General features: G+C 41.5%; 3 protein-coding genes across 12 annotated transcripts; all 3 read right to left on the bottom strand.

Annotated features, from left to right (window-relative positions):
* Window positions 1-24,291: 24,291 nt before the first annotated feature.
* Window positions 24,292-36,248, bottom strand: LOC139592280 (toll-like receptor 2 type-2). Its single transcript, XM_071431925.1, has 3 exons — window positions 36,142-36,248; window positions 30,206-30,356; window positions 24,292-26,687 (listed from the first exon to the last, which is right to left on the bottom strand). The coding sequence occupies exon 3, from the start codon at window positions 26,677-26,679 to the stop codon at window positions 24,328-24,330; it is 2,352 nt and encodes a 783-aa protein (XP_071288026.1). The 5' UTR covers window positions 26,680-26,687; window positions 30,206-30,356; window positions 36,142-36,248; the 3' UTR covers window positions 24,292-24,327.
* On the bottom strand, window positions 31,559-39,530 carry LOC139592279 (toll-like receptor 2 type-1). 3 transcript variants are annotated; one of them, XM_071431923.1, is made up of 3 exons: window positions 39,078-39,530; window positions 36,142-36,211; window positions 31,559-34,332 (listed from the first exon to the last, which is right to left on the bottom strand). In XM_071431923.1, the coding sequence occupies exons 2-3, from the start codon at window positions 36,153-36,155 to the stop codon at window positions 31,947-31,949; spliced, it is 2,400 nt and encodes a 799-aa protein (XP_071288024.1). In that variant the 5' UTR covers window positions 36,156-36,211; window positions 39,078-39,530; the 3' UTR covers window positions 31,559-31,946. The 3 variants fall into 3 exon arrangements, with proteins under 3 accessions (XP_071288024.1, XP_071288023.1, XP_071288025.1); XM_071431922.1 differs by lacking the exon at window positions 39,078-39,530 and adding an exon at window positions 38,913-39,070; XM_071431924.1 differs by lacking the exon at window positions 39,078-39,530 and adding an exon at window positions 37,833-38,653.
* A 14,912-nt stretch (window positions 39,531-54,442) lies between these two features.
* Window positions 54,443-138,790, bottom strand: TMEM131L (transmembrane 131 like). Of its 8 annotated transcripts, XR_011679951.1 has the most exons (36): window positions 135,187-135,345; window positions 134,806-134,876; window positions 127,635-127,678; window positions 99,800-99,871; window positions 98,761-98,884; window positions 97,578-97,694; window positions 95,441-95,551; window positions 89,573-89,650; window positions 87,539-87,692; window positions 85,666-85,724; window positions 85,201-85,309; window positions 84,138-84,243; window positions 83,342-83,495; window positions 82,553-82,723; window positions 82,178-82,247; window positions 80,115-80,232; window positions 79,393-79,534; window positions 78,283-78,392; window positions 76,585-76,657; window positions 74,397-74,539; window positions 73,632-73,774; window positions 73,119-73,305; window positions 71,846-72,031; window positions 70,794-70,943; window positions 69,634-70,247; window positions 67,352-67,506; window positions 65,956-66,080; window positions 64,257-64,414; window positions 63,216-63,401; window positions 62,085-62,163; window positions 60,971-61,056; window positions 59,509-59,629; window positions 57,331-57,419; window positions 56,366-56,508; window positions 55,968-56,217; window positions 54,770-54,855 (listed from the first exon to the last, which is right to left on the bottom strand). XR_011679951.1 is itself a non-coding variant. In XM_071431914.1 (35 exons), the coding sequence occupies exons 1-35, from the start codon at window positions 135,308-135,310 to the stop codon at window positions 54,577-54,579; spliced, it is 4,851 nt and encodes a 1,616-aa protein (XP_071288015.1). In that variant the 5' UTR covers window positions 135,311-135,345; the 3' UTR covers window positions 54,443-54,576. The 8 variants fall into 8 exon arrangements, 7 of the variants coding, with proteins under 7 accessions (XP_071288015.1, XP_071288017.1, XP_071288016.1 ...); XM_071431914.1 differs by lacking the exon at window positions 55,968-56,217 and having other exon boundaries at window positions 54,443-54,855; XM_071431916.1 differs by lacking the exon at window positions 55,968-56,217 and having other exon boundaries at window positions 54,443-54,855; window positions 60,971-61,053.
* Window positions 138,791-144,179: the final 5,389 nt, after the last annotated feature.

Raw genomic sequence — 144,179 nt, 5'->3', positions numbered from 1 at the left:
TGCAGATCCCTGGGAAGGCGGAGGAGGGCTGGTTCTTCACGTTTATCTTTAGTGATAGGGATACAAAAGGTCACTGCAAACCCCCAATTTGGGGCAAGGCCTCGCATGGTCCTCAAGTCATCCACCACTAGCTTAACCCTAGAAGGGAATTGTTAGTGTGTCATTTCATGCTCATTCTCAGTGTTGTGGTATAAATGCTACAGCTAGCAGGGAGGCTGCAGATAGGAAAGAAAGCAAGGGGTGTGGGGAAGAAAAAATTCGTCTTTGGGAATAGTTAGATTTGTTAGACTTGACCTTGAGAATCTGAATGACAAAAGTTATGTCCGTGCCTGGCAAAGTGCCTTCTTTTTGTATTTTGCTTTCCTCTAGACACATTCAGGGTAAAACAACAAAGACATAGCAGACCTGTCCTCAAGTAAATCTTCTTTGGTCCTATAAAAATAGAGGAGAAAAAAGACCCAAAAGTTCTTTATTGGGCTAGCTAAATCACAAGTATGTTAAAGAACAGGAAGAAAACCCAAGGTCTATCAAAAAATGCACAGTCTTCAGAAAGACTGAAAAATAAAACTTTGTTAGTTTCTGGTTTCAGTCCAGATCCAGTAAAAAAACTAGAAAACAACAAAAAATATAAATCCTTTTGCAAGTTTTTTTAAACAAGTTTTCCCAGCTGTACAATATTGCTCAGAGATTTTCCAAAGCAAAAGCCTCTTCAAAAAACATTATAAAAGTTACAGTATTGATAGCAGTTTCAGATAAATGGAACACCCAAGGTCTTTGTCAATTTTCACACTATGAGAAGTTTCATTATTCAAGTACAGCTGCCTGAACATTTTTTTCATTATATGGTTTATTGGTTTGGATGACTGAAATAAATTGGGGAAATTCGCCTAGTGCTGTTTCCCTTTCATTTCCAAGGTTGGCAGTGGACATTTTTGAAACCATATATTCCAGTTTTGGTAACAGATTTGCACACTGTCCTTAGCTGTACTTACTCATGCACGCCCAAAGAGATAAGTGAGACAAGATGGCAAACCCTTGTCCAGGCTGTGGGAGACCCTGGTTCAAGTCTGTCCTCTCTGCCCCTCTGTGTTCCACATCTCAGTTTGCATTGAGACATCAACCAGAAACCAGAGAATTTGGTAACTACACATTCAAATGGCGGGTATGCTCCAAATGATACAAAATTATAGAATAAATTGGCTGTGCTACTCACTTTGCACAGCAGTGACAGGACATGAGGTAGAAGGGTCAGAGGCCTTTTCTGATCCTTGGTCCCTCTCATGCCTCTATAGATGATGCATGCTATGGTCCCACATCAGACTTGCAAACAGAGAAGATTCAGCACAAGAAAGCTGACCCACAAATTCTGATTTACTTGCTTGATCCATTTGGATTATTTTATAAAATCTAGATACCCTAGAAAAGAAACAGAGCTCCACCTCAGAATACTTTATTTCCAGCATTAAGACTTTCATCCAAGTGTTAGGCAAACATTTTAGTAAAAAGTTTCAAGCAGTTTGGAGTCTTGAATTTAAGTTGTTAACATCCCAGGTAAATTGCCCTACTCACTCAAACAGCAGATAAAATGGGGGAGCTGGGACTACTTCCCTCTCATGTTTATAATCCAATCCTTTTCTTTTATTAAATGTACATGAAAAACAAATGAAACAGTTTGCCAGGTGTTAAAAAATGTTTCTATAACCTCAAATCAGTCTTTGTGCTATGCTAACAATTCTAAAGAAATTAAGTTTCCATTCAGTCCATAACATTTTCTTTGCAGCTCAGCTGCCAAAATACTTTAAACCCAGCAACTATTTGCACAGCCCTATAAATTAGGCTTACTAAAGGAAACAATTAGCAAGCCTGTAGCTTACAGGAATTTCAATTAGTACTGCTACAGTGCATTGTTTAAGTAATTAGAAAATTATTCCAACTATTGTAAATATTTGCAACACAAATCTGCTGTACATAGATGCTGTCCTATTAATAATGGAAGCTATAAAAAGCTTGAAAATCTAGTCTGCAGAGGAGGTCACATGCTTGTTATTAGTCTAACCAGTATATGCTTCTCATTGTTGCTGAATAGCAATATTAAAATAAAATAGGAACATACAAAACACACAAAAAATGTGCTCCTGTGCTGCTAAATTTTGGAGAAATCTAAAGATATAGGTGTGTCACTTACTCCATTCAAGTTTAAAGAGATGAGGATCTGGATAAAGACATGAACATAATAATTATTAAATTTAAGGTGTACCACTGAACCGGAGTTCTGTACTAAATTCTTAGCAGAGCTATAAAATCATTAGCGATATATCATGAAACCAAAATGAGTTTCCAAATGAATGTCTATTTCCAAATGGAAACAGCATCAATCATAAATGAGATGTTTTAACCACAATTTAATACTCTCTACTATCTTGAAATGCAATTAATCTGCTAAAAGACAGCAATATTTCCAATAATGATTAGCAGCCTTAAAAAATCCTGCACCTCTGATTTAGCTATGAAGCTCTAGAGATGGGCTAGCAGCCAGATGTTTATAAACTCTTTTCAGGTTACAATTTAGTTACGGTTACAGGGTTAGACAATGTACTCTCATTTAGCCCTCCAACTGACTAGCTTAACCATTATCTGTCACTTCACTGGGCATATGCACCCTGCTGGCTGCCACTGTCCAATGCCAAGTCATCTATTTCCCCGCCACTGCTCGGCTGAGGCTGCTCCATTCATCCCCTAGACAGCCTCCTTTCAGGGGAGCATTACAGGCTCAACAGACCTCTTTGTTGGAGCTCTATTTACACCACCATTTTTTGTTACCCGGATTGTGAAAGGAAACAACAGGGGACGGAGAGGAGACGGACTGCTAACACAGTGGACCAGAAGTCATCAACCTCAGCTCTTTGAAGTGATATGCACAGTAAACACGGAAACTATACCAATATGTGAAATAACCTGGTGGTCTAAGTGCAGTTCCCAACAGACATGCGGATCTATATCTACAAGAAGTCAGCGTCATAATCAGCAATAACTGGCAACCTTCCCCACTATTTATAAAGAGCTGCAGTGTAATTATTCACCCAGCTCCCATTGATTATAATGGGATTTGGCTGGATAAATCCCCATGGGGCTCTTTGAAAATTTGGGAGCTTTAGGGCAGTTGCTGCTCCGAGGTGTAAAACCTTATACACATTCAGATGGAATGTGCTCCCTTCTGAACACAGCAAAAACGCAGCAGTAAGCACTATGAGCCCTTGACTTGATTACTGCTGTCTGCAAGCTGTTGTGAGATAGAAATGCTCTCCCTGCAGCACAATGACCGTGTGCTTGCAGGGCAAAGGAGTGCTAAAGGAGCACATGCCAAACTTTGAAGATGCGCTTAATTCCCTTTGACTTCCACACGCCTAAAGCACGCACATGACTGCGTGGTGGCATGGATTCCAGCATGTGACCCGGGACGTAAGGCACACTGCAGTGCTCCAGAAGCCTCGCAGCAGCTTCACTTGTCAGGTTTTATTTGGGGAAGCTGCTGTGCTCACACACCAGGCTGCTCAGCAGCTGCCTCCCTGGTGAGCCGTGGGCTGGCTGCTCCTTGCCCGCACCACAAAGGCTTTTGCAGCCACATTGCTCCACTCTGTTGACTTCAGCAGGAGCAATGCTGCATTTCAGTAGGTGATGGCAGCACCAGGGCTTTATATGCTGAGGTGACAGACACAGTGTGTTGGACCATCAGCTGAGTAGGCATAAAGGGCTTGGAGAACTAACTCTGTGCCTTTCAGGCAGATCTCCTACACCAGATAGCAGCTCCATTAAGGGTACATGTGTATCGCTCATTTCTTTGCCAAACTCTGACTTAAATACACCTGTTATCCCCCAACCTTGTTATCTTCATTATTTAGTGCAGCACCTTATCATCCAGCTTCAGCTTCCTCCCTCCTACTCTTTCCTGAGCTTCCCTGAATGGCAGCTCTGTGCCTCTGGTTACCAGAGTTTAAGTTTGCAAGGCCATGGCACCCTGGTCCATTGGTCCTTCCAGCACTCTCCACTACCATCTTCCAATCCAGTGGTGCCTTAGGCAAAATAAACACCACCAGAGGCAAAGTTAGTGTTACTTCTCTGTGACAACCATCTCCTATTTCTGCAGTGGGAGAGATGCCAAATAGCGGCGGTGTGGAAGATAAGTCTGCATGTGCTGCATTTACCATGGCCCACAACCAGTCTTCCAGAACATTTTACTGGTGCACAGATCCTGGGGTTCTGAGATGATATATATCTCACCTGCTTTCATTTTATAAAATGCACATTTTTGGATTCCCTTTTTCAAACAACAACAACAAAAAATGAAGTAGAGAAGCCTAGTATCTAAAAATTAAAAATTACTAAGAGAAAGTATGTTGTTATTACAGAAAATTTTCTCTTCCTAAACCAGTCACATCATTGGGGAAACAAGGGATTGGTCCTTGAATTTTCACTACTTGAAGTAAAGAGGCTTGCTTCACTAATTTTTGCAGATTTGAGGAGAAAACACATTTTAATAACCAGCTTTTTGGCAGATTAATTTAATATTTTTTGTCTGGTGTGTTTTGCTGCTTTTTAAGAACACCTTCACAAGCTAAAAGTGATCTTCTTTTATCTGACAGTATCCAGAAACTGGACATAAAATAGACAATGTACAGACCAGTGTATTTGTGTGCATGTTTCAGTGCATAGAAATTTGCACTTTTAATTTTAACCAGTGCAAATGGCAACTAAAAGCAATAGCCTTTCAACTTTTGCAAAAAAAAAAAGTCCCATTTTTGCATTTTATGGGGTAGTTAGAAAAACAAAATTTTATTGCCTGTAGAGGGGAACAATTTTCAGTAATTTGAGCTTATAGTGAAACCAGCTGATCTCTATCTTGCTTTATCTGTATTGTTTTATTCTTTGATCATAAATGTATCCAATGAATATTTTTATGCTATTTTATTTTTTTGGTAAATTGTATGCATCATGAGATAAAAAATATACTAGTTACTATTATTTTCCCACTGGGTTTTCCTTTCCAGCACAGTATTGTTTTGTAGTAGTCACACTGAGAATTTGCCAAAGTTATCTGACAGACCCAGCCTAGAGCTTCAGCAATTCTGACATTGCTGCAAAAGTTCCAAGAACAAAAACAATCCACTTTTTTTACTTCCTAGGAGCCCCAGAATCCAGCCTAGTCAGTCAGAAAAAGTTGCTGTCTTGTAAGGCTAGAGCAATCATACCAAGTTTATGAGAACAGAGACAAATCCAGAAAAGCATTCTTTAGGGAAAAGCTCAAAGAATAAAATGTAAAGTGTTGGTTGTGTTCTGTTGATTGGTGGGTTAAAGATAACAACTTACGGGGCTGCCTGGTCATCAAGAGGTTGGGATGGAAAAACAGAGCCCCTGATGTTAATTGCAGACAATTTAAATTTGGCTTTGGCTATCTTACACAGCTCCTTGCTTTTGATTAGATTTCTGCCAAGTGCTCAGACTCTCTTGTTTGGTAAGTGCTACAAAGGTACAGCATGCACAGACTGAACTTGGATGCTGTTGGTTTATGCAGAAACATTCCTCAATCACCCAGTCCCATTTTGGCTGCCAGCTCCTGTTTCTTAAAACACTGTAGAAAGAAAGGGGAAAGGTAGGGTAACAACGTATAACTTTTCCCTTGAAAATTTCTGTTTTGTCAGAGGTAAATTCTCTTTAGACCTCCATTTTTTAAGAGAAATGCTGCTGTTGCATTTTAAAGAGCACTTAGAGATATAAACCAACTACTATTATAACAGAAAAACATCTAATGATTTAAGATTATTGCAAAGATTTTGATTCATATTCTGGGTTAAATGTCCAGTATGGAAGCTATACAATGAAACTGCAATACATTATGACATACAACCTACTGTACTGGAATATAAACATATTTTAAAAGTATGTACTTCTAGGAAAATATCTAGGAAAAGTTCATGCCACAGTCATTAGGGACTTGTAAAGGGTGGCCATCTCTTCAAGATCCTCAATAATTGATTCAGAAGGGGTCAGAAGACCACAGGCCAGCACCATTTTAGTGTTCTATAAAATAAATTAAGATAAAAAAAAATAAGATAAAAAAATAAGTCATTACATGGCAATAGCAAACAATAATAAAGTTCAATTTGCTGCTGCCTTGGAAGACTTTGAGGAGGCTGCTCAAAATGCCTCTCAGGCTGCTTCCCCACAGCTGCTCATCAGACACATGAAGCAAACCCAGCAGGGAGAGTGATAAAGACACATGTCCTCCCTCATGTTTAGAACAGAGGGTGGAGAGACCAGCAGAGGTGGTCTGGGCTGCACTGGAACAGGGGACAGCCTTGCCCCTCTTGGTGCCAGTCTGCCAGCACTGCCACTGAGACACTGCAGGCTGCAGTGGACACCTGGCAGTGGCACCTTCCTTCCAACCTGCTGCAGGAGGTGTGACTGCCCCATGGCTGTGGCATGGTCCTGAAGGGCAGAGGGTGGCTGGAGAGAGGCTGGTGGTGCCAGGAGCTGTGGGGCAGCTGTGGTGGAGTGTCTGGCTGCAGCCCTGTGTGTGCAGGCTGTGTGCAGGTGCATAGCTAAGAGGTGGTGCTGGCTCTGTGATGAGAAGCCACATTTTCAGCTCTGGTGACCCACAGGCTGGGAGGGAGCACAGGTCTTGGGGGAGGCTAGATGCACCCCAGGCATCTGCAAGAAGAGGCAGAGACAAGCCTGCACCTCTAAAGGAAAACCCAGTGTCCTGCTCCTAAAGAGGCACTCAAGCTTCTCAGCCCACGTGCCATCACCCATCCTTCCTAGCCAGCCCAGCAGGACTGGACACTCTCTTACCAGCTCAGTCCTGGGAACCAAGCCTGTCAGGCCTTCCTCTGCCTCTGTGCATTTTTCCTTTGCTCTTGGAGAATGGAGCCATCAAGAGACTTTCAACTATTTCCTGACTAATGCAGCTTTCACAGAGTTTTACAGCAGCAGGCAAGGGTGAGCTGGTAACTCTCTGTGCAACTCTTTGCATGAATCATTATCATGCATCATTAAAACTGTGGTAGTACCAAAAAGCCCAGGCACAATTTTTGGGTAACGTTAACTCGCACCTCGTTAGCGAGTACTTTTTACCCAGCCACCAGAAGAGAGGCCCTGCCGGCACAAATGGTATCAGTCGTTATCTGAGTCTGCTGCTCACAGACACTGTGTTTACAGGACACAGGTTTAGCATTTACAGCAAATACTTTTTTGCCAGGTCAGTTTGCCACTACTGAGTGGACACTGGGGAGGGCAAGTCATGCACATGGCCATACATTGACTGATCATCCGCTGCACACTGATGTTACAGATCCCTGCTGCATCCAGGGATCCATTCTTTTCCTGGAAGCCAAATAAAATTTTCACTGTCACATCTAAATTCTGGCATAGATAGAAGATGTCATTATCAGAATGTGTAGGGTTAAAAAAAAGCAAACCTCACAAACAAAAAAAAAACCCCCAACAAAGCAACAAACTACATAAAAAACAAAAAAAACCCCAGTATTTTCTATAACTTCCTCACTTTTATAAGCTGGAAAGGAGTATACAATGCCATGAAATACTAGTAAATGATCTGCTGTCTTTGACATGCAACTAATTTTATTAAGACCCAGTTAAATGGGTTAAGTTAACGCTCTACTGGGTTAACTCCTAGCTTGCTACAGAGTCAAATTATGGTGTGCAATGTTGAGTAAAGTGGGATCTAAACTATCCCAAGCAATTTCCAGTTTCACTGCACAGTGACAACAGACATCAGATTCAATTAGCAAGACATGAATGCATTTTCAGCATCTGCAAGTTTTTTATCACTTGCTAGCTGGTAAACAAATAAATTATGCAGTGTGAATTGAAACACATCTCTACTTGGAGCTATATAATGTAATTGTTGTAATTTAATTCAGCTCTAATGAGATTAAAGTTTGTGGATGTGTAATCCAGTATTTTTGTAAAGATACATTACCATACATTTGAACTACAAAAGCAAGGCTGCTTTATCATATTTGCTGACTTGTCAACACCTTTACTCGACTCTGCAAAAGTTTAGTAAGTGTTTGTTTTCTTTACCCTTGTTCCCTCAATTTGATCCTCATGACCTTCAAAGGACATGAGATCAGGAGCTTCTTGCCTTACACTTTTTCTGACAGAAACAGCAAAAAGAGCTGAGAAAGCAGAATGGCAGTGGGGCACCTGCATGGCTTTGGAGTTCCTGCTAGGTGAAGTTTTGTCTTTCAATACTTAAATCCTTATGAGTACATCTCTCCCCGAGTGAGTGGTGACTTGGATTCCCTGTTTCTCCCTTAGATGAGTAGAAAGTGCCATGTAGTCCTTTAAGGTAGATGGTAAAAGTGCAGCAAACCCCTCAGTACTCAGGAGCAAAACTCAAGGGCACATCACCCAGAGGGCTGGTGTATATGGCAGATGGCTAAGGTGTATATGGTAAAAAACAACATAAAGGGGCACACTTCAATCCCTATTAACCATAGCAGCCACCACCACATACAGACATTTAAACTGAAAAAAAACCAAACCAAACCAAACAAAAAACCAACCCAAAAACCAATAAATATTTGTAAAAAATAAAAAAAAAATATATGCCCTTCAGTTTTATAATTTCCATAGAAAATTTTAAGGCATTTACAGATTTGGAAGATCTGGGAGGAAAAACAAGAAACAAATGCCATCTTTGATAATTACCTTCTCTAAGAGAACTCAGTTTGCAACCACAAGTAGACTTTAGACTTCACTGAGTACTCAAACTCAGCTTTTCAGCCTCTTTCTGTGTGAACTATACCATGGGCTTTATAGTGTACCTGTACAGTTGCTGGATTAAAGCATCTGAAGGATCAAACCCAGACCTTTTTGATCAAGCCTAGAAGACACTTTGTTTAAACCTCAGTTTGCTAATTTTATTGCAAGTGATTTTGCCCCCACTGAATTATTGAAGGAGTAAAAGAAGGGCTGGAGGAGCAGTGAAATACCTATCCAGGAAGATTTTAATGATTCAGCTGGACTCAGTCCTGAGCAATCTCATGTCCTTTGTTCTATGCTGGTCCAGATAACTGCCAAGGTTCCTTTTGGTGGAAGTCTCTAGCCTTTTGGTGTAGGTCTCTAGAATCCCAGCTGGTCAGTCATTCTGAAGGAATTGCATGACCACTACTCCTGACGTACTGCAAGTTCCTAAGCACTTTCCATGCAAGAGGGGCAGAGGGAACTTAGCAACATGTCCAGTAACTCAAGGGACAAAAGGGGTGGTAAGGGTGAAGGGAAGAAACCCCTCATCTGGATGTAGTTCAATGTGAAATTACAGTATTTGTTTTGAGTGCATTTCAGGAAAGTGATTTGTTATCAGCAGAGGAACAATGGAAGCAAGGTAATTTACATATTGCTTGCAAATATTTTCATAATCAAATGATATGTTTATGGCAATACCAGAAACATTTAACATTTTGTTTACAGAAGTATGTTTAATAAGGAATTTCCTTTTCTTGAAAAACTGTACTGGAATTTCTATTATGTTTAGTTTAGTCTAGTTTAATCAGTTCCTCAGAAAAACAGAATAGGAAGTGGCTTTACAGTGATCATTATGGAGATTGCTGCTGCAGTACAATGTTTTCCTTAAGGTGCAATGGATGTAATGCTTCCTGTCCTTGCAAGTGCAACATAAAGCAATGATCCTTTAGCCATAACCTTAAGACCTGCTTCTCCGGGGGACAGGTGGAAGAGGGTGGAGAGGAAAGCTTGCTACCGCCCTGTTTCCAGCTCACCTTTCCCTAGTTCCTTAATTACATATTACCCTCATCCCCATCTCCGGCGCCGGGCTTGCCGGTGCGCTCCCCATAAGGGGGCACCCTTGGTTGTGTCCTGAGGGACGCCAGGGCTGCTCGGAGATGCTGCGGAGCGGCAGCGCGCTGCCGGCAGGGCAGGGCAGGGCAGGGCTGGGCAGGGCTGGTGCGGTGCCCGCAGGAGGCTGGGAAAGGAAAGGACACGTTCAGCGCTGGTGAATAGGTACCCACTGCAGCGCTGCAACATCTAGGCTCAGCACCCATCATCATCTCACCACTTCCTTCCAAATGGAAAAAAGTGTGGCTACTCTTGCACTTTTTCCTCTGAAAAAGGGATGGGAAAGAGCCACGTGCTTAAAACCCATATCCAGATTTCTGCAAAGTCAAAACTTTTAATTGGATGCAAGCTTTGGCTAACATGAGATAGTAACAAATAGCAACAAAGAATGGTTTCTGGCTTTTGCCTGGTTGCTTGCTCAAGTCTGGATCCCAACTGGTTTAACATTGGCTGTGTCTGAACAAAGAAGCTGCTGCCCATCAGCAACCATGACACAAGGTCTGGATCTGCAACTCATCCAAGATAAGCATCACACAGAATTCCTTCCAGGAATGGAGACAGTGCATGTCAGCCTCTTCAGCCTGAGTTCAGGTTGCTGTTGAGGTGCAGTCAATGCACACACAGATCTGTGAGCCAGGAGGTGCTGCTGACTTCTGAAATGTAGTCTCAGAAGACACCAGGTCAGAGGGAAATTAACATCCAGGTTGAGTCAAGCTCAGATGAAGAACAAGATTCTTAACTACAAGAATATGAGACTCTGATCTAACACAGAAGCTTAGTCAGACTTAGATATGAAAATAGACTGAATTATAGCTCTAAGACAATCCCCTTCTTCCTTAGGGGCGCAAGGAAATTTTATTAACTCTAAAAGGAAGAGAAATACCCCTTACAGTTTTCACTTTATGTAGAAGGAAGCAGAAACAGGGCTTTAAGCCCTCTTCTGAGTTTCCATTTACTTTGGATATTGCAGCCTTGCCTGTTGCCCAGATTGTGCTTGTTCAGTGGAAACAAAGCCACTGTTGGTCCTACAATGTGAAAGGCTTGTCAGAAAGAGCCGATTTGGAGCTGTCTTGCTTAAGACAACATCCTTCTCAGGTTACAGGTGGGAGTAACAAAACAGTCCTCAGGTTACATCTAGCAAGACAACCAAGCCTCTGTGGAAAGCAGCAAGCCATGGCTTTCAGTCAGGTGGAGAATAGCTTTTATATAGGAAGAAAAAAATGAATTGCCTGGGAAAGCCCGGGGGGTTCTAAAAAGTATGCACTTGTTGTTCCCTTGGCATTATCCTCCTCAGCAGTACTTAAAGTTAAGTGTGTGAACTACAGAGAACCAACTACTGTCAAAAACAAATGCCTAAAGCCTACAATTCTTACAGTTCTATTACTTGTGTAATTCAGTCTTCAGCAAATGAAGCTCCATTCCCCCCCCTTTTGTTTACAGGAGCCAGTCACACCAAGAAGGTGACATAAGCCATACAGGAAAAAATACATTTTTAAATATGTTTCATCTAATTTAGGGAGGATCTCATATGACCATAAACATATAACACTTTAATAAGATTTTGTGATGGTTTTTGTATTGCATTTAAAAATAAACAAAATATCTGCATCAGGAAAATTTTGGGGTGTCAATATCCAGTGCATAGCTGCATGACAGCATCAAAGGCTCCTTCTTCAGTAAAAGAGGAACTGAAGCAGAGCCTCTTTTAGTAAAAATAGCACCACTAGAAGCTGAAGTTGACTTTACACTGAGTTTTTGCAGTTCTGCTTCATGGTCTGTTTAGCTGGGAGAATAATGTCTTCTCACACCTACCATCTATCTGTGTATCAGGTTACTTTATAATAGTGAACACTGGTCACCATGGGTCTCTGCCAGTAGAGGGTTTATTGCATTTATTCCATGTCAGATAATTTAGGACTCATCAAAACAACTTCCAAGTTTGTGTGTTAAGTAGTAACTGCCCTAATGTTTCATCTCCAGACACTTTTGTATCATTTTCTAACACACTGTTGACCTCCTTGCATGAGCTTACATTCTTTCAAAGCATGTCACAAAGCAATGTTAAAGTGAAAAATTTCTATCTGTAAAGTGACTGCCAAAATCTGGTCCCTATATTTCAAAGACGAGCAAATAGAACAAACAGTAAGAAACAAAGTTGGATGATTAATGAGATAAATTAAAAATAACTAGCATACAGTTTTGTATCAGATAAGAAAGCCTTCTGATTCAGGAGCAGAAAATGTAATGATGGTTGTATTTCAGATTTAAACAGCTTGGTTAATGCATACAGGAAATTGTCCATTTGAGATGAACACAAACAGAAAAAAAATCTCCCCTAAGTACAGGCAGGTCTAGACTTCTGCATTGCTGTTCTTGCAGGTGGCAATTATTATTCTTGCATTCACGTGCATATAGTTTTAGTTTGATTTGGTGAGAAACATTGAAATAAGTTGAAATTTGAAAAACAACCACATACTCATTAGAAACAGCCCTCTGCTTCTGCTTGCTTACAGGTTTTTTTTACTTGCCACCCAGCCTCTGCCTACTTGGATTATGCCTATATGGTTCCCATACAGGTTACACAGCAGAGTGTCTAATACTGGAAGAGAAGACACCAAACACCTTCCTCTGCCCAAACCAACATTTGCATCTTTAGGAGCAAAACAAAAGGCAAATCAGATGAAGAGGTAGAACATGCTATTTCCAGTGGGAGGGGTAAACCTAGGGTTCCCTTTATCTGATCAAAATCTGCTTTCTTTTCTATTTTCTGTTCCAAGAGCCCAAGCGATGCAAGTAGCCAGCCCTCCATTGCATATCATGGCTTGGTAGACAGCATCAGCTGGCAAACTTTCTGTCTGAATCTGAGGTCGTGGTGGGTCTTTGCACATATACACATCCCTGCTCTGGACAGTCATGCTCTTCTCAGCCATAGGAAGAGCCCAGAGAGAATTTCACAGCCTTGTTAGTAGAAATAAAGCAAAGGATTGCAATGATTGACTCCCACCCTTCCCTTCAAAGTGCTTTGCAAACATGTGAAAAAAGAAAAGCTTGGTTTCTTTTTGAAAGAAAAAGGAAATGAAGGTCAAAGGGAGCATAAAATCAGCCCTAAATGGAAAGGGCATTCATTAGCTTTCTCAAAAAGAACAAAAAATAAAAAAGCAGCAACTACTTACTAGATGCAAGAGAAACAGCAACAGCCTGTACCTTCCAAAAGAGCCTTATCCAGGCTTATCGAGAATGTAAAACGTCTCCTGAAAAAAAAGGCATGCTGGGGAAGGCTCCTATTTCAAAGAGGCCAGAGCAAAAAAAGTTGCAGCAAAGCAACCAAGGTTCAGCTGTAGATAATTTTGGGCAAGAGGAAAGAGATTGCCCTTCACCAGATGGCCACATATAAAGTTGTACAAAGGAAGGGGGTAGGAAAAGGGAAAAAAAAAAAAAAAAAAAAAAGAAGAAGAAGAAGAAGAAGAGAAGGAGGAGGACGAGGATTTGGATTTAGTTTTAGTTTTAGGGTTTTTTTTTCTATTAAGTCTTGATTTGAAATAAAATGTAGGCTATTCTGGTACCTGTGTTTTTTTCCTCCAGATAGTAGCTGACAGTTTGGGGTTAACTTCCACATGAAAAGGAAGCAAATTAGAGAAAACTATTGTTTCTCAGCTACTTTTGGGAATTTTATTATTTCAGATTTTGAAAAATAAACATGGAGCCTGTGTTCTGCTAATTCACCTTGCGAAAACCTGATTTCCAGTGGGTTTGCATATGTGTTCAAATAACACTCATTTCTCCATTTTACTCACAAGTTTTGCACTTAACGAGGTGCAGGCAACTGCTTGAACTGTATTATGTATTCTGGAAAGTGGGGTGGTGACAAAGAATGACCATCCTTGAAAAAACATGCTATCCTGTCCTAGCCTAGCCTATCTGTTTTTCTCAGCCTAAAGGCAGAAGTCTAATATAGCAAATAGAGAAGAAAGGGAAAAGCTTATTAGTATTCTGAATCTGTATTTTCCCAAAGGAAATTCTGACTATCAGGTACTCAACTGACTCTTATAACGAAATTTGCTTGCTGTTGGAAGCTGTCCATTGGTGAAAATTAAGTAAATATGATACATAGGAACAAAGTTGTTCTTCCCTGATATAAAAACATCTCAAATAGAAAGGCAGATGAAACACAAAAGCCTGGTGCCTGGTACCAAAGGTGGTTGCCCATTTTACTGATTATATGACTTGTATCATGTGGCAGTCATGGAATAAGGACTTACTTGGGAATATAGTTGAAAAATGAAACAGCATAGTCATGACAGCATTGATTTCTATACCTAAGTAATGAGGCAAATCTTGAAAAAGTAAGGTTGGTTGATTTACTTAACATAGAAATTCCTGCCAATTTTCAATGTGCTGTCAAATATAATCATATTAACTAAACCTTAAAAACCCCAAATAGCCTGATTTATTATTTCTTCAATGCATATGTTTTTGGGTATTTGAATACGCCTTCATCAAAAGAAACTAGATTTTTAGGGAGCCAGTTAGCTTGCTTTGCCAAGTTAAAAGTTCTGGTAAGGTCAATCTCTTACAACAAATCTAATTATTACAAGTTAATTTCTTTATGTACACAGCTTTTATCTTATGCCATAAGAGGGAAAGGATATGGGGATAATGCTCTTAGGTTGAATTTCTTGGTGATAGTCATTATTCCTCAGAGTGGGGGAGAGCATTGTGAGGGAAGCAGAGGACAGATGGGTGTTTTTCAGTTGGTGCTTGTATTTAATCTGCATAATTAGAAAATGGGAAAGTTATCTATGACGCTGATGCTGACTTCACTTCTAGGTCTTTTTGAGCTCATTTAAAGTATGGTAATGAAAAAAACATTTTACCTTTGGGCAGCAATCTAATTTGTCAGGAAATTCCTCTTGCTATGATGAGTGGATGAGGAAAATTTGGAATAATATGATCCAGATGTTAAAGCTCCTATTTAGCAGCAATGCAGATGTATTATTTTATGGAATTGTCCAGATGTTTACCTTCCAGTATTAATAATAAATCAATACTGAGGTTTGCATCTGTATGACTCCATTCCTATCTTTGCCATCATTGACACGATGAAATACTCATGCATCTCATGTAGAGGCTAATAGTATTAAAATTAACAATCTGGAAGACATAAAAATCAGTAAGGAAAATTGAAACAATTACTGCAAGTAATATATACCAATTGATCTGATAACAGTGTCACCCAAAAGAAGGTTATGCTACCATTTTTTAATTCATTTGCATTTAATTTTGCAGCTAACACGATAACAAAATTCTGTTACAATTTTGTATTAGAAAGTAGCCAATTTACTGAATATGTGCACTCAAGCAGTTTTGGCTTTACCACTTAAATTCAAACTTAACTTTACTGGAAAACAAAAAGAGCAACGCACAGTACATAAGCACAGCAGAGAAAGTTCATATTGGAGAGCAGCCAGGCTGGCAGGCAGCAGAAACCTTCAGTGGCCTCTGGTGAGGGCTGGGAAACTTCAGGATCTGCAGTCAGGGATGGGCAGAGGCCACTGACCTGTGACATGTCAAAAGGGCAGCAGGGCATGGAAGTAGCTGAGCCACTTTTACAGTCACAGACAGCAGACTGAGCTCTCCTAAAGTCAGGGATGCAGGGTACAGAAAAAAAAAACAACTAAAACTGATGTGATCTTGTGATGATGTGTTGTTATCTTCTACAGGCATTTCTATCTCTTAATTTAAACTTATATTGTAAAATACCAGTTTGTTCAAGGGTTCCATGCTTCCTGGGGCTTGGGGGGATTATTTTTAAGGGTTTCTCCTTTTCCTTAGAGAAGAAGAATTGAGTCCTCCTACAGCTGAAATCTGTGGCAAAGTTGTTTTAAGTTTCACAAGGCACAACACACCTTCCTTCAGAATTCTACTTTTTGGATTAAGGAAAGAGATTCGTTTTCCATAGAAGTATCCTTTTACTCTAGGTGAATTGTGCTTTTTTGTTTGCTTTTAAAGAATCCCCCTGCACCAAACCAAACATAAATTTTAAAACTGTCTCCCATCTCCCCTCAGAGTTTTTTTAAATTTTATTTTTCGCAACATTTCTCTAATGATCTAGGAGTTAACTCTACAAACATGTATACTAAACTCAGTCTTACTTTGTTTTTGCCATCATCAGGCTTCCACAGTCCCAAATCCATGGTTTATTAACATGACTACAGAGAGAACATACATTACAGGGCTTTTAACTCTTCGGTGGTATCAAATATGTGCTTATTGGAAAAGAAATAGAATATTTCATCACTATGGGCAGCGCAAGCTAAATATATGTATTGAGTTTGATGAAATTTCATTTAGGAAAAGGTGTTTAAAACTTTAAGCCACAGCATTTTGTGCTGAAGAAAGATGTTTTAAGAAAGTCCTAAATTAGTCTGGTTATGTACCCAAGCATCACCCAGAGCAGTGCAGCCAAATGTGCCTCTCTGAAAGTTCCTAAGAGCAGCTCTAAGGCTTAAAGGGCAAAGTGACTCCACTGATTTCAGAAAGCCTTAGCCTTGTGGTCCAAAGGCTTCCAAAGCCTTAGCCTTGATGTCACCATACTTAATTTGTGTTCTAAACCAAACTTTAGTGTTTCTTGCAGTAAAAAATAATTCTATCAATAGACAATTTAGATTCCAAGCATATGATGTGAGGGGTCTGATGAGTTGTATCTCATTGTTATAACCAATTACTACATTTGATTTACCAATTATTTAGAGGTGCCAGGCAGATTAACATTCTAGAGTCAAAGGCACTCCTGGATCAGATGCTGTACAAGTAACATTTTATGTCTAAGTTTTGCAGTTTGACAGTCTGTCAATCAAACCTGACCACACACAGTGGAAACAGGGATGTCATTACTTTGAAATGACTGTCTCAGTTTTGCTAACAGTCCCACTGCTGCTTATGTGGCTTGTTTCTCTTTGTTTCACTTTGTTTCAACCTTTGCTGGTGGAAAACCCTGTCCATGTGAGGAATGCTCACAGTTATTACCCTTACATCACTTTCAGACCAACCTCTCTTGGGAAGAACATCACAGGATGTCCCATTTTTGTTGTTTTTCGAGTTGTTTAGATAAATTTCATAGATAGTATGGTGACTTGGCTATATCTAACTAAAAATAACCTCAGTTCTTTTTGACTTCTTCTGGTCCTGTTCTGTTCTTTGTCTCCCTCCATCACAATTCCAAACTGCTAGTTTTAATTATATTAGCAATATTTTCACAATTACCATTTTTTGTGAAGACTGAAGCAAAACAAATTTGGTTTGATGAGGGTTCATTCCATTCCTTTATTTTTTCCTGTATTATATATTTTTATTCACCTTTAAGAGCTAAATACAGAAATATGAAACTTGTTGAATTTATATTAGTACCTCAGTAGAAGCTACACATCCAGCATTCTGTGCCACTCTGCAAAATACACAAGATCTTGAGCACTCTTTCTTTTTTTCTATCTATACGTTAGTGTACAAATTGTTCCTCGTGATCTATAAATGCAACTGAATTTTGGGTTATCTAGGTATAATGTTTACCATGTTTGGATTTAATTTGTTCTTTAGGTAACTTTAGATAAAATTGGGATTGGCAACTATTAGGATTTTCTATTTGATAGATTTTGCTTTGTATGCAGTGAAATTGCTCTAGGCTGCTCTCTTCACCACCCACCCTTTTGCAGAGTGGATCTGTAGCTCCTCTTACTTCTTGGAGGTTTTTTATTGCATAGCTGACCTGGAGTTTGATATTAAGTCATTTTACACCTCATGTTTGTGGTGTGAAGAGAGAAGGGGAAAACCCTTCAGCTTTGTACAGCTACTGTGTTCACTCATTTAATGCCCTAACTTCTGAGTTAATCCTCAGTTCTCCATTTATGCACCTGAAGGTGACGAGACATCAAAAGCCTTGACATAATGGATAAATATGTGCATTCATATCAAAACCACATTACAATTCTTTCTGATGATCATGATTTCCTACTCTACCACACTTAAATGTTGCTTGGAGATCCTCTCCATTTTGACTATTGCCAAAGATTTTTACTCCAGTGAGTTATTGCTTCCTCCAAACTGCGGGCTAATTTTCATTTTGTTTTGCAGCAGCCAGCACCCTAACACTTAAAATATGAATATGCTTGACAGCCAGCAATGTTGAGAGCAGGTTATAAACTACTTTTGGAGTTACAGCTACTCAGCTTTGCTACAGGTAGGCCAAGCTGACACATTTTCTTATAGAAAGACTTTAGTTAAAGTCTTATTATACAGAACAATTAGATTCATTTCATTGTTTTGCAGAAGCAACAAGAGCAGCCAAATCCCAATAAGGTGAAACATGCCAGTCAAAGCAATGTTAAGCAGCTGAAAGAGCCCACTGAATGTATATTCCCCAGAGCAAAATTTTTGCTAAAATAGAGCAAGTGGTATTTAATCCCCTACTCCCAAACATCCCAACCCAACAGAGCCTGCAAAAATGTTAATGTCTCCTGTCAACTCTCTGAGACTGTGTTATGTGTAACAGGTCTTGGGAGACTGAAGCCTGGCTACAAAATATCATTAAACTGGAGCTTCTCAACATTAAAAAGGATTGTCATTTCTGCTGCTACAGGACACAGTGTAAAAGCCTTTAAATAAGAGCTGACAAATTTTGTACCTGCATCTTAAAAATACCCTGGTGGGGGAATTTAGATAAAGTTAAAGAAAATACTTCAACAGAATAAAGAGGAACAGTATTGGTAACACAAGACTGCTAAGTTTCTGCCAAGAATTTTTCACCACAGCTACATACTTTTAGATTAATCAACTATACAATTTATGGGCAATAGTTCTGAGACTTAAAGGAGCAGCTGATTAAAGGAACAGGGGGCCTGCAATATCTGCAACCCCTTCAAGAGGTGTTGGACTTACATCAGATGCATTATGAGGCTGATCTACTTGTTCTTGAGGAATCCGTGGAATTCCTGGTCAGACTGCAGCTCAAACTGAGTCTAGCACAGTAGCTCTGAGTGGGATGCAGAAATCCTGGACAAACATAAAGAAAATTCAAGTTCTATCCAGGTAAAATTTCTAGGTGCATTAAGAAGTTCTGGCATTTTGGTGAAGAATATGAGTAATCTTTCATGGTCTTATGACAGAAAAGTCTGATGACTCTCTGGATTTTGCCATGACACTGCTTTTTTACGTAGTGTACTATGGGAGTGATGGGAAGAGACTTTGTGGGGATTTGTCCTGCCTACATGTCTTCTACCACTGCTGTACCTGCCAGCTACATCACCCCCAATGCCACTGGCAAGGACCAGAAGTGAGCTCTTGAATCTCTTTTGCCCTAGGTTCATGAGAATAAGGTCTAGTGGATACTCCTGCAGTAAAATAACCTCTCTTTTCCTTGAGAAGAACTGTTCTTGTGCCACAGACAAATGATTGAAGTCCCTCATCAGTCTTATGATTAGGAGAACACTCTTAATGCAGTAGCCACTGACATATGCCAGGCTTTTGGGGATTTGGGGTTTCCAACAGGCAAATCCCTACGTGCGAGAAACGACACAGTTTCTTCCTTCTCCAAAGTCCGTGAAAGACTCTTCTTGTCCTTCCCTTTTTATAGCTCCTATCTTCCCCTTTCAAAAAGGAGAATTATGCTGACATAATCACCTTATGTCCAGTTACTTAACATCCAGCAGATGGTTGCTAAAATTCTTGCACCAGCAGTAAGATTTTAATTATTCTTTGGTAACTGTACATCCTGGCAGTAGTAAACCCTGGCAACTTAGCCATTTTCATGCTGTCCTTATCTTTGATAGCAGCTGAAATGTGCTTATGCATCCTTGACACTAAGCAAATATTTTGTTGTTCTTTGGCTTCTTTATTTCCTGTAAGTTTGATCTTGACAGTTTTACAACATCAGTGGCATACCAACAAGAAATTTGTCCAATGACATCTGTGCAGTCTGTGGACAGAAAATCTTCGGGGATATAAAAAAATAAGGGATCATTTAAAATACCTAATAGCTGTCCTGTAATCATGGATAGCCTTTCTATTTAATTATGAAACTATTGTTTTCTCCTCTTTTATGCTGCATTAAAAAATAATGATGACAATAAATACCAAGAAAAAAAGGAACTAAAACCATATTCAGAAACAACATTGTGCAGAGGCAAAAAAAAAAGGAACACAAACTATTTTTCAGTCCTGTAACACAAGTTGAGGCCATGCAGATTTCTGGCTGACAAACTGATACAAGAGTGGTGATAATCCTATAGTTCCAGGCTTAAATCCACCTTCCAGGTCCTTGGTGCACAGCCTTTGTGGGTGTGCCTGGCAGGACATTAGACCAGGCGTGCTGACCCACCAGCCAGGTCTGCTAATTCAGCCTCCACTCCTGTGTATTGCAGAAGATTTCCTCCAGCTGTGCCTGGGGCTGACTGCCAGGTGGTTTTAAGGCAGATGTGGAGCCCTTCTAACCAACGTCCTGTAGCCTGGAGCCTGACAGAAGAGCTGGTGACCCAGGGATACCAAACAACTCCACGTCTTGCATTCCAGAAACTCAACATGAAAACTATTGAATATGTGCTGGAACAATGTTACTAATCACTCACTTCTGCACTTCATAAAAGTATCCTGGCTTCTTGTGAGCTGGAAAATATGAATACCAGTCTGGATGTTCAGGATGTTGGATTCAGCTTTACAATAACTCCAAATAGTCCAAATAGTTTAAGTAATTTGAAACTGTTTGGTTATAAAACCAGGCAATGTCCACACTCAGTCATTAAAATTATCTGCTGATGGTTTGACCAGATTTGCAAATGTAAGCAGTGATTCTTTTTTGCATTTGAAAGATTCTTTAACAATACACCTGATACTGGGTTTCATGAATCCTGCATCCACAGCTGGTTTATTGTTGGTAAGAACCAAACTCGCCCAGACTGCCCTGAGAAAGCTGATTTGAAGGGGTTGTTTAGCAACCCATACCCTGTCTGTAACATGTGTGCTTTTCATTTGGATTTTCTAAACCACAGCCTGATTACTTACTAATTCTTGTTTTGATCTGCAGTGGAGGGATGAGATGGCCACATTAAATGAATGGAAAATCTGTTGTTATTATTAAGGAAAAATTATATTTAGGGAATATGATAGGTCTGTTTGGCTTTACCTTATCTAAGACCCCAAGTAAGCTAGGAACAGAAAAGTACATTATATTTTCCTTCTTGATTTCAAGACATCCAGAATTAATTTTTATAATGAGAAGAACACTTTAAAGAATATAAATCATAATTTTATAAAGATCATGCAGTGGATTTTGTTCTTTAATAACATTAAAAAAATTATGTAATGCACTTTCAGAACTTTTAAATTATGTAATACACTTTTCCCTTTTAGTAGTAAGCAAACAAGATTTTCCCTTAAGCAATTAAAAAAATAGTTGAAGCTCTGCTGCTGTAGTTTTCTGTAGAAAACTGCTTGAGTGAAATCAATGTTTAGCTTATTTTCTTGGAGCCTATTTTAACCATAGGATACTTAATTTTAACATTACCTCTTAAAAAAAAAAAAAAAAAGAGTAAATTACGGGGGGTTAAGGAAGTAAATTATGAACACTAAAAAAAGTTATTTCAAAAATTTAACCCAATACTATATCTTTGATTCTTACTAAGAAAAACACCAAGATTTACCTATTGTTGCATTTTCTTACAGTTTCTTTATGAACAGATTGTGTGGGAACACCCAAATATTTTATGGACGCCTCTGGACTGTCTCTGCTATCTGGTGGTTTGGCAGTCGATTGTTACAGGCATCATCCAAGGCATTGCTTACTCACCGGTTCTGGAATAGGATGCAGATTTTTGGTGAGAATTAAAAGTGTTGGACATTTACCTGCCTATGATAATATGCATATTCTGTACTTAATCCTAAAAGACTAGAGAAAATAGCAATTGGTGGAATTCTGGTGTGCTAGAAACACTTTTGCCTCTTTTTGCATTATAGTGAGGCTCTGCAGCATGCTATGAAAACAGCATGTTTTGGAAGCTCGTGCTAGGAAAAAAAAATAGACTTCCCAGAATGAAGAAATAGATAGCAGAAGTAGCTTCTGAATTCAGATTAAACATTAGTATTTTAAGAACCTCTACATTGTTAGTAGAAATCAGAGATACACTTACTGAACTTACACTTTCATATATATATAAGAATAAAGCAGATATTGTATGAAGTCATCCTTAGGTGAACAAAGGTTTAGATGCTAAAAATAGGAAATTATGAGCTTAAAAAAACTAAAGTAAATTAAAGAAAGAGCAAATCTTGAATACATAGAAACAAGTCAGTAATTCTTATTTTGTGTTATGCCTGCATTAATAAATGCAAAAATGCATGTAAATAAGTGGTTAATTTTCATTGTGCTGTCAAAGTTGCCTGCTTTTGGGTGTAGTGGAAGCTGGTGTGTACTCAGCCTTCTCAATGGCTAGCAAAGAACAGGGATACCTTGCTCTCACTGCCACTTTGGTTGTGCAGAGGACTTGCCAAAAGCAGTAACACAACAAGTAACCAGCCGTGAGAGGAAACTTCCAATGCGATCAACTCAGTTACAGTGAAGTGTTTGAACAGGGTTTCTGTACCACATTAGATGCCCAAGATTAAAACAGCACTAAAAACACTAACTTGGACATGGTCTTATTACAGTTACAGCCAAATGTTGTAGGTGTTTCCATTTGAAAACTTTTAAGACCTGCTTCTATATGTGCCTGGAAATGTCCTAAGCTGTGCCCAAGTCCTAATCTGATCCAGAAATTCATAGTCCTTCTGGCCTATCAGAATCAAGATATTAGGGTTCACTCAGAATTTTCTATGGCTGCAAGAAAAATACCCAAAAAAATTACTTTATTTTTACATCAGCTCTGAAGGATGGGTCTGGTGCCAGTTCAATTTTTCAATTAGGAGCCTTGTCCCAGTAACCCTCTCAAGAAAACACAACCCCACCTTGACAGCAAACACAATATCCTATGTGGGATGTTCTCCACCCACTCTAGTTTTGTGGACTACATCTACAGAGAGAGCAAAAGGTAGGAAACACTCTTTTCATGCCTATGTTAAGGTTCCTGAACATAGAGAGGAACGTGGTGTTGGATTCAAGGACGATATTTGTGTTTCCCACACTGTTTAAGCTGAGAGCAGCTTAAACTCCACTTGTACAAGTCAGAAGAGTATTTGAACCCTACTCCAAAGCATCTATTGCAACATATAGTACAATGAAATTAGACAGAAATCATCCTCCATAAATGTCTTTCATAAAGGAAATTATAGAAACTAAAAGCTACAACAGACAGAACTGCAGTGAGAAAGCACATTTCTACATTATGCCTTGCAGCCACGATTTTCAGGAGATCTGGGCATTTAATTTTCTGTGACAATGAAATACAGAGAATCAGTCCTTAGATTCACTGACTAGGAGAGCTAGGATAAAATTATTTGCTGCAAAAACTGACTTTTATAGCATTTGATGAGAAGTAGTTTGTACAAAGAATGCAGAAAAACCCTTGGCTAGGCAGGTCCTCTCCTGAAACTTTTGCAAAGATGAAGACATGTAAACTACATAGCTGTATATCTAAACAACTTTTCATCATTAAATATTTAAATGAAACAGCTTTTGATCATAATGCTGCTTAACGTGTGTAGATAACTACTCTTATTTAACCACAGAAGGCAGCTCAGCACCACACATCCACTCTCTCACTCTCCCCGCAGTGGAACAGGGGAGAAAATCTGAAGGGTAAAAGTGAGAAAACTTGGGAGTTCAGATTAAGGCAGTTCAACAGGTAAAGTAAAAGCTGTGCTCACAAGCAAAGCAGAAGAAAGAATTAATTTATTACTTTCCATCAACAGGCAAAGGTTTAGCCATTGCCATGAAAGCAGGACTTTTACTTTGGAAGGCAAATATGGTAGCCCCAAACATCCTCCCTTACTCTTTCTTTCCCACAACTTTTAGTGCTGATTATGTGGTCATGGGTCATGACATTATGTATGGGACATCCTTTTGGTCAGCTGGGATCAGCTGTCCTCGCTGTGTCCCCCCCCCCACAAATTATGATGCACCACCTACCTGCTTAGTGGCAGGACAACGTGAGAAACAGAAAATACCTTGATGCTGTGCAAGCACTGTTGAGCAATAACTAAAAAGCCACTGTGTTATGGAGACTGTTTTGGGCACAAATACAAACCACAGCACCACAGAAGGAGCTATGAAGAACATTAACTCTCTCCCAGCCCAAACCTGAACAACTATTCAGAACAATATCTTCAAAAAGTATTTATCACACAGCAAGTGTTAGAATTTGCAGTGGCCCAGCTTTCTGTTGTTGAGATGCAGATAAGTGATGGAACAAACAGGCAAGTGAAACAAATCCAGAGTGAATTCACTACATATTTATTTCTTAGTGTCCCTGTCTAGGACCTTAGAGCTATTTTCAAATTATACCAAAACACCTGCTGCTGCTCTTCTTCGAGAGGCCACTCAAGGTATGTCTTTGTGTTCATGATCTTCCGCAGCTTGCAGAACCTCTTGGGAATGGCTTTGCTCTGAATGGGCTCCAGGAGGATGAGAATCGCCGCGTCGTTGTTCTCATCAAACAGGCGGAAATGCGAGAAGTCCAGCTCGTACTTGCACCACTCGCTCTGCACAAAGTGCTCGGACAGCACAAAGAGCGTTTTGCGACTCTTCTCAATGGAGTCGATGATGTTGTCCACGATCCACTTGCCCGGCACAAAGTCCCTCTTGTGCAGGCAGAGCCGGAAGGGAGGGCAGGCCTGCTCCAGCTCCTGCACCATGGTGTTCTCCACCCACTCGGAGTCGTTCTCGCTGTAGGAGACAAAAGCGTCGTAGCAGACGTCCTTTGGCGGGGCGCGCTTGGGCTTCCGCTTGGCTTGCAGCCACGCCCACGTCATCCGCAGGTACCACACCACGTGGTACTTGTAGCCGACGGCCACCAGCAGCAGGATGACCAGGAACACCAGGACGCAGATCAACGACACCACCAGGGACCTGTGGCACTCCATCAGGGAGAGGTGCACAGAACCAACCTGAGCCCCTCTCACCGCCAGCGGAGAGTCACACACGTACCTGTCCGGCCACCCCACCAGCACCTGGGCTAGCCTGGCCTCGTGGTGGACAAAGGAGAGGAACTCACAGGAGCAGATGAAGTTGTTGTCACTGGCATCCAGCAGCTCCATTCTCCTGAAGGACTCAAACTCCTCCTTGGAGAAACTGTTCAGCTTGTTTCTTCTGACGGACAAGGACACTAAGTTTGGAATGGGTGCGGCACCTGGCAGCGTCTTCAGCTGGTTTCTTGTGAGGTACAGCTCCTTCAGCAATGGGAGCTGCAGTCCAAACTCCTTCAGGTTGTTTCCACTGACATCCAACACTTCTAGCGTTCGAGGAATGCAGCTTGTTACTTCAGGAATTTGAGTGCTGGATAGGTTTAAGTATTTCAGGTGTTTTGGCCATTTACACTCATCTGGAATCTCACCAAAGTTATTTAGGCTAATGTCTAAAACAATTAGGTTTCCTAGGTGAGATAAACTTTTACTTGTCATTTCTAAGTCACTCAGTGAATTCTGACTTAAATTTAGAGTTTGAAGTGATGGCCAAGCACCCTGACAGGCTGAATGTTTTAAACTTAGGTCTCCAAGCAAATTTTCACTAAGGTCAAGATATATTAATGACTGAAGGTGTTGGGAAATTTTACATGGTACCAAAAAAACCTTGGTGTTTTGAACTGTGACTCTCGTAAAAAGAGATAGTAGATCTTCCACAGACTGAAGATCTGTAAACAAATAAAATTCTTCTATAGCTAAATTCTTTATTGTGAAAACTCTAAGTGTCTGTGATTTCTTTGCTTGAAATTCCATTTTCCACTGTCCAGTTCCCAAGAGTCTACAGTCTACCAGCTCCAGCTCCACTAATTTTGGCATGTCTTCTAAAATGCTGACAATCTCAGGCACAGTAGCATCTGTTAGTAAAGTCTGTCTAAAAGAAATTTTCTTTGCAAAAGATGAAGACATGACTCTCAATACTTGCATTTCTGCAACACTACTGAATGCTATTCTTCTCACTTCCAGCCAAGCGACAGAGTGCACAAGGTCCCTAACAATTTCTGAGAATGTATTAATACTTCTTATATTTATGATCATGTGATTTATCTCCTTAATTGATTTCAAACTTCCCTGCTCATACTGACTGAGATTGCTACCATCAATCCACAGCTTGTGCAGAAACTCAATGCCCTCAAAGTTCCCTTGCCTTATCACGCTGAACTGTGGGTTGCCCAGGTGGAGAGAGCTCAGGTTCCTCAGCCTGGAAAAGGGGGAGCTCTGCCCCAGGTCTCTGTAGGAATTGCCTTGAAGATAGAGGCGCTGGAGTGAAAAAAGGTGCCCAAACCACACAGGGGACAAGTGAGCCAAGCTGTTATTTGATAAGTCCAAGAGCTCCAGTTTTTCCAGGGACTGAAAGGAGTCCTCATCTATGGAGCTGATTTCATTGGACTGCAGCAGCAGGGTTTTCAGGTTCACAGCCTGCTGCAGGTCCTGGGATTGGATGTGCTTTATCCTGTTGTGAGCCAGGTTTAACCCTGTGATTTTGGCCGTGAGCCCAGGGGGAATGAATTCCAAGCCCATGGAGGAGCAATTGCAAAGCTGACTGGCATCGCATGAAGGACAGGCCTGCTTCAGTGCTTGTTGCTCGGAGAGGCTTGCAGCCAGGACCATGTACATGGCCAACACTTGCCAGGTGTGTGCAGTCATTATATTGCCTAAAATATGAAACACAGTCAGAGCAAATATAAGATGCATAGCTTGTCTTGGAGAAGCTGCATTTTGGATAAATCTAAAATATAAGTTTTACTGTTCTGTCTTGTTGAAGGCACTGTTAAAATATTTGGTTTTAACACAGTTCAGAGTTGAAACAGATTTGTTTACTACTCTGATCCTCCTCCTGTTTAGTAAGTAGCCTTCATACTTCAATCTCACCTCATGTCTTTTTCTTCTGAATCTGTGAATATTATTTTGTTTATCCATTTTTTTACCACAGGGAGTCTCCTGTATGTGTTTTAAATCCTGGTTACATCATGAAGAGTCAGCATCTTACAGTAGATAGTAGCATTCAGGTTTGATACTTACTTCAAGCATATGTCTAATCTCTATTCTGACAATAGGAAGAAAAGAAATGCACTTGTTTCAGTCCAATTTTCATCTTATATGCCTTTTCCTACTCTGATTGTAAATGTCCAGTGAGCAGGGAAATAAACACTTGCCTGTATGACTCTTATGTGACCATCAGTCTGATACTTGCTAATGAAATTTAAGCTTGTAAAACTGACCATTGCTGCCTACTGTCTCAGCTCTTCCTTTTTACTGCCACATCCTTCTCCTCTGCCAATGCCTTTTGCTGTTTTGGGAACCTGTGGCAGAGAGAAGATCAGGCCAAGCCAAAAGGAAGAACCAGGGGCCCAGATCCCATCAGCTGACTGGACTAGACAGCTTCTTCCAGCCCCACTGCCTGTTTCTGGTCTTCTGGACTGAAATGATTCAAGGGAAGCCACACAGATGAGGATCCTGTGTGACTCTACCTTCCTCTCACAGTTTTCATAATGATGATTTGGCATAGCTGTTTTTTTTTCTTTACAGAACTTCCTGCACTATACAGCTTGTCTTTACTCCCAACGGGATGCCTTTAGCTCCTCTATCCTCCTGAGGAGCTGAAAAAATAATTTTTGAAGCCTAATAGAGGTCTTTTCCCTTTAAAACCTTTACTGCATACTGAAATATAACCTTCCGTGACAAGGATCAAAGAGCATTTTTAAAATGTCTTTTTCCCCAGCCTGCCACAAAACCCAACTACCTCAGTAGGTAGGGTTGAGGGTGGAAAGAGTGAACAATCCCCAAAGAGGCCATTAAATGAGTTCACAAAATCATTGTGGGCTCTCTATCAAGTTAATCAGGTTAGATTGGCTCCTTAAGAACTGCTTTCTCCCTCAGTCATCCCACTGAGATTCTGTGCAGAAGATCTACTCTGAATTAATAATCTGATTTGTTTTACAGTAGCTGACCCACATATACAAGTCAATACAGAGAAGTCCCACCCTTCCAGCTGCATTATTTTTAGCTGTAACTGCTTAAGATTATCCAAAAGCAGTAAAATTGACTGAGATGGCTTGGGCATATAGGGAGGGGAAGAAAAGTTATGGATAATTTTTTCATTCATTCCATCTCTTCCCACCTGCAGGACTATAAACATTTTGACCCCTTGTGTTACTTTCCTTTTATCTCTGTCTGGCTCTGATGTAGAGCTTTGGATCTTGAAGGACAAAGTTCTCTTCCCTGTCTTTAGATGCCCACAGCTGAACTGGTCATCCACCATGTCCTCCAAAGTGGTGGAGGATAATATAGTGTGTCCTGGATACTCAGATTAAGATGTGATGACTCCAAGAGAAATTATCTAATTGCCTTAAAATGGGGTATCACAGTTTAGATACCTAGATATTTGGTCCCATGCCAATGCCAAACAAAAAATTGTTGTCTGTAATTAGACTCATCTGCTGTCCAGATGAGGCTCTTTTGCAGGGCTTTTTGGTCTCCCAAGAGTAACTGGAATAATGCAGGGTGTAGGCTAAAGGAGTACATCTAGGAGTAGCGTGAGTTTTACTAGCAACAGATTTAGGTGGTATTTTTACAGTTGTCATCAAATACTTACTTTTAGAAAATGAAGCAACCAGGCAACCTGATCAGTCCAAAGCTGTCTATAGGCAGGTTATTTATAGGTGGAAAATTGGCAGCACACAAGGGAACCGGGCAGGTACCCCACAGGAAATACCAGCAGAGCCTAATGGCTCTCCACCTTACCAGCCTGAAACCATCCAGGTACTGCAGGACTTAACTGCATTTGGTGACTCAGGATGCTGACTTCCCAAGTTTTTTGCTTATCTGTAATCTGAACACACACCCAGAGGAATCCCACTCCCACCCTCATTCACTTTCAACCATTCTCATCCCCTTCTGATTCCTGCCTAATGATTCTGCTTGAGACCCTGATTTACGAGGTCATTTCAGGCCTCTGCACAGCCCCATACAGCCCCAGTCCATGATATCATTGCCCTATGAAGAAATCACTTCTCCCTGCTGTGCTGGGAATTAAAAAGCCAAAATGAAATGCAACTAAAAATACATAAACTTACACAGATGCCCTTATACCATAAGGTGTTGTGATAAACCAGGCATTCAAAATTTCTTTCTGAGTTTCTGAGTTATGGAAAAAGGGTCCAAGCCATCAGACATGCTCAAGCTTATTTTCCCTGGCCCACATGAGTAGAAGTATTTGAGGAAATACACACGTATTCTTAAACAAAACCATGACTGATAACAAAATGAGGTTCTATAAACACTCACAAATGGGGAAGGTTAATATAAGACCTAAAATAAAGCACCAATGGCGTGCAAATTGATTCTAGCTTGGGGAGCACTACCCAGCTACATGGGGGCAGGTAAATTTGAGCAGTGCTATGGAGCCTGCAGAGGGAAAGCCGCTGGTTGGTGAAGAGGCCAAACCACAAGCAGACTGGGGAAGGCTGCTGCTCTCCACCTGGCAGTGTGTGGGTTATGCATGTCCCAGTTCCCAGCCCCCAGCACTGCCCTCACAGCACGTAAGCACAGCCACACATCCACACACACACGGCCATGCCTCTGCTTGCTTCCAACACAGAAGGTGCGCAGCAGGTCACAGTTAGGTGAGGAGGCACCTGATGTCCCGAGGCCATTGTTCAGTGAGCTCTTTCCTGGTCAAATTCCTGAAACCAAGGCACCCCACCTACACTCCCAGCCTTCCCTGGGCAGTTGGTATCCACACCCAGGGGAGACAGCACACAAATAGGACAAATAGGACGAGGCAACCTCCCACGAGGAAACTGTGCAGAAATGGCACAGTCTGACCCAATTTGTCTCTTCCTCATTTGCTGCTTTCCTCTCTCCCATTTCCCAGAGGACACTGGTCTCATCAGCATGTCACACCTCTCAGGAGAACCATCCCTGCCAGATGCCTGGGATTGCACCTTCCTGCTCTACTTTTGCTGGCAGCCAGAAATCCCTTCCCACCCCACACTTCTGCTCAGCAGCCCTGAGCACCCTGCATCCCCCTTGCAGAGGAGGATTGGTGGCAGAGATTAGGTTGCCTCTTCCAGGGCTCCCTGTTTGCTTCTTGCTGTTTGCTTCTTGCTCTGGCATTGCAGCTCTACCATCTTTCCCTGCATGTCCAGCCTTCACCTACCTGAAAACTCACCTGTGTGCTGAAAAGATTCCCAGAGATGCCACCTGCAGCTCCAGTGCCTGCAAGCCAGTTAACCTGTGTTGTGTTTTGTCTCTCTCTTGCTGATCATTCTTTGCCCAGCTTCCTCTCACGCTGCTGTTCCGTTTCCACTTCACCTCTCAACCTTGACAATATAAGCAGGGGAATTCCCACCTGGGTGATCTGATTGGCATAACAGCAGTTACATTATCAGTCCTTTTAAATGTGCCAACACACAAAAGTCTGGGTCTATGGTAAGAGTGCACTGTATGAAAACTAAGGCTTCTTCCACATCTCTCTTTGACCCTCTCTTTGTAATGACTGGCAAGATTTATTTCCCTTCTTACCTCTAGGCACACATTTCTCCTAATTTATATTATCAGGGCTCAGTATTTGCTCTTGGATGATTCACTCATCAACTACCTGGAGTTCAGCCTTGATTAAGCCATGAGCTATATTTCTCCAAGAGAGTTAACAGAAAGATTGCTTCCTAGCAGACTTGGTAGCCCTGGAGATAACATTGAACAGGAAAACAGAACTGAAAGTGGTGTTTGCAGGCTGCACCTACAGAAATTATCTCGTGTAGGCACACGTACACACAGGAGTGTGAATAGATACACATTTATAAAAGCACATACACACACATATATACGTGAAGATGTATAAATATAGCAACAGAAAATATACACAAATTTTGCTATTTTTTTTAATACTTAGTCAGCCCATACACCAAGGCTTTATTGGTGTATTTCACCACAAAACAATTGCATGTCTAAAATTTAATCAATATCTAGATTTCCTGTACTTAAACTCCAGCAAAACAAGCAATGGGGAACATGAAAATGAATTGAGTTAGAGAAACCACACCTAACTTAATCCCCTCAGAGACAATTTCATGTTCCCATAAGAAATTCTAAAACACAGGAAATCCAAGCACTCAGTGTGGGACTGACTACCTTAATGTAAACATCTGTATCCACCTGCTTGTCTAGACTCCCTTTGTAATCAGTGGAGAGCAATATGGTAATTCTAGGAGATACCTCACACTGAAGTAGAGAGGTGAACTGCCTCTTATCCCTGTGATTTTCTTCACTGACTACAAAGAAAGCTAAGTACAACTGTCAGACTTGCATGGCCCAGTGATTACATAAATATGCTCTGCAAAGTAGAAGAGCAAAATTTAAAACTGAGCCAGTCTGCAACACCATCTAGCCCACACATTAGAAACACAGTCTGACATCCAAAAATAGAAGGCTTCGGCTATTTCCGCGAGTAGGTAGAAAGGAAAGTGGTGATGATCATGAAGAGAAAAACAAGCATTCCCAGGAAGAAATGGACACAGGGAAATATTGATTGAAGCCCATGGTGTTTAATTTCATTTGAAAATTACAATGGCATTGATAGAAACCAGTTGGGGAGAGTGGTAACAGGAGTAAAACATACAGAAATACCCCGCACTCTGCAAAATGGACTTAGAAAAGTATATGGAGTCCAACATGGTTTCCAAATATCATGGACTTTTGGAATATTGGCTGGGACTTTTAAAGACCAGAGCATCACATCACTGGAAAGCCTGAAAAGGGCCTTTGCCAGTTGGTAAAATGACAATTATCTCTATATAAAACAAAGCCAATTGCAGTTAGAAAGAAAAATAAGAAAGAAAGGAATTTTAGCAGCAAGAAATAGCAATATACTGCCTTTTGTGGAAATATGTTGAAATGGGCACTGCTGACTTTTATGACTTCAAGGCTCCTTTCAAGTTTTCCCAAAACACCTGCTGCTGCTGTTCACCGGCAGGCCACTCAAGGTATGTCTTTGTGTTCATGATCTTCCGCAGCTTGCAGAACCTCTTGGGAATGGCTTTGCTCTGAATGGGCTCCAGGAGGATGAGAATCGCCGCGTCGTTGTTCTCATCAAAGAGGCGGAAATGCGAGAAGTCCAGCTCGTACTTGCACCACTCGCTCTGCACAAAGTGCTCGGACAGCACAAAGAGCGTTTTGCGACTCTTCTCAATGGAGTCGATGATGTTGTCCACGATCCACTTGCCCGGCACAAAGTCCCTCTTGTGCAGGCAGAGCCGGAAGGGAGGGCAGGCCTGCTCCAGCTCCTGCACCATGGTGTTCTCCACCCACTCGGAGTCGTTCTCGCTGTAGGAGACAAAAGCGTCGTAGCAGACGTCCTTTGGCGGGGCGCGCTTGGGCTTCCGCTTGGCTTGCAGCCACGCCCACGTCATCCGCAGGTACCACACCACGTGGTACTTGTAGCCGACGGCCACCAGCAGCAGGATGACCAGGAACACCAGGACGCAGATCAACGACACCACCAGGGACCTGTGGCACTCCAATAGGGAGAGGTGCACAGCACCAACCTGAGCCCCTCTCACCGCCAGCGGAGAGTCACACACGTACCTGTCCGGCCACCCCACCAGCACCTGGGCTAGCCTGGCCTCGTGGTGGACGAAGGAGAGGAACTCACAGGAGCAGATGAAGTTGTTGTCACTGGCATCCAGCAGCTCCATTCTCCTGAAGGACTCAAACTCCTCCTTGGAGAAACTGTTCAGCTTGTTTCTTCTGACGGACAAGGACACTAAGTTTGGAATGGGTGCGGCACCTGGCAGCGTCTTCAGCTGGTTTCTTGTGAGGTACAGCTCCTTCAGCAATGGGAGCTGCAGTCCAAACTCCTTCAGGTTGTTTCCACTGACATCCAACACTTCTAGCGTTCGAGGAATGCAGCTTGTTACTTCAGGAATCTGAGTGCTGGACAAGTTTAAATATTTCAGGTGTTCTGGCCATTTACACTCATCTGGAATCTCACCAAAATTGTTTAGGCTAATGTCAAGATTATTCAATTTGGGTAGATGAGATATAGACTTTACAGTCAGTTCCAGAGATTTTAGAGAGTTCTGACTTAAATTTAAAGTTTGCAATGAAGGCCAAGAACGTTCACAGATTGTCTCCTCTAAACGCTTATTTACCAGCAAATTATCATGAAAGTCCAGATACAGAAGTGATGAAAAATTTCTTGCAAGGTTGCATGGTACCATGAAAACATTAGAGCTTGTGATGGTGAGTCTTTTTAGTTTGTTTATTTGTGACTCCATGCCTCCCAGGTCAATAAACAAATGAAATTTCTGAATTACTAACTTTGTTATCGTTATGGTTTCAATAAAACTTTGCCCACTCTTTTCAATTTCTTTAGTGTTCCATATTCCCGTCCCCTCAAGCACGCAATTGATTGCCTGAAACTCTTTTAAAGAGGTGATTTCCTTCAGTGACACTATTTTTGGGCTGATACTTTGATCTGTGAATAAAGCTTCTTTGAATGTAAGTTTTTGTATCCTAAAAGGACGTGTAGAATTCTGCACCAAGCTTTTTCTATCAACCGGTAATTTGATTTCTGCCACTTCCAGCCAAGCGACAGAGTGCACAAGGTCCCTAATAATTTCTGAGAATATATTACTATTTCTTAGGTTTATGATCATGTGATTTATCTCCTTAATTGATTTCAAACTTCCCTGCTCATACTGACTGAGATTGCTACCATCAATCCACAGCCTGTGCAGAAACTCAATGCCCTCAAAGTTCCCTTGCCTTATCACGCTGAACTGTGGGTTGCCCAGGTGGAGAGAGCTCAGGTTCCTCAGCCTGGAAAAGGGGGAGCTCTGCCCCAGGTCTCTGTAGGAATTGCCTTGAAGATAGAGGCGCTGGAGTGAAAAAAGGTGCCCAAACCACACAGGGGACAAGTGAGCCAAGCTGTTATTTGATAAGTCCAAGAGCTCCAGTTTTTCCAGGGACTGAAAGGAGTCCTCATCTATGGAGCTGATTTCATTGGACTGCAGCAGCAGGGTTTTCAGGTTCACAGCCTGCTGCAGGTCCTGGGATTGGATGTGCTTTATCCTGTTGTGAGCCAGGTTTAACCCTGTGATTTTGGCCGTGACCCCAGGGGGAATGAATTCCAAGCCCATGGAGGAGCAATTGCAAAGCTGACTGGCATCGCATGAAGGACAGGCCTGCTTCAGTGCTTGTTGCTCGGAGAGGCTTGCAGCCAGGACCATGTACATGGCCAACACTTGCCAGGTGTTTGTAGTTCTTGATTTGTGTTTTGCTTGGATGGACATTTTGCTTTAGGAAACAGAAAAAATAGATGGTAGGGTCAAATTTTAATTTCAAACAGCAGCTGAAAACTCTTGAAATCCTGCACCACTTTTTTAGTAATCTCAGATTAATTTTTTTTTAAATGTTATCCTGTGATGTGAATCTTCCTCTCCTACTTGACCTTCTCAGCCCTGCAACCACGGTGTGTTTCTTATCCCTGGAGTACAGCCATATCACCTGTCAAGAGCTATAAAGGACCATTCTTAGTATCCTGCTTTTCTATAGGCACATTGGCTATGGCTCTCACCTCTTTCATCTCTCACATTATGCTTCCTCTCAGCAAAGAAGCTACAGCTGGATGTTTCAGTTCCAAATAGGGGAAGATGGTTAGATCATCAATGATCTGAATGAGGGGATCAAGTGCACAGTCAGTTTGCAGACAACACCAAGTTGGGTGGGAGTGTTGATCTGCTGTAGGGTAAGGAGGCTCTGCAGAGGGATCTGGATTGGATGGATCCATGGCCTGAGGCCAGTTGGATGAGACTCAACAGAATGAAGTACCATGTGCTGCACTTAGGTCACAACAACTCCAGCAGTACTAAATGCTGTGGTCAGAGTGGCTAGAAAGCTGCCCAGCAGAAAAGGATCTGGAGGCACTGGTCAACAGGCAGCTGAATATCCAGTATATGTCCAGGTGGCCAAGAAGGCCAATGGCATCCTGGCCTGAATCAGAAAAAGTGTGACTAACTGGACCAGGGCAGTGATTGTCTCCATGTACTCGGCACTGGTGAAGTAACACCTCAAATCCTGTGTTCAGTTCTGGTCCTCTCACTTCAAGAAGGACATTGAGGTACTGGAGCCTGTGCAGAGCAGAGCAATGGAGCTGGGGAAGAGTCTAGACTGTAAGTCTTAAGAGAACCAGCTGTGGGAGCTATAGTTGTTTAGCCTGGAGAAAATGGAGGCTCAGAGGGGACTTTATCATTCTCTACAACTGCCTGAAATGAGTCTGTAGTCAGTGGGAGTCAGTGTAGTGAGTGGGGTCAGTCTCTCCTCCCAGGTAACAAGCAATAGGAAAAGAGGAAACAGCTTCAAGTTGCACCACGGGAAGTTTAGACTGGATATTAGGGAAAAAAAATCACAAAAAGGCCAGTCAAGGACTAGTGCAGACTGCCCAGGGAAGTGGTGGAGTCACCATCCCTGGAGGTAATTAAAAGACATGAAGACATGGTGCTTAGGGACATAGTTTAGTGGTAGGCTTGGCAGTATTTGGTTAATGGTTTGACTCAATGGTCTTAAGGGCCTTTTTAAACCAAAATGATTCTGTGATTCCATGATTACAAATGCTCACAGCCCGTGCAGCATCAGCCTGCCCATTCTGTATGGTTACATGGCAGGCAGAAGCCCAAACAGAGCCTGCTCTCCCTCTCAGCCCTTCCAGTGGGCTGAGGTTTCCAAGAGCACAAACTTTCCTGGAAGGGATCTGGGGGTCCCCTGCATGGAGTCTCACCAGCCTCAGGGCTTCTAAAAGCAGAGCTCTTGCCACACCCTTTTGCACACTGTGTAAGCAATTCACATTCTTTACTGGAAAGGCAGAACAACCTGATATGAAATGAAGGCTATCAGACTTTTCTGTAAAACAACACCCGTAATAGATGTGATATAGATGTTACTGTCACCCTATAAACAGTGGATGTAATTAGAACAATACTGATTTTAATGTAAAGAAGGGCTGTGTTTCCTGCCACAGGCTCCAAAGAACACCAAGTTTGAACCGCAAACAGTTCCAGTACTGCAGATGAACACTACTCATAAACACTGAATAAGTTAAGTACTTACCTTGTGTACTGCATGCTGTGTTTCAGTCTCCTTGTGTGCTGGTCAAGGCATCTGAATGGTCACTTCATACCTGCAAGCACAACAAAAGCTGGAAATTTTTGGCAGGTCTGATGAGGTGATAGTCCCGAAGCGAGAAAATATTTCAGCCTCAAAATATTGTTCTCTTCAAACAAAACTTGATGTTCCCAGTTTCCCAGTGTCCTTTAACTAGGCAGCCAGTGAATCATAACAGTTTGCGTCTCTTCTCTCTAGTGGTGGCTCCCCTGAGGAAACCATGGCTTCTGAAGAGTCCAGGATTGTCCAGCACATATGGCTCACCCTTCAAACTCACTTTCAACCAATTCTACCATTGCTGCTGATTGGGGACACAAAAAATGAGAAGAGATTGTAAAGATAAAATTTAGTGTCAGTCTCTTCTTTTTGTCAGTCAACTCCCATTGCTGGAAAGGCTGATGCAACCATTTTGCGCAAGTCACTCTTTCACAATCACTTCCTCCACTATTAAGTGCAGAAGTAGTTTCCCAGGCAGACTGCATTCATCTCCCTGTATCTCTACTTTCGATACTTTTTGTCTGGTAGGCTCTGGGGGTTGTTCACTGTGCTGAGAAACAGAACATCTCAGCTCAACCAACTTATGGAAGTCTGTAAAATATTATCAATATATAGAGTGATGCATGTATTATATTAAGTGTTGGAGTCAAATTGTTTAGTTAAGGACAGTACTGTAGAAACACTCAGCATCCTTTAATTTCCTAGGACACTACAGTCATATGTTGTCAACAGAAAATGAATAACAGGAATGATATTCTCTCTGAAGCACAACACACAGTCTGAAGCAAAGTATCTCTCTGTAAACATCAAAGGCAATTTTGAGAGAGGAGGTTTGATGGCATTCATTTTAACCTGACTGAAGTAATACATGGTTGGTCAAATAGACAAGCATGCTGTTTGCATAAAGGGGCAGGGAGTCATCCTACCAGCTCTGAAAGGCAAGTCCTTTAAATTCAAACACTAACATTCCTATTGCAGTTACCATTTCTTTTCTGTGTTCAGAAATTGTCACCTTTTGCTGCCCTCTTGCACCAAGAAATACCAGAAGTACCTGCCTGAGAGCAGACAGATGGACTGATTCCTGCCACTTGTCAGAGGGCCCACAGCAGCGTCTGTGTGATCAAGGGTGGCAAAGCCCACAGAGAGCCCAAATGCACCTCATAGCAACCTTCAGTCCCACTGCACTGACATAAGCATTGCTCATTAGGTTAAGAGAAAAAGAAATTGGAAGATTGAGATACCCTTGTATTTTCTGACTACTACAGAGGATAGCCGATAAGCATAACATTGTAAAATAGAGGCAAAGCTGTGGGGCAGAGAGGAGAAGGGAAATAGTCTTTTAGTGAAAGGATGTCATCAACTTCCCCAAAGCCACCTCTTCCCTTTAGCAGCTGAAATGGTTCTTGCTCTTCAATAGAGAAGACTTCAGTTTTCAAAATATTAACTCTGGGTTCAATGAGACATGTTAGTGTGTATTTTTGTCTTCAAAACTGCATCTCTCTTATACAGTAAAAAAAATTAGTTAATTTGAGAGAGTTTTGGAGAAGAAGAGCATGTACATGATTCAGTGTGAAATGGGCACTCTCTTCTACCTGTTACAGCTTCATCACCACGCATTTGTGGAGAATTGAGGTACATACCAGCTGTTTTTTCAGAAGAAGCCACTTTTTCCTCACATCCAGGCTCAGCCACCTCTCATCACAGATGGATCTACACTGGGCCAGGCTTCTGGTTTCTCTCAGAAAAAGAAGTCACTGGTGTGACTATGCCACAGGTCACAAACCAAGCAGTCCATTTCAGCAAGCTGCTTAAAATGCCAAGAAACATCAGGGCGATTGTCAGGCGATTTATCACATTATCCAGACTCAGGAAGGTTTGAGGATGTGCAAAAATGCTCTCCACAAGCTGCTCCACACACACAGACAAGGTACCAGCCACCTGCCTCCCAGATCATTAGCTTTCAAATTGAGGTGCAGCATGGCTCAAAACTTCTTTTGAAATCAAAGACTCTAAAGAAGGAGAAAGCTGCTGTCTTTTAAGATGAGAATACTCTTCAACTGCTTTTCCTCCAGAGTAACTGCATGTTTAGCATTGAACAAAGATGCACCTTTTAGGTGCTTTCTCTCCCCTTCCAAGTTTAAGCTATAATTAACCTTCCTCTTTAATACTGTTTAAAACAAGTCACGTGCCTCCATCTACGCTACGTTTTCCTAAGAGAAGCACATGGTTCTGCAACAAAGCTGTGCCTTTGTAACTGCAGATGTTCCAAGCAGAGACACTGCATGAGCCTTTACCAGCAGTAGATGGGGATAAGATAGAGAAGTGGTAATTATGTTTGAAGCTTTCTTGCTTTAAATGTTCCCATTTACCCAACAGCAGCACAAGCAGTTCCCAAACTGGGCATGATGCACTCTTTAAGCACTTCCCGTTCCCAGTCTCACACGGAAGGATCCTGCATTCTCCCGCCCCGCCCTCTTCCTCTCTTTCCTCCTCTATGTCAGTGTCCGCACTGAGAGCTGCCCGTTGCTTTTCTGCTGAGAAAGGACAAGTGAGCAGTGCAGAAGGGACATAACCCAGGTCCCAGATCCCTGCCTCAAAGAAAAAGCAGAAGCAGTAGAAAAGGGAGAGAGGAATGAAACTATTGACCAGCCTGTGATGCAAGATGAAAGCACACTTTCCAAATCTTTGTAAACAGCACAAAACTGCTTCCTCATACTTACCACTGGAAACCAGGATGTGTCAGGATGTCAGCTTGGCTGCAGCAGTGTCAGGCAGGCTGAACCTGGGATGCTCTTACCCTAAGTGTCCCCAGAAAACGATGGCAAGGAAAAGCCAAAAGTCAAATCTGTCCTTGCAGTCTTTGGAGCAGGAGGCATAATACTCACGTAATTGAAAGCAGAATGGCTTGGCATCCTTTCATGGTCCTGGGAATAGATTCTTTGCGTGCACTGCTGGTGCCTGTGCTTTAATCTGTCTTGCAGAACTTCAGATATTCATCTTCAAACTACAACAAAAAGGTCCACGATAACAAAAAGTAAACCATTTTAATTTTGCTGTGTTCTGTATCAGGCCCACCCTGCCAGCTGCTCAATCCTCTGGTTAGATCTTCGGACCGGAAGTTTAAATGCAAAGGACCCAATTACTTTTGTTTTTCTTCTGGGCAATCCTGCAGTTGTAGCAGAGCATGTTAATGATATAACTGGTTTGTCATTCAGCAGCCAGCCTACAGCACTGCCTCTGCCAAGGAAGCAGAGTTGTGGATTTATTTTTGTCATATCCTTCCTGAAAGCTTTCAGTCAGAAAAACACAACATTGATTTTCTACCTTAACTGAGGAGCATCTTGCAGGGAAGTTTGCATGCTAAGACACTTAAAACTTATCTTAATGATATGGAAAGTTTCATTTTTCTAGAGTAGTTGTAAGAGCGTGACTCGACAAGAGAAAACATGTAATCTCTGCCAAAATATTTCTGGTGAGTTCTTGACTCCCAAGGAAACTGCTTCAACAGGAAACAGCCCACATGCAAGGCAAAGCTGGACAACACAGTTCCTTTCTTACCTTGCCCTTTAGGTACAGTGAAAAAACTTGTTTCTTACAAGAATATTAGGATATACAGTAAATGTATCTTTTCCAGTAATACAGTGGGAAAAAATGCAAGTTTTGACACCCTATTCTGAAGACCACTGTGACAAACACACAAAATCCTGTTATCAGCACACAGATTTGTTACTCCGAGATGAGAACTCTGAGACAACTCACATGGTACTGGGAGCTCAGAGTTCAACCCAAATGTGCTTGGGCAGGTAGGCTCCCAGCTTGCTGCTGCTGGGGATCCATCCCCTAAAAACAGACATAATCTGGAAATCATATTTTCTGCAATTTTCATAATGTTGATTGGTACAACATTATCAACGTACAAAGCTGGTTCTTAAATTTTTTTTAGAGGTCTTCAGGAAATACTTCTGTGTAGCTTTCTCAAGTACCACTCACACAGTGTTTTGAACTAACTTTTTTCTTTGCTCTACATCTATCTCACTGTTTTGTGTTGTTCAGTTTGCTTTGCTGTATCCTAGGCTGTTTGACCTAGAGGTCATCTAATATGGGCTGTCCAGAATGATGTTTGGACACCTAAGCCCATATTTCCAGTTTTTAAAAGAAGAGGCGCCATTCCTGTTTCCAAACAAAGATTTTGCAGGATTTTGGACAGAGCCACTTATGGCTATGGGCTCCCAGCACAAGCTGCAATACCAGGGGGGCAGGGTTGGGACCAGAGAGGAATGGGATCTCTTATGCTCACTGTTTGGACAGCTTCTGCTTCATTTCATCTCACCAGGAGAGAAAATACCCTGTCACAGCCCAGCAGGTGCAAGTCATCACTGGCAGGCTGTTGTGAGGAAGTTGGGGTTTAACATCCTGGCACTGGAATTTCCCATAAGGAGGAAAAAAGCTTTGCTCAGCTCCAAGCAAAAGCTCCTTCAAGAGAGGCTGGGCAAAGGGACATGCACGTTGGTGCATTCCAGTGTGGGAAGGTCCAGCAAACCTAGTCTTGCCTCATTCAGAGGAATGCATGGACATATTTTGTGCTTATGCCTAACTAGTGCTAATGGGCTGAAAAAAGTGTTTTCTTTTTCCTGTTTTGTTTTGGGGATTTTGTTTCTTTCATGTTTTTTTTTTAATGGAAAGGAAACATTCCTGGGAATGGGACCAAGTCATTGCAGAACCAGTTAGAGTTTGTTTCCTGTATGGAGGTGGAAAGCACTTTGCTGGGATGCAGAGATACATATTTAACTGCTTGTTATACAATAGAAAAAAAAATGTGTTTAACAGTTGGGCAAGAATCTGAGCAGGAAATGAAGCAGATCATTATCATGTACTATAAAAATATCAAGATTTTTGTATTTGTTCCAAAAAAGATAATGCCAGGATGTATTTTGCACAGGTAGTTCAGGCTTTGCATTCAGCTGCTGACTCCCCCTGTATCTGATGCCATGAAATATTTTAGACATGACAGTGGGTTTCAGAGAGAGAAAACTAGGCAATTCCAAATCTTTTTTTCTCAGCTATTCAAGACTTCAGAAGTTCTTTCTTCAGTGCATCTACTTTTCTGGACTTATAGCCTATCAGTATGCCACATTTCTTAAAAATACAAAAATATCTAAGGTACTACTTCCTAGGGGTTTTTTCACTCACTGGAAAAACATGTTTTGTGAGTCTCTTGCAGGGATTGTTTCTATTGCCTTCTTTTGCAATTGTATAATTTTTACACAAACTTTTTAGAAGCTTGACTTCAACCGAGTTGTAAACATGCATGAAAACATAATTTTTACTGAAAATGAAAGGCATGATCATAAAAAGATGTCAGTAAGTATTTTAAATGTGTGTGTGGTTTCTGATAGGGCCACCAGACCATCTTCAAATAATAAGCTAGCTCCAATATTGGACCATTCTCTGACTTTCTGAATTTTAACATGATTGAAAACAGACTGTCCAAGCTGATTTTCAAGCACACACTTAGCTATTTTAATCATTCCTTCTAAATTATCCTCAGATTGCTTTTCTTGCTCTTCTGTAAGTTTTCTTGACTGTAACAGTACCAGCTTAGTAATGACAGATTCAGAAAAAACCATGTAACTTGTGCCTGTGCTGCCAGATGCCTTTTTGTCTCTATTACAGTATCTACAGAAAGAAACACACGCCATACCAGATGATCAACCTCAAAACCAAGGCATTTTCTACTGCTCTGAAATACCTATATTTACAAACTTTGAGCTGAATGTCTCTCTAACATCCCGAGTAAGTTACATGGATGTGCCAGGAGGAGCATGGCAGTGCTGTAGCAATGAAAATGAGGGCTGTAGCAATGCCAAAAAGACTTGTGTATTTCTCAGTAAGTATGGAAAGCATGGTAACTCATGCTTTCAAGTAAATTTCTCTGCATTTCACAGCTTTTGGACAGAAGGGCTGTCAAAGGAAGAAGAATCAGAGAAAATATAGGTAAAAAATCAGGAAATAACAACCAAATTCCATCTCCATAGCTGAAACTGCATAGCTCCACAGCTAGATCTCCATAGCTCTGAACTGCAGGACCAGAATAAGCTGGTTGAGAGATAGCCATAAGGTAATAGAATTTTTCTACCTTACATCTGCTTTACCATAGGAAAGAACGTCAAATTAGATGCACTCTCCTACCTTGTATCAATTCTGATTACAGTCCTTCAACACTTAACTCACCGTGAAGTTTGCACCTGTGGGCACAAGAAGATCTTTGTTTCTTTGGGTCTTATTATCCAATGTCTGCCCAACAGACTGGCCACCTGGTTTGTTTTCAGCTTGCAACTTACACTAGTGTCAGCATAAATATTCTTTTCTATTTATAGAAATTATGTTACATTTACACTTCTTTCATGTGCTATATTTATGACATCATTTAAAATTAATTTCCTGAATGTTCCATGATTAATAGTGTCAACAAATTTCTCTAAATTCTGTTCTTTGGAGTACTTTATTTTTCTGGGGTTCATTCCTTGAACTCTTTGTTCCCAGCTCACATCTGGGACTGAAAGGCCAGGCAGAATATAACTGAGATGTACAACCCTCTGTTGAGAGGCATCTTTCTTGGTGATCTCTCTGGTGCCTCCATGTTTGCCTCTGACAGTGTCCTCCCTGATATTTGCAAGGCCTTCCAGCTGAACAGAATTTTTCAAGAGTCACTAACAAAAATGCAATAAGTAATGGGAAAAGGGATGGATAAAGTAAAGGTTGGCTGGACTCTTCTCCCCTGCTGTTCAGTGGTCTAAATTTTTCTGTAAAAAAAGTATTTCTCATACTTCTCATGATGAAGCACAGCCTGTGAATGAGTTTGGCTTGTTCCCTGTTTCTGCAGGTGGAAAAATCCTGCCTCCTGGCTGGGCAGCCTTTCCTTTTCAGGGGGAACTCAGCAAGGAGCTGGCAAGCTGGTTTGCTGGACAAGAAATCTGTGAGCTCATAACTTCTCACAGAGTAACAGGACAACATTGATACCAGAAACTCAGTCAGGGTGAGTCAGGTCTGCAACTGGATTAAGGGAGAAGGGAACGTTTCCATCCGTTTTGGCTCCTAATGTCGAAACAGTCTGCCATCTGTGAAAGGAGCTGCTTTGTGCTCCCCTCTGCTTTTTACTCCTTGCAGGAAGGCCCCAAATAAATGCCCCATCCCCCAGGAATGCCACCAATCATAAAATAATCCCTCTCCAATTGCTCTCCCTAGCTCTGCTGGCACAATGACGACTGCACACTCTGCCAGAGTTAACAAGCAGGCACATTAATCCCCCCTCTTGCTAGAGAGTCTTTCCAGACCTGCCTCAGCTTTCTGTCAGTTGCTGTGCACGGAGGCAGGTTTGTTCCAGGATGATTCCTTGCAGGCATATTTGCAGGAGAATGCCAAGTGTGCACCTAATCTGAAACGACTGAAGCCCTTGGAGGCATGGGACCAGCTGTGCCGTGTGGCTGGCTCTTTCATTTGCAATTTTTCATTTGTGTGGTTTACTTTGGCTGCTCGTCTTTGGTAAACATTGTACAACACTGAAACCAGGAAATACCCAAAATAAATAAAGAAATGGACGATGATTAATAGACCTTGCTTTGTCTTTCCAAGGATCTGCCTTGCTCAGGCCAAATTCTTGCCATCCAAAGAGGAGTAAAACTGCCCTGGGAGCCTATAAGGAGTGAAGGACACCTCTAGCAGGGAAGGAAGGGATGGGGAAGTTGCTGCTCTTGTGCAGCCACACTAGGGCTGGCTCAGCAAGCCTTGCAAATCACATGCAGAACAAGAGCCTCACCCAGTTGCCTTGGAGGCATGGGGCAGTGGGAAGCTCACCGTGGTGCCTCAGAACTGGTTTGTCCTAAAAAGCTTGCACTTCCCATTCCACAGTTCAGCCAGGGGTTTTCCTTCCCCTCCAACCTTTGCTTTTCCTATGACTTCTGGTGTGCAAGAAAACAACTTTGTAGATAAAGCCACACCTTTAGCAGTGCAGGTACTCTGCAATCAGATGAACTCTTAATGCATTTTAAAGGGAAATCAGACTGAATATACTGAGGCACTGCAGTGCTGCCTGTCCGGGAGCAGGGCATGCTTGTTCCCTCTCTTCCAGGGTGGAAAGTCAAAAGGGCAACAAGATCCTCTACTTCCCTGTCCCCGCCAGTGGAGAAGCAGCTGAGAGTTGGGTCCCTACAACAGCATACATCCAATCTACCCTATACATTTTGCAGGTAGCAGGACAAGACTGCTCCTGCAACAGAAGGACTGGCTTTGCCTGACTCTGGGAAGCTGTAACCTTCTGTTCAAGAGGCCTATGGCAGGAGGAAATCACCAAGACAAGTTGTCACCACTGCTCCTTTTCCTGCAAAAAAAAAGCAGGACAATAAGAAAATTCAGGGAAGATAAACCATGACTGCTCCAGTTCCATAGCAGAGAGAGAGAATTTTTTTAATGTGCTGCATAAACCTCTGTAAATGCTACTATAGCTGGGACACAGAACAAAAGGAGGTGCTTCTTCTGGACAAACTTTGTGAAGGAGCCAACTGATTAGGAACTGGATTAAGCCTTGCAAAAAATGTGGGCAAAGAAGATATGAGTGAGCACTTAACCACAGGATACTTTCAGAGACAAACATTGTCAGAGCACCAGCTGTGCTGAGACATCCTGAGCATACTCAGAAGCAGACACAGAAATCCAACAGGAATTATGGTATCCAAACTCCAGGGTGTCCAGATAGCACTGTAGCACTGTCAGCTGAATATGGGACATCCAAGAACTAAATGCTAAATGCTTTTGTGTCTAAAGAGGCAGCCGGATCTCAAATTTTCACCAAGTCTCTCTCTTGCTTGTGGTAGGACTGTTTTCTAATTATTAAAGCTCTACACAAATGTCACTAACTGTGACTTGCTGATTCTTCTACAACCTAAGCCTACCCACCAAAAGAGAGCTGACATTCTTTCCTTCTCTTTTTGTTTCAGGAGATACATAAAGTCTAATGGGAAAGATGAAAATCAAGGAAAAAAAATCCCTGCTACAGGGTTTTTGCATAATTTTTTGAGGTGACATTGACATTCAGCTTCATATATAGAGCTTCTAGAAACTCAACTCCAGGCTGTTTTGATGGGGAATGCAGGGGAAGGGTACCATTACCAGATCCAGAGATTTCTCAAGTGTGCTTATATTTCCATCTCCACTGCCAAAATTACACTTTTCAATCAAGCTAAGTAAAAGGTTAGACTTTTTAAAAACAACCATTCATGTAACACACAAACCAGGGAAACAAAAGAGAAGCCTATGTCCTGGGAAGGCAAGTTTCAGTAAGGTAAAAGGGGCCAAGAGTCCTGGCACACACAGCAACATTCTCCTTCTCTGGCACAGGGTTTGGCTCTCAGAGCAGAGCAGCAAGGCACCAGAGAGAGACAGACTGTAAAGCAGTGTGCAGTGTTTGTAGAAAGCAGAAGCAGCTGTTGTGCAGACCAACTAATCAAAGGCAGCATCTTGCACAAGGGCAGGCATTAGCTCAACTGTAACTCCACACAGGGTGGAGTCCAAAAGGTTTATTCCAGCTTGTGACAAATGGCCTCCTCTGCCATCAGAATAAATTGTACAACTGGAAAACAGTTTGCAGAATAAACTGTACAGCTGAGGCTAGTTTTTGGAGCTTGCAGCAGCTGGCACACAGCATTTCCACCTGCTGCTAGGCAGTGCTGCAGTTCCCATGGGTTCAGTCATCTTACTCATCATACACACAACCTGTCTGAGAGACTGTGCCTGCTTGTGCAAATCTGTGTTGGGCATGCCATGTCTGTCTTCTGCCTGTATTTTTCTAGGAATTAATACAGATACTCGTGAATAAGCAGACTGATCTAAACAGCAGTAGATGCTGACATACTCAGACACTTAAGGAGACCTGGGAGGCTCCAGAAACTTCCTACTCCTTCCTCTCAGGAAATGCTTCCTTACCAGGCTCTCTCTCAGATCCCAGACTTGCAGACTTCTCTTAATACCTGCAGCATGTTTGAGGCAACACTGGATCCACAGTAATAGTAATAAAAATAATAATAAAAAACTCCCAACCAGAGCAGTCATTAGGCATTTTTCACTGCAGGAGTACAGGGGGGAATTTGAAATTGGCAAGTTCAGTCCCATTACTGTAAGGATACATTCAGTCTGTCATCCATTGGAACACATGGGTGTGTATGCCTGGCAAGTGCTTTAAAGTTGTTGTTTTGATCTTTGCTAAGATAAAACTGTAATATTTTGTAGGCATTTGAGAACGTTAGTTATTGGACTAGTTAAAAACCACTTTACCACTTGGAATTGATGTCATCTGTTTCCTATTTTTATTCATAGAAATCAATACTTAGTTTTTTGAGGACTTCTCTTACAAACTCTCTATATCAAATATGAGTGATGGCCTGCCCAAGACAGCTGAAATTCTGCTTGACAGGTTCACTGATGGGGCTGTTCAATTGATATATGACTATTCAGACAAGAGGAAGCAAGGAGAAGGACAGAACAAAGGCCATGTCTTTTCACTCATCCCTCAGATCAGATCATCAGAAAGAAAAACACTTGGTTAGATTTCAGGTTTCTCTATTATATGAAATGGCCCATGAAGTTCTTGCAACGAAAAATCAAACCTGCAGCTTACTGAGCATCAGTCATGTCAGCCATTCTGGAAGATGCAGCCAGGCTTACATTTTACTAAGGAAACGAATTAAAAAAAAAATTCATACTCACTTAAGGATCGTGAAGCATTTGTATAAGTCATTACTTGGTCCTCAACTAACTGTAATTTAGCAGTACTTAAACAGAATTGTTATTAAAAACCTTTCAAGTAAACAGAAAGATTACTTTCTTAAAACAAATCCAAATAAATCCTACACCACACATATGCAGTTCATCTATAAAAGGCACAAAGCTATCTGTCCTTAATGCTATTGTGAATTGAGGGCAATCACCAGTTGCACATTGCTGTAGGATATCAAACTGGGTCATGAAGTTCAGCTACTACAAGAGAAACTCATAATCTTGCCTGCAAATTTCACTCAGAAGGCAGAAGTACTTACAGACTGGAAGGTGTGTCACTGTGAGCTTAGCAGGCTGTCCACCCCTGGGCATTTCCATCAGGTCTTTGTGTCCCAGGTTTCTGCTTACCATCAGGAGTATCCCACCCTGCAAGCCACAGATGTCTCAGGCCAGGCCAAGCCAAGCTGTGATGTTCCAGACTGCAATCAAAAGCAAAAGTAAACTCTGCAAGCTGGGAGAGGTGGACCAGCTGCACTTGGTGTGATGTGTGAGAGGTGAAAGTGATAGCAAAGTGTCAGGAGAAAATTGCTCAGTAACATCTGTGCTCACCAGAGGGCTGGTGTGGGAAAATTAGACAGCTGAACCTTGATTAGCAAAAATTAGATAACTGAACTTTGATTAAGCAAAAGACACCTATGGTCTGATTTCTAGCAGCCCTGGAGAGTGCAGTGCATGCCAAGGACATACAGATGGGAAAAACTGAAACTTGGTATGCTAAGTCATTTGGCAAATGCATGAACTGTACACAGTGCGACAAGGGAGAGCCTGAAATCAAACACAGTGAATGCCCCATGTCCTTAGCCAACAGGAGGAACTGGAAGGTGCCTAACTGAAGGCTAATAACCAAAGGAGGAAGACAATCTGGGATTAAGCAGAGGCTTTTACCAACAGAAGTAGGGCTGGCATCTCCTCTGGTTAACAGCTGCTTGCTTGTCTGCAGAGGGACTGATCGACCTGCAGGCAGCTCTGGAAAGAGCTGTTCAATACGAAACTGCCACTGAGCTCCAGAAGCCATTCACACCACAGACTGTGGCTTGTGTGGCTGAGAAGTGTGGGGGAAGTTGAGGAGGAGCAAGGGCTTCCCACTCTGCTTTGGAAACAGGGCAGCAATGAAGTCATTTTCCGTTCCCTCACAAGTGCCAAGCGCCCCGTCCAGGACGTACCTGTGCCATTGTGAGAGGGGCTGGAGGCAGAATGAGCCAGCCTGCCTGCAAGCAGCTGGAGGAACAGTGCTGGATGCCTTTCATATGCCTTTCTCATATGAATGCAGCTGATAAGAGAGCAATAAGCTCCACTGTCTCACAGATCTGAGGAGAGTGGTGGGAATGGTACAGCATTTCCTGACATTTCTGCAAGCTTTCCTTATCATCTTCAACATCTGCATTGCACTGTTCAGCATTTCCTACACCACACTGCAAATCACCTTTCATCTAACAAGGCTGTGTTCAGTGAATGGAGTGAAATATTTTTCTCACTAAATCAGAACCAGCCAGGGTAGCAGGTTCTAGTAAGGCACTGTGCACTGCCGCAGCACCCCAGCATTGCATGAGAAGGAGGTTATTTCCAATTTTGAAATAGCCCTGCACTGTTACCGAATATTATTTCTAATACTGAAATAGCACCTGCTCATGCCCATCCCAGGGAAGGCAGCCCACCCTCCATGTTGTTGTCTCTGAGAGCTGGAGCAGGGTCCACGCATAGGCTCCCTACACATCTGTGCTAACAAAGACATGTGAAAGCATTAGCTTCCTTCACAAACTGTACATGCAGTCAAAATCAAAACCAAATGGCTCCTAGCAAACGGAGCATTTTTCCAGAGTGGTTGGAGAAGAGGTCTAGCACAGCCTGTCAGCCCATGGATACAGCAGTCATAACCCAGAGCATGGCAGGGACAGTCATGTGTAAAATCTGTTGCCTTCTCAAAATCCCTGCACAAGAGCTGAATTTACTGAAGAGGATGGGGCCTTTTTGGTCACTCATGAGGGTGACGTTGTCCTTCCAAGAGACACGAACACTTGCACTCTGTTGCAAGCCAAGCCTGGCTGCTGGCAATTTAGCTGACAGTGACTAATCATGCTAGATGAGAAGCTAATCCACAACTCATTTGGCACTAGTTTGTACACTGGGCAGGTCCTGCATTCCAAGCCAGCATGGTCCCTGTGTGTGCAGGTTGCTGGCAGCCTCCAAGCAATAAAATCTGCAGAGAGGTGCAGGGGCCCATGTGAAATCACCCAGACCTCCACCACCTCGAAACAAGGCTGCTAAAAACTCCAATAGCCCAGGGAGTAACGTCCACATACAACCAGGGGAAAAAACCTTCAGAGCAACCCCAGGGGTAGAAGAGGTCTGAGGGATTGTGCTGCTGTTGTTGCTGAAGAACTCAGTAGGAAATGAAGCAGAGCAGTAAAAGTGAGCTGTACAGTGTGTGGCCCACAGTTCCAAAGGAGGTGTTTTAGTCAAGCTGGCGCAGACAGATTTTGCAGAGAAACCCACTCGGGAGATGAAGGGAGGAACAGCAAGATTCAGTTAGCAGCAGGCCAGGAGTGCCTGTGTCCACACATTAGTAATGAGCTGCAGAGGTACGTGCAAGCCCTCAGGACCTCAGTTGCAAGACCACCTTGTAGGGCTGGGACAACAAATCCTCTCCCATGCTCTGTTCTTCCACAGTGTTCACCCACTGTCTTCCACTCCTCCACACCCTCAGCTTGCAAAGGAAGCACTGATGGGACTTGCCCAGCAAAGCCTCTTCCCGTGCAGGACTGGGCAACTGCCCCAAGCAGTACCAGGGACCTCCTTCTCCTGCTGGGACACCAACCTCTGCCAGAAAGGCAGGGTGAGTGTTGCATTGCATAGGGACAGAGTAGGGCCAGGCAGCACAGCAGTCTTGGGGAGACAGTGAGCCTTCACTCCACTCAAGTGTGTTGCAGAAGAGGATGTGATAAACCCTGCCCTGAGCCTTTTTCTCCATAGAAGCGGTCAGAGAGACTGAACAACAGGACGGGGCAATCAAAGGCAGAAGCTAAACACACCCATGGTGACAGGGAAGTGCCACTGTGCACATTTTCCAGTAACCGCTGAAAGCAAAGCAAGTATGTGAAAAGGGCAAAAACAGAAGGAGGTGACTCAGTGACTAAGAAAAATAAACAATGGGTGTTTCACAAGAATGAAAGGGAAGAAAACAAATGCTATAAAGCAACACCCAACCTACCACTATAAATACCAGCCAGGAGCTCACCTGGTAAGACGGCTCTGCAGGAACCCGTGGTGCTGTGAAGGCCATGACTTCCCAGGAGTCACAAAGGCTTCTCCAGAGGCAGAAAGTTGGGTGGTGGAGCTGCAGGCACAGCCAGCTCTAGTGTAGGTGGTGGAAACCTCCCTTGCTTCCACCCCTTCCAGAAGATTAAGTTAACAGCTCTCCAATGAGCTCATCTGCCTCCCAGCAGTCAGATCTCTCACCTGCCCTCAGAGCCCTCAGGCTCATTCTGCCAGCGCTGGTCACGGCTCGTCCAAGCAGCTGGAACAGTCCTGCATGCCCAGGCCCAGCTGCAGGAGCTGTAGGACAGATCTGCCAATCACCACCGTACCTGTGACAAACTCAGATGAGCAAACAACGACAGTGCTCCCCATGTGGGCCTGCCTTGGGGACAGCCCAGTCCCTGCAGCTCAGAGCCCCGCGGGCAGCACTTGCAGCTCGGCTTTGCCCATCTGCTGCTCCCATGGAGCTCAAAGCAGGCTCCCATGCTGGAGTGCTGGCAGCTGTGCTGCTGGGCTCTCCAAATGCCTCCCTGCAGGAGCAAGCTCAGCCCTGTACCAGCCCCACCTGGCAGGGTCCCAGCAGAGCACTCCCCTCTCCTGCAGGGAAGCTACACCGGATGCTCCCCTTCCCGCAGTTCTACAGCACAATGATGTGAGGGGCCTGCTGCAGCCCAGCAAGGCTGGGCCAGGAAAACACCCTGCCACAGATTCTGGCTTTGTCCAGGTGCTGCCTCTCAGTACCAACAGACCACCAGGAAATGTGCCAGAAATATTCTCTGGTGCCATAATGGAAATACTGGCCCAACCAGGCAGGCTTGGCCAATATGGCCTGTGAAAATCAAGGACAGTGGTAATGTGGTATCCCTCGTTCTCAATATACATATAAGAAGCCAGAAACCTGCTGGGGGCAGAAAGCAGGGGTGGCTGTCACTTCTTCTCAGTTTTCTTGGGAAACCAGTGAATGCCCCGAGACTATGTAGTGCTCACATGGTGACAGAAGCCAATACTGAATGCCTGGAACTGCACCCAGGGGCATTTCCCCCCACTCCATCATCAGCCCTACTAGTGAACTGTGTGAGCTACTGCTCTTTTTTACTGGTATTTTTGGTATTCCCGTTCCAATTTTAAGCATTTCTTTGGTTAACTAAGAACAACTTTTGCTGAAGTCTCTTAAAACAGTACCAGTTTCAGAGAGATCAATGAGGCTCCCAGTGCCGCTATAGGCACAAGGCAAGAAGTTAGAAATTACTTTGCTCACGACAATGAGATGTCCTTAGAGCAGCCTCTCCAGTTCACTCCAGCAGAACTATAATCACTTTGGTACCAAGCACTTATTTATTTCATCTTTCCCCGTACTGTAGGAGGAAAGATTTTTAACTGAGCCCAATCCCACCTGCATTCAAGTGGATTGCTAATTAAGCTACAGATGTCTCCTGATGGCAGCAATTATTTCTAGTAACCTTAATGAGATTGTTACATTCCTTAGTTATTGTTATGAAAAGTTATATAAAAAACTATGCCTAATACTACACAGCTCCTGGGGGAATAACTTCTTGATCTGATCTGGTTTGATTAAAGGGAATGATTCTTTCCTTTCTTAGCAATATTTCTCAAGCTCTTTGTGGCTCATTCCCCTTGTCTTTTGTTGGCACTTTTAACAAGTCTGATTGAATTTTTCACACAGGTCTTCTTTTCCAAACATTTCTACCCAGTTTTGCTCTCCCTGAATTCTCCAGTGCCTCTGCTTGGTTTATTGCATAATTTTTCCTCTCTTTTCCAGTGATTGACTCTGTTTAGAACATACACTTTACTTACAACAGGGACTCAGTGCCTATCAGAACTCCACAGGGTTTGAGGTTGTTGTTAGTTTGTTGCAGATAAAAGAAATCCATGTCCTTACGCTGGAACTTGAGGAAAAGCCTCCCTTCAGTGCACAGAAAATAAGGATATCCTTGAAACATTGAATGGAATTAACAGAATAAACTAAGGCAGCTAAGCACATCTTTTCACATCATCTCCTCTCTCCTGTGTCTTTTTGTCCAAAATCCATGCATGCTATACAACAAGTAATATTATCCAGGGAATAAAGAAGTTCATTCCATTTCAAACCAAAGGATCACTTTTTTTTTTTTTTAAATCTGTATTTATTGGGTTTATACTCCCACTCTATTCCTCCTGAAGTCTCTTACCATAGGCAAGAGGTGCACAGAAAGCATGTCAGTGGTTATGACTACTTCTTATGGCTTAGTACCATTTTCAGGAGCATCAAAGTTCATAGGAACACATGAACTTCCCTTCAGAATCACAAGCAGTTACGATTAAACTTGAGTCAAACAGATTCCTGCCCAGCACAACACATCATGGAAAGCAGCCATAGACCCAGGTGCTAATTCCTGACCAAGCAATTAAAACATCACAGTTCAGAGAAGCATTCAGTGACGATCCCATTTTTCTGACATTGAAACCAAAGGAAGGCTTTGGAGCACCTTCCACACAAGCAATTAGAGCAGGTAAATGTAGGAGCTTTTGAGTTTCCCAACCACTGCCTGACCACCTTTCTGAGCTAACCCAAACTCTCGTGAAAGCACAGTTGGCAGAGTAACTTTCAACAAAGCTTACTTTGCAGGAACTACCGATTTACTGAAACAAACCTTTTGTGGAAATGTGCTGTCTTGGCTAAAATATTTCAAGCCCTGGGATGGCATTTCTGGATGAAACCATCAAGATAAAGGAGCTGGTCTGATAGCTCAGCAATGAAAGAGAATAGCAGGGCCAGAATTTAGGTCTGAGAGCTCAGATTACTGAGTAGCCTTGCATGCAGGCTGTGAACTATTTTGCAGTGCCTTTTCTGCTCAGTCTTTGAATAAAAACAAATAAAACAGCCTTGATTTCTTACTGTCAAACAGAGCTCTTGTCTTCCAGTCACTCTGTGAATAAAAGGCAAGATGAAATTAGGTAGCAAAAAGTAAGGAACTTGCTCAAGCTCGCAGAATCCTCAAAATAGTGTCTGGACCCTGATGGTCTCCAGTGTGACCTTGCATGAGGAAAAGGACTGCCACCTCCAGTACAGCAGGTCACATGTGGCTTCATTCAGCCAGGCCATGAACATGAAGAAGAGATCTCTTCACCTGTTGAGGTACCTGTTCTGCAGCATCACCCTCCAAGGGACATTATTCTTCCTCATGTTCAACCTCCCATGCAGCAATCCATGACCACGGCCACTTGCCATAATGCCTGTGGCCACCACAACATGAATTTGGTTCTGCCATCTCTATGGCTTTTCTTTATGCAGTTGTACAAAACTGCTACTGGATCCACTTTCACTGCCTCTTCGGGCCTGACAAGTGCCCTTGTGCCAAGGACATCTCTGAACCCAAGGGATGCCTCCGCCTCCTTTTGATGTCCAGACACACTCTGCCATGCAGAGAAAAGGCTCTACAAGGAGGGGTAAGCAGAGACATCTTGCATGGTGGACTGAGTCCTGGCATGGGTGGCAGCACTCGCTCAGCTACTCAGTTTTAGTCTCCTAACATAAGCCAGCACAGTATCATTCTGTTTGGGAGAGTGGTGTGAACTCTGCTCTCAAAGAAACATTTCTTTCAGCTCAAGCTTTGGCATTTTAAACAAGTGCAATTAAATGCACTGAAAATGCTACTGCAACATGAAGGTTAAAAATAACAACACAAAATGCCAGGAGTCACTCACAAGAAAAGTTCCTGGAAGAAATGCCCACTCACCCACACTGCACAAGCTTAACATTGTCCAAGTGACAGCTTGCAATTTGAAGCCAGATAAACAAGCCACAATTCAGCCTTTTCCCTATTGCCAGAAGTCTGCACTCACTAACAACTGTATCAGCTCTAGAATTGACACCATTTGGAAACTCTCTGATCTGCATCAACAGGTAGGTCCCCAGCTACTATTTGGTACAGATGCAATTACTTATGAGTGTAAGTTTGTACCTACAACTGCTAAACCACTCCTAGTTTATACCACAGAATGTAGACTTCAGAAGAAACATGTGCAGTACAGATTCATGGACGCACTTAAGAACTAATACTGTCCTTAATGATGATAAAAAATTTGAATTTCAAATTTATAGCCTTCACCTGACAATAACAGCATCCTGAATATGCTGTGCTTTTTAAAATGCACTGAATGCTCAGACTTCAGTAAAAAAAATTTATTTTCAATATAAAAGTGCCAAAATATTCACCAACATTGTAATCTATTCAGCAACCAGCTTACTCTAGTAATCAAAATTGCAAGCATCTTTATTCACATTTTTAAATCAAATTCCTTTCACAAGTTTCCACAATAACCCGAGTCCCTCGAAAGTGGGAAATTTGCATTTCGATTGGCTGCTGTAGTCCATATGTCCAAGTTCATGTAGGCACGGAAAGGGTTAAACCTTGGATAGTATTCCTGCTTACACATAACTGCCTGGTTCTCCACGTGGGTTGAATGTTGAGTCGTGGCACTGACGGGGCAGCAGCTTTCATAAACATCACTCTGGGGTGCCCAGATGGAACCAAAAAGTCCAGACATTGGAGACAAGCTTCGGGTGCTTGAGAGGTAGGGCTGCAGAGCAAGACAAAACCAGCATGGGAAACTGCACCACGGACCATTTGCCAAAGAAAATCTGGAAATGCTAAGTACTAAATGGGAGAGAGGAAGCAGCATTTATGCAGAAATTTAAGAAATCCACAAGTAGAAAATTGCAGAGGAGTTTACAAAGAAATATGGCTGCCAAAAATATTACAGCAGCATTAATGTAAGTCTGTGTATGTGTGTGTGTGTGTCTGTGTGTTTGTGTTTAAAAGCCCTCCACTGAATGAAGTCACATGAGCTCCTCCCTGCACAGCACAGATATTACTCTAACAACAATATACTACTCAGTTCTGGTCAGACTGTTGGGGAAAATAGAGGAGAAATGGAAGACACAAAGATCCCCATGCATACTTGGAGAGTTAAAATGAAAAGAGAAGGACGCCTAGAAATGACAAGAAAAGGGTTGAAGTATGCGTCAGTCCAGAAAGACTGTGCATGCTGGGAGCAGAAAGGGATATTCAGTGTGAAAAATGAGACTGTAATTGGGAGCTAGGGAATTTTAGTTAGAAAATTTTGAAAGCTTATAAAGAACCTCCTGGAGGGCAAGATGTATTAGTCTGCAAGGAAGTCTCTCAGCGAAGGTCATGGAAGTCTTGGGACTTTTAAAACTGAATGAAACATTGAAATGTATTGTGGAGAAAAGCTCGCCAGGGAAATGAACTGAATTATCTAATGCATTTTCCAATCTCTACCTTCTGTGTTTCCTGGCATTCCTGAATAAAATATGAAATAAAATATATGTTTATTTTAGGAAAAAGTCTTCTACCAGTTTTGCCACTTTTTAACAGAGACAAATTTTCATTTTTACAGTTGAAAATATTTCTTGCTTTAGTTAGTTTCATTCAAAATAGACCTATAGTAAATTTAAAAAAAAATCTAAAATACAGGATTTTGAAATATAAGCAGAAGAGAAGATAGTTACAATTAAAGACCACCTTGAACTGAAGTTACTACACTGCACTGTGGGATGACAAACATGGCTAGTCTGGAGTATAACAGGTTAAAGTCAGGATTCTGAAATCTGAATAAATCCAGCTTAAATTGCTTGAATTTCCTACCAAAACAAAAACGCTGTAAAGTACCTGAGAGCAGCTGTCCATTCAGCTCTTCAATTTTCAAATCTCTCTGGGTTTTTCTGTCTGCACTTTCTGGGTTTTAGCCTCAAGTGGACACATTGATTTTCACAGAAAAAAGTCTCAGTAGACTACATAAGCCCAAAATATTTTTCCATGTGTAAGCTGATTTTAGTCAATTTTCAGGCAAAAGGATCATCTCAAAATTTTGCAGACAAGGTCAGTAACATCCTTGACAAACAGCTGGGAAAAACCTGGGCTACCAATGCCAGCATTAAACACAAACATCAGAATACTTAGAAGATTCATGAAGAACATACAAGCAACAGGTAGGGGAAAGACAGGAATACACGAGGAAGGCTGTGAAGGAGCATGCAAAAGCAGCGCCTCACAGTGACAATACTCACTGTGGAGTTGACATAACTGGCAGGCTCCCAGGCAGGTGGCATGTTGGGAGGAGCATTCCAGGTGGAGGGACAGTTCTGGTCAATGAAGGCTGTGTTCTGCATTGCTGCAGTACCTGGGAAGCCACTGGGGTAGTTCATGTTCTCTGCAATTTATAAAATCAAGAAGACAAAGTAAGACTTTTGCAATATAAAACACTACTAACATTTCTGTGGAGGAATGCTGAATCTTCTTGAGAGTAAGCCAGGCTGGGACTGACCTAATCCTTTAGTGACTCCATGCAGCGTCAGGGTAGCACAGCAGCGAAGTGTATCAATTTCTGTCAACAGGACTACCACTCTTTATTAGAGACCCACTAACAAATTGTTATCAGGAGGACAGGATAAAGACTTGGCAGTCCCTCTACTGGAGAACAGAGTCTTTATTAGACAGAACGTGCATGGCAGAACCCCCCCAGGCCTCACCGCCAACATGTCTCAGCTCTAAGCACCCAAGGGATCAGCGTGCTGCCTGGGATTCTGCAGTCTGACCTTTCATTAGTACTTAGGTAGGTAATGCTAAAGAATTCTAGATTGCTGCCAGTGTGCTTCCCAAGCCAAGAAACTCTAGCCTGGAAAGATAATTGGTCACAAGAGGCCTTGTATTTCACACACTGGAAGGCTGAAGCCTGCCAGAGGGGAAACAAAGAAGATTGTACAAAAAGATATGTGTAATACTGTAAGCACAAGCATTTCTCTCAATTCCCTCTGGAAGTCCTGCATACTGCCTTTTCAGGCTCTATACAAAGGCCAATATTCTCATCCACCACATGCAGTCATTGTTTATTACTACAGAACACTCTGCTGGAAAATGTAAAGTTGAAAGCAATGAACACCCGTGTATAGATCAGCTCAACCTTTTGTTTCATAAAAGGTGAGAGGAAAACAACCATGCTCTGTGATAATTAATAAGCTTTATTTCATCCTACCTTCTGGGAAAGCACCATATTCATTCATCTCTAGTGGACAATACACGTTGGAAAATTGGCTGTCACAAGCTGCATTCCAGTCAATGAAGCTATCTCAAGAAAAACAAAAAAAATCTGCAGTCAGAAACAATTTGCAAAACTTCTGAAAATTACTTAGAAATACTTATTTATTGTAAAGCTCTTGGATGCAAAATGCCTGTAACCGATTATGAGGCTTTTCACATTCCACTTGTCAATTTTGCCAGTATCTACTCTGTGCCACTACACAATCACAGCAATCTCTCTCACAGAGCTCTTTTTCCCCTGGGAAAATGAACAACTTGTAATGACGCTACCAGAATCCTGCAATGCATAGCTGGGTTCAACTTTTCTTCCCTGTAAAAAGAAAATAACTGTACTTCTTCCCTACAATCAAGGATTATGTGATTTGAGGTGGCAGAAGAAGACATAATACATTTGAATGCTTAAGAATAACAATTAAAATGGGGATTTCTATTTTCCCAACCAAATGTGGTAAAGTCCTGTTAAACAGTGCATTTTCCAAGATACACATAGATTTCTAGGGGTTATACTTCTTTAATTAAAATAATTTCAGAATTTCAAGAAGATTTTTTCGAAAGCAATTCCTAAGGACATGTCAGTAATAAAATAGGCCCTGCTACGCAGCAAGTCTGAAGTAGTCCAACTCTGGATCCAAGTCTGCAAAAGGATTTCATAAGAAGCTGCTCTACTTCAATTTTACTATTCAGCCAAGCAGCTATCTGAAGTTATCAGTACTAAATATCAATACATAATTGCATGGGTGTGCATGCAATCTTTGCTTATGAAGTCCAAATTGAGATAGGTGTATGAAAGCAGTCACAGAATGGGCAAGGCTGGAAGGGACCACAGTGGGTCATATGGTCCAGCCTCCCTGCTCAAGCAGGGCCGTCCCAGAGCACATGGCACAGGATTGTGTCCAGAGGGTTGAATATCTCCAGTGAGAGAGATTCCACAACCTCTCTGGACCATCCATTCTAGTGTGTGGTCACTGCACAGTAAAGAAGTTCTACCTCATGTTCTGGTGGAACTTCCTGTGCATCAGGTTCTGCCCAGTGCTTCTTGTTCTATTGCTTGGCACCACTGAGCAGAGCCTGGCTCCATCCTCTTGGCACCCTCCCTGCAGATACTGGCAGACATTGATGAGGTCCCCTCTCAGTCCTCTCTTCTCAATGATGTACAGGCCCAGCTCCCTCAGCCTTTCCTTGTAAGAGAGATACTCCAGACCCTTAAACAACTTTGTAGTTTTTTCCTGGATGCGCTCCAGGAGCTCCCGATCTCTGTTGCACTGACTGTGGAGTCCAGAACTGGACACCACTCCAGATGTGGCCTCACCAGGGCTGAGCAGAGGGGCAGGTTCACCTCCCTTGCCCTGTTGGCAATGCTCTTCCTGATGCACCCCAGGGTACCACTGACTTTCCTGGCCACGAGGACACTGCTTGCTCAGGGACAGCTTGTTGTGCACCAGGACCCCCAGGTACTTCTCCTGTCATTTTGGATGACAGGATACAACTTGAAGAACTGGCCATATTTCACTGCTATGTGTAGAGCAGAGTATTTCTGCTCTCTAGTTTGTGACACATCTTTCATTACTAAAATTTGCTGTGTGAGCAGTGTAAAATATAAGAGCTAATCAAGTTCATTACTACAGGAAGATCAACCCAAATATAGACAGAGCCTGAAACATACCAACTTGTATCCCTAAACTACTTTTATAGTGGAATATTTGTCTTTATAACAATGTCTGTTACTGCCATTTAACACAAGTACACACTGCATAACACACCATGTGGCATACACAAGCTATGCATTTAGCAAGAGTGCAACAGATTTCAAAGTCAGGCCCTCTGCCTGCAAAATGAGTGAAATCATTTAACAGCTTTCCAAAAGTATTTAATTAAACTTGAAAAAAGTTCTAGAATATCTATACATGAACAGGGACAGCAGTGAATTTGTATTAGTAAAATTAATCACAACGTACCCATGGAAGAGCATTAACAACTAGAACTAAGACTGAAGTGGCAGAACGACTTTAACTATCATCTGCCTTTACAAAAATGACGAGTAAAGTACAGTCCTCTGCATTACAGAAGCCTGAACAAAGCATTATCTGTACTTTCTACACAAAACATAACTTGCCTGTTGTGGACAGAGGGGGTTTCTTGGATCACGCATGGTATATTATTCTCAAGGTTGTAGTTCAAACTGTTTGTCATGCAGACTGGCTGGGCAGGCCACAAGTCTCCTGTTGGGTAAAGACCTAAAAAAGGAAAGGGGAATGAAATACAGAGTAACAGGAAGGAGACTCCACAGATTCTGTCACACTGACACCTTACTCTCAGATCCCCAGTAAGGACTGTCTGCTAGAGAAAAAAATCCAGAGTTACTAAGCAATTTTTTTGTGATGAAGGCCCATCTTTAAACACATCTCAACATTTCTGTATTTTAAAAAAGATATATGTAAGACCTGAACTGAGAAACCAGAATTCAACAAAACAAGGCAAGAAGTTCCTGCTGAGGGTCCTTAAGTGTTCAGCTGCCAGTGCCTAGATGGCACACTTCCACAGAGCAGGAGAAACATCAGGGATGCAATCCCCACTGGCCTCCTTGTGCCCACCCCTTAGGCACTAGTCACTAATCACCTCTGTAGTCCAACTACACAAATGCAGCAGGAACAGGGTCAGGTTTCTAACAGACTGGAGCCATTCCTGACCAGACAATTTGTGAACTCATTAAATGTTTCATTTAGCCTCTAGCACAGATATTCATTGTGCTGCTCTTCATGGACTGCATGCCCTGACTGCCCACAGATATTTGGTTCCTATCAACTCTATGAGAACTGGCAGCTGGAGAAAAGAAAAAATCCAAATTAGCAATTTCCATGAGACAATGCTTGCAAAGTTGGCTCTATTTCATTATTTCACATGATACATATCAATATTGCTACCACGGAAGAAGGTTAATCGGTAATTGTATCCTATCAGACAGGTTAAACCTACAGCAGAAGGGCAGGGAGTGCTGCTGCCCAAAGAACCACATGTCCTCACCAGCTTTCAAACTCCACCTCACCATGTAGCATGATGCTTTTATGAATTCCACTCAAAAAGCTAATATTACTTCCCTCTGAGATACAAACAATGAAAACTCAAGAATTTTAACAGTGCTAAACAACCCCACTCATTACTACTGTCAAAGAGAGCAAGTCCCAAATGGGGATATTTAGAGAGAAAAATGGTCATGTTTGATTTGGTGCCAAGCTTCACTTTAACACAGCAAGCAGTGCTCTTATCTCCCAGCTGCATTGCTTCTGGACATTAATTTGTGCACAGCAAGAAGATGAAAAAAAGAAAGAAACCTAGACCATGAGTTGAAAGCTAAATGCTGTCTCGATGCAGAGAAGATGTAACAAAAAATATCAAGGTTATAAACAAAAACTGTCGAGGTTTTAAGCCTTCATTTGCTAACTTTGCACCCAACTTGCTTAGAAGCAAGTAAGTTCTAGTAACAATGTGTCTATCAAGTTGGTGCATGTGTAATTAGCAACATCACTAAAACTGCTTGGCAAAGTGTGAGAAAAACAGCTTCAGTTGTTAATACTGACCTTTATTTTTGTCAGGATCTGCAGCTATGTCAGTGAAATTGGGACATAAGGTCTCAGGATATTGGGGGATGCTGTTCATGTCTCTGCTGAATGAAAAGAAAATTTCATTTCTTAAGTCTCATAATCCAAACTATTTCAAAGGAAATATACAGAGATGTAGAAAACATTCTAATGACCATCATAACTGCTATTGCTTTTCCACTGTCCTGATTCTTCCTATTTCAGAATTACCACGGTGCAATTTTTAAAAGTTTTTTACCAATTAAAAGCCAGCTACTTATCACACATGCAAAATGAATGAAATTAATACACCTTAATCACCCTATTTTTATTATCCAGGTATCAACCTATTGCAAATTAATTCAACAGCTGTTCTCTAAAACTGGAAAACAAGCTGCAGTTCATGAAAATCAGTAGGACCTCTTATAATTTTTGAACAACTTTCAGGTAAGTTTACTTTTATGTCCATGAAGACACACAGAGACACATAAGCGTGAATTTGGTATTTATCAAACCCAACCCATCAAAGGAACAAGTCAAAACGAATAAAAGAAAACATTTTCAAGCACCAGAATCCCAAAGGAAAAGGATTGGAGTATTTCTCCTCGTGAAAACAGAGAGTGGTCAATGAGAAGTGAAATGAGGATTCACAGCAATAAAACTTGTAGATGCTATCTCTACTGCAGTAAAGAGGGAGAATAGAATGTGGGGGAGGGAGGAATCGATTTTCATGCTGTATATCCTAGAAGAACATTATTCCCATTAAAAAAATAGCATCAACTTGAAAGTCTTATTCCCACCTTTTTTAAAAAAACACAACTAAGCAGTAATGGAAATATAAGTTGCTAGGATCTGGAAGAAGTCAAAGTGGAAAATCGAATTCCATTTTTTTCCATTTGGAAGCTTTTATTGTACTTATGCAGCATAATAAATTTTGCTTACATCTTCTCATGTACTGAAGAAGATTCTTTTTCCAACTAGTAACTACAATCAGATGACCATAAAAAATTACAAGATAACAGGTGCCAACAGGTATTATTTATCAAACTGAGACAAGACTTCAAGTTGGTGTTGTTTCTTTAATGCCTTACAGGTGTATATTCAATTTTTTTACCTGGTATTGCAGATGTTATGAGACAGATTTAGAGTGATAGGAGTTTCAGATGGAAAATCATTTTGTGAAATATTCTCTCCTAAAGAAAAGAATGACTGTGAAAATCAAAGATCCTTAAAAAAGAAGTATGCACAGAATATACATCCACACAAACAGAATTATCAATGGTGTTAATCAAGTTTTCTCTCACACTGGATTATCACTAACTGCATCAATTTCAAGGCATGCTACCTAGGTCCATAGTCTTAAAATGTATTTTATGATTAGAAGTGATTACCACAGTCTTGAAAGAGAGGTTCCTTGTTACTATCAAATTAAGTCTGAATTTAGAATTACTTATTTTCTTTTTTCTTAAGAGGCATTATAATTTGAACAAACAGGAAAGTCAAATAGATTTGTTATCTATTAAATCACAGGTTCAGACAGATCACACACTATCATTAAGAAACATAAAGTTTTATACATACACAAATACACATGAAGTTTCTGGATATTTTTAAATAATTCAAACCATCTTTTTGCAGGTATCCAAAGCTGGGTTTGCTGGTGTCACTTAGCACTCTAAAATTTACTTCTAGTGCCACATCACTCTATAATAATTTTGGCAATGACTTTCAACTACTTTAGTGATATTCAGGTATTCAAGAATTGCAGTAATGAAGCACAGCTCCCATTTCTCATACTAGTCAAGTGGCTCAGATGTTCTGGCTATTTACACCTCAAATACACCTATCCGAACCCAGCTCCTCAAATCTGAACTGCTTTCACACATTCCTCATTTGTGCATTACTTAAATAGTTTTAATGTTAAAAAAACCCCAAATAATGTGATGAATCAAATTCGAAGGCAGAAATTGCTTTGCCTATTCTGAGTGACTCTCAGTTCTCCCATCCTTCCATGACAACTAACTGTGCATATTGCTTATTGAGGAGCCTGACAGTAATCTTCATCTCCATGAAATGTGTGGTACTTCTTGTCAAGTACAAAGTTCTTTACATCCCTCCTTGTGTGTCTAAGGGGTGCTCTACAAAAGACAAGTTCATGTGCCCCATGCTGTGGTAGGCCTTTCCAATCAGCAGGAAGGCTAAAACTCTGTGCTGTACCGTGAAGAGAGCTGTTTGCAAAACTTACTGGATGGAAGAAAATGCCTGGTAGTCATCATTGGCTTTTTATCTCCATCTGAACTGCTGGTACTGCTCCAGCTACCCCAGCTCCCACGACTTGCACGAACGCTTCCTGACGAACTTCCACAATCTGAGCTTGAATCAGAACAAAACTTCTCCAAACACTTCTTTTTGGACCGCTGATAAAAGTTTTCTAAAGAAGTTGGGAAAAACAAAACAAAAAAACAATCAAAAAAAACAACACAACATTTAAGAAAGTCTTGTCAGGGAGAAGTAATCTGAATAATGAATTTACATGGATTCTCTGAATTTACTGATGAGAGAAGAAATATTTGCTGGTAGCTTCAGTAACTAAACCAGCCTCTAACATAAGGAGCTTCTGATGTACATGATATCCCAGTAACATGAATGCAGTGATGACACAGTGCTGCTGTAGGCTATAGGTTCAAAGAGGAAATGCATACTGTCCTCTGAAATAAATACTTAATACTTCAAATATGAAACATATCCTGGCTGTAGGAACATGCATATGATAAAATGGTGCAAGTAATGAATTCATAAGTGATAGATTCTCTTATTATCTCATCAGAGATGCAAAGGACAATCCTACAGAAATTGATAACTTTCTTCTCTTCCTTTCTTCTCCCTTAAAGAGATCTTCTCTTTAGGGAAGATCTCCTCTTCCCTAAAGTCAGGGAAAACAGATGATTAAAATCCTGATGGAAAGGCAGGAAGCAGGTATCCAAGCTTTATTGGAACACAAAACCAGACTACCAGTCTGTCTGTCCTTCACCAAGAACTGATGGATGATTGCTTCAGACTGATTAATTTTCTGGTTTGCACCATGAACCAACCCCATGGAGAAGCATGCAGAGCCCTTCAGAAGTGAGCAGCTATCATTTTGGGCACTGTGTCATACCAGTCCTGTCATCTTCACGTCAGGGTTCAAAGGGAGAAAAGCACAGGTCTCTCAAGTAAGGCATGCTCTACTGCCACAAAATTCACATTGGGTTTCTTTCCCCATTTTAAGACAATTAAGACTGCATACCTGTTTCTCCCTGTATGGACAAGCTCCCAGCTTTTTGGTCTGCTTTACAATTTTCCCCGTTGTTCTGAGGACACCAGGCTCTTATTCCAATATTTGTTCTCAGATCCGGCCTTTCAAATTCACTGCACATATGCTTCAACTCACTCTGCTCAGGGACCCTAATAGAACCACACCCAAAAAAACCCAAACATGTTTTCATTTTACATTTCATCTGCAGTTTTCCTTTCCAGGCATTAAACACTTCAACTCACACACCTATCAAGGCAAAGGGCAAGGAAGCAGTAGGTTTGAGAGTCTTATTCCCCAACTTTGGAGAAACCTAAAAAACCTTTCACAAAATGCAATATCCAACCACACAGACTACTACTTCTCAGGGGGAGAGGCAAAATGACATGTGCATATTTAATTCCATTCTCTAATGCACCTGGCAGAAGGCAATCAGATGTTGCAGTGATAAGCACAGTTCAGCAGTGTACAAAGATCTAGATGCAAAGAAAAATGTGCCCTGTGCTCATTTCACTGGCACAACTATAACTAGAGTAAAATCCCAATCTGGAGCAATCTTAACTTTGCTAGTAAAGATGGAATGAAATGTCTACATCCAATACCATAATCAGAGAGTATTGAGGAAAAATGATTAAAAGTCAGCTGTCAAATTTCTGCAGAAATGGAACAGTTCCATCTTAACTCAGAAAGCAGCACCTGCTGAATTGGTTCAGGGAACAGACACTAAATACAGTATTTTACTGCTCATTTTTTATCTTTCCCATCTACAAAGGTGTGCATCCAGCAAAGATTTACACGTGTACTGACTTCCCACAAAATGAACAGAAATGTGTGTATAACAGCCCTTTCAGATTTACAATCTCCTTTTAGAGTCCACTGACCTCAATAGAAGCACTCGCAATAAAAATTAAGTCTGTGAAGGCTTTGTGGGATTGTGACTTTAATTCAAAGGGCTGGGGGAGGGGAGGGAATAGGATTTTCTCCTCAGTAGTGTTTCTATTCTAAGAGGAGTTTGTAACTAGTATTTTTTAATAATCCATACAACTTAAATTTAAAATATATTAAAAAAATAATTAAAAGTAATTTACAACTGACTTTAAAATGCATTAACACAATTCTCAGGGGAAAAAAAAAGTAACTTTCCACAGTGCTCACTCAACATTCTTTACAATCTAGTGCTGCTCTAGTTGTTTAAATCATAATAGCAAAAATGAAAGCCACTCTCTCATTTCTACACATTTCTCTCCCAAAGTTGGTAGAGGACAACATCCCCCCAGTTACTCAATATAGCAGATGACTCTCCTGAAGGTGGAATCATTTCAACAATTTTATTTTCCTTTTTTCAGTGAAGAGAACACATGACTAGAACTTCTCCAAGCACTACACAAGGGGAAGGAAGCTAACCATCCAAACTTCAGAGACAGCACATTCCAGACTCTAACAGAGAGCTACCACTGCTATGCAGAATGGGCTGCATCTATCTGCATGTAGATTTACACATGGAATATTTTAAAATTTTTTGTTTTGCTGGTGATATTTAGTAGTGCACATTCCTAAAAGTAAATGCTCAGGACAGGATTAATGTGTGTTTACTTAAATAGATAAAGTAATCCTGCCTAATGCATTATGCAAAACCTGCAGAAACATTACAGCAATTCTGGGTTTCTTCATGATTTGGTGAGGCAATACATACCTTGTGGATATATTTACATTCTTCTTCTTATTTTTCCTAGATGTTCTATTTCTATTCCAATTCATATTTGGTACATTTCCTTCCTTTTTATCCTGAGGCTTCTTCTTTCTATATGCATCTTCTTGCTAAAGGCAAAAATACAAGCTGAGACATTATAAAATGAACTTAACTTAGTCAATGAACTCCACTGGATTTTTCTAGCTAAATTTCTCTGGACAAAATGGCCTGACCCAAATGCATAGTTACTTCATGATTTAGTGGCTTTCCACAGCACATCCTCTTTCCAGCACCATCAATTTAACTAGCCTTTCCAAGACTCTGTCCATCAAGACACCAAGAGATGATGAGAGAGGAATTTCTGAATTCCCAAACTTAGCATTTTCCCTTTCACAGCATCTAGCTCTGACTTTCAGGGAAATAAAAAAATGGAGGGAGAAAAAGTAAAGCAGTCAATAAAATTCCCAATGTGCTAAAAACAAAAAACATCTGCCAGATTTATGATCAGCTGGTGTGCAAGTTCAGCAGCAATAAATCCTCCCTTTCCTCAGCAACTGGGGGCAGTGGGGGAAGGCATTTATTTGAATTACAGCTGAGGAAATTATGGAGTAAGTTACCAGCAAATACTAGTAATTTCAAGAAATGTAAGAAACAAACTGAGCACCATCAGCCACACAGGCAAAGTTTGTAACAACAATTCCCAAAGCAAGACAAGACCGTGTCTTTTCTCACACGTTCCCCAAGCAATGTAAGCAATTCTTCCTTAAACCATTTTGCCATGGGATTTATATCCAGTACACAGAATATAAACATAATCCAGATTCTCAGGTTCACTAATTGCCTGATGAAGTTCTTTTAGTGTTTTATGCTGCCTGCAACAAAGGTACAGTCTGTTGTGTTTATCATACTCAGAAACCAGGGGTGAAGAACGATCCTTCTCAGCAACTGCATAATCTGCTAAAGGGCTTCTGCCTGCTGTACTCCCAAATGCAAGTTTCTGATGCAAAGCCTTGGGTTTGGAGATCAGGTCTGCAAGTGAAGGCCAATATGCCCACTTCCCCTGCAGAGAATGTTCCCACATCATTAGTGTGGCTGACAGCTGGCATTAGATTCCAGTATGCTTGTGCCTGCTCTAACAGTAACAATCTCTGGCTGTGATATGGCTGTTTTGATTTTTACCCAAACTGTTCACCATTCCATAAAGCAGCATTAATATACAATGGACGTGGGACAGCACATTGCACTCTTCCTCATTTATTTGATTTACAGCATTTCAGGTCTGTGACTCTACAAAATAGTCCCTACATACACATACATACCTATAGATATATATATATATGTACATAAACTATAAAAAGAGAATTTCAAATTTGAAAAGGAGAAAGATCACAATACCAACCTCAGAAGAAGTAATCTCCTCTTTTGCACAGCATGGAGTCTCTTCCTTGGGTCCCTTACTAATCTTTTTCTCCATGGAAGGCTTTAGGTTGATCTGCTTTTTTGAAGTCTCGCAGTTTTCTGTTTCATTCCTGAGAGGCACTTGCTGGCTATTCCCTACAATTAAACAATAACAACTGTTTGCATGGGAAGAGAAGGGCTCTCAGTCATAACCACATACCTTTCTTTAAAAACAGCCTTATGTTGCTTTCCAAAACACAGGAGACTAATGTCTAGGCTGATGATAATGGAAAATTTTAAAACCAAAAGCTAATACAATTTAAAAATTCTTACAGCAGTTGCAAAAAGTAGCTTTGTGCTGGTTCATGGTCATGAGCACACCACTCCCAGCGCATACAGAGATTATGCAAGTCCTGCTCATCTCATCTGAATTTGAGCTACCTGGTAGAATTTGAAGCTAGAGAACACTGGGTTAAAAAACAAAGAGGAAAAAACCCCTGCAAGCTGAGTGGGGAGAAAGGACAGCCTTTACTTGGTGCTTGACACCTCTGAAGTGTCCTCTGCATTCACTGTGAAGACAAAGGGAAGTCATCCTTTCTTTAGCATGGGTTCCACACTAAAAGTTCTTTTACTTGAGAGGCTTATGAAGAATTATTTTGATCTAAGAGTCCAAAAGATGAAAGATTCAAGAGGAAGCCTGCTTCAACAACTAGGTCAGCTGAGTCACATTGCTCTGCCTGGGCCAGGACAGGACAGAATTCACTTTGCCTCTGGTTCCAGGTATCTCAGAGACCTGCACTACATCCACAGTGATCTGCTACCAAGGCTCTCAGCTGCTCTGTGTGAGAAATGTCATCACTTACTGAACTGAACTGGCCTTCTCAACTGGGAAAAGCACACCCAAATGTTTTTACAGTTTCCTGCCAACCAACTACAACATCCCAGCTCTGAGTCAGATACCAGATCCCCTCTGGAGGGGAGCAGGCAGCCATGAGGACTGCAAAAGGAGCACATGTGAATGAAACACCAGGCGAGGGAGAGTGCCAGAGCTCTAAAGAATGCTCTGCTGCTCTCCAGCATACAAAGATGTGAGTACCCGAGGTCCTGAACTCCCTCCTTGCACAAAACCAGGTCTGTAATGATAATAAAGGTACAAACACTGCAACATGGTACTTTTTAGACTTAACATATCCTACTAAATGTCTTGAAACACAGAAATATCACATGCCTGATAGTGCAGGAAGCCACAACTGCTAATAGACAAGAGAGATTACCTTTAGTGCTTTACTACTGAATATACTGAATGATCTCCTAATTCAAAGCAAAGAATAAGCAACAATGCATTTTAGGAGCATATGAAGAATACCTCAAAATATTAATATTCAAAACATATCTCAAAATACCTTGTAAGAATGAGTGAAAATATCTTGCCTTCACCTGAGCTTGCATGCTTTTATCTGTTATAGCTCACAGGGAACAACACAAGAAGCAACGAGCCCATGGTAGCAACTACACAAGACAGCAGGGCCTGAAATCCCTCTCTGATGGCTTACTCCCTAAATAAACTGCCACAGCTACAGCAAATGCCAGTTTTCACAATTCAATTACTTTGCCAAGTGCCTCAGTAAAGCCAAGCTTCCAGAGGATACATTCTCTTATCCTGCTTTTGACTTCTCCCAGGTGTTCTTCTGCTGTTCTTAGAATTTTGAATTGTGAAGCTAAGAGGTAAGACTTCCCAGGCAGCCTAGCCCCACAATTTCAAAAAAAGAAAAACAAGATAAAAAATACAGCTATGCAATTACTATGGAAAACACTGATTTGCAGATTCCTACACAATAAAAGTTCACATTATCCTGATGTCAGGTTTTTCTTATTTTGGGTGGTTTTATCTGAGGAGTTCTGAATATCTGCTTCTGAATGTGCTTGCTTGGTGATTCAGCCACCATATTTTCAGTGGACCTGAAAATAGCAAACTGGGATCCCTCTGAATATCTGACAAGGGCAATTTGTGTCTTATAAGCAGATCTATGACATCAATTATTTTAGCAGTTAAAATGCTATGGCAACAAACTTGAAATTTGTAAACCAAGCAAATTTATGATTTATGAAACAACTTAAAATGTAAGCTGCTTCCTCAGGAATGTAAACAGACAAATCACAGTGAACACATAAGAAACACCACAATTCCCTTGTCCTACGCAAAAGACAAAATCCTGACCACAGTGAACTCATCAGAAGATTTCATTTACTAATTTAGACTGATAGAATTTGAGAAAAAATTACCACTAATTTTCCTTATTTCTTGCAGTTCTGGCTGTTGTTGAGGTGAATTTCTGGACAAGTGACTTTCAGGTAGCTTCTTTGACATCTTCACAGAACAGAACTCCTGTTCTTTGAGCTCAGCTAGATTTTCTGAAGTTTTAAGGTTAGTTTCCTTAGGAAACATACATGTTTGAAGATCTTCCTTCAGATCACACTCTGAAGAAGTATTTTTAACGAGAACTGTATTTTTCAGTGTACTTTCTTCTTTACCCAGAAAGTCTTCTGGAAGAGTTAAATTCTTGTTAACGTTTATGCCATTTGCATATTTCAGAGTTACCCAGTTCTCACTGACAACATCAGTGCAAATGTCCTCTTTTGGTGCTGAGGTTTGGTTCTCTGCAATCTGATTCTGTTTCTCATCAGCAGCTGCAATGGCACTGCCAGCAGCTGTGTTTGGTTTCTGCTTACTGTAGTAAACTGAACATTTGTGTTTCTTCTGAGAGTGGCTGTAGGTCGCAGGACTTCTCTTTGCCGCACTCTGACTTCGGCTGGAAGAAGTGCCTACAGACAGGAAGCCCTTCCCTTTACCTTTATCTGAGGAACTATAGGAATCCATAAATGTCTTGCAGCTTCCCCTGGAGGCAAAAAAAAAAAAAAAAAAGTGGATTTGTTTTTCTTTACAAAGACATCGTGAATTGTTTTATGAGATATTGTTGTAAGAAAAGAAAGGGGGGCATATTCACAAGCCATGAAATTGCTTTAGGTCTTTAATTTACCATACCAGCTAAGCACATTCTGATTTCAGCGAGAATTGAGCAACACTCTAAGTATTTGCTCAGACTTCCAACACACTTACATGCTTCAATGAATAAGTGCCTGACTCACCACCCAAGAGGGTCAGATTGAGAACCATCAATGCATTTTCCATTCTCTCCATGGCTGTCACACCTGGTGTATCCTTTACTTTCATCATACAATTTTTACCTTATGTATTACTGGCAATATTCAAGATAAATAAACCCCTGAGTTCCTCCATTCCTCCTGGTTTGAGGTGGAAGTTCTCTAAAAAAGGCTGCTTGGAGCACTTTAAACCAGCACACAGCAATATCAGTGAGAGTCAGACAGAAAGCACCACTCCACAATAAACAGGGTATAAAAGAATAAAAAAAAAGTATTTTTACTTGTAGGAATCAGAGCTGATTACGTCAACAGAGTTGCTGTTCTGCTGTGGTGAAGCACTAGGATTTGGCCTCTGTCTTGATTTCATGAACTCTGCTAGAATATACTGGGCTTGCTGGAAGGCTATCAGAATCACTCCAAGCAGGGACAAACTGCCAAAGAAAACAATAGATACTGGTGTCTATAACTTTCAGGAATATTCAGTGAAAGAGTTAAAAAACTTCTAACAAGATACACTTCTCAAGTATTTTTTCTACAAAATTCTACATAAAAAGACAGACAAACTCAAAATACAGCCTTAAAAATGATAGTTGTAATAGTAATAGTATTTTCTTTTCCTTTTTTTCCTTTTTTTCCTTATAGGCCTTACTAGTCATTAGCTTGATAAAATAACTCAGTCATGAACTTTAAAAGAAAAAAAATAGAACAAAGAAAAAGCTCATTCTAAAAGAGATAATCCTTGAAAGTAATTTAGAATTAACTGTGTTGTAGTCTTACATCATATCATATTATGACCCAGGATGTCATATAATAATATGACCTATCAGCCCACTGTTCATTTATGATAGTCATCATCATTATTTAGGTATTTATTCAATACCGTTTCTTTCTTTTCCTAGAGAAAATGCTGGCATAAAATGAGCTACAAATGCCATCATACTTCTGAACTAAAAATTTAGATGCAAAATATCCTCTCTCTCCACGATGTACGAATTGCATCAAACATATATGGATCAAAACAAAAATCTTTCTAATTCATCAAACCACCTTCTCAATCATGCAGTGTAAATTTTGTTAGCAGGAAAACAGAACGAAAAATTCCTGCTTTTTCAGATCCCTGTAATCTTCTGTTGCACCTAGAAGCAGGCAAAGTGGTCACTGCTGTTACTTCATTTGTGTTCTGACTGTTTCCAGTGTCCAAACCACACAAGCAGCAGCACAGTGTGCAGGGCGATCTCAGTCAGGGATGCATCAGCCCATGTGTGTTATCACCACGGCATTCACATGCACTGCATCTTGTAGGAGCTCTGGGGTACTGTGAGGAAAGCCTTACCTTACAAAGAGGACAGTGAGCCTCCAGAAAGACTCTTCCCAGCTGGGTCCTGGCACCACATCCGCACACAGCGGTAGCAGATGGTGAGGGAGAGTCACGTTGAGTGTGAAGTGGAACTCCAGATCAGCAGCAGTCACCAGTGTGAGCTCACGAATTACCCATGAAGATGTAAAGTCAGGAGTGAATCTGTCAGGAAAAACAGAGGTGGTGTTACTTTTTCGTTGTTTGGCTGAATTTTACTTTCTGAAGTCACACTGATAACAAAAATACAAACAATACGATGAAAACAGGAACAACAATAATAATAAGAAAACTAATTTAATAAAATTTACCAATAATTTAATAGCATTCTTAAAATTGCTAAAATATTGCCTCATTATTACTATGAATTATCAATTTATTAATCCAGTAATAACAGTTTAGTTATATGAAATAATATTATTTAATAATATTTTTTAAAGCATACTTAAATAAAGTGTCCACTATCTGCTTAAACTGTGCAGTTGGCATTAGGTCATCTTAAATTGGCAAATTATGTGGGTTTATTGTGACTCTTCACAGTACTCTTGTTACTGTGACATGTTTTCCTTTTATCAAGGCATACACATAATCAATTCAGGTTAATCAACAAAAGCACAGCTGCCCAGCATACAGCCAGCATGATTTCAGAAAGGGCCGGGTACTAGGGTGCAAAGCTGGAAAGATACAGAAAGCAGAAGAAATACCAGATTTGTCTCTTCTTCTACTTCCCTGACCCATTTCAGTATTCTACTTGATTGCTAGAAGGTATAACTTGCCTTTCTAATCAGTAGAGGTGAAATCTGTTGTATGGGAAACCACAATTACTTTACTACAGTAACATTAACTTTACTTTTGCTTAAGTCACAGTAGTATCTTTCACTCAAGGATAGTTTAAAAAGAATCATTTTTAGACTAAGTGCAACGTTGGGAAAACATGACTAGATTGTGGTCAGGCTACTTGGAACAAGCTTAGAGAATAACAAGCAAATAAAAAATTGTGGCAACTGTTTTGTTTTAATTTATTACTTCAAAATGCACTGATAAAAGCATGTATGCTGCTTTTTAAAAATAACAGGTCATATAAAGAACCAGTATTATATAATCCATTCATTAGTGTTATCCTGAGGGAAATTCTTACTAAATTTCTATTCAAAATTTTGTGTGTGGTATGCCATTGGAGTGTCTGTTTCTGAAATTAATTATTTCGAATTTCCACTTCAGTTATTTTGTCAACAAATTTGTCAGTGCTTACACAATGCTGATTTCTCGTGATGAGTTTTGAGCTAGGAAAAATTCCCGACAGTCCAACACTTCAAATCCATATCCTTGGCAACTGTAACCATTGATTTTCATTGATGAAATTGTTATAGGAAGAGGCCCAATATTCTCTACTTTGAAGTTCTTCGTAATGGATAGAATTTGCTTGCTGTCCTTCAGTTCTTAAAGGAAAAAAAAGAGAGCAATTAGTTTACAGTGAATGAAATGATTTTCTTACATTCATAAATAAATTGCTATTTTTACTTACAATTGAATAAAAAAAATCCATAAGTGACCAAGATCTAATACAGACTATTCTGCAGTAGTGTATTTCTAAAACTTTTAGCTATTATTAGTCAGAATTTTGACAAAACAGAATCTACACTTCTCATGGCCAAACTCTTCAGCTTTGACCATTCTGTTTCCCTAACATTAATGTTCTGTATGAGTTCCAGTGCAGAGCAAAGCAGGCAGCTGCACAACCAGAGACCTGTGTCTCCTTACTCACGTCGTCTGCAGTCCATTAGTGTCGCTTCTGGCACCTTAAATCGAAGGGATCCTCCTGCACCTGGGAGTCTTCCTCCTACTTTAAGCAATTCTTTGGCTCCAAAGCCTTCTACATTGACCACATCCAGAACAGTTAAGTTGTTTCTGCCATAAAATAAAAACCAAGCAGTCAGCCACTAAAGCACAAATTAAGTTTGCGAAGTCGTGGCTTTGCTCTCTAGGTGCCAAACCAAGATAACAGTGTGTTGGAACAGAACTGGGGGCAAAACCTGGACAGGTTTCCCCTAAACAGAGACAGGATCACTCCAGAACCAGCCACTAGTGAATTTCAGACAGTGAAGGAGCAAGTTTAGTGACCAGTGCCCCTAGATAACAACTGTGTCACCTAGTGAAAATGGTTGCTTCCTCAATCAATAAACTCCCTTTTCCTACAAAGGTAACCAAAGTTTGGCTGCATAAAAGACTCACTGGATCCATAACTCCTATCATTATTAAGTCAGGTTGAAAACAGCAAAGCCATACAATGTGTTTCTCTTTTAACTCAAAACTGCCTCAGAACAGTCACATGCATTTTATAACCCTCTGACAACATATCAAGAAAATTAATGACTGAGACATAAGGCACAAACACACTCTAAGCAATTTTTATTAAACCAGAGGTATTCTGACTTTCAAATTTTGAGCATTTGTCTATGTGCCAGGACTTTGCAAATTCATTTTTACATTGAGCTGCTTGATTCTCACTTACAACTAAAATTTGGCTTACCTGATTAAAATAAGGGAAGCTACTCTTTTGTAGTCAAGAGGTGTAAAAATTACACCAACTTTTCTGGTTTCCAGTGGCTGTAAAGTTAAACAAAGCATCTCAGAACTGCATTTCTTGCTGATGAGGTCCTCTTGATGTGCATTCTGTTAAACAAAAAATGCACTTCTTACTCACAGAAAACATGTGTGTTTATAGATGTCAATAAAGAAAGCACTGTATCACCACTTAGCACCACACAGAATATTTTTGGCAAGGTGCAGAAACTGCTAACTAACTCGTTATAACAAAGTCTTTCCTTTTGACAACATAAAACATCAGATAAGATTGTTTATTTGAGCAAAAGTTCATATTACTGCACTTATTATGAGGAATGTATTACTTCATTATTTAAAACAGCTTTTATTTCCTCAGATGGAAAAGAAATTATATAGTGTCTTTCATATTCAAGAAATCCTGAAACACTTCACAACACAAGAACTGAAGTGTATTGATTGCACAGGGAAATGTGGCAACCATTATACCCTCAGTGCATGACTTACAACTTGATTGAAGTGAGAAAGGGACTGCTGGTAAATATGCTGACCATTTGAGTCACTGGAAGGAAGCCAAAGAGAATTCTCAACTATATTAATTGAAAACCAGAAATACCAGAAGTTCACTTAGTCTGGAAATAATGTAAATATTTTTTTAAATACTGTTGTTTATTCTTTCTGCCTTTGAAAAATGAAAATAGCCCTATAACTTGCTCTTCCAGAACTGGGGTCCCCTCTTAGAAAGGGGTGATCAGATACCTATAGCAGTCAAAAAAACCATAAAGATTCCAAAATGGGTTCTCACTTGGTTGTTTCTCATTTATGGATGTTGTACTAAGAGCTTTTCTGATCTTTTTCAGTTCAAAATGTTTTTATTCTTAATCTATTTTATGAAAAATAATGCACAAAAACTATCAGAACCTGCATTTAATAATCAGTATTTATTAAAAGCAAGCCATGTATGGTATTTGCAAACTTCCCCATGTCACTCCCTACAAAGATGAGCCTAACAATTCACTGCACATAAACTGACTAGGAAAACTATGTCAAATGCAAAAATTTAAATACTAGCAACTATTTATTTGGTTAACAAGGCAAGATCTGTCTCATATGTGCTGAAAATCTACCTAAACATGCATGTTCCCCCTAGCTCTTCAAACCTAATGAAAACCATGTATTGCACACACTGATGTGAAGATCCACAGCTATTTTTCCATTTGGCCAAGAGTACAGTGTGTGGGACTGTGGAAGTTCACTCCTACCCCTACGCTACCTTCCCTTTTTCAGAGTGTGCCTACAGGCTAGGATTTATGAACTGCTGTCTCCTCTCTTTTACAACAACTCTTACAACTGTTGCCAGAAAGGAAAGGTCAGCTTTGATTAGTGCAGCAAACATACTCTTTTCTTTTTACAAGGTACAAATATTTCATTAAGATCTTAAAGCATATGTGCAGAAACATGTATCTACACAGGACATTAAAGATGAAGCTGCAGTATGCCCAAACAGCAAGGAAAATACATTAATTTTGTACAAACCAGAAATCTTAAGAAGAGATCCTCTGGGTAGTCTGGATAGTACTCTGGTCACCAGAATATGCCAGCATCCCTGATACAGCATTTTCTCTGTCATCCATGACACAACATCTCAAGGTTTAAGCATAGCTCAGCACTGGTGTGCCATGGTCAAGTGTTACTACACTCATTCAAAAATGAGGCAATGGGAACCAGAGAGAACCATGACACTCCAAACCTGAATCCAGAAATTGCAATGGCATGAAGCTGATATGTAGAAATCCCAGCTCCTCCTCCCATGAACTACCTGACACTACTTCCCTGTTCTGAGAAGAGAACCAGCCCGCTCCTGACATCACTGACTCCACAGCCTGACACTTCATGGTCAGCCTGGAGCCAAGGGTGAAGCCCCAACAGCACATCGACACACTTGCAGGCATGCATGCACTTCCTCCCTACAGCTGTATTCAAAACTGACCCAAATCATGAAAATAATTAACTACAAAGATACAAACCTGATGAAGAATCAAGAAAACACTGTGAAACTACTTTAAATTGCACTTGGGAAGAACGCAGAAATAGCATAGCTAGAAAAATCCTTCTCTAGTGTGTCAGACCACTTCTACCAAAATTAGCCATCTTACCCTGTGAGAACATTCATCCATTAGCCTGAATTCGGTGGTTGTGAAGTTAATAGCTTGCACATTTATGCCGAACCTAAATAAACCAAAACAAAAAGTTAAGCATTTGAAACCCAACCTGTCAGAACTGCTTTGACTTATTTTTACATGCTGGCATCTATTCTTAAATAGAGACTACTTTTACAATTGCTTTTTGGCAGTGTGAAATATGGTGGAAATGTGGGTCTGCATTTCAAAAGAATATGCTGCAAATCAGTTTTATGTGGACTACACACATTTGGAAAACAGACAAATGGCTGGGCATTTTAGGTCTGTCAGTGTAGAATATTGTAAAAGATAACAGTCAAGAAACAGAATTTCTAAGCCACACAAACAAATTCCCTGAAGCTCTTTCTGCTCACATAACTGTTAAGAAATAATCATTATTAAATCTCTTATAATTCATTCAAATATCTCTCTTTCTGCTCATGATTTGTTTGGGACAAATTCCTATTTTCCATCACATAATGTGCAAATCAAATTCACTTAAAACAATTGATTTGTTTGTCCAAATGCAAATTATAAGCATTTGACATAAAGTATTAAAAACTGACATAAAAAAACCAACACATAAAATGTAGATTATAGACGAATGGACCTCCAGCCACTGAATGAAAACTCACTTGTCATAACTGTCTATGACATTAGCATAAAAAGAACCAGTAAATGGATGTGATTTCTGGTGAACTTAGAAGATCTGCAGAAACAAAAGTGTGCAAATACAGAGAAAATGTAATTGCAAACCACTAGAAAGGGTCTATGTGGAAATCATATTTAGTATGCAAACAGATGGAGTTATTAATGTGCATATATATACACAGACATATATATGCACATGCATGTACCTATGTAAAGGAATGAGGTTAAGGAAGCAATTACACAGGGATTGGGGATCCCAAATAAGCAAGTTACACCTAAGCACAGGAGTAATCCCACTGTCTCTAACCACACACACCTACCAACTATAACATTTTTTCAAAGATAAGTGTGACAGGGCTTATTTTGGTGAGCTTCAGCTCACTCACCAGGTCCCTTTATTATTAATCTAACTCTCCTCTAGATTTCTCATTAGATCATCATCTCAAATCTAAAACAGAAAGGCTAAAACAATGCAGAAACATTTACTTAGCTGACCCTAAATATTTATGCTGAGGTTGCTCCCTCTGAATCTGCATTTTGCTTCCCAGTTCCTGTTTCCTCTTTGACCAGGGTTATTACCTAAGAAAAGGCTAAGAAGAAAACTCTTCTCTGGGATGGTTCAGATACCTTCTTTTCACTGATCTGTCTACAGACTCTATAGATACCAACCAGCACTGTGAGGAGATGCACAAGCCCCACTCTGTAAGCTGTTCACCTCACCTAGGCAGCTTGCACTAAGCCTCAGATACTAGAAGATGAACAACTATAATATATATCTGGCAGACACAATCTTGCTTAAAACATGTTAAATATGTGTTTTATCAATGATGAGGTACATCACAAAGGCATGCACCATACAGGGAGCTGCCCTAAACAAGGCTCTGTCTTCCAAAATGGGTGAGAACATAATCCCCATCTAAGTAACACTTTGAAAAACTAAATAAAACCCAATGAGTCACAATCATAAGGCATAGCAAATAAGATCTTTTAAAAGGGAAAACAGTATCCTGAGATAGTTATTACCATTTGTTCAGCAGACTCAGTGAAGCTTGGGGATCAGGGTAGTAAGAAAGAGGCAGAAGCTGCAACGTAACTGGGAAGGATGAAGGGTTTCTTAGTACGAAATATTTTACCTAAATTGTTTGGAGGGGAAAAGAAAGAGTTAAAAACTACATATTTGAGAACTGGTTGGTAAAATAATTCAACACTAGCAATACAATCTGCATTTTCAAGGGACTTCAATCTGGCTCTTGTGTCAATGCAGTATAATCATACATGTACATGACTGCATGTAACAGCAGGACATGTCACCACAATGTCAGAATTTGCAAAATCAGCTAAGAGTGCATTTTGAACCACATATACAAAAATACAGACCACCCCCACTCCCCAAACAACACTTTCATTTGGATTTTGATTTATGCAGACAGATGTGAACAAAGCTCTAGCACAGAAGAAAGTAAAGTTAGTGAGGTGCCACCCCTTCTTAGAGAAGTCTGAATGCAAGCAGGTTATAAAAATTTCTGTAATGACTAACAATTAAATTGGACAAATGGAATATTAAGGTAATTCACAATATGTGCATATGAAAACTATTTCCATATGACTGGTTCTGGCCTAGGCTAGGTTAGTAGAAACCTAAATCTGACAAACAAGAAAGAAATAACTGTCAGTGTGGCTGGAAGATACATTGCTCTGCAAGTGTTGTATCTCTCGTAAATGTTTTACACACTTCTGTTAGACAAGACAGTGGCACGAAGAAAGCCATCCTGTACAGCCTTGCATGCATCACTAATGACAACACACCCTATCCCTAGTCCCATGTTCAATTATTTTACCACAAGCATGTAACTTATACAATGAACACAAGGAAAGTTTAACAACAACAAAAAATTGTTGGTTAAAACCTACACTGCTTTACTCTTCTCCTTGTACTAAAGTATTACAACTAGCAAGCTAGGAAACTTACCAAAGAACCAAAGGGATACAAATTTAGTGTCTTAACTGAGATCAAAACACCAGTTCATAAGCAGTATGAAAATGTAAGCAGCACCAAATATTAATCACAGACTTTGTTATTTAAAAAAGCTAAACACACAACTCAGAAAAAAGTGTAGTAACAACCATCCTCACCATACTACTTTTAACAGCTGTGGCATTAAAGTTGAGTGTAAGGCCAGGCTCTGTAGTCAACCGCGGCAAGAAAAAGGCAAAGGATTCCTCTTCAGAGTTCTTCTGCTGTGTAAAGCGAGCTGATCCTAAAATACTTCTCCTGCTTTATTGGCAAAAGCAGAAAAATTAATTAGCTTTTTTTTTTTTTTTCTTTCAAACAAAGAACTACCACAAGATGATTTACCAGGACCCGTAATTGCATGAATTTATCTATCCTTGGAAATGGTCTCTACAAAATAAAGTCCATAAAGCTGTAGCTTAACAGCTAACTTTTGTGTATGTAGGCCAGGGACTAAAAACCATGAAAGCCATTCAAAGAGCCTGAGAAGACTGCTAAGACTGCTATACAACCTGATGATGAAGGACTCATGCAACTCCATAAATGAGCTGGTAAAACATGCTTAGACTGCCTTCATGCCAGGTAGCCTTGGTGAGATAACTAGAGTCAGAATATTATTTACATTTTAGGCTGAAAAGCTTACTTGTGGCTGGCAGTGCCTTGAAATGAAAGCTGGAGGAGTCTGGGGTGCTCTGAAACTCCATGTGCTTCAAGAGAACTAACTTAAGTGTAGAAAATGGTCCAGAATGTTTTGTTCTAATTAAGAATACTTCAGAACAGAAATATTCTTTCTTACAACACTGTACTGGCTTGAATTAAGAACCTCAACAGATTCTGTACAGACCTGCATGCTTCTCCACGTCTTATTTTTTGCCATCTTTCATAAAGGTCACTTGCAAGCTCGGAATCCACGTCCCAGGCAGAACGGTCCAGAGAGAGACTCTTCTGCCAAAGCAGATTTGCTGAAAGGATAATAGATTTTTCAGATTTTACAGAGATAATATTTGCTCCTTCCGTCAATCTACTTGAGAACATGAGTAATCAGTATCTGCAAAGCATCCAGACCCAAAACAAAAAAGCCAACCCACTTTTCCCCTTCAAAGTGAGAATATGCAAGGGTATATATATTATCTTCCGTATCAGATTTGTTTAAAGAAATACATCTGCAAAACCAAAGTAACTGTACATGCAAAAAGAGAATGGGCATTGCACAGGCTGTGTATGCTTTAGTGAGACCTTTTTATTGCTGCTATTCCTAATAGATGCCACTGAAGAGTAACCATGTCATCAGTAGTCTACACAGTACTCTCTACTGATGGCAGTAAAGTACCAAGATAATATGCTACACAGTAGTACAAAAATACAGTAGCATGATACAGCAGGGAACATAACAATTCCCAGTCTGGCAAAAACAGTCTTTTCATTTTAGCTTTTTTTCTAGATGCTGATAATTTTCTCAACTTCTTCTTAAGATGAATTGCAAAGCTTTACATCAGTCTAAAGATTAGTGTATTTTAGAAAGTTACACTCATATTGGTTCAAGTATTTTCACACAGCAGAAAGTAGTTAAAAAAGCAAGCTTCTTTAGAAAGAAAACAAAAAATACTTATTTTGAAAGTGCATGTACTTTATTTTACAATCCTTAATGTTTAAAGTAATGAATTGAGATTGGTGATTATTGGAATAATCCAACTACAATTTCTTTAGGTCAGTATTTTCAGGCTAATGCATTACACATTTCTGTTTAACAAATAGTAGTATCCTAAAGCAGAAGGCAGAATACCTGTAAGTACAGATCTCATTATGTGTATTATTAGAATGAAAATAAAGTAAGCAACAAGTATTCAGTTGTATTAGCCATATTCCTTCATTGAGATTAAAAAATAACCAAAAAAGCAAACATTTTCTTCTAAGATATGGACCTTAGCATGCAAGTGTCTCAGTAAGTGTTCAAGTCACATGTTTCTATATGTCACCTCAATTCTCCTTTTCACATCTGACTGACTACTACTGCCTTCCTCATATCCTCACACAAAGTCACATTTTAGGAAATGTCATCTTGAAAACATTTCCAGGAGAGTGCTCAAATATTTAAAGTCTATGCTATCAGCTGCCTTCTGAAACTCCTTACTGCACAGAGAGTAAAAACCACTATTCTGAACCAGCTTTCAACAGGTCTAACATTCTTTAGGCAGTATCATGCCATGTTAAATCTATTGCTGTATTTTGGTAAATGCTAGACAGGTACTTGAAACAGCTCCCAGCATTGCAGTATCTGGAGATAGATTCTTCAGTCCCAGAAAAAAAGAGACCCCTTCCTTCTGTTTCATATGATACAGTGTTAAGGATGCTGTTTTATAAGCCTGATAAACCATATTTGCTGAAATCTATGGAATTATTGCTGTGGAAAAGAGATAAAGAGGAGGCCTTCAAATTTAACTCTAGATATAGGCAGATATTGGTCAATTTTTTTTGTTTGTTTTTCATAAAAGAATTCCCAGGATCTGGGCCCAGGTTATGCACATTTTCTAATAACTTTGAGTTAGTGGACAGTTTTACCATTCTACTTCAACATCTCTCAAGAAAACATGAATGAAGAAAGAAAAGGGCAATACATCATCAATGAGAATTCATAGGAGAGTCTTAAATACTAAAATTAAAAAAAAAATGTTTCAAGACAGAACAATAGCTCAGCACATGCTATGGAACTAGATGTCTGAAATACTGTGCTGTGTACTCAGTTCCCTCAGCCATTTATATACTCCCAGAACATCTGTTTTTAAACAAATGTAAAACTAAGTACTTGCATGAACAATCACAATATTCTCATTACAAGTCCTGCTATATAAAATGAATTTTCTACAATAAAACTAGTCAGATGCCAAAAAAAGCCTTAGATGAGCCTACCTGAATCAGACTTTCCCAAGTAGCACTGAATATCACAGTGGGCAATTGCTTCAAAATTTAGATCTCCCTGCTGGAAAAACAAAACAAAAACATGACAAAACAAGAGAACAAATTTCACTTTCTCAGTGCATAATTTCATAGACTCAAATAAGAGAATTTTGAATTAAGAGAATTAAGTGCCAAGAGAACTATAATTCCATTGCTGTTCAACTCTGGGGACTTAACCTCTCAATCTTCAGAATGGTCTAACAGAGTGGTCTGGTACTGAGCTTTTGTTTCAGGACTAAGAACAGATTTCTGGCCTGAGAGAGACACCGCTGCAGCTGGGTTTGCAGTGCATAATAATAATTCAACACACACAGCTGAACACCATACCTTGGACACAGTCGAATATATCTGCAGAGGTATTTCGAACATCACTCCCACGTTTGTGGACAAACAAATACTAGAGAGCACATTTGTTACAGTGTCTTTCACATTGAGCTTCAAAGAAAAAACATTCCAGCAGCCTGGAGGTAGAGTCAGAGGTTCAGCAAAGTTCAGAATCTGAAAAGAATCAAACAACAGATGAATTAAAATTGGTACAGCACTTTCTGACACAGGTGGTACCTTGAAAAATGCAAACTTTCTTGTCTTTTGTGTTTTTGCTGTTACTACATGGCCATATGAGCTCATACCTGATCCAAACCGTGCACTTATACAAATCCCAATATCAAAACATAAGAAGAGCCATTTAGATGCCTACATCATGTGCTTATTCCTAAACCAGATTTGCCTGCAGTTGTGCCAGTAAATCATTGGCTTTAAAGGTCATCTATGCACTAAAGGCTTCCACTATGAAGAAATGCTGAATCCTAGAGAGCACAAACACACACATTCAACAATTCTGAGAACAGAGCAATGGTCTGTAATTTGATGCATCTGTAGCTGCAACTCAAATGAAGGAACAGTTGTCAATAAAACAATACAAAAGTAAGCTGGACAGTGAATAATGCCTCCTGAGACAGTAACCTAATAGTTACAGATGTACACAAACCTTTATTTTTAATGGATTCCAACCAGTTCTAAGAACACAGAGTTCTTCAAAGAATCCATTTTGTATGTCAAAGGTCCATATCTTTAAATCAAATACAAAACTTTGTACAAAGAAGAAATAAAGCTTACCTTAACTAGGTTCTTTGTTTCTCTGGCTATGAAGACCTCATTCAATTCAATGCTGAAGTAAAAATTGTTTGTAAACCATATGGACCAATATCCTGAAGTATTATGATGTGGTTCTATATGAAACAGTGCTGCAGAAGGATCTACATCAAAATACCTATAAGTAAATACATCAAAAATATAAATACATCTGCTATTGTCCTTGAGTACACAACAAGTGGTCTATACAAGAGAAGATAACATAGCATTCTTGTATAATGGGGCTCTTCTAAGTTTTCCCAGAGAAGAACAAAATTATTTATTTGGGAATAATGACATGTGAGAGTAAAAATTCACAGGAACCATGTAAAAGAGAGAGGCAAAGTATCTACCCCTCTTGTCATGCTATAGTACAACATTGCCCATTGCTTTATGATACAGCAGGCTGGATGAAATTGGCAAAAGATGACTGAAGCAGGAAAAGACTTCACATTTTTTCTAAGACTATCCAGCTTCTGCATTGCACTAAAAAGGGTACTGGAAATTTTATCATAGACTAAGCAACGTTTACGTGATATAAGCTCCTAAAGCACATCTTTTTACGGGCTCCTAAAATTCTTCTTGGGATGAAATACAGAATTATTGCTTTAAATGTGACATTTGGCAAATGACACAGCAACAATAGGAAGAAGCCTCTTCACTGACCTTGGAATCAGAGTGACAAAGAAAGTTAACTTCATCTCTTAAAAGTAAGGCACAATATTTTCATTATAGTATCAGTGCACATTAACAAACAAACAAAAATCCACTGCCAACCTACCCTTCCATCACAGGACAGAAAAGACAGGCTTTGAGTGTTGTAGTGCCTTTCAAAAGATAGTTCTTGCTGTTGTCAGAATAAAGACTTTCACTGTCACAGGATGCAGCTGGGAAAGAGCAGACACATGGAATACATCAGCCACAAGCATATCCAAAATTATTTTCATGGGAAGATTTACAAGAACACTAAAAAGGGGAACCTTTGCTGGTGCAATCCTCACACAGGTGAGTAAAGTATCTAATTGTTTGAGTCCTAAGACTCAATTTTTTCAGAGATTTCAAACCTTGCCTTAAGAAGTATTCATGAATGACAAACACCTTCAAAAATACACACACAATAAAGCTGTGAAGAGCAATTTTAACCACCTGTCATTGGCATAGCATTCTTACTAATCAGAGCACACTGTCTTCTTTCAACAAATGAAAAATTCCTCTGAAAAAGAGAATCACTTAACATAACAGTCCCTTCTTTCTTCTTATTCATCTATGTTTTCCCTAGGAAAAACATGTCTCAATGTCATTATGAAAGCAGCTTGTTTCATTAATGTTTAAAGTCTGTACACTGCAGTCTAGTGGCCAGAACAGGAAGCAGGCTGGAGTCAGGAATGCTTAAATGCCAATCTCTGCTCTTCCACAAACATTTCTGGTTTCAGGCAAGCCTCTTCAATGGTCCTGCCAAGCAATGTCATAGAAAATGACCACCCAAGCACAATAGCCTTTTAGAAAACATATTTTAAACAGAAAAAAACCCACATAAACCATAAAAGGATGTTGAAAAAGCATATTCAATAATCATGCTTATTGTAAAGTCAGCTAACATTTCAGCAACTGTTTTTGCCCCGTTTTCAAGTATGTATAGCTTAGAGCCTTCAACCAGCATAAGAAGAACCACATATACACAAAAAGGGTGGAAACTATTAGGAAAAAGAATTCATCCTCTTTCTCAATAAAGTCTAGACAAGATGATTTTGAGATCTTTCAGGGTCTCTTCTGAAAAAAACTACCCTTTTTCAGCAATTAAATCCTATTTAATCATATTATCTCCAAATATGGGTAACCTGTACCTTTACAAGAAATAGAAGCAACTTTTGTGAAGTTAGTAGATGATGAGGATAGCAGTACTGGCTCAAACTCCACAGCTGATGTGTATTTTTGTGACAACTGCCGTATTTCCTGCAGAAAGACAAGACAAGTTATTTTTATAGCAGTACTACCCTTATTAGTGCTGCAGCTCCTGTATTAGTCTATCTTCTTGTCAAATTTGCATGCCACCATCTGCCATTTTCTCTTATCTTCTAAATCAACACATGAATTTTTATTCAAGTTAACAGCTCTTACATATTAAAAAAAAATAAATCCATCACTGAACTACAAGATGTCATCTCAAGGATCTACTAGACATTTGGGCACACTTTAAAACTTAGAAGTGTGACATTTGCCACCAGCAAAATCAATCTGCTATTAGAGAAAGCTAATTCCCTAATCAAATTCACCACCCTAAATTATGACTTCCTGAAGCCCACGATTACCTGTATATGCACCAGGCTGTTTCCAGAATGCATGATATACACATCTACTGATGAATGACCTGTCCAAAGGAATAAACACCATGGTAAGATCACCAAGGACAGAAACACTTGTTTTGTCAGACACTCACAGGAGAAGCAATCCCAATTTAAATTTTAAAATCTTTGTGTGACAGATACCTTTGTAAAAAGGATGAACTGTTCACATCCTGAGCTGGCAAACGTTCAAGAGAGAAATAAAAACACTTTAAAATGTAAGCTTTAAAATGCAAGCATTTCCAGGAAATAATGCAAGTCGGATTCAGCACTTTGGGCTCAAATCAGGAATGGTCCTATCACCCAGTAGGCAGCAAACTACTGCCTAAAGCAACAGGAGACAGGGGTAACACAGCTTTCACCTGCTGGTAAGGTGGTACAGCTATGTTGGGGAACCACCTTTGGTCACTGGCAAAGCTATGGTCCCATCCACAGGACAGTAGGAAGACGTAGAGGACCAAAAGAAGGGCAGCAAGACAGAGTAAGAGGTGACCATCTTACTACAGTCCTTCCACAAGGAAGGTAATTTTAAGTTTTTGCCCTTGCTTATACTTGCATTAAATCAGTGTATGCAGGCTGACATGAAAGGACGTTCTCCTACCTGACCAACCACGATTTCTAATAATGTGTGTGCTTTGCTCAGCTGCTTGAAAGCAAGACTGCAAGTGTCAGCTTCCAAAAGAGGGTTCAAGGTATTGATTATGAGCTCCACATACCCCACAGCTTCTCCTCTGCAGCCTTCCCAGCTGGTTAGTTCCCCTGTGCAGACCCTGCCTACCTGCTGTCCCACCAAGAGCTAATCCAAAAGGCTTATAGGACCAACCTCTAGCACAGACAGGACTTATAATTGCACTATATTTAACAGAAAACAGCCCTAAAAGATAACTTCTAGTACTTTAACTATTGAAAGTGTTAACAGTGAGCACCCTTGACAGAACAGATGGGAACAATTTTCTACCAGCATCAGAATAAATGTACATCCACAACTCAACATAACAAAGCCCTGGCATCTCACTGGCAGGGAAACTAGGTTTACAGTGGGTATTTCAGTTTCAGCTCTTGAAATACCACATCACAGAACAGGCATGAGGGAAACAGAACATTTCATAGATATTGTTTTGTGTATATTGTATCTATTGTTTTGTGACTAGATTTTGAAATGCATTTCTCAAAAGACAAAAAGATCATGTTCCACTTCAACAAGTATGTTAAAAATATAATTTTAATCTGGATTCTTAAGCAGTTTCGTCTTCTCCAATCAGAAAGGAAAACTGGCAGAAATGTCTAAAAAAAGCTATTCTACTAGACTGCAAGGCTCTATAAATAATTTAAAATCCCCTGGATTTAGAGGATTCGCAGCATAAAGAAACCGCAAGGAGTTGATTGTTTTGCCTGTGGAATTCTAGCTTACAAGAACAAATGATGCACATCTGTATTACCTCATTACCCTACTTTCCATAATGGCCACTATCCCCAGTACCATATAAACCACTCTGCCTTCACAATCCCATTATGGTCAATTTAATTAATAGGAAACCAGAAATGCAGTTATAGAATTAAAAGGACCATGTTATCTTTCCACACTATTTAGGCATGGGGGACTGAAGAATGAAAGAGATCTAGTTTACAACTTTACAATTGTTACCTTCATGAAGAAAACTGTTTATGATAACTCTGCCTGACACAAATTCTCTGCTAGCTGTGTTTAACTGAACTTACTTGGTTTCCCTTACTTGTGAAATTAAGCTGTCACTGAATTTGATTCAATTTAGGATGTCAAATTACAAATGATGTATAAAACCAAGTTGAATTACACTTAACAGGTAGATTTAGGACTTACCTGAGGTCTTTGTTCTTTCCATTGCTACATAAACTATCAAAAGATTCTCCAGTAAGTATCGTCTGTGCTCCACAAAATCTTGCTGGGCATTTTCCACTCTTACTGTTAAGCTCATTTCTAGCAGCATTGGGTCATCAGACATAAAACAGCAACTCTGGAGTGAGACAAAGGGATATGGTGTGTGTGTGATGGGGGACAGAATAGAAAAAATTCATTACACTAATGAACTTTGAGAAATCAATCAGAGCTATTATCTAAGAGACAAGGTTTCCAGCACCAAAGTGCTAGCAAAACAAAAGTAATTAGGACCTTGGCTAAAATCTCAGCAGAAACCAAACACAGTCCAGGTACAGAGAGCACAGCAAAAACAAAGACAAAAACAACTAAAAAAGACACTGAACCTTGAGAGAATGCAAATTTATAAACTGTCTTAGTCAGTCTCACCTCAGGGACTGTAAAACAGTTTCCTTTGTTAAATCCTCTGCCTTCAATAAAATGTGCCATAAACAGACTGATGCATGTGTCTTAATGGTAGGAAGACAGTTCATGTTCACTGGTCTGTTTATAGTTAATTTTTCCAAATCCTGTGCTTTTGTCTCCATTTCTCACTGAAGTAATTTTAAAAAAACAAACATACATGTACAATCCTTAATAGAAAACACTGTTGTCTGGCTAGAATACTTCAGAAAAATACAAATAGGATTTTATTTCTGTCTGTAAGTAGTGGCTGCTGTTAACACAGCTAAGTCATAGCAACTACAAAGACACAGACACCATTTTGCAAAAATAATTAAAGCAAACAAAGCAAAATAGAACTAGACAACCAACAGTGAACAACATTAATTAGTCCTGCATCAAACCACAAAGATCACTAAACTCAAATGACAAATGTCACTAAAGGAGGACTAATTTGCTCAGGATGGAGGATTAGGAGGAGAAAACTGGCACGGGAAGTGCTCTCAGAAGTGCAGCAGAACACTTCCAGCTCTTGAGATTTCAAGTGGCACAAGCAAGTACAGCAGAGGTGGGGAAGTGCCTGAGGATGGGATCACAGCTCACACAGCATCAGAGACCCCCAGCACTTGAAATGGCTGCCAGGAGCAGAAGAAGGGCTGCCATGGAGACTGGAGCACAGGCGTGGTGTGCCCTAGGGAAGCTCAGACCAGAGGGCAGGAAGCTGCACTCCAGAGCCTCCAATGCTCAGGTGCACCTCAAGCCCCTCAATGCACTGCGCTCCGCAAGAACCAAACGGGGAAGCGAAGCGGCTCAGGAAGGCCGCCATGTGCAACACGTGATCCACACAGGAATACAGACATGGAGCCTGGGCCTCATTGCTCAAACTCTTACAAATTTCCTCATTGCTCCTGGGGAACGAGGTGCCACTGGCCACAGTGCGGGCCAGCTCCTCACCCACGGCATGGGCACTGAGCAGTACCCACCCATCCTGTAAGGACACCCAGAGATGGGAGGAGAACCCGGGTGGCACCGCCCAGGACAAGGACATAACCTCCTCTCCTGAGGGCTCAGTGCTTTTGGAGAGGCTAACACACTCTGCTAACACACTAGCCCCTCCTCAGCTCTGCCCAGCTGCCCTCATGCCCCCCTGAGAAACAGCCCAGGCTTCAGCCTCTCAGCTCACTGATCACTTCTCCCTGTGAACCAGACACTCGTGAAAAGTTTCTGGAGAAAAGAAATTACAGAAATCTAATAATTTTTGTGCCCCATGTCAGCAGTACAACACCTACACATCAGAATGCTTAGCCTGCTGGAGTAGTTTTGGTTTGTTTTCATGTGAGGTTTATGGGGTGGTGGGTATCATTTTTCATCTCCTTCTCTTTTAAGAATTTTAGTGTGAAATGTGTGACACTTAATTTGTATCAGAGGACACAATTTTATAAAAGCACAATTCCCGTTTAAACTGAGACACTGAAAACTGCATTTTTGCTAAAACTTCTACAGCTGTGGAAAGTGTCCCTCTAAGCTAGGCTTAAAATAAGAAGACTTACATAGATATACAACAATAATAAAACATACCTTAACTTGCTGATATGTGTCATTAGGTAAACTGCATTCAAGGTGAACCTGTAATAGACTAGCATTCATAGTTTCTGTCTGTAAGAAAGAGAAGTGAAGAAAACATCAAACACATTGCTTCAAATGTTATACAAATCCAATTCACATACCATAATTTATAAAGATAATAGGACTGCTTCCTCACATATGTAACATAGCAATGTAAGGAATTTTTTTAATGAATACAATTACTCTGTACAGTAGTTCAGTAATCAGTCTCTGAATCTCAGGACTCCACCAATATCTACCTACTTATCAAACTATTATTACACATGATTATTAAATATTTATACAGCATCTGCATGAGAACTCTTACAAATTTTCTTATGCCAAAAAAACTGCATTCAACAGGGCCTTTGTGTGCAATATAAAAGCTTGTTTCCTTGTTTTCTGTGTATTTTCTTTGCTGATTGGGTACTGAAATACAGTATCTAGGCCAAGGACATAATGCTTCTTGGACATGGTCTGATACATAGGCTTCATGCCAAAATGGACAGACAGAAAATACTTGTTTTGCCTTTTTATTCACTAGAATAGGAAAAGAAAAGAAAATAAAAGATGACATTGACTGAGGCAGTTTGTAAAGCACTCATAAATCTAATGGGGTGACAGCACTAACAAAGCCAAGTATAGTTCATGAAAGCTATCTGGAAATCTGCACTGCCAAATTACTGGCACAAGCTGCACAGCCAGTATATCTCGATTCTGAATTAAATTTTTCAAAAAACAAAACAACAAAGAAAGCCAGAATCAGAATGGCAGACCTGTCACTCTGTCAGTGCCTGTCTTACAGCCAAACGTCATGCTAATTTTGAGGTTAATGTGGAACCCCCACCCTCTGTTTCTCTTGTGATACTGATATATCTGAGTAGGGTATCTGCAGGTTCAGGTTTTTGAAGGTGTTGATGAAATTGACTTTAAACAATTTCAATAATTTGATGCTGAAAAGCAAAACCGAAGAAACTTTTGAAGGTATCTAGTGCCCTATTTCATACCTTTTTAGTACAGGAAAAATAGGACAGGCAGGGGCAGATGAGTAGAGAGATTTAGCACATGTGTGGCATTTCATGGGGTCCAGTTTTATAAAAGCACTGCCAAAAGGAAGCCAATATTTGCATTCCCAATTCAACAGGATTTCATACCAAAATGACTGAGGCTTCACACAAGAGGGCGACGTAGCCCCTGTAAAGGTGGTTAGTGGCAACTCAAACACTGTCCCCAGCACAGCTTTCTGGGGGACTCAAACCCCTGCAAAGTCTTTTCTTTTTTTACAGGTGTTTTTGTCTGTATCAAATTGTGAGAGCAGGAAAAAAAAAGCCACAAGCACATGGCTGCTAGTGGAGTTTTAACAAGGCAGTAAGATTACAACTTTGGAGGTCATTTTCTGATCAGATAAAACCTGATGCTTAGAGTTCCCTTTTCAGTGCTTCTTTGAAAAACACTACTGCTTTCATGGTCCTAAAATAAGGATTTGTTAGCACATAATCAATGCCACTGTCATTTAAAGTAACTTAAGACCCTATATCTATATTAAAAAAATCAGCTACATCGTATTTTTCCAGTCTTTGTTTTTCTTGACCTGACATAGATCTAACATGGGAACTGCTGTCCTTAAAATTGAAGCTTCAAATGTACAGAGGGGGAAAAAAATGCTACTGGGGTGTATTTGCTGTTGATCTGTTTTCTAGGGGAATTTTTTATTTCTTTGTGAGGCTATCTTCAGAACAGGAAATGGATTTGCATTTCTCTAAGGCAAACAATAATGCATAACTGATATGCCCAATATCTTACAGCCAAACGCCAGCAGGATGGCTCTGAGTTAACCCTAAAGAGAAGATAATGCATCTGAGAAGGAGACACTGTCAGAGGCAGAGTTTCCAAACAGACAAATCCAGGACCATCTCCCAGCAGTGCAATCACTCCATTTATACTGTAAACATCACTGCTAATGAATCAGAGCAGAGAGCTGAGTTACACAGCCAGTGTTTGTACCAGAGGCAAATTAAAAAGGAGAGGCACAGCAGGGAAATCTCAGAGAGAGCTCTGCAAAGCATTGCCACTTAATTACCTGGTGCCTCTATTTTGTATTAGGTACTCGGGCATGTGTACTTGAATGTACACACACACTCAGCACCCACAAATCCTATATGAACAAAGACAACTGATAGAAACCACACAAATGGTCTCAAAGATTTTTGGATATATTCTTGCATCATTACCAGGACTGTAGAGTTCAAATCACTTCCTGGAGTTTGCCTACAGTATCATTGAAAAAGAACAACACTCACTGAACAAGCCTCCTCTTCTTCCGGTAGGCTGATCCCTTAAAGTTCCTGTCCTGGACAATCCCTGGCCCTAAAGTGGTATTTCTACTCTGAATGGTGTTAATAAGCTGTCCCTGCAATAATGATTCAGCAGAGTTTCATCAGTTTTTTGCAGGCAGTTATCAGGATAGCACACCAAGAAAGCCCTACTGTCTTCCTTCCTTCCCTCTCCACACCCAAGCACCACACTTGGACACGTTTGCTTCTATGATCCTCTGCCCACCAGAGCAAAACATAGCTTAAGGAGTGTTACATTTCTGCCAGTACTTGCAGTATTTCCCAAGCTGTCAGTTCATAAACTTTGAACTCCTCTGGGCAGTCAGCAAAGCGGTATCCGTGTGTCTCCTACGATAAGACTTTCCACCCTGCACGCCTCTCCTCCTCTGACATTTCCACCATCCTGAACACAGCCAGGCAGTGATGTAGCTGCCCTCTTAGTGCTGTCCAAATACTAAACAATGCCAAAACCCAGGCAACTATAGCAAAGACTACACCCAGAAGCTGGGTAAACAAAGATGACCTATATGGGCTGCACCATCTGTTACGGCTTAGCGGTAACTAGCCACTGCTGAGTGGCCACGTGGATGTATAACAGATTCACAGTGTGGGACACTGCTCTTCTTCCTCCCAACAAGTGAGCCACAAACCCAGAAATCCTGGGATCCAGGAGGACAGGCAGAGCATGCCAATCCCAACCCTTCAAAAGCTGAAATGTTGAAAAGGGTAACAGAAAGATGAAGACATTCAACAGTAAGAAAGGCAAGTTTGCTTTTTTCTTTTCTTATCAAGCACAAAAGTTTCTGCTAAAAAACACGTGGGGACGAAGAAGAAAAAAGAAAGGCCTTTGTGCTTTGCCCATTAAAAGATAAAGACAACACACAAAATCCATGGGAGTTCATTTTCAACAAAAAATTCAAACACAAACCTGTCGCATGGAAACATTACCGTAAACTTCCATCTATAATTCCCAGGTATATGTTATATTTCCAACACAAATAGCCTACAGTGGCAGAATTTTACCCATACCCCCTATTTACAATTCTGGCCTTGACCTTCAAAATAAATTGTTTCAAATTGAAGAAGCTACAAAAGGGGTGGTCAATTTGGTGAAGAAATGGACAGCCCATTACCAAAGGTACTACAGAGCATGGACACTTCAGCTTGACAAAGTGAAAGTTCCGATGCCACCTACAAACAATTCTAAGTGTCAGAAGCAGGATAAGTTACATAAATTAAATGTGCATCTCAATATATAAAATGGCCACAAAGCAATTTAAATTGGAAGTCAGGTGTAGGTTTCCAACCATCAAAGTAAGTATTTGGGGTAACAAGGCCTCCAGCAATACTGGTAAGTCACTTTACCTAGCACATAATGGGATTAAATGATGTCAAAGATTTTTTGGCCTTGATGACCAAGGATGTCATTATTACTGAACAATTTAAACACAATCACCTTAAAATAGAAGGCAAAAAATAGACACACAGCATGGAGCTCTCTGTCTGAGGTTTCCAAGCAGTATAGGTGGACTTCAGAGGTAAGGACACCTTCCATGTTTCAAACTAAAAGCTCTCACACAAGGTTAGAACTCAATCATCCCAAGGTGAAAAGGGATGTGCAAATGAGGCTAATGCTATCCTGAATTTATTAAAATAGATATTTTATGTCAGCTAAAAATAAACAGGGGAAAAGAAATGTGCATATGACTGAGTATGACTGGTTTGTTTTAAATGCTTTTTCACTACAAGACTCCATTCTATGTGTAATAGTTATGTATCCTTCAGCTTGCCCTTGTGTAGTCACTCACTCAAACCTCATCAACCTCTCTTCCCTTTTATATCTTCTGAGCTTAAAATATAAACTGGACAAAACATAATGATACCATTTTTTAAATGAGATCTGGATCAGAATGTAAGGGAGATGAATTGAAGAAGGCACTCCTGGAGAGGACAGCTAGCTGTAGAGAAACATTCTTCTGAGAGGAACCCAAACTCAAACCATAAACTCCTATCCAATATTTAGATCTATACTCTTCAACAGCTGAGGAGCCCATCCCACTGCTGCTCAAATTGATAACATGCAGTGAAGAGTGTTACCTTAATTACAACACAGCACAGAAAAACTACACCCAGAGCTTGGAGAATTGAGTCAATGTTCTCTCCCACAACATGTCCTACAAGATTAGTGCCAGGTGATACCATGCTGCACTGCTAAACATGACCTCAAACTTGTACTCCATACAAATAAAACATAGGATAATGTTTGTCATTCTACAGTGAAGAAAATGTCAAATGTAACCCAATGCTCCTCCACTCAGAAATTCAGAATGAACTGTAAAAAAGCATGTATGCAACTTTCAGATTCTACCTGAAAACAACCCATTGAGCTAGATATGAAGATGCAGACATTAACAGCATCAAAAAAACCCCTTCTCAGTTCTACCTCTAGCACCCCAAATTATAAAACCTGAAGATTTTTGCTTCCTTTCCAAGAGTCTGTCTTTGTTTGTCCACAAGCAAGTGCAACTGTGTGATTACAGGGAAGAGACTGGTATGGAGGAAAAAAAAAGGGAGAGAAGGAAACTGTGCACTAACATTGGATAGAGGTAAGATTGACCTAAGATATACACAGCAGATTGAAAAATACAATCTATGCTGGTAATTTTTCTCAGAACAGAAGGCATCACAAAGGCAATTAACGCAGCTTACATGTAGATAAAATATTACATTTTGTTACATGCTAAGGTATTCTAAGTATGTTTTTGGAAAAACAATGTCTGTGTATAATACAACAGGAAATCTGAAAGATCAGTTTTTCAGATTAGTTATTCACTTGAGAGGTTCTGTGTGGACTGGAAGACTATGAAAATATCTGCAACTGCAAGCAAATGACAGAAATCATTAAATTTCTTTCAGCTCCAGTATTTACATCTCATAAATTCAGCTGGCTGTGTTCTCCAGAGCTGCTTTGCTCCCAGTAAGCAAAGCTGGTATCTTCAGCACTGACAGGGGCAGGAGGGGATGCTGCAGCCTGACTCCCAGCTCCCAGCCTCATCCTTGCAGCACACCATGCTTTTTAACTGTGGCTAATTGTTGGTGCAACCCTGCTGGAAACTCACATGGGGAACTGGCCCGAAGTAAAAAACAGAACAAACCAATACAGCTTCCCACCCTTCTCAATTTTATGGTATAAAGTTTATTTTTTTTGCTTAGGGCAGACCAATTCTCCAGTTCAGTCAGAGCAGAGCCTCACAAATAGTTTTGCCAGCACAGTTTAGAGGGTACCCCACCACAGGGGCATGAAGAAGAACAAGTGTGAATAGTTTAAATGCCAGAGACTGTCTCATAAGAGCAGCTGATCACATAACCCTGCATCTTGCAATTTCTCTCCTGCAGTCACTGGTACTTGGATTTTTTGCTAATGTTCCTTGCATCCTCACAACCTGAGGTCAAAAATGTTTTGTGGTTAAACAGACTTAGGTTTCTCCCCTCAAAATGTATACTGTACCAGTGTGTGTGATGCCTGGATGCTCTGAATCTGTGGAAGCAGTAAGTAGGCATTTGCTAGCTGCACTTTAGGTTCTTCTGGAGGAGACATCAGACTTCCTGTTCCAAAAAGCTGGTATTAAAAAAAAAGGTCATTACATCAATATCTAGAATTTCAGTTTTAACAGCAGCTTCCAAAACTACATTGCTAATAACAACAATCTTCCCAAAAACAGATCAGTTTTTCACATTAAATTCTTTTAAAGGACAATAAACATAAAGTTCCAATGTAAAAAATTACCATAGACATAAATTGCACTTAAGAATCATCACTCATTCAGGCACTATTACAAAGACAAAGAAAGTATTCACCAGCAGAGCATCAGGTTATCTCAAAAACAAAGTATCTACATTCTCCTACCATTCTCCAGGCAATTACAATACACCTATCACCATTTAGGAAAGAGGCAATTTCTGAGAAAACTTTGTTACTAGTCCCACTGAATATTGAATTCAATGGCTCTGCCTTAAAAATTGAGTAAAATATTTTCTCATAATTTTGGTTTTTAAAGACTACCATTTTCAGAACATTGTAAGAGTTGTAATTTGGTAATTTGGATGGCTCTACTGCATTTATATTTTGCTCCACCAAGATTAGTTTATTGACAAGGAGATGCATGATAACTGAGGGGTGTGGAGCCAAGAGAAATCAAGGAGGCAGGGGATCATCAGAGGCTAACTAAAATTACTTTGGGCTTTTCACTTGTATGCATATATTTGATGTTTTTTAAGAGGAAAAATCCACGTATTTTTAATTAAGAGGATAACAAAATGCATTCTATGCTCACTGAAGATCTCTAACTACAGATAGAAAATACCAAAACAAAGGGAATATGCCTTTTTTTCTTTTTAATTGAGGTATTTATAATACAGTGGTGCCTTGTCTCCATTTGGGTGATTCTTCTGAACATACTCTTGAACAAATGCATTAGAAACATCAGGTATTTCAAGGCTTTGGGGCTCTCAAGAGCACTGTAACTGTGCATCAAAACACTCAAGTCATGCCTCCTTTTGAAACTCTTAAACCTAATGTGAGCTGAAGACATGGACAGCTACTTCCTGTGTCTCAGGTGGCTGGTGAAAATGTCCAGGAAAACCAGCCTGCTACTGATTTTTGCGGCAGTCCAACAGGAAACAAACTGATTTTGAGGCGGCACTGACAACTGCTTCCCTGCAACTTCTTGATAAAAGGCTGAGCTGACTGGGCAGTAAATTAAGGGCACAGGGAAGGGTGAGATGTCAAAAAGAAAAGGTCAGTCGGTCTACAATGCACTTTTTCCGCATCCTTGATATGTTCCTGCAAAATGTGGCATTACCTCTAATAAATACTAGATAACTGCAACATTTGTATTAAAATCCCAAGTATTTCAACTGAACTTACCTAAGCTTTTATTTAAGAAGCTTTGTTTTCCAGCACAAGATCAAATTATAGGAATGAAATAGTTTGATGATTGATTAAAACTGTCATTCTTTTTAAATCACTAAATTCAGAGTTAAGATTTTTCTTGTCAAAATATTAAAATCCACGAATTTGGAGTATATAGTGTCCCTTAGAAAAAATTTTAAAAGCTAAAGGCCTGCTTAAATTCACCAGTTATTCAGAAAACAGACAGCTTTAAGGCACAAACATTACTTCAACTTTCAAGTTTTATGGGCCTAAACCTCTAACCCTGTGCTACATCCCCAATGTGTTTACATAAAATCCTGCAGAGTAGCTGAAAACCACCTTAAATAATTCCTAGTGGGTTTTTCCCAACAAATGCATTCCAGCACAGCGCAGTCTAGACTACACTAATATATGAAACTCATTAGACCATGATCTTTGAAGTACACACATACAAATACACTTGGTTTTACCACCACAACTAGCCCCACTAACAGCAGTAAGTTTAACCACATACATGTATGTGATCATGACACTACCACAATCTGGTAAAAGGGATGAATTGGGAACATTACCCCACCTGATCTGTATCAGGAATTCAATTAACTTTCAAAGTCCCTAAAATTATGAAAACCAATTTTTAAAACACAAGAAAATCCAAAGCCCAAGCTAAAAATAAGAGCAGTTCCCTGATATGAAGAATAAGAGCAGTTACCTGATATGAAAGAACTCCATGAGATGAGGTATTTATAAATAATGAGCTTTCAATACTGCCTTCTTCTGTGGGCAGGAAGAGTACTCTGAAAGACATCTTTCCCATGGCTGGAATCACCTGCAGAGAGCACAAAGAAGCTTGCTTGCTTGCTTGCTTGGTGCCAGTGATCACACAACTCCCCACTCAGTCACAGGGCCAGAGGACACTTCCACATGTACATCCCCATCTGTCAATCCCACTAAGGTTCTAAGCAGAACCTCAGCACTGAGAAGTTTCATCTGTGCACAACTCTCAACTCTCACTACAAAGAGCTGAGATCACACAGCAGCTTGCCAAGTTATGGCTGGAGTTTCTCAGCTAGCATGGGGCCTCACCAGCCAAGGCTTCTTTTTGGATAAGATACTAATCCTGCAGCATGGACAGCCTGTGAGTGCACAGAGACCCTCCCCACACAGAGAGAGATGGCTATTGCAAAGTGAATCAGTGCCCCTGTGATACACAAGCAAATCAGCCAAGATGAACTTAGGCAACACTCTCAGTAACTGTGGAATAATAATGACATTTATGTCTGCACACTAATACCCATTCAGCTATAGTAAAAGCAAAAATCAGATGAAAACATAATAAAACCCCTTTGCACATTAGCAGAGGATAAAAACTGGGCTTCGTCCAACTGAGATCACAGCAATTCATTCGTAACATGCATTACATTGTTAAAAAAATCAGAGTCTTAGATCATAAAAATAATGGTCTTAGATCATAAAGGCAATTATGCCCATAACTGCAATACAAAATACATAAAACATTTCACTGCAGGTTTTTCTGACGAATATGCAAGACCATTGAAAAGACTGAAAATTCAGGGCTGTAGAACACCCACATGCCTGTGGATTACTGCATAATGCTGCTTAAAGCAGAATGTGATTTAAACAGCCTCTCTAACACTGAAAAATTCTTCTCCTCCTCTGTTACCATCAAACACATTTCCTACTGTAGGTTTTGGATGGCTTCTCCCAAACAAGTCTAAGTAGAAGTGAACAAAAAAACCACTAACAAAACAGAAAAAGAGTTGGAGGTCCTACAAAAAAGCACAAAAACACAGAATGAAGAACTCATGCCAGAGGAAGCAGGAAGGCTTGGCACTTGGCCATTACATACTTTCCAAAAGTACATCAACACTCACCCGACTATGAGCGGGAGACACATGAAACTGTCTAGTAGCTGTAAACACTGAATTGACTACAACATCTCTATCTCTACTAGGGTTGTAGGCATGCAGCATTTTAGCTCTGGGTAACCCCAGTAACCTAAAGCAGGAGAAAAAAAAAAGACAAATAAATTATTCACTTTATAAGCAATGAAAAAAACAACACAAATTACCCTAAAACATGTTCATCTGCAACAGTTACCTACTTGTAATTTATCTTTGGAAACACACCAAACAAATTTTGCCTTTAGTATACAAAGGCAAATATGTAACACTGGGATGTGCGGTACACTTGGCCAAAACTCACTGGAGTAACTAGGAGTTTAAAAAAAAAACTAAAAAAACCTTAAAAAGCACAAAGTTTTGGATAAAAAGATTTAAATAACTGAAGTCTTGTTTTGTCAGCTAAAGCAATGATTCTCTTGAGGCTTTTGCTTTAGCTAGTACACCCTTAACCCCAACATCTTAGACATTCCTCCAGTGCATCCTCTGAAATATTCCTTTAACTCACAAGGAGAATGTGTTTCTTTTTAGTTACTGAGAGATCAAAGTTTCATTACCACTTAAGAACAATTTTTAAAGTTTTCTTAAAAAAGAACTAAGAAAAACCTCATTTATTCTACCAGTATGTTTTGCTTGGGACTCTGGATTTTGTTATCAGAATTAAGAGGGAAACAACAAGCGCTTCCTCCACTAGAAAGGCAATCTTTCAAAAATGAACAACCAGCATGAAGCAATTATTTGACATCCATGCAGAATCACCTGAAATGTACACCCAGAATGTATTATATTCCCAATTATCTTTTCCTCCTTCTCAGAACTATGTTGATTTTAACTCACAAAACACTGCAAGGCAAGAAATGCACTTCCAGCTCTGTGGCAATTACTTACTACTTCTCTGTTTTTCAGATAGTGGCATGATCCCAGCTAATGCTTTTTACCCAAATGGAGCCCAGTGTAGCTGTTCCTCCACACTTCATTATTAACCAAAATAACAGTCATGTAAGATACTCACTGCATTCCAAAATGCAGAACTGATGGGTGAAAATGTAAGGCCTTCCCATTTGGAGGCATTTTTGCTGAGAAGCTGAAAAAAAGGGAAAAGAAGCCACAATTAATATTTAGTGGGCATGAAGCTACAATCTGCAGGGAAGGAAGATACATTGCAGGCTCTTAACTCCTTCTATTCTGAAGCTTCCTTCCTTGCACAGGTCTCCACAGTCATGCTGGCACACCTGTTTATGGGGCTGTGCAGTGGACTGCAGAGGGAAAACAACTGGGAAGAGTCCTGAGGAATGAAAATTACGTCAGCATGGAGCAGATTACTCGCCAATTAAATATCTATGGAAGCACTGGCACAAGCACACCTGAGAGATGTAGAGGTAGAGAAGTAAATAGAAGCTTGGGCAAAAGCAGAGATAAAAGAAGTGCTTATATAGCTGTGACTGTAATGTAAAAGGCAGCTTGCTTCTTCTATGCAGAACAGAATAAAAAATACTGTGAAGCACATATATCATCATCTTTCCTTTGCCCTACAAAAACTCACAGTAAAGTTCCTATCAGTTCTAGGACATTTTTAGCTTATTTCTACATTACTCAATATCCTGTAACATAGAAATTCCATGATATCTTCACCATTTTCTCAATTACAATTTGTCTTCCACAAGTCCCAAAAACCACAGTGATAAATGCTAGGCTTGTTTTTTGTTTATTTTATCTGCATACCCAGTGCCACCCTGTTAAAAGCTTCCCCAGAAGTAGTCTGCATGTTGAATAGCCAGAACCAGTTTAATCTTTACTGGATGATGCTAATAAGCATCCTAGCAAGGATGAGTCAAAGGGAGAGATGGACTGTGGTCTCATTAGGTATCCAGCTGTGGTAGTACAGTCAATTGGTTCCCAATTATAAAATGTAGTTCTGTGACATTACACCTTTAATATCTCTTACTGTGTACAAAATCCTGCTTTGATATTCCAAAGCAACAGACGTCATAATTTATTACTAGTCAGGAAAAATAATACTTATTATTATGAAAACCCACAACTTTTATAAAAACATAGAATCATAGGATGGAGAGAATTCTCTCACTACTGTAGCGGGCAGAATGCAATATATCCAAGTAGCATTCCTGAGGAGCTGCTAGTGACAGCCTCCTTCCAACCACCTTGTCTCTGCAGCATCCCACTCTTGCTCCATTCCTAGAAACACTGCAACAACCAGCACCTTCTTCCCCTTCCAAAATTCAGCCTCAGGTACATACCCAGAAGTTAAGTCTGAGTACTGTTGTAACACATACAAATTAAAATTACTACTGTAGTAAAAGCCACAGATATTTGAGGAAGACATGTTTCTTAAAGGCCCTCAAATCCTTTTATTGTATGCATACACATGAACAGCAGAATAAAATTTAAGCCACTGGTTAATGTACTACAATATGACCTTGAACCTCACCACAACATCTTACAGGTACTGCTGAAATACCTCTTCTCACCAGAAAAATCTTTCCTGACAACAGCAAGAAGTTGAGTGCTTCTCTCTGCCTATTCATGTAATTGGCAATAGCTCTCCAAGACTTGTCCTCCTTCTGAGAAATTCTAGCAGCATCAGCTCTTTTCCTCTCAATTCTTGCTCTTTGCAATAAGTACCAAATGCACCAGCTGGGTGCAAATGCAGCAGTGGATGTAGGAGACTGCACTTAATTTGGTCTAGGTGAACATGGCCATGCTGTAGCACTGGCTCTTAAAAATGTACTGTATTGCTGTTCAGCCAACCCTCTACTAGTCAAAAAATGGGAAAAGCCCTATAAGAGTAGCAGCAGGAGGATCCCAGGGGTGCCATTTATTCCTTCTGGAGATGGCAGCCTGGACCTTGCATGGCTGAAGCCAAGACTCAGTTAATGACCTGTGCAGGTTCTGAGCAGGCTCCTGAGCACGGAGATAACTCTGGAGCATCCCTGCACACCGCTTGACCAGGAATGGTCCTGTGATTACAAGACATCCAGCTTCTGCTTTGCACCCTACAAAAGCTGCCAAGTCACTTCAAGCTCCAGCCTGGCCCAGAAAGCAGAACAGCCACATTCCTGTGGCACCATGCCCATCACCCAGCCCACCGTCCAGCTCCAGGGCAGCTGCACCACTTATCAGTGGCCCCAAAGCAGTGCCAAAACATAACCTGAGAGCTGAGTTTCTTCAACAGAAAGACAACAGAACTGGTGGAAAGAGAACTATCACTGCTTTGGGTTGGGTTTTTTCCCCTCAAGGGAAAAGATGACAGGCTGGAATAATGGGAACAGGCAGGAGAACATTCTGCTCATGACAATCAAACAACTAGGACATGCTTTGAAGTGCACCACCGTACAGAGAAAGAGACAGGCCCATCTACATTAGAAGTGCACTTCTCCAGTTTCTGTCTCTAAAAGGCAGCTGGAAGCTGGCAGAACACCATTCTGCATCCCCATGCTCAAAATACAATTCAGAGCTCTGTGGGGAATCTGACACTGAAATAAACACCAAGGCAATTTACTTAGACATTTAAAATTTGAAGTCACTTCTAACAAAAAAAACCTACTTTTTTCTCTAAGAACATCATCTCAGCAATAGATTCACCTCAAATTATGCCCTAAATTGCTCTTTTAGCTACAGATGACATGTCCAAAAAAAGTACATGGATCCTTTCATGAGAATGTCACAGGCTTGGGAAAGACAGAAATATCTGCCTAAGAATGGAAATCTTGAAACAACAAGAAGTGTGGAGAAACAGGCCTCTTCACAACAGAAAAGGCCTGGTTTCCAGGTTTTACTCTTTCGGTGCTTTTAATGTGTGCTAGCATCTCATTCAGGATGCCATCTAACAAAGCTGGTCCCCATGCTCCATGGCATCTCTTTTTTTGGCAGACCAGTTGAACAGCATCTTCTGAATGGCAGATTTTGATAGAGCAGTTCAATTTCAGAGGATACTTTTAAGCACAAGTGAACTGGAGGAGAAAGAAAGAGAAGAGGGGAAGGAAATTCTTGGCAATTACTTTGAACACTCAGTATGCATCAAAATCCTAGTTTAAATGGTGCTGTTATCAATTCCCAGCCCAACAATTCAATGCCCTTCCTCCTCTCCCATCCACACGATATATTTAAAACCCTGACACCCTGAACCATCCATTGCCAGGAAGAAAGAATAAGAAAAATTGGGGAGGGCACCACATGGTCACCCAGAGCAACAGGAGGATCTGGAGACAGGTTCTGGCAGGAAAGTTGAGGGTGAGCCCATGAAAACTTCAGCTCATCACCCTTGCTTGCAGAAAACACCCAGGAGAGAGAAACAAATCCCAAACATGCACAGAACCATTAGGAATTGGGGAGAAAGGTGGATGTGGAGCTGAAAAAAGTGGGCTGGAGGGGAGGTAGGGTAAGGAAGAGGGGTGAGACCAGGGGAGAAGAGCAGGATGGAGGAATGCAAGCACCATTAATTGCTTGTGCAAGCAGAGGAACATGTAACTCTAGGGCAGCACTTTTGGGGGAATTTTTTTGTTGTTTTTAAAAAGGTGCATGAGCTGTAAAATGTTAAGCTACCATATTCCCTCCACTAAGAAGCCCCAGAGGTGATTGAATATGGAGAAGGTCCAGCCTTTCACAATGTTTCCTGCTTCAGCAAAGAACATTTTGGTGTCCTGTTGGTGTTGGACTAACAAAAAGAGATGCTAATACAGGGATGCTGAGAGCACTGTTAAATACAGCATTGATATTGTTTTGCCCTTGCTTCTTTCAGTTCTTTCAGTTAGGCTGTGATGTATAAAGTAAATATAGGTAAACAACCAGATCAGTATTTACAGTACCAAACCCTAATATTTTTATGCAATGTATATTGCAAACATTTGTTTGAAATAAGCAAAAGCCTTATGCTTTCCAACAGAAACAGATCTTTTTTCACAGGAGATTTGTTCCTACTTCACTGATCAAAATCACAAGAGAAATATTTCCCCTAAAAATCCAAACAAAGAGCATATCCATCCTGAATAAATTGCTGGAGATTGCATTGGGGGTTTTTGTTTGTTTTGCCTTTTTTTTAATGAAATTTTAAAACTGAGTTAATTCATCTGATTATACACATAAAACACTCAATCTGCAGAATAAGCTGCATTTGACCAGAAGTGAAGGACATTTCCTGGAAGGACATTTATCCCAATGTTGCTTTTTCTTCTATTAGCTCTTTTATGTCTTCCTTGTATCTTTAATTCTTCGCTTGAATTGATTACTTCATACTATCTTAGCATGCATAATAACTGATGATTCAGATAGCCTCTGTAGTTGAAAATAATCACAAATGCTACTTGGTTCCCTTTCTTCTTCTTCCTTCCTTTTTGTATGCTTTCTTCACAGCACATGCTTAAAAAAGCAAGTCAGGGAAAGGCATTTTATTGTCAGGTCTTTTGCTTTATGGCTGCAGGGGTTTCTTGGAAGCAGCAGGCAAAAAGGACTGGATTCTTGAACATACAACAGGTCCTTTTTGAGTGTATTTGTTTAGGCAGTACTGTTTCATTTCTCAGTATATTGATAAAAGTAAAATTTTACTTATGTTGAGCATTTTAGCACTTTACATGACCAGTGCAGTCACGTTAATGAACCCACAAGATGAGGTTTTGAGATGTGAAAGCGTGTATGTATTGTACAGGAAAGTACTTTTTTTATGCAAGCTGAAATAGAGAAAATGAAATAAAACCTCTCTTTACTGACTAATTTTAGATTCATTCCTCTAAACTACACCTGATAAAGAAAACACAGAATGGAACACATAGGGAAACAATCAAACACAGATACTTTTAATCATGCTGATTGCAGCTGATGCAAAGAAATTATTCTGACAAATGAAAAGAGGTAATTAAGGGGTAATAGATATAGAAATAGAAAAAGCAGCTGAATCAAAGTCTTATGCAGAGCTAATACAAAGCTTTGGTTCATCATATCCCTAGTCCCTCTCTTCTCTCAACTTCTCCTTTACCAAAGGCAATAAAAGCAGCAACTAGTATTAGGAACATTAAAGTGCAGCTCCTGAAAGATACACAGTGCCTTTGAAAGAGATCATGAAATTGTTTGGAAATACAAAATTAAAGTTTGAGTTTACTATCAAGGCAACTCTGCCAAAACCAGAAACAGGAACAGTTTTTAAATTATGACTTTTTTGTAACCTTACCTTCCTTCCAAGAGACAGAAAGAGTCCTCAGAAACCAGGAAATTGTCCAGCTTGCAATAACCCTGCACTGCTCATGTGCAAGCTATACATGGTGTGTCCCTGTGGGGCTTTGGCACCTGGAGAAGAGCAGTGACACTTGCCACCCTCACCTCCAGAGACTTATGGGACTTCTCCTGAAGCCCTGTACCAACCTGTGACAATACATGAATCATTCAGTCTTTCTAGATTATTTTTTTTTTACTTTTTAAAGAAAAAGAATGACCAAAACGTAAAAGAACACAAATGAGAATTTTGAACCCTGGAGACCTAGAGGTTCCAAAGGCTCCCTTATTTTTAGCACCGCATTTTTTTAGGAAGAGAGGGAGGCCTGACTCACTGCTTCTGAATGCTTGGGATTTGTAACCCATCATTAGGAATTCACTTACATGCTTTACCAGAGAGCTGTGCTTCTTCTGGAAGAAATTTTTTTTTTACTGCGAGGGTAATGAGGCACTGCAACACATTGCCCAGGGGAAGTTGTGGGTGCCCAGTCCCTGGAAGTGTTCAAAGCCAGGCTGGACAGGGGCTCTGAGCAATCCAGTCTAGTGGAAGTGTCCCTGCCACAGCAGGGGTATTTGAACTAGACTGAGGTCCCTTCTGGTCCATTCTATAATTCTGTAAGAAGGATGGTTGCCTTTATTTCCTCTGAAGCACACTACGTACATCAAGGACTGAATCCCAGACTGTGGAAAGCAGGAAAGGCCAAAACAGTGTTACCTGGCAACTAACATGTGCATGCATACCTGCTGCTTTGCATGTTTGTGCTACAGGAAAATAGGCAAGGACAGCTAAACCAGAAGAAACCAGTGAAATGGATGAGACAAGCTCTCTAAAAACAAATCCCATAATTTATGGCATAATTTAAGGAGGAAGGCAAGTCTATAAACATTTTCTTTCTTATTTCTTAAACTACTGAAGTTGGAAAAGCAACATATAGCTAAGACCTGCCCACAAAAGTTTCAATGAGCTGATAACTTATTTACAAAGGCAGTGAAGTAAAGCGGCAGGTAAACCTAGCCTGTGTAAAGCAGAAACCATTTTGTTACTACTTCTATACTTCCCCCTGGTCCCTCATGCATTGCTCTGCTCCAGCCACCTGCTCTGCTCCATACTCTGGCCCTCGTGTTTCCACAGCCATGGGTCACCTTCCTGGGCAACCTTCTCTCCTCTCACTGCCTGTGGTCCTCCCCTTTTCTACCAAGTTCTGCAATAGCATTTACACAAACCATTTGCACAGCATTTACCTATGCCAGCAGTGCTTCAGTTTCATTCAGTACAAAACAACAAAAACTGCAATGATCAAACTCAAAGAGTATCTCACCCACAGAATCACAGAATTTCTAGGTTGGAAGAGACCTTTAAGATCATCAAGTCCAACCCATGTTCTAACACCTCAACTAGATCATGGCACCAAGTGCCACATCCAGTATTTTTTTAAACACATCGAGGGATGGTGACTCCACCACCTCCCTGGGTAGATGATTCCAGTATTTGACCACTCTTTCTGTGAAAAACTTCCTCCTTAATTCTACCCTGTATCTCCCTTGGCGCAGCTTGAGACTGTGTCCTCTTGTTCTGTCTGTTCTTGCCCAGAGAAAGAGACTGACCCCCAGTCACCCTTCAGGAAGCTGAAGAGAGTGATAAGGTCACCTCTGAGTCTCCTTTTCTCCAGGCTGAACAAGCCCAGCTCCCTCAGTTGTTCTTCATACGGGTTGTGTTCCAAGCCCCTCACCAGCCTTGTTGCTCTCCTTTGGACACGCTCAAGCATCTCAACGTCCCTCCCAAACTGAGGGGCCAGAACTGGATGCAATATTCAAGGTGTGGCCTCACCAGTGCCCAGTACAGGGGAAGAGTGACCTCCCTGCTCCTGCTGGCCACACTATTCCTGATACTAGCCAGGATGCCATTGGCCTTCTTGGCCACCTGGGCGCACTGCTGGCTCATGTTCAGCTGGCTGCCAACCAGCACGCCCAGGTCCCTTTCCTCCTGAGCACTGTCCAGCCACACCGTCCCCAGCCTGTGACATTGCAGGGGGTTATTGTGGCCAAAGTGCAGCACTCGGCACTTGGACTTACTGAACTTCATCCCATTAGATTCTGCCCATCCATCCAACCATTCCAAGTCCCTCTGCAAAGCCCTCCGTCCCTCTAACGGATTGACGCATGCTCCCAGCTTAGTGTCATCTGCAAATTTGCTAATGAAAGACTCTAAACCCTCATCCATGTCATCAATAAAAATATTGAACAGAACTGGCCCCAGCACAGACCCCTGAGGGACACCACTGGTGACTGGCCACCAGCTGGATGCAGCACTGTTCACCACCACTCTCTGGGCCTGGCCATCCAGGCAGTTCCTAACCCAGCACAGAGTGCTCCTGTCCAAGCCATGGGCTGCCAGCTTGTCTGGAGTGTGCTGTGGGAGACAGTGTCAAAGGCCTTGCTGAAATCCAAATAAACAACATCTACAGCCTTCCCTGCATCCACTAGGCGGGTTACCTGGTCATAAAAGGTGACCAGGTTGGTCAAACATGACCTACCCCTCCTAAACCCATGCTGACTGGGTCTGATAGGCCTTAAAGCCACATTTCTCAATGGGGTGTAAATGGAAGGACACAGATTAAAAAACCTTGGCTTTTCTCTCTACCCTCACAACCAGCTCCAAAGAATTTAAATGCAGACCACAATAAAACTGAGATTAAGACTGGTAAAGAAATCGAGGGGAGATGATGATCAGTGAGGGACAAAGTGCTACAGAGAACATCTTGGTGAAAAGAAAAGGCTTTCTTCCCCAGCTGCACCTGTGGTTGGCATTTTAGGAGCAGGAGCAGCACAATAAAGAGTGTTTAACAAAACGGAATTACTCCCTACCATAAATCAATCTCCAACTTCTGAAATAACTGAAATCTGTAGTAAATTAAGACCTTAATTCACAATTACTTGAATTCATTTGAAATTATTTTCTGAAACCGCTTCTTTGAAATCCTTTACTCACCCAAATTTCAAGCAACTCACTAGCGATGTTCCAGGGGGACCACGTACATTTTAGGCATCTTGGACAGACAGCAACTAAGCTACTTGTTTTGGATGACTGTCCAGGGCCCACTAGTTCAAAATGCACACCAAACACATTTTCCTCTGAAGCACCTCTACTGCTGCCAGCAAATCCCAAATATCCTGCCAGGCAGAACATCCACCTTCATTTTATTTTTGGCTTCTTATAATTCAACAACTGCATTTACATTCTGCAATATTTCACGAGGTAAACTCTGATAACTGCTCTCAAATAAAATCTTTAGCTTCCTTTTCTCTTTTATAAGCTTCGCTACAATTTATCTTTTTCAAAGAAATCATCAATCTTCCATTAAAATTAAAACTGCAGAAACTATACAATTTACTCTTTTCTTTTTTTAAGTTCTTCCCAAGAACAAATTAAAAGAGCCACTTGCCCAACACAAACACACAGTTTTGCTCCATCAGGAGCCTTGGTATTCTTGATGTTTTGTATTTACCAGGTCCTGGACTTAGGAGGTTTTATGAAATTATTGCATTTTCATGTCTCTTTGAAGACTGCTTCTAGCCCATGAGTTTGCAAAATAAAACCAAAAATCACAAAAGCAGCTCATGCTAATTTTTTTTCCTTTTTAAACATCAAAATTTTTTTAGCCAAATTCACTTCTTTGCATAATTTGCTTACCCTCTAGTTGCCAAACCCTCAAAAAAAATTCCTCAGAACATTTAGACTGCCTACATAACACAGGTTTGTTCTTCAAAAACTGCCACTAAGATCACAAATAATTGCTGAGATGTTAATTTTTGCCCACCTTACTCGATTAACTACAATGAATAAGGGCAGCCAAAGCTGCCAAAGCTGCCAAGCACCCTGGCCTATTAAATCATGTACAGAAATGGCTGCTTTTTGCAGAATACTGCCGAACTCTCACAAAACTCAAAACCCCTACAAGAGAAGCTATCAGTCTCCACATCTCTGAAAGATCAGGTCCTCCAGCCACACTCCTGCCCAGCATCTCTGAACTGAAAATAAAACATTTTCAAGTGAGATGTGCTGCTCAGAGCCTTTTTCAGACACTTTGAAACCACGAACCCCAGAGAAAGGGTGCATGGGGAAGTACCTAGAGAAAAGGCTTCCACAGTGTCACCATGCTGCCTTCTCGCTAAAACCAAAGCACTAATGCAAGCCTTGAGCTGAAATACCATGAAATTTAAATGACTGTTCCCTACCCACAGTTTTCAAAGCCTTTTATTGAAAGCAGTCAAAATTCACAGCACAGCCCCATGAAAGAGGCAGGATAAAAGAACTTTTAAAAAGTCAGGAGATATGCCACAAACCCACCTGCCTTTTACCTAAGAAGAACACAATTATTTTTACTTACTAGGTAGCAAAGCCTTTATTTCTGTCATTGCAATGGCAAAATGACAGCAGAAAATTTTAGTGGGAAGGGCAGTTTTCAAGCACAGGCTGGTATTAACATAACTACAAACTGAACAAAACAAGAGGCAGGTATTTCAGAAGAAACAATTTCTATCACACCTGCCTCACTCAATTAAATTAATTCCCACAAAAGTAACAATGAACCTATTTGCTTTTCCTGCAGCATGCCTACAGAACAATTACCAGTAGAGAAGGAAGGGATCCAAGTGACCTCACCTTTTTAAACATACCAACTGCAATTCTGTTTTTAACAGTAAAAATAAAAATTCATTTCATCAAGCACTCCCAGTTTTACTCAAAAACTCTCCCCATGCTGAAGAGCAAAGGGCCAGCTTCTGTCAAGTAAGTAGCAACCCTTCTTCCTTCAAGTGTTTCATTTCCACATGCCAGGGAAACTAGTTTTCCTCCAGCTCTGAGAATCTGGCTCTTGCCTTGAGAAAAGAAGGATGCATCGACAGGAAGCACTGTGGGGCTGCAAAGCTCACAGCAATAGGAAGTCACATTCTTGTCAAATTTCACTGCACCCAACCATTTCCTTTTTCTACATCAAGCACAGCCAAAAATTTCTATCTTTACAGAAACCATTTTAAGTTACAGCAGTTCAGCAAAATGCATGAAAGAGCTCTGTGGTCACTGATAAGCTTGACCTGCTTAATAATTAAGAAGTGATAATCTTCCTACAGTAATTAAGAGTGATAATCTTCCTACGGGAGCTGCCTTTTGCTGTTTCTACATTAATCCAAGCCTTTTAGTTTCTTTTTTATAAGGAAAGGCCTGTAGGACAGCATGTGTTTGCCTGCTGGATCTCAACAGCCCATAGGAAACCTTTACACTGAACCCATTAAGTGCTGAAAATCCCACGATCCTTCCCTGTGCCTTGCTCCTCCCTGGGAAAAGTAAAAAAGAATGCTACCTAAAAAGGAAACTAAGCAAACACAAGAAAATTCAGACTTAGGACTTTAAAAAGTAGCAACTTCTGCTTTTAATTTATTCCCATTGATCTGGACAGTGCACATCTTTTCCCTCAAAAGAAGTTACAGAAAAGTCACTAAGATCACATCTCAAAGCTACAAAAGTACCCCAATAGTGGAAAGCATCAATCTGGACTTTGCATTTTTTCCTCTTTTGTGAATTTCAGCCCAAATTTTTAAAAACAAAGTATAATCTTTGAGCATCAACCTTTAAGAATAGCAATTTACCCATGAGCATTCAATACCATGCCTTGTTTAAGCCAGCATATGAAGACAGACAACCAAAATGAGCTCAGTATGGAAAACTGTACAACTTATCTCCAAGCACTTTAAAAGGCAGCCTTAAATGCTACAAATGTAAAAAAAGCAAACACTCCAATATACAGTTTCACTCTACTGGCAGTAATTTATTTTACAAACTGATAACATGCTGGGGAAGTCCCTCAAAACCTTAAAACCATGCACCACTTGCAAAATCCTTTTACCAAACCACTTGCTTGAGTAATAGACCAAGACGAGCTTTCTCAGGGCTATGTTTCAGTTTCATAAGGACAGAAGTTATTGCCACTATTGATTGCCAAATTTATTAAAAACTTAATTATCTCCTCTAGCAGATGGAACTTCATACAAGACTTTCTGAAGCATCTCCAAATGCTTCAAACTTGTTGCCACAAATTTAAACTACATAAGTTTCCTAAAAAATACACAGTTTCTCATGTAATTGAAAAGCATTTTCACAAGCTGTACTATATGAATGTGAAAATATGATGCAAATAAAAATATATGGAGAAGAAGCAAGGCTACACTTTTCTGTAAGGTACTGTAAGTGTGGTGCTGCAGGGGGAAGCTGTGGTCACACAGACATCCTATGCACGCCAAGGAAACTAAGCTGCTCCCTCACACTCCAGGGGCCACTACCAATCTTCAGGATGAAAAGTTAAAGTCACTAGCCAAATATCAACAGTGAAAAAGTAGCTTCAACCCCAAACCACCAACACTCTCACAAGAGCATCACTCTCTTGTTCTTGTTTTCCGCCCCTCCCAGTCAGGATGTGCTACATCCTCTTTAGGCCCCCTCCAAATGTTTCAGCATCCTTTGGTAAAGCTTTCTGTTCTGGGGCACTAATTCATTGAATCTATGCCATATGTGATGTGTGGAATTTTTTTTAGATAGGACACAAAATACAGAACCTTATGAAGAACCTCTTAAAAATAGCAATAAAAAATGCAGACTTTTTATTGCTCACTGGCATTTATTAACTGATAGCACTGTGCATTTTCATCATCTCTATGCTTCAATAGCACAGTCATATAAACCTACTCCCAAACAAAGAGCTTTTCTCTTCCAGCCTCCCATACAAAACTCTGGTTATACTTCAAACTACATCCCCTCCTGCAATCAGACAAAGAAAGGGGAATCCTGCACAGTGTCAGATCATTGCTACTTTTTCACCTAAAGCCTGTAAACCCCCAAGGTGACAGGACACCACTGCAGACAGCCTGCAAAATTTCCCAGGTTGCCCCTTTTGAAAAGTGCAGCTTGCTGAGCTCTCCTGTCTTGTGTCACTCATCACTCTGGTTTGGGGTGTGCAAAATGGAAAGACAGCTCCATGACTTAGTGCTATTAATAAAAACAAGCATGCTCACAGTATGTTTTTGACCTACTCCTAAGTACTACTGTCTATTTATGGTTCACTAGATTACGCTGTTAAAGGAAACACTCAGATATGAAAAAATTTATACCAGAAAATTCAAACTGGCAAAAAAACAACAACAAAAAAATTGGCATTACCAGGATTAGTAGTTGCAACACTTATCACAGAAACCACTGGGTCCTTACAAAACATCTGGGATCTGTTGAAGCCAATGCACAGCACATGCTCTCAGCCAATTTCTTCTGATGTACAAAATGCTGCAGCATTCTGCTATTATACAACACAGAACCATATGAAACACAGCCTGCTTCACAGGTTTATTAACAAAATGTCTACCACCAAAGAAACCTCAGGTATGTTATGGCTCTGAATTCCAGCAAGGGGCACCTAAAGTCCACAAGTTAACATTTGTTTCCTTCAGCAGGATAGCTCTGAGGAAAGGAAAAAGAGGAAAATTAGCAGAAAAAAACAGCAGGAAGTCAGCTTTTGATTATTTTATACCCTCTAAAAAATGTACTTGCAATCAAGTACAATATTAAAACTCTACCTCCCCTAGACTCTTGCATTTCGTCCTTTATTTCAAAGCTAGGAGGCTAATCAGAGTTCACCAACTGGAAATGTTCACCTGTGAAACCAAAGGCAAAGCATTACTAAAGCTATTTTTAGTTTCTTGACAAGCCTCTAACCAGACATCTGCCTCTACTGCAGGAAAAGGATGCACTTTGCTTCTGCATGCAGAAGAAACATGGGGTTTCTCAAGCTGCCCACAAGAGGAAAAGCTCCTCCAGACACGAAAAAGATCCGTCTGCAACGCAAAGGTGTATTTAACTGGTCTTGGCCATTCATCTCTCAACACTTCTTGCTCTTCAAGATAAGCAAATTAATGCCATGGTCCCGCATGGGAACCCACACGAAGGTCCCACTGAAGCCAGAGAGGCTTCTCATCAGCAGAGGAGCAGCTGAGGTGGACTGAGGATCAGGACTCACACACAGCACTGTGCCCCTTCTTATTGGAGCATTTGGATACGTGGATGGACACACAAGAGCAAGACAAAGATCAACAAAGTGCATCCAGCCTCTGAAGAGGCTTCTTCTGTCACTCAATGGCAATAATTTACACTAAAAAAGGAGCAACATGGCTATGTAAGGCAGATCGTCAATCATGTCAAAATGGAAGATGTGGCTTTTGGCACAAATATGGCAAAAATACAGAGGAAATAAAGAAACTTAAGGTGCTGCCCCAAACCATGGCCAGCAGTAGGTAATGTGGATTTGCAGTTACCACAAAGTCACGTTTTCAACATTTGATCTAACCCTTTCACAGCTTGCAAGCTTTCAGTGGGTAAAGGGAAAATAAAGAAGATCTGCTTGTTCAAGCCAAGTGTCATTGTCCCCAAACCAGTATGCGCACCCAGAACGGCTTAACCTCCAAGTCAGGCAGCATGGGAAAGTCACGGATGATATGGGACAACCAGAAGTTTTCCAAGTCCCAAACAAGCTTCTTCAGCTTGGGTACAAAGGCAAAGGTCCTCATCTTAAAATCTGGAAGCATACACTCTGTATGGCTGGGCACTGCCCTGCCCTCCCTGCACAGCAAACGTTTCAGTGATTGCTTCAGAAACAACAAAACACAGCCCATCGCTTCAATGACCAGAAAGCATGAATAATTGTTTTTATTTACAAGGAGAGAAAAAAAATCCAAGCAAGACTGAAAGCATGGGGACCAGGGCAGGGGTGTGTGTTTGTTTTAAAGCGACTACCCGCATCTGCGGGATCAGCCACATTATCCCAGCAACACTGAGAATGCTCACAAAGGCCAGAAATGTCCCCTTTTGAAAAGGGCAGTTTAAACGCTGCAGAAACTGGGTCAGCCATGGGCCACAGAAATACCTAAGCAGGCAGCAGGCACCTCACGAGCTGCAGGCAGCAGGCTTGCAGCAAAGGCCTCCAATGAAAGACAGAACACACCAGGACAGAAATCAGACAATAGCTATTGAAGAAAGGCAGTTAATAGCAACAAAGCATGTAAAGCACGGGTCAAGGAGTCGGTCAAGTACAGGCCCTTCAGCTCTCTGCCCTTCTTCAGTTGCCAGGAATCAAGATTTAGACACAAACCAGAGATGTACATGGCCCACAGCACCAGCAGGCAGGCACAAAAACTGAGCAGCCATGTTAAACCCACAACACAGTAAGGAACTGCAAAACTTATTCTACAATATATTACAGGGCTGCTCGCTTGCCAAAGACAGCACATTGCTTCTTGTTCTTCTAGTTTCATTAAAAAAAAAAACAACAACAACAAAACAAACCAGGAATTACACAATTTTTTCTTATACATGGTAGTGTACTTATCATCTCTGTGTTCAGGTCTTTACTGTTGTACATTTATTGACGTGCAGACAGCTTAACTTTAAAATGGTAACCACAACTGCAATCGATAGGACTACGCAACTTATATTTATGAAGGCAAAATCTGAGAGGTAACCTACAATGTCACTAGTGAGGCCTGACTGACTGCATAATAGCTGACACCAAGTCAGAGTGCAGCAGGACTGTTGCACACATCTGCCAGCCACAGTCAAGAGACTTGTTTCTGTTTTGCAGAGACCCTTAAAATCATTTGACGTGAACGGAGGTGGTGGTTACCCAAGGTGCACGCAGTTATGAATCAGTCACTCCCTCCTTTCTCTCATTTCACTTCCCTTTTGTTATTGTGTATCTTTCCCTTCATTGTAAAGATTGAAATCTGCTGTTGTCCCTTATCAGTTTTGCCAATCACTTGAAATGAGCAAGCTCTCATTTGCTCCCTACCTGCCAGTATCTTTGTTCACTTAGTGTTTTTACCGGGGCATGGCTTTTTGCCTTGCTTTGTTCTGTTCACAGTCTCTAGCATTTTTTCACTTGTTACCATGCTTTGCCCCTGCCTTTGCCTTTCCAGCAATTACACCCCGTCCTTCCCCTGCTGCCAAATTCTGGCCCAGTCATGTTCAGCATCACATCCAAGCAGTTTCCAGTGCCATGTGCAACTTGTTGGCTGCCCAGCCTCTCTCCCTACAGCCAGGCAACCATGCATGGATGGTGGCATCCTGTTTCAGCTGAGTTTTGTCTTACCCAACACACTGCTCTGAGCTTTGGTAAGAGGAATCAGCCTAAAGAGGAGAGCCCTGTGCACCAAAGCAGACGTGATCTGTAAGCAGCACTCCCAGAGAAAGGTCTGGTGGTTGCAGAGTGCCTTTTGTTTCTGCAGCAGGAAGTCCAGTAGGACCCAAGGTGCAGCCAAAGCCTCTGCCCCCAAAGAACACAAACTGATGAGCCCAGAGGGGACGAAAAGGGGAACAAACTGCACTCAGTGCAACCTCACAGTGTAGTTTGCTGCAAGACAAACACTGACAGGCACCTAGCCAGACAGTGGGAACTTAATGAGGGGAAACAAAACCACCCCTCTCCTCCTGCCACATCCCACAGCAAAACCCCACTGCCCCTCCATCCAGAGATTTAATATCAGGACACCAGTGTAACCATCGCACTGGGCAGCACTCAGGTACAGTGACAGCATCACTACTCCAAAATCCTCAGCATTTGAGGCTACTGTGTGGTGCAGGAGCTGACCTGTATGGCATTGCTTCAGCCAGGACCTAGTGCTTGATGCCCAGACTGCACCAAAACCATGAGTGTCCAGCTCTGTGCATGATGACAGTCACTTGTCAATAACTTTGGTAGAGTTCTAAGGTAAAAAAAGCAAACCTTTTATATTTCAATTTTGAACCCTTTTAATAATCCTTGTTGGATTGTCCCTACTCTTCAAGCAGAGAGCAAACAGCTTCACACAATAATTTCTGCATTATTAACTACTGCAAAGGCAACCAAATCTTTCAGGATGACACCTCGTACCTACAACTGTGACATTTCACGCAATGCACATCTTCATACTCCAAGAAGTAGTCAAGTAATTACTTTAAACTTTAAAATTACACTTTTTATTTTCTACCAAACACAACCAACTGTTTTATTAATTAAGCACTGTGATTTATCCTCCAAGAAAATTTATCAACTGTATTGTCAGATAATTCAGTAGAATTCAACTAGTTCAGCTTTTTATCATTCAACTCTCTCAGGATTCAGCTGCGTTGTGCAATGACAACAGCTAACACTGAAGGGTAAGTGAAAATGATGGGTTTTAAATGAGGGAAATGTCCCCACAGACCACACCTGTTTATGAAGCTGCCAGCCTGGAACAGAGGAGTAATTGACAGCTTCCACATATTCCCACCCAGAAAAGCCTTGAGAACACGGTGCACTTGGGCATGCCGACACAGGCCAGGAGGAGTCTGAGAGCCTAAAAAAATCCAGTGCACGTGCGATTTCAATTGCTTGTGTAAACTGCACCTCTCGTCCAAGCGCACTACAGCCGTGGAGTTAAAAGGCAACACAACATGCAGGAACCTCAAGACCTTGGAAGCCATTCAAAGGATCCTCCTCACAAATAATAAAAAAACAAGCATGCATCTGTTTTTTCTCTCTCCAGTGCTAAACACATCATACTGAGACTGCTGGCTCAGAGTCAAACAAGTCTCCAAAGTCCCACTTTGTTCCAAGTGCATTCCCAACTGGCAGCACAACACATTGCTCCAACAAATGCCAGGAGATGGCATTAAAGTGCACAAACATGTATGAACCGAATTTTGTCTCACGCATGGCTGCTGAACCTGTTCCTGTCCTCACTGATAAGAAACAAATACCTGCAGCTGAAGGACTGCAAAGAGTTGCCTCATGCCACCAACCCCACATGCTGCCCACGGAGGAACTTTTTGGAAACACTCGCCAGAAAATGAATACCAGCAGGAAGCAGGATACCAGATTATCTTTTCAATTTGCTTTTGATAATAACCAGAAATCACAGAAATAATTTAAGCAGCTTCACAAGAAAGGTCAGACCTCAGTGCACTAACAAACTTTAAAAAGTGTTAAGTATTAACGTTTGGATTTACTCCTTGACAGCCACTGTCAGCTCTGAAAGAGGTGTGCAGGAGTCAACAGGAGCACTCACAGTGACTCAAAGCCAGTTCTAGGGACTGGCTAGAGAGAAATCTGAGTCTCTACAACAATTCCCTTTTGGATCCTCTCCTGGAACTCTCAAAAGCTTTTCAATCAAGCCTCCCATTAATTCAGGAGGGGAAACTGTTGGAACATGGCAGAATTCAGGGGTCTCAGAGTACAACAAAGAAGAGTAAAAAAAGAGAGATTATTAAATTTCTACTAGATCAGATATCAACATTCACATGATTTAAAAAAGCTGGGAAATTCTCCTCATGAGATAAAATGTAAATGTGCTACCAACAGGGCAGATAGTCATCATTTATTTCTATCTACTTTGTAAAGCTGAGACTCCCTATTCAATTCAAAGTTAACTTTTCGTTTTGAGAGGTGCATATGCAACAACAGAATTATGCTTCACTGTCTCAAAGAAAATAAACAGGATCCAGAGAGAAACATTAAAATAATGAATAGCAATTTTAAAAACTCAAAAGCAATATGTAATGATTTATACATTCAAAAGAGTTAGCAAAAATCTATACCAGAACAATTTGGGCTTAAGGTCACTAGTTTTTCATACACACACACATACACACACACACATATTTTTAAAACTCAGGCTTCTGAAAGTATTCCCAAGCATTTTCATGTGTGTCAAATTATCATGCTATTGATGTGCAAGTGTCTCCAAAGGCCAGACCAGCTTCAAATCTTAGTACTGCAAAGGGAGCGAGCTCTTTCATTATGCAAGTGCAACTATGTTACTTTTTTTGGCACCATCGCATTGGCCAAAAAAAGTTTTAGTCTTAATAAATATTGAGTTGTTTTCTGCATTTCTCATATTTCCTCGTGGAACATGCTGTTACAAACAAACATTTTAAACAGAACTTTTTCTTTCTCATAAAATCCAACTCCAAAACAACAAACAACAACACAGCCCATACTTTTGATAGCACTGAACAGGACACACCATCTTTCTTATTATTATTTCCAAGTCTTTACAGCTTCCTCATGTGTCCTCACAAAGTTTTAAAGCAGAAGTTGGTTTTTATCAGGCAGTAATTAGAAGCATTATTTTGCACTTTAAATTTCTTGATTTTGCCATATGCAGAGTTCTGGTATGCAGGTGGGTCAGATGGTAAACAACTAGTTAGAGCTCTGCAACAGTATCTTGAAGCAAACATGGAAGATAAGAACTTCAGTAAAATAAGAACAGAGGCCTACTTCTCACCTTCCTCTAAGAAATTATTTTTCCTTCTTCTTTTCCTCATAATTCTGAGCAAAAAAAGCTGCTTCTGTGTGTGAGAAATTCCCATGTTTATATAAAGTCAAATTGTTCTACAGAAAGTAAGGTCTATTTTGCTATTTTGTACACACACACAAAATATCCTGAGTTATCCTTGCCTAATTATATTTCCATTGCTATTTCTAAAAGTTACAAGACAACAGACAAAAAAACCCCAAACAAACAACAACAAAAAAAACCAAACAAACAAACAAATGAAAAAACACAAAAACCCCTCAGCTTTATTTGTACACCACTTTGGGGCCAGGAGATGGAGAAGAAAATAAGGTGACAATTAACACCACCAGCTTTGCCCTCTATCCTCCTTATCTCAGTTGGCAGCCTGGACACAACATAGAATGGTGGACCCCTGAGACAACAAGCAGACACCTAAATTATTCACAATGATCACATGTTTCTCCCAGGTGACTAGCTTATTTGATGGAAGCAAACTTCTACAAATACAAAGCAAATATTTGCAGTGAGTACTCAGAACTCTGCAAAAGAGTTAATACACACCATCGTCACATGCAAGTATAATATTTGATATATACTGTTCCCCTCCCTGAAGTGGATGGGCCCTTTCTGTCCTGATGAAGAAGGGAGCTGGGCATTTTGCAATAACCACCAAAAAGAAAAAGTCTCTTCCCAAAGCACATACTGAAGAAAGTGGATAAAGAATGATGTCTAAGACAACATATGGTTTGAACTTACAACTATTTATAACTACCACTACACTATGGCAAACACCTAAACTACTGAAAAGGCTCCTTCATCCACTTGCCCACAAGTCATGCAGCAGTCAGAGCCACTGCTAGGGCATGAGCACAGCTTTCCTAGAGGACCTTTCCTTGTCAAATAAAAATATGTGAGTCATTAAAAGCTAGGCTTGTGTCACCTTTGAGTATCCACAAAGATGAAAGCCAGGTAACAGGTGTGCCTATAGCTCTTTATTACTACATTGGATAGATTTCAAGACCCTTCATGCTCTGCTTATAATAATCAAATGAGAGTAATGGGGTTGGTCATTCAGAAGCACACTGCACACAAATTCCTACAAGTGAGCAAACTGTTGTTTAGGTTTTCTTCTATTTTGTCACAATTTGCCAATCTGCAAGAGTAGAAAAATGGTGAAGCTAAATTCTTACATTGTGTCAATTTTCAGACTGCTGACACTGGTCTACAATTCCAGATGTCTGTTGCTTAACTGCAAAATGGTAAAATTACTGCAAATTAAGTCCTCTTATAGGCAACTAAGAAACAGCTATTATGGAGGTGAAAATAATTTATTTATAATAAACGCACAGATCAAAAGCTAAATCCTTTGTGGCCCACTGTCCACAAATCAGAAGGATTAGCCTGAGATTAACAGACATCTGAAATCCATTACCAGTGTATTAAAATGTAGAAGTAGAAGCATAATAAGAAAGTTCCTATTCTGAACTACTTATATTACAGAAGCAGCAAGTACAGGCTACGGGGACACAAAGTTTACAAACGAACATGAACAAACACGCCACAGCAGCTGTTTACTTTTGCTTTTCTTTCCCTCTTCTCTAAACACACAAAATGTGTCCCAACATCCCCTTTTTCAAAACAAATCAAGTTAAGTTTAACAAGAAAAATGCCATGTTCCCAAGCAGACTTGCAGAGCCGTAGCAGCATGCGACCGGCCTGGCATTAAAAGCTCACCTTCCCCATGTGTTTGCTGAATGACTGCACCAACAGGCTGTGCCACGAGATCTGCCTGTGCTCTCACACAGCTCTGCAGCCAGTACTGAACCAAGCACAATGGGAAATAAGACACCATATGCCCTTGTCCCACCTGCTCAGACTAGGCTTGTCCTAACTCTAAAGGGCATGCATTCTGGGTGGGCTCTATCCCAAAACATAGGCTGTGGGGAGCTTACCAAGTGCCAAAAAAAAACCCAACCCCAAAAAAACATGCATAACAAATTACGTACACGTGTGTGCACCAGCTAGCAACTGTTCACACAGTGCTGCCACTGTGTGATCTCCACACCATCCACCCAAAACCCAGGAGCTGTCCCCCAGGCTATCCATCATCCCAGTGCAAGTGCTTTACCCCACTCCTACCCCACAGCCACTGACTCAAAGGTGTTACTCCTAACACACAAGAGGCTGTCCATCTCAGCCCCACACTTCTGAGGACTGGCCTGCTCATCCATCTCACCAACAGTGAGCAGAAGTGCAGATCTGGCTGGGCTCCTCCCCAGCTCCTCCTGCACTGCAGGTAAGGGAGCAGGGTCAGCCCTGGCACAGGTACCACCACACAACCACCCACTCCCAGTCTGCCCAAAAGGCAGGGGCAGGAAGAGGCAGGTCTGAAGGACTGAGGAAAGAGCAAAAAGATGCCACAAGGTCTGGACCAGTGCCACACCAGTGTGAGACAAACAGAACGGAGATGATATCCTGCAGGTGACACAGGGCACCCATCCCACACAACAGGCTGTAGACACTGAGGGAGAACTTCCATGCACGTTTTCAGCTGATGCTGCCAGAGAGCAACAGGGAAACCAACCAGAGAATGATCACAAGTAAATGTTAACCTGGCAATAAAACAAGTTCTTCTAATCCAGAGAACTTGTAGGGCTGCACAAGGCAAGGGAGAGAACCAGGCCACAGAGTGCAAGACATCCTCTTCCTCTGGCAGTACAGACACTACACTACAACCATTTCAGGCATGGCTGAGACAGGAGTTAAAAAAAAAAAGTAGAGATGCCATAAGACAGTATGCAAGAGATCTGCAGAAGATACAGAGAACAGAAAGTGAAGACATTATTAACAGAGGAAGACAAAAAAATAACTATATAGGGCACCAAAATGTAAAGTATAGTTTGTCCTTTTAAAACAGATCATTACACGTGAGAAAGTTTCCTCCAGTAGCACACATCCACACAATTTCTCCATACAAACACAATTTCTCCATACACACTAATCCCTGTGCAAACAATGACCTCACAGGCCCAGCCTGCTATTTTTACCAGTATAGAAACTGGTGTTTCCATAGAAGCCTGTGTGGCTTTTCAAGGCATCATGACCCAAACAAACACAGAAGTGCCAACTGGCAACTGCCATACCAAGATTGCCTTCGTTTCTCAAAGCCAAGTTGTCACCCACAGATGAGAAAGTCTATTTTAGATGGCATACAAGCTAACATAGATGAAAGAGTCTCTGGTCCAGCCATGAACATCCTCCAGCCCAAGAGAGTGCACATAAGTGAGAGAAATATACACATTCCAGCAGTTTGGTCAATGCAAACAGACAAGATTTTGATGATGAGTGGGACTGCAGCAGCAAGTCTCAGAGCAATTAAATATGGCCACACATCACCTTTAAAGTATTTCCAACAAGGTCAAGTAGGACCTACACTGAGGACAGAAGTTTGACAGGCCTTGGCAAACAAGTGCAAGACTGTCATTTGCCATTATCTCATGATCATAGAAAGCCACAGGGTCACCTCCTCAGTTTGGTATGAAACACTGTACAGCTGGCCTGGCTAATTTGTCTCATTTATGAAATGTCTGAAAACAATTTAGAAATAAAGAAACAAACAATAGCTGAAACATTTGTTAGCACGCAGCACTGCCATGCAATGTCCCAGGGAAAAAAACAAAACACCTTTTTAACCCCTTGTACCATCAGGCAAGCAACATAATTTTGTAAAAGGACAGGTATTTTGGAAGAAGCAATGCACACATGAAGAGCTGTTCCTAACAGCAACTAATACAAAGTTCAGCAAGGCAAAGTTCATCACTGAATCAACTGCCACATAAAACAGAGATAAACAATTAAAGCAGCAGGAGTTCAGCCTGCCACCCTAGCTGTACCTGGCAGAGGCATAAGGAAGGAGAGAAAGAGTAACACTGATTATTATGGAAGGAACTATCTGTTTCTTCATCTACAAGAGAACCTCCAATTTCACTGACTTCTTGCAATTCTTTTCAGTAAGTTGCTTTTAGTCCAGTTTCACAATACCCTGTGTTCCCTAGAGGTGCTTCCTTAGGGATTTTTACCCAAGTGTTATAGGTGGGTGTGTCCATCTTAATTCTCCTCCCTTACTTCTAAGGATTAGGTAAATTTCATTTCTTTAGGCATCCAGTAAAACTTAAAATTCATAGTCCCTTGATGATCTAGACAAAGTGGAAGTGGGGCACAACAGCCATGATTATCAATTAAAAACAAAAGTTTGCCAATATTGAAGAAGGTTTTAGTGCTAACCACTAGAAACATACATTCTGTGCATACTGCAGAAATTGTACATTATGCAAGTACACTAATGGGACTAAAAAGCTTTTTCCCAAGAAACTCCACTTTTTCTTTTCTTTTTTAATACACACACGGATTTTTGCTTGTTTTGCAAAAGAGATTTTTTTAAAAACACTAAACTCTTCATAAAAGCAGCTTATTTTTTATATATATATATAAACTATTACAAGTTAAGACCAAGCATGTATTCTAGGAAAAGTCTTTCATGTAGTTAGATTTACTTTTCGGGTAAGTTTAATGACAATCTAAATGATCAGTGGTACTCCATACAAGCTTAGGTTAAAAATATTAAGATGGTTCCTCTCAGACAGCTTAAGCACTCACTGACACTCTCAGAACTACTTTTCAACTTTTCATTTTGAAATACTTTCCCAATGCATACTCACTTTGATTTTGATTTTAATAGAAGATATTTAAAAATAAATACAACATAAACCTTTTTTTTAATACTCAGACATTTCTGCAGGCACAAAATCAATTTTTAGCCATTTCAGTAAAAAAAAGCAGAAGGAAAAAGAAAATCTGGTTGATCCTGACCTATTTTTCAATCTTTTTTTTTTTCCTGCCATAGCCACCACCCAAGCTAGTTATCTGGCACACAGGCATACCACTAGTCCCATCCCGCTACTTTCTAATTGGGACTGTCAAAAATGATGGCACTAAGACCACAGGCTTTTTGGAAGGATGAGTCACCTCTGAAGTGTCTAAATACTCCATCCACAGCTCCAGAGCTCATTTGTGCCTCTTGGCTAGAGACGAAGCTGTGGCCAGGGAGGAATTGCAATGTACAGTCTCAAAATGCACAGGAGGCTCATTCTCCCACTGCCACTCTGGATTCTTCCTGAAACGAACGTTGTAACTCCATCTCCACAGTATTCCCTAAACCCCCTAGCAATTCTGCAGTCTGTGCACCTCCGCTGCTTTGCTCTCTCTCAGGCAGCTACTAAGCTGCTCCCTTGCTACCTCTACCTTCAATTTCTCCTCCACATCTGGAGCACTATTTCACAGGCACAGCAAAAACAACAGGATTAGGAGTAATTCCACCAAGCAATCAGGAGAGGTCAAAGTGCTGGGCATCAGCTGTCACTCCCAGGCTGCACTGACACCCTAGCAGGAGCCCACTGGGAGCCAATACCACCTACTGCTCCAAGCAGCTCCAGCCCACAGGGTCAAATGCTCTCCAGAGGTCAAAGGCAAAGGTTCAACAGAAATGCCTGACTGAGCCAAATGCATCACACTTGGAATTTTCCTAGCAGTTGATACCCATCAACTCTAAGCAAAGTATGCCCTGCCATAGGAAAAGGCTGGAAAATGTCCTCTTCCTGGCTAATTTCATTCCATACTAGTATTTTATGGATTTCCCTTCTCGTAGACAATCACTGGGCATCACATATTAAGAATGTGTGCTCCACTTGAGTACAGCAGTTTATTCTGGTGCAAATGTTCCTTAATGTGCCAGCTGCAAAACTGTATCCTCAAAGACCTTTCTCCAGAAGTCCTAAAAACCCAAGTACTAATAATGAAATACACATGAAATTACTTTTTTTTTGTAGTCCAAGTCTACTTCCTTGAAGGAGAAAGCTAAAAATTTTGATAGCATCATTTGTGCACATCACCTGACAGTACTGTCTCTTTATTTGTGCAAGACTTCTGCATTTCACAGAATATCCTGAGTTGGAAGGGGCCCACAAGGATCATCAAGTTCAACTCCTGGCCCTGCACAGAACCATCCCCAAGAGCCACACCAGGTGCCTGAGGGCACTGTCCAAACACTTGTTGAACTCTGTCAGGCTTGAAGCTCTGACCACTTCCCAGGGGAGCCTGTTCCAGTGGCCAACAAGAAAAGCTGAAAAACTTTTTGTCTAATATCCAACCTAAACCTCCCTACACAACTTCAGGCCATTCCCTTGGGTCCTGACTCATTATGCTGCTTTAGCAAGAACCTAAACTTCAAAATTTGTAACTGCCAGTTGTGGCAACCAAAATCACCTGGATTAAGGGGCAGCAGTACAAAAAAAATGCAAAACAAAAACAAACAAACAAAAATCCAAAAACAAACAAAAAAAACCTAACCTCCAAACACAACAACAAAACCTTTTCTTGTCAACACCTGTCATTGACTGTTATGAAAGGCATCTTTTTACTCCTAGCTTTCAAGTGTAAGAAAAGGTTTTTAAGGAAACTCGAAGCTTTTTGACAGGCTAGTACAAATACACATGACTTTAATTCTGTTAAAGTCTGTGTCCTGAAGCAGTACTCAAGTGTCTACTATGCTGCATTTCTTATTTCAGAATCTGATCCAGAGACACACAAAACAGCATGAAGCAACCTGTGGAAGCATCCAAGCAATCAGAATAGCAGGAATCGTAGGGTGGAAATTAAGGAGTTGACAATGATCTTCTCCTCACTCAGGGCAGCTGCAAACCTATGGACCTAATCAAGCATTTCTCATTCACCTCTGAAATAGCTCTTCACAAAAATTACTATTTTTACAATGTCTTTTACCTCCATGCAAATTTCTCTATTTGTTAAAGCTAAACCTAAGGCAGAAACTGTAAGACCACATTCATCTCCCTTGTGCACTTGCCACAAGAGCAGCAAACCAAGAAGACCACCCCAAAAGGAAGATCTTACGATGCACATGCACAGGAAGTCCGTTAACAGACTGTTAATACTTTACTGCTCTTGTTGTGTTTGGTTTTTTCAAAGTAGGTTAACAAGCTCCCAAGGAACCCACTAACCTAGATTAAAAACTGAATAAAACAATGTTTTGGAAAGAGACTTTCTCCTTTATGCACCAAGATTATGAACTCCCTATACTTCCCTCATCTCTGGGGAAATTTCTGATTTCTCTATCTCCTTTAACTTCTGCTTATCCCGTACATTAAGGTGCTTTGCTTCTTGGGGCTTCACAGCAAATTACAGTAGCTTCAGCTGATTTCCCCAGGGCATGCAGTCAGACAATGAGATGAAGATGCTGCAAGCTTCAGGTTTTGCTGCTACAGGAAAAGGAAATCCCCATGATTTCACCATATAGCAATGTAAGCTACAGGAATGAAAATTAATCCAGAAATAAACTAAGAAATTCTAACCTTTCCAATGTACCTTTGCTGCCTCTTCTTCATGAAGTCCACACTATAACATTCCTTCAGTTTGTAAAGCACACACAGGTCTATGTATGTGTTTACATACAGCAGCAAACCAAAATAGTTTAGAAGATGCACACAAGCCAGGATCTGTTCAGGCAAGTTTCCTGAAGCATTTCAGTATGACAATAGAAGGATGTTTCCACCATGCAAGTGAACCTCTACAAACTTCACTCCCAAAAAACAAATGCAGTTTTGAAAATGAATAATTAATAGAAAAAAATTTAAGCACCTGAATAATGTAAAAAAAAACTCCAGTCAAATCACTTTTTCCTCTCTGAGTCTCAAGAACTAATTATTTTCAATATTTTTATTATTGCCATAGTAGCCAATTACCCCATCCACCTCCAGAGAAAAACAGGCAAGTAGAGAAATTTTTTCTACCTAAATTACCTCTCTCTGACTACTAAGGAAACAATCAGAAACAAACTTAAGCACAGCACTAGAGACTGCTTCCTTCTGACTACCTCTCAATAAAGAAAGCATGCAGGTAATAAAGTTACACAGTAAAAATTCTGCATCCAAAACATAATAGCTCCCAGATGAAAAAAAAATCAGAAACTTCTGTATTTGTGCAGGGAAATGCAGCTTTCAGTAGTTTACCCTTCTTTTCACAAGAGGAGGTAAGAAAAAAAAATTCCCTCTGCAGGTAGGAATTGGGGCACTTAGGCAAGCACAAGTAATCAGCACCAGCTGTCAGCAGCCACAGTAATTCTCACATCCTGTTTCCAAACCATCTTTGTAATTCCCACGGAGATGAGGCACAGGAGGCTTAATGTGATGCTGGGCTCAGATGAGAAGGCTCCCAATGGGGCAGCAAGGGGAAAAGCCATGTGAAGAAGCATTGCAGTGCAGGACAGACCCATCATAACCATCCCGTTCCCGCTCCCCAGGCTTACTCCTTCTGCCCAGCTCAAGGCTTGTGTGTTATCAGATCTGTTTGCTCTCACAACTAAGCTAAGGGCAAAGACTGGAGATAAATGAGAAAAGCATTTGTGGCTGACTGCTGCCATCAGAAAACGGTGCTGTTCCACATGTTTATATAAAGTCTTGTGATCTTTCTGGCTGGCATGGTACTGAAAGCTGTAACCACATTAACACATACCAAAGGAAGGAAGTGTTTCACTGGTAGATGTCCAAGCATTTTAACTTAGACGATCAGAGGAAACAAAATGCATATTTAAAAAATAATCTGTGATGGTATTTACCCAACCCTTCAAAACAGAAGGCCTGATATTAACAGAAACCGCAGAGCTGTGGCTATAGTTTTGAAGAGCTTCATTATTTATCTGATTTCAAGACATAAGGGTAGAATATTTATTGTTCCATAGCAACACATTAACAAACCTTTGGCTTTAAATCTCCCTCACCTCTTTCCTTGCCTTGGTGCAAATTAGCACTCCAAGACTGCTTACATTTACAAATTTTGTAATGGACCACTGTCCCTTGCCTTAAAAAATTAATTACAAAATATACAACAAAACAATTAATAAACATTTAATTTTTTGTGTGAAAGCAATGAGAAGTAAATTCATCTTAGAGACAGGATTAGGAGAAAGAGATGCAAGAAGGTATTTTGTACTTGCATATGCTGAGCACAGGTTTTTTGGTTTTCCTAATAAATCAATATTAACATTAAATTGAGAAAATTGTAAGACACAAGTAATAAAGAACTATTTCACATGCAGGAGAAAAAAGTAATGTTTTAGTAGTCTGCCCTAATTACACTTTGGTATTTCCTAAAGCAAAAACCAAAATTAACTTCAATGCTCTTGCTTCCACTTGAGTTTAGCTTACCTTTGCTCTTGTGGATGCTCTTCCACATCCTCCTCCGAATCACCCTGACAAACAGAGAAAATACTGTGTAAGAATCTCAGAACTGCAACATGCTACACTGGACATATATACCACTTTAACTCCACCACAGATGGATTTTCATGTAACTTGTTAGCAAAACAAATTCAGAAACTTAAAATTCCTTTAACTCCTTTACAAGTCAGGTAAGGTGGTTGATGGACATCCCATTTCAGGTTTCAGGTCATCTTGCAAAAGATAAATGGTGACTTAACCTAGGTACTCTGCTGTTTCTTCCCAAATGCTGACTGAACAGACTCATTTATGCATCTGTACTAAATCCTCTCACAGACAGAATTCCAATCTAAAGCCAACAATTACCCTGAAACTACAGAAAGACTATTTCCTCTACTTTCAAATTTTCTGCCCCATCAGTAAATTTCAATAGCCAGTACCTGGGGAAATAGGATGCAGAATGCCTTGAAATGCAGATCACCTGTCAATGCCAAAAGCAAAGGCAAAGTACCACATTCCAACTGGCACAGTGAGGTCCCAAATCCAGATCTTATCACTGATTAGCAGAATGTACAGAAAGCAGAAAGAGCAGAAGCTCTGAACAGATCCTCTTAGCTCAGTTTCTGCACTCAGGTAATTTTCAAGACATGCAGCTGAATTGTGTCAGCTTGCAGTTCACCACAAACCACTTTGAGCTGTCTACAGAAATGAACTCAAGTGTTGGTTCAATGAGCTCCCTGCAGGAAATCCATTTAAAACAAGGAGGTAGCTACTCTGAACTGGCCAAGACCTCCAGTAAAGCTTTAGGTACAACTCAAAATGAAGTGTGTTACAGCCACTCAACCCCTGCTGATGAAACCAGGGACAACTTTAGGGCAATTAACATTTTTCAGGAGGAGGTCACAGTCATCCTGCCAGGAACAGCTGGTGAGTTTTCCCAGCTTCTGCTTCTGCAGGTGATGGCTCTACAAGACACGAACTAGAGACCTTAGCAATGAAAAGGTAAGGGGAAAAAATCTTTTAAAATTAAAAGGCTGTACTTTCCACCACCCCTCCTACATGTTTCCCACGTAAGCATATCACGGAACAGGCCCCAAGCCACCAGCTTTGACTTTACCTATTTTCACTACATACTGGAAAAAAAAAAAAAAACCACCTGTAAACACAAAACATCTTTCTACAGGCTTCAAATGCTTAAGCACATCACGCAGTCTACCTGCCTACTGAATGGGACAGGCAGCAGGATTTCTGAAGACCTGAGCTTCATGAAGTGAGGAAAAACAACAACCACACTATGGCAGCAAATATGCTGAATGCTAACATTAATGCTAATAATTATTGTGTCTAAAATAATGACCTTATGGATAATACTAATACAGATCTTGCCAAAAGCTACCAGACACATCTGAACTTCCATCTTTTGTCACAAGCAGCTCATACAAGAGAAGCAGCCCAGCCTCCACCATAACATAACCAAATCTGGAACAAGATTGACAGGGAAGTACAAGTTAATTTGAGGACTTCACAATCTTTCTGTATGCCTGCCCAGAGGTTGGAGACACCATGCTAATTTTCCAGGATCTGCAGGACACAACAAAGCACTTCAGCTCAGATCTACCTAAAGGTCCCAGCACCTGGCCCCCATGAAGACCCAGCCACTCCTCTAGAGACCTTGCAAAGCCTGTCTGCTAGACTTCACCAGGATGGCATGATACAAACCCATCACATTTTCCAGCTTCTCCAAGCTCCTTTTGTATTTCTAGGACCTCAGTACAATACCAAGCAGAACTAGAGGACTCCTTATCCACCTCCTCCAGAAACAGCTCCTCTGACACGGCCAGATAGCAAGCTATCCTCATTTTAAATGGCTTAGTTCCTCCTTTAAATGGCTTAGCATCTGCCAGGCATCAGAAACCTGCGTCTGTGTCATTACACTGTGCTCACCCTTAACACTAGCCACCTTACTATTTCTCCTCTTCACTTTTCACCAAGCAACAATGAAGCAAACTTCCCAGTCTACAGTGCAGCCATAGCACATCTCAACTGTGCAAGAAAAAAAAATTAAAAACCACCTTCAACTCTGATCACACACAGACCTCAGTGTCCAGCTTTCTCCTGTCTTCACTCATCACTCATCTGTGTGATCCAGGCTATATGCGCATGAAGGTTTACACTGAGGATTTACAAAAAAAAAAAAAAAAAAAAAAAAAAAAAAAAAAAAAAAAAAAAGGAAAAACTAGTATTCTCAAACTACAGGACTACAGGGAAGGAAGGCAGCAAGACCTCCTGGAAGTTAAAATGCAGAAATGCAGTTCCCAACAGTCTACCTATGAGAAGATAAAAATTCCCTTCCTCCTAACGCTATCCTGAATATGGGGCAGGTGCTTATCTTTGTTGGAAAGCCCCTCTCTTGTGTCACACAAGTCTCAAGAGCCTGAGCTGACAGCTACTGCATAATCTGCATGGCCATCCAGCCCCAAGTGCTATCAGCACCATCCAGAAGCTCAGCTGGCAGTCTGGAGAAGCCTTTTAAAAGCCCAAAGAGGAACACAATTCCCACTCCAAGCCTGTCTCAGACTTTCACACAAAGTGTGTGTCTTCAGACAAACCCTGCTTTGAAGTAGGTGACTCTGTACATCTAATTTGCGCACAGCCCATGGGCTCATTAATGACACACTGCAGTGCCGCCTATCTCTGATGAATATATGTAAGATCAAGGTCTTCATCAGCTTTCAAAAACAGCAGAACAATTAACCTTATTAGCCCCTGAGCTGCACTGAAGAACAGAAACTGAAGACAAGCCCCTACTACTTGGGAAAAGAAAAAAGTAACATCTTACAGACCTGAGCAGAGCCTTTTAATGAAAACTCAGCCAGCAGTTCTGTATTTGTCCAGTGCCTATAACAACTGTGATACAGTAAACACTGTTGTATCTTTCTCTAAACTTCAAGCACCTGAAACAATGTCACAGTAAAGTGAAACAAGAAGTTATTGTAATCTCCTTAGAATATGCAACCAAACTGAAACATTCACAAGGTGTTCCTCTAAGGAAACATCTTGCTCATCTCCTACATGTGACACACAGCAACAGCAGAAAACCCATCACATCAAGCACTGCACTGACACCAAAATACAGTTTGGTACACACTGACTTTGATGACTTGCTGTCACTTTCAGCTGTCATAACAAGAACTAAAACCTAACCTTCATTACGTCATTTTAAGGTAGTCCCTCCCTCCAAACTGAAGGGGCCAAAGGGAAGTGCTCTGCAGGTACCCAACCCGCCTGCCCCTGTCTTCAGATGCTCCCAATAACCACCTACATGGTTTCTGACAGACAGAAACACACAACTATGACTCTCTGATACCTCTTTTAAGTGGTGGAGGCCATGAACAACAATTGCCATTCGTGTTTCTTTCCTACACTCGTATGTGTATGTTTAAAACATAACTAACTGCCCTTCAGCTTTGCACTGAAGTGCTACAACCTGGCTGGAAATATCTGGACCTTTTTCAGCCTTTAGTGGTGAATGGCTTGGGTGTCAAGTCTCACATAAAGGAGCTTTTCTCTCAAGTATTTTACTTGAGTATGTATTAACAAGTTGCAAACAAACATGCAAAACCACAAAATTATAAGGGACCTATAAAAACCACAACTGCTCTAATCAAGTCTCTCACACTCAAGATTTTCCATGTCAAAATCCCACTGGTTTTCAAAGAAAAATCCAGCTGCCCTCCCAGGGACATTTGCTATGACAGGGAGGTTAAGAGCAAGGAGAAGGAGAGCAAGGGCAGTGGGTGCTCCATGGTTACTCCACGCTTCACACCACCTTCAACAAGAAAGAAGAAATGGGCACAAGGGAATACAGCCACCGCATCCGACTGGGAAAAACCAGCTGGTCTCAGAGCTAAAAAGGGAATCCAGGAAGAAACACTGAAATGCTGGAGGAAGCAGCAGACCAGTGGAAGACAGTCAGCAGGCTAGATACAGCCAGCTCCCCCTCAGCCCCAGCACACGAGCCCACGCCCCATGCACACCGTCACCAACTGCAGCGCTCCGGGCACCCCTCGGGCTCGGCTGCAGAGCAAGAGCAGTAGGTGAGCCATCCCCAAACAGCTCTGCAGCCTTCAGAGGAAGCCAGAATCAAAAGCCCACAAGCTCGAGGGGAGGAGAAAAAAGGAAAAGCACAAATATGTATAAGAGGGAAGCTGGGAGGGGGCACACGAGAAGCACAAACAATGAAAGGGAAGCAAGAGGAAACAGAAGGTAGAACAACCAAGCGGGGTGGAGGCACGGGGGCCCTGGGCGGCTGCGCTCCAGCATGCAAATTCATGCAGTTCACGTAGACAAAGCGATGCTGTGAAAGGCCTAGAAAGCAACTACAAATATTAAAACGCTTTGTATCCCCTCCCTCACCCCTTAACGTGATGTCTTTATTCGCTACATGCTCCTGGAACAAAAGCATGCGCAGGCAACCGGATGGCTGAATGGGTTACCAATCCACCCAACTTTCATCCTCAAATTCTGCAGGCAGCAAGGAATGCTCAAAACTGCTCTGTCACAGGCATGCAGTTGATGATGCATGGAAAATAAGATAATAGTGTAAAGCCATGACAGAAAGAGAAAAACATCCATCAGACAGCATTGGTAACCCGCCAGAAACAGGCTAAAGGGCTGGCAGACAGGGCAACCTAATCCATTTTCCTGCTGAGAGCAGTTGGAGGGAGGTGCTTTGGCAGAGGAATATGCACAGCTCCTTCGCTGGATTTTTCACTTCTGCAGGTGAAATCCTCATTGGTGCCACACTCCCTCCAAAAAGAAGCAGGAAAAACAACATAATCAAAGGGCCAGAACAATCCTCTTCCCAAAGTCTTCATCAAGACCCATTTTCAAACATGGGAATGAAGCAACTCTTGGATATTCCCTACCAAACAACATTTATTAACCACTCAAAAGCAAGGAGGTTCTCCCTGTCACTACACCCTCACTATCACATCACCACTGCTGTGATACATGAACACTGGGCAACAATCCTCATCAAGAGTTTAACCAAAAAATTCTGTTCTTGCAAGAAAGAAAACATGGAAAACCTCCTTGTAGCAGTAGTAGGTCAGACCATTTTTTAAAGTGAAACGTGATCAACAAGCAATAAACCTCTTGCAAGTTTAAGCATCTCTCTAACAAAGGGCAGCCAGATGTTAACAGATGTAGCGACTTTCCATATCTCAGGAACTGATGCTGGCTTCTCCACTGATGCCCCTCACCATCCCAGCAGTCACCCAGGAGGGCAACGATGCTGATATGTCTTTAGGACTGCACAAACACCAGCCAGAGGATCGTGGCTGGATGGGCAGTCCTCAACTCTTTGGGCATCCAGGGAAAAGCCATCACCAGCCACTGCACACCAGTGCCACCACTCCATAAAAGAGGTGCTGAAAGGGTCCCTCACCACATCTGCAGGGACTTTGGGAAACCTCTTTTCCTCCTCACCACAACAAATGGAAAAGGTGGTTTCAAATGTGGTCACGGGGCTAAAGCCCAACAAGGGCTGGGTAAAGCCCAAATCCACATGGAAACAAAAGAGTAAGCATCAGGGCCTGTAACCAAATTTTTGTCTTAAAACCTGTTTGACAAAAGGTTAAGACAAAAACCAGTCCTTCTGTTCAGCTTGAGTAGTCACTCATGCATCAGATGCTGCTGTACTCCTCAAGCTCAGAGGGGAAAACCCATGCAAACCAGTCAATGCACCACTAGTACTCAGAGACCAGCTCATCTGACTTAAACCTCCTAAATCAGCAAGCCTATTGTAATTTACTTCTCACTCCATCACAACTGAAGCCAGAAGACTTCTTTCTTTCCTGCCTGTAACCTCAAGAGAAATGATGGAGGAACAGCAGCCTCAGCTTTGTCTTCACTGCTGCAAGAACTGAGCAAGACCATATGCTCAACTATGCCACATTCACGGGTCATTTATGCCTGGTTTTTCTTTAGCCAAGCTAAAGCATATTTTTATGAGGATGCTCAAGAACAACGTGTTTTCCAAGAGGACCTAATCTCCTCAGGAAGTAAACATCACGTCATCATCACTCAATTGCAGCTTCGCTATGAGAAGCAACTATAAATGACTACATTACACAGTTCTACATCTAATGCATCTTAATATCTTCACTGTAAAGAACGCAGATGCAAAAGGCTGTGCTCCTCAAACATCTCTGCACAGCGACTCTACACCTCCCCTTAGCTACTACCACATCTGCAACAGGCAAAATCTCAACAGCACAACAAATGTATCTTATAAAATCATTTGGACATGCAATAGATAACACTTCATAACAGTACAAAATGCTGGGTCCTGGGAAGCAGCATCAATTATTAGCTAGCTAAGAAACAGCACTTCTGCTATTTTTCTTTACATTAATGGGTGTCAGTGGCTGAGCACTAAACAGAGAATGATATATGGGCTTAAGACAAATAAATTACCCGTTTTTGCCCCTCATATAAGATGATGTCCCTAAGGACTGCTTCTTCCCGTTTATGAGCCTGGTGCCTGGAAGTCTAGAAGGCCGAGATCAACATATGGCAGAGTCCGTCAGTGCGAGTTAAATGACTGCCTCAAATGCCATAAACTCCAGACCCCGCTTCCAGCGCCCCTCCTCGCTCACCAGCCCCGCCGGGCATTGTACCATATTGGCTCCTCTCGCCAGCACAGAATTTATCACATCTTGTTACTGCCCAACGAAAGCGGCTAAACAAGACCAAAAAAAATGCGCTAGAATGAGAGGAACGGCACCATAAATGATGTGTCATTTGAGGGGGGAAAAATGGCTTCACCTGAGCAGGCCTGAGATATAAATATATGCATATTCACGACCGGCCCGTCTGGTGCGTTCCGACCACAAATGCACTAGTTTAAAATAAATAAATAATTAAAATGGTGGGGGGGGGGGGGAACCCCAAACAGAAAATAAATGAAGCCGAACAACCACGCCGCTAGCGCAGGCTGGGGGGCCGCGGGGCCGGGGCTGCGCCGTGACAGCAGCAGCGGGCGAAGCCGCCCCCGCCCCGCCGGCCCCGCGCCCGCCCGCCGGGCCCCAACACCCCCGCACAGCCCGCAACGGCCCCGGCCCCTCCGCCGCCCCCACCCCCCGCGCCCCCTCACCTGGGCGGGCAGCAGGAGCTCCCCTTCCTCGGCTTGCCACAGCTCCACCACGCCGGGGATGGGCTCGATGGCTGCGGGGGCAGAGAGAGAGAAAGCGCGGATGGGCAGGGGGCGGGCGGGCGGCCGGAGCCCGCAGGCGGCGGCCCGGGACTCCCCGCGCCGGGGCGGGCCAGCAGAGACGCGTGGCCCGGCGGGTGCCGCGGGGCCGGGAGGAAGGGAACCGGAGTCGGGGGCAGAGATGAGCCGCGTCCCGGCCCCCTTTGTGTCCCCGGGCTGCCACCGCGGCAGCCGCCCGAGGGACGGCGACGGCGGCTCCGCTCTCAAGCCCGGAGCGGGCAGTGCCGGCATCCCCGCCCCGCTTTGCCCCGCCGGTGCTCTCACCTTGTCCCTGCGCCTCCCCGGGCCGAAAGCAGGGCAGGAGGACGTGGAAGACGCCGAGCAGGAGGTTCATGGCCGCGGCCGCGCGGCAGTAGCCGCCGTGCTGCGGGAAGCGCAGCCCCGCCATGCCGAGCCGCGCCGCGCCGAGCTGCGGCTGGGGCGGGGCGGGCGGCGGCGGGGGCGGCTCCGCGGCACCGGGCACCGCCCCCGCCCGCAGCGCGGCTGCGCCCGCCCCGCCCCGCCCCAGCCGCGCACATGGCCCGGCAGCAGCGCGGCCGGCCCGCCGCTCCTGGAGGCGCCCCAGCCAAGTCCCCCGCAAAGCAAGAGGGAGGCGGGAGAGGCGTTGTGGGAAAGACGGATCGGTTTTGTGTAGCTCGGCCGTGCGGTCGGACGGCGAGCTGCCCTACACCCCGCCCGCCCTTAGGCCCGTGTGAGATGTCACCGCGCCGGGGTCCGGGGCTCCCCGGTGATTTTTAGAAACAAAAAAGCACGAGAAGTGCGAAGGGAAGAAACCAGGATGCCGAGCGGAGGGGGAGGGGAGAGCGCAGCGAGGAAGGCGGGGGCGTGTAGTAGGGGGAAGACAATCAAAGTTCCCGATCTGGTGGTCCTATTGCACAGGATCGTTAGGACCAGAAGGAATCTCTGCACATCATCGAGTCGACCCCCTGCCAAGGCAGGGTCATCTGGAGCAGGTGACACAGGAACTCCTCCAGATGGGTTTTGAAGGTCTCTAGGGAGGGCAGCCTCTTCCAGTGCCACCAGTCCGGTTAATCTGCCTCAGTATTCCTTCACTGCTTGGCAGCACTCTATGTTGAGGGTCGCTGCTGCTGTTCTGACACAACAGTGTTTTGGTCTTAAGCAACTCTTCAGGTGCCTGTTGGATCTCTCAAGGAATTATACAGTGTTCGCAAAACAGAAGTGTAGAGCAGAGCCCAGAGATAGTTGTGAGGGTCACAAGGTTTTAACATGTATTTCACATTCCCTTCTAACTGCATTTTAAAGTGCTTTTTAAAAAGTCCTTTCTGCTAAAAAAAAAGCCCCCTCAGATGCCTTAATTATGGGAAAAAACAGTTGTTAAACTAGTTCTGCAAACCTCAAGGAGAAAAGTAAAGCAAATACTCTGCTAACAAGGTTTGCACAGGCCCCAGATTGCATCTGGTTCTCCCCTTACCCATCACACATAGTAACTCACACAAACACTGGCAGCATGGGACTCGGTCAGCAGAGGCTCATAAATAAAGCTAAAGAAATGACAAAAACCATTTTTAGCCCTGAACTGAGACAACACATGAGGACATTTGGGACCTTGGTCCCCAGCGGTGGTGGGTCACCTGCCCAGTGCCCTTTCTGCTCGGTGCTTGAAAAAGCTTTTCCCACCCAGAGGCCATTCAGGTTTGACTGGAGATGCAGGTGGGTCTCCACAAAAGAAGTGCCCACTCTCTTCTTAAAGGAGAGGACTTTGGCATTTGATGTTGCACAACCACCAAAGTACAGCTGGCAGCACAGCCTTGTCTCCTGCCCATATCCTCCTCTTTCTGTCTTCTCTTCCCTCTTTTTCCTGCTCCCTAATGGTTAGACAGGTCTTTTGTTTTCCACGCTGTCCCCCTGTGTCTTTAACCTCATTGCCTGGGCTTTCCCACATATGGACAGAGGAACACTGGCACCCCTCCACCTGTGCCCCAGAGCACCCCAGGGCTTGCAGAGAAACACAGCCTTTCAAAATAGGAATGGTTGGATGTTTCTGTGTCGGCAAACGTGTCTATGCTTGGACAGGTGCCTGAGTACCTGCTGTAGAGAAAAAGAGAGTACCTCCTCCTATATGACAACCCCACCCAGGGGCTGCATGGCACCATGAACGTGCTGTGCATTCAATAGGGAGCAGTTCCCATTGCTTCTGCAAACAACTGGTTCCAGTTGGAGTAGTCGTTAGAGCTGTAGAGTAACATTATTTTAACTTACTAGCTTTTCTTGATGAGTTTTTAAAACGTTGTGCCAGCATGAGCTGATGATTTTTTGCCTGTCTGAAAGTCAACTCCATTTTCAGTGCCTGCAGGAAGGGGTCTGGCAGGGCACAGCTTGGGGTTTAAAGGGAAACTCCTAGACAGTCTTGGTTTAACTAAGCAGGTTTAAAAATGTTAAGTGAGAGAGTTGGCCTGAGCTACAATCCAGGTTGGGACAAGACTCACCCTGGAAATGCTTCCCCCTTGCTCTGTGTAAAGCAAGGGACATGTTTGCAGCTTTGGAAAGGGCTGGGGAGCAGGGGAATCAAGGCTTTCTACAGTCATGGTAGAGCCACTTTTACCAATCTGAACAGCAGAACACTTTGCTTTCTGGAGGCTTTTTCAGATGCAATGGGCACGACTGGGACAAAATCAGGGCCACGATGTGATTGCATGGGGAGCATGGATACTTGTTGTGTAACAGGCATCAGAGGGGAGCAGGCAGCCGAATTACATTGCTGCTCCTGTGCCTCTGTGCATCCCTTTACCAGCAAAATATACCTGAGACTGTTCCTCAGGTGTGAGATGAGATGAGATGAGATGAGATGAGATGAGATGAGATGAGATGAGATGAGATGAGATGAGATGAGATGTACCTGATGCCATGTATGTGGAAATGCTCCATTTTAGAGCAACCTCGCTCCTCTAGTCTGACTGCAGATCCACAGGTGAAAAGGAGCTTGACGTGAAAGGGGAAACAAAGGCTGCCTGGCAAGTCCCTGCTGGCCCTCTTTGATAGGCTACCATGGTACTTTTCTGTTCCTCAGAAAATACTGACTAATCTGGAGCAAATGGATTCACCCCACTCACCGGGCAAAGCAAACAATTGTTAAAACATTTGGATGAAGAACTTGTTGGATGATGCACTGGGGGGGCATAACTTGTGAACCTGGTGCAGCACCTCCTGCTCTCTGCAAACATGACACTGCTCTTCGAAGCTCACAGACCTATTGATGATGCTGTTTTCCAGCTAGAGAAGATTTTCTTGAGGCTGTAGACACACTTAGTATTCATGCAAAACAAATCCCTGTGCTGTCATACTTTAAAATCTTTGACTTGTTTTTTCAGAAGTAGGATATGCTGCTGAAATATTTATTTTTACTGTTTGCCTTGCCCTTGAACTACAAGGAATAGGAGCTAAGTTTTACCTACAGCAGTCTGGAAATAGTGCTGTAAACTTCTGCAAATCATAAAGCACACAAAAATTAATCCAGCCCTAAATGCCATTACAAATCCCCATTACTTGCAACATGGGAATAGTTACTTACCTTTCAAAAAATGTGAGACTTTACAGAAACTCTAGGCAGAATTAATTTCTGGGGGAACTGAGCCCAGCAGAAGACTTCATAGTATGCAATCATATCATTTGCAGCCATGTATTGCACCACATGCAGTCAATGCTTCACATAAGTTGAGCATATTTAGGTATTTCAATTAGGTGCAGTTGGAGAGGCAGTATGCACTGAAGGTGGTATATTTTTCTTTTAAAAGCCCCAAGAAAGCGGTCAGCTCACTCTGCAGTGTTACCTTCACCTTGCCATCCCCAGCAAGGAAACCAGCAGTGACAAGCCCCGCTGGCATGAGCTGATATGCCCACCCTGGGGTCTGCATCAGGCTCCAGTGGAGCTCAGGGCCTGTCCTCCTCCTCAGTGGCCTTCCTCCCTTGCCAAGTTCCTCTTATCAGCCCCATGGCTACACATCCCCACACCCGGGGCCAGCCCTATCAGCAAGTGCAGCACTGGGCAGTTCCCCTGATAAGGCTACAAATCCCAAAGAGAGATCGAGAGGTGATAACGCCTTGCCTTGGGTCATCTCCTTGCCCAGCTAGCTCATTCTTCCCCAAAGGACACCCAAACACCCCTGCTGGGTGACCAGAGCGTCCACCAAGGGCTCAGTCCCACACAAGGACAGCCAGGTCCTTCAAACCTGAGCACACACCTATGTGATCCCCAAAGACCAGCTCATGGCTGAATGCACAAGAAAGGGGGGAAAAAAAATTAGCGAGAGAGAATCTGGCACGGTACAGCCATAAAAGTCTGCTCGGTTGCCCGCAGGACAGCTGAAGATAAGCAGCCCTCCCTTTTCTCCCTGGCATTCTCCCCGCTGCCTTGCTTAGCCAGCCGGCGTTCTGGGAGCAGGCACTCTCCCTCCAGCTCAATGTTTGTGTAACTCCCAGCAGAGCGGGGCTGCGATCTCCGCCAGGGCCCCTCTGAATCATTAGAATAATAAAACAGTACGGGAACAAGAGTTTCTCTCTTCCTTCTGGTGACAATTACTGTCATGCGCTCCACCACTGCACGCTCCCCCATTCCTAGCAAAGATTCTTAGCGAAGATTATGAGTGCAGCTCGAGCTGGGCTGAGTCTAATTCTTTTAAAGACTAATTCAGCCTGATAAGAGTGTCTGGGACAAAGCCTGCCCTGGCAGCGTAATTAAAGAAGTACAAATTGTTTCTAAAACCACACGCTGGCAGAATTTTTACAATTAATGACCAGTTGTTTCTGCTGAGGCTTGTCAGGGAGGAATCGCTCTCGTCTTACGCGTCCGATCTGGGTCAGCAGCCCATCCATCGCCTCTTTGAGGACGGGAGAGTGAACAGGCAGCGGCACTGCCCCAATAAGCTGTTAATGACACCGCACTCATTACTGCGGATAACAAACATCTTGTTTCTAAGCAGAATTTTTGCCAGCTCGCTTTGACTTTCTAGGTTGTTATTAAACAGACAGAAAAATAGCGTGCTTACCTGGCCTACTTTTTTTTCATTTTCCCTCTTCTCATGCATTTTTGATAGAAAAAATCTGCATGGTAAAGGAAGCATCTATATGATCACACAGAAGGTTTGATGAACATAGAACAATATTAAGATATTTGAATGGTGCAACTTCTGAAATATTGACAAGAAAAGCATAATGGTTAAGTGATCTATTAAAAAAAAAACCCTTGCTCTGGAATCCTAAGTATACATACATACATATATATATATATATGTATATCTCCCAAACTCCTCTGTGTACTGAAGAAGAAAGGATAGTAAATATTTTTATTTTAAAAGCACTGTTACCATTGTGGTATCAATCAAATGCTAGGTAATTAAAAAAATATGCTGATGTGCTCTGTCCTTTCCTTGCCCTGCTCTGCCTACATTTTTTAGCACATACACTGCATCCACTTGAAAGCGTGGTGGATCCTTGCACACAGCAGGATTTTGCAGTCTCCTGCGGGACCCACCATGTTACAATAGCATTCAAAGCTTTATAAGCTTCATTTAGTTTCAGCAAGCCTGCTGGAGCATTGTCTGTGCTTAAAGAGGCATTTAAAACTAAAGCGAAGCTTTGAAAGCTTCAGAGACAATGATGCTGGACTCCCTAAACCCATGAGTTCACTGCACGGTTTGAAGTGATGGCATCATGTAGAAAACATGACACGCTGCTCTGAGAGCCTGGCAGTACCTAGGCACAAAAGAGGAGGGGGAACAGAAAATCTGGGGTGCCCATTGAGTTTCTACCACTGAAGGTCACGCCTGGACTAAAGGGAAGAAAAGCATTCTAAATTTTTTTCTGCCTTTGAGATTTGTACCTTCGCATATTCATTCTCTCGTTCTGGAATGATTTCTAAGCCATTGATATGTGTGTTTCTAAGCTGTTATGAATAAAAGAAAACAACAGCCAGAGCACACACAATAAAAACAAGGCAGGATGCAGCAGCCATGCTTCCACAAGATGTCCAGCTTTTGGTCTAGGTGGTTTGCACATCCCTGGACTGTTCAAAAGGCAGCATTTAATGCAGAACTACACTACCTACAAGCTCAGGGAAAGAGCAGTAAAACAGGCATCAGTAAAACTGTGGTTTCCCAAACAGGCACTCATTTTTCAATGTACAACCCTGCTTGTCACCATTTCTAGGCAAGAGCATGCAGTTTGTATAACCACAGTGAGAAACTGCATTGGTAACATCTCAAGGTGAGAGGAAAAGATCCTATTGAATCCCAAAAATAAGCATCCACCCTACCCATGCCACCTCACTCAGGTGGTGAAGGTTACAGGTATTCTTGGGCTGCAGTGGCATGAAGTCCCCATTCCTGCCTTGTCAGGCTTCCCTGGCAAAACCCCCAATGCTCTTGATCACCAGGGAAAATGATGAGGAGAGGGAGACCCCCACAAAAATGGCAATGATCCATGTGAAAACAGGATGCCTGTAAGTAGGTTGAAAGGACAGTCTGTAGCAAACAGGTGTAATAAATACCAGCTTTGTAAAAAAGCCATGGTGCCTGAGCAGGTTTAGAAATAAAACAGTAAAATAGGATTTCACAGCATGACAAATGCTGTTCAGTAATGGCTGGGCACATCTCAGCAGCACTCAGAGGCATGTCATGTCTCACAGGCTGCATCTCATTCCTAAGACCACAGTACTTCATTGGGACACAGCTGCAGGCAAAGCTCGATGGGCTGGAAAAGGACATGGTGTGAGCCACAGCAGAGTTACCATGTGCCTAATTTTCAATTTTGATAGCTGCAGAAGGTTTTACTGGGGGTAAAATGTAGTCTTATTTAACCTCAGTCCTCAGCCCAGTGGAGCCATTTTTCACTGCAATTGAAAATAATGAACATAAACTAGTTGGAGGCAGATAATGGGCATGGGAAATTTGAGCTCAAAGGGGTGAAGCCTGGACAAAGTGTAAAGCAACCGGAATCAGTTTAGTACCACAGCATGTCAGAAAAAAGCACAGCTGTCAAGAATGCAGCACTTCCACATGTGTGCAGATGCTCTTAAGGGAGGAAGATGCACTGATGACATTGAAAAAACATAGCACAAAAGTAAAACACATTTAAAAATACACCCAAATTGGAAACAGTACTGTTAGAAGCTTACTAAAACACGGTAAAATATTGCTGTAGCTATTTTTTTAAGTCCTGAAGTGTTACTATAACAAAAATAAACATGCTGATGAAATATAAGAGAACAGCAATGCCAAACTCCTGGAGAAGTGAATGGCAAATTTGCCAGAGCTGTGCTTCCAAGACTGCCTCCACATCCAATGGTAATGGGTCACAGATGTTCTCTTTTCACAAAAAGAAGTTGAATGTGTTTATTTCTTTCATGGTACCGGCCAGAGGGCAGTTAGGGGAGCAATTGGAAACCTGTGAGTTGCAGTTACTTGATTGAATAATCTGTTTGAAAAAAAGATGTTGCCGTGCAAAATTCTCCTCCCCCCTCCACCACCCCCCTGCCAGTTTTGACAGCACATAAGAGTTTCATTTCCATCCAAAACTGAGAGGGAAATTTAGGTAACCCAAAACAACGTAATGTGCACAGTCTGTGAAGTACCAGGGATTTTTCAGGCCACAGACATAAGGCCACCTTTTTTTTTAACATGCCCAGAGAATCCAGGGACCTGGTTGCTGCCCAGCTCAGTGCCAGGGCATCATGATGCACATGCAGGTCAGGCTCTCCAACTGCAGCCAGGTTCCCTGCCTGCTGTGTGAGAGTTGCCATGAGGAGGGATCTCCTCTGGGCATGGCCTGACTTCTCGGCTCACCTATCTGCTGAAAACATGTGTGGCTGCAGCCACCAGCTTGTCACCAAGTGCTCTCCTCCAGCACCTAGCTCTTTCCTCATTTAGGGAAAAAAAAAAAAGCCACAGTATAACAAAGGAGAAAATAAATCCCTCCCTGAGGACAAGGGGTGCTATTACAAAGCCTTCCTGATCACCCCAAAGCATTGGCATTTAACAGTATTCATGTCAAGGGTGGTTTTAATGTGGGATGAGGAGAAGCACTGCCTTGCACCCAGGCTGCATGGGCAGCAGTGGTGTGGGTGATGGGGTACTTAGAGCAGTACAACTCAAATGACAAGAGGACAACAAAGCTGATGGTTCCCATACTCAACCCACAGCATGAACAGTTCTTTCTGGATACCTACACTGCAGAGCAGTAAAATCTAGGCAGGAGTGGAGCATCTCATGGCACTTCTGCAATACAGGGTACTGAAGTGCTCTCCAGAGGCCCAGCTCCATCACCACTGAAGTCAAACATCACGTGTAAATGTGGGATGCTTCTTCAAGGGTGGCAGGCATGGGTGCCCAGTTAGAGACAAGCTTTCCTCCGAGGCACAAAAGAGACATGAACCCTGAGTGGTACCCACAGACAGCTCAGCCAAGGGTAGGGAGGCAATGCTGGGACAGGAGCCACATGACTCCCCTCACCTGACATGGTCTGGTTGCTGAAGGAGTCTCTGCAGAAGCCTTAGTCACGTGCAGACCCCAGAGCACCTTGGGGAGAAGAGAGGCCCAGGCTGTCCTGGGAAGAGCTGAGAGAGTAATATTTCTGTTCAATTCCTATAGCCAGGAATCAGCCTAGATATTTACAACTTTCTAATCCACTTTTGAATGCTGCCTAGAAAAGTGCTGCAGAAAATCAGGAGATCTGAAAATTTTGAAGACTTACTTTATTTCCCAGGGAGCAATTTTAGGCTTGTTCGTTTCTTTTCACAGAACATCTGCAATTCCCTGCAACTGTAATTTCTATCATTGTCTTTCAAAAATGACACTTGTACAGCCTCCTTCCAAATAATTGCAGGAACTTTCTGTTCATTAGGGGAGCATATTTTTAATGCACAGGTCTTCACCTCACAGCAGCTCTGCCCTTTCCCCAGGGAAGTGCAAGCATTCAGCTGCTGTACTGACATCCCAAGGGCTGTGGCCCTTTGCTCACCAGCTATTCCCAGTGGTATGGCACTCACAGCTGGACAGGAAGCAGTACAGCTCCAGCACACTCTGGATGGGAACCCATGCACATCATCAGCCACAGGAGCTGGATGCCTCATTCTCTGCCTGCTGTGCCAAAAATGTACTCTGCCAGGTGCCTGAAGGCCAGAGTTGCTTTTCTAAGCCTGTTGTATATGCTGAGTGATATTCAAATAAAATGCAACTATGCTGCTCCTCTACAGGCCTTGATAAAACATCAGACCTCTGAAAACACCACATCTGCCCTAGGAAATA

This window comes from Agelaius tricolor, unplaced genomic scaffold, assembly GCF_023055355.1.
Source record: "Agelaius tricolor isolate 1412-34295 unplaced genomic scaffold, bAgeTri1.0.p SCAF_8, whole genome shotgun sequence".
Taxonomy (NCBI): Eukaryota; Metazoa; Chordata; class Aves; order Passeriformes; family Icteridae; genus Agelaius; species Agelaius tricolor.
Note: the sequence above shows the minus strand (reverse complement) of the source record. Positions and strands in the feature narration are given on the sequence as shown.

Bases quoted from the DNA above. Each gene is read 5' to 3' on its own strand.
- LOC139592280 (XM_071431925.1), bottom strand. From the start codon at position 26,679: ATGACTGCACACACCTGGCAAGTGTTGGCCATGTACATGGTCCTGGCT.
- TMEM131L (XM_071431914.1), bottom strand. From the start codon at position 135,310: ATGGCGGGGCTGCGCTTCCCGCAGCACGGCGGCTACTGCCGCGCGGCC. The intron at 82,724-83,341 runs GTAAGCTTTATT...GATTCTTTTCAG, and splicing joins AAACAAAGAACCTAGTTAAG to ATTCTGAACTTTGCTGAACC. The intron at 76,658-78,282 runs GTAATAACTATC...TGGTTTATTTAG, and splicing joins CTGAGTCTGCTGAACAAATG to GTTCGGCATAAATGTGCAAG.